This window comes from Lissotriton vulgaris, chromosome 5 (assembly GCF_964263255.1).
Source record: "Lissotriton vulgaris chromosome 5, aLisVul1.2, whole genome shotgun sequence".
NCBI lineage: Eukaryota > Metazoa > Chordata > Amphibia > Caudata > Salamandridae > Lissotriton > Lissotriton vulgaris.
In genome coordinates, this window is record NC_141693.1 from 1766002276 (window position 1) to 1766146454 (window position 144179).

A 144179-nucleotide genomic window follows, 5' to 3' on the forward strand; every position below is an offset into this window, starting at 1 on the left:
TGTCCCCCTGGCTCCATAGCAGAGATCCACAGTGACTGAGGCCTTGCTCGGGCCCGAAGTCCCTTTCTATTTGCATTTATATGGTGGTTGGACAAGACAGAGGGAAAGAGACAGCCTAATTCCTATGTAAGTGCCTCTGCAGGCATAGCACCCATTGTAAACATTACACTCCTACTCTCACACTCCTTGAGCCTGTCGGAGGCAGCGGCCTGTCCCTCAGCCGAAATCACTCTGACCTCCGGCTTTGTAATCAGGCAGTCGAACTAAATCTCTGGATGTCGGACGGCCGGCCATCAAAGGCCTGTCGGTGGTCGTCGACCCCAGATCCTAATCGGGCCTTTAATTGTTATCTTCTGATATCTCACAATAGAAGCTGTCATTTAATTAGCTGTAGTGGCAGTTGGTATCGTTCTGTGACTGTGTATAACTCCTCCTGTTGGCAGTTTTTTCTTCTGTACGATTAATTCAATGTGACTACTCGTGCTCTAACAGCACGCATACCTTTGTTTTTCATTTATTAATTTATGCTAGTGGGGGTGCGGCTTGCGCGCCACACAAGATGGCAGTGTAGAAGCAGAGCTCCGTCACCGACTCCTGGTTTCGGACTTCTCCGACCGGCAATACCTCAGAGTTTTGCCCCAATGACACAGATTTTGCTGTATGAAGATGAGGTGAGCTTTCTGGAGTACTTTTTGTCACCTTTTCTGCTCTGCTGAGCCTCAAATTCAACTCGACGCAGCTTGTTTCTGCACAGCCGCCATTTTGTTTTTCTCCTTGCATCCTCCATGCCTTCTTCGCAATGCTTATGCCTGCCACCTCGTATGAACACTGTTTCTCCTGATTGCTGCCTATTACATTGGAGGTTTTTAAAGGGATTTTCTGCATCTTCATTTATGTGACAATACTATTGCCCCCTTTTACCATATGATTTTTCACGCTGTTCCTGCAATTCAGCACTTCTCTCAGGAGCCGCCACTTTGTATCTTTTCTTAGTGAGGTGAAATTTCTCAATTGCAGTTTGATGTCCACATGAGACTTGCGGTTTAATAATTTTTATTCCCTTCTTGAATTCATATGAGGCTTGCATGACTCTTATTACTTATGGCTTCTTCATTTTGATACTTCTGCTCCTCAAGTGTCCTTTACGAATTTGATGCACTTTACACCATACCCTATTTTAATTCTATGGGGAAATTGCGGAACCTTAAACTCTCTATGCCTACTAAGTGTGCTATTGGTTCTGACTCCGAATCAAATCTTCACAACATGGAAGACCTTCCTTCACAGTACTTCCTTCACACTCTTCTTCTGGTACTATTCCTAAAACTCATACCATGAGCAAACTACAGACAACATCATCTAACAAGCGTCCAAAGAAAGACCCTCCCTCTCCATGGTCTACCTCAACTACTGCTTCTATGGACTTAATTCTAGAGGAGATCTGGGTTCTTAAACCCTTCATGGAAAAGACTACTAAGACCTACAATTCTTGCATGATAAATGGTCCTCTTTGGACTCTCGGGTACTTCTTTTGGAAGAAACAACGGAGTCCCTTCAGGCCTCATGTTCTCGGATTTCTACTTTCGAGTCAGCTGTATCACTTCTGAAGAGACAAACAGAGGATTTGGAAAATCGCAATCGCAGGAATAATCTTCGACTTTATGGACTTCCGGAACACAGAGAAGGATCAAATCCTATTGCCTTTTTTCAATCCTTTCTGCTGAAACCTTTGGACCTACCAGCTTCTTCTTCCATCAACATTCAAAGATCACACAGACTGTGCCCGAAAATGTCTAATAAACCTTGTGGCGTTATTGTGCTGTTTCTGCAATACACTGATCTTTTGCAAGTTTTATCAGCCGCCAAGTCTAAAAAATAACTCTTTTGGGAAGGTCACCATTTAATTCTCTAACAAGATGTGGCCAAAGTTACAGCTGATTGCCGGTAAATGTTTCTTAATCTTTGTCCACAGTTGCGTGCTCTCAATGCCAGATTTGGTCTTATGCATCTTTGCCTCTTCAAGGTTACCTACAAAGACACGACTAAGACATTTGAAGATCCAGTGGCCCTACAAGAGTTCCTTCGTCATCATGGAGCAGATGTCATGGACACTTCACGAATTCCTTGAATTGTTGCTCATGTCTTTTGATTCGTAGTTATTTTCTCACTGTATTTCTTCCATTCATTGTTATTATGTTTACCTCTTTGTATTGTTTTGTATAACATGTTTCTGCCATATGTCTTTTACCTCATGTTTACCCAGATTTTTCATTCCGCTTATATTATTTTTCTTCTCTTTTTCTACAGGTATTGCCTTCTCTCACCCATCGCTTTTTGTCCCTATTGTCATGTGAAGTCTTGATGTAATTCAGCAGATGTTCGGTGATGTTTCTCTTGCTGCTTTCGTCCTCACCTTCTGGGGTCGTCACCCTCGCTTTTCATTTGTATTTGTAGGTATGTCTTTCAGTCATCTGTATTCGACTTGTACTGTCTCCTTTTTCACTATCTCCTTTCTTCTCCCTTTGTTATCTCTCCTTTCTTCGCTTTTTTGTCTTTCGTTGCCTTTTCTCTACCTTCTTGTTTCTACTGCAGCTTTATTTTCTCCTTTTTCCCCTCCTCACCTTTGTACTATTTCTTCTGCTGGTTTATCATTTACCCTATCTTCTTCTTTAATTTCTCTAAACAAATTTTATTTTTGTTCTAATAATCATAACATTTGTTCACACTCCCTTTTAACTAATCACTTTTCAGGTTACTACCTGGAACGTTAGAGGTTAAAATATCCCAATTAAAAGGCAACGGGTGTTATCTCACCTAGCCAAGTTAAAAATTGATATCGCCTTTCTCCAGGATTCCCATATTTCTGAGGTGAAAGCTTTAAAACTAAAGCGATGTTGGGTGGGTTATGTCATCAACTCTCCAGCTGTGGGTAAGAAAAATGGGGTTCTGATTTTATGCCATAAAAAGTAAAGTGTTTCTACTGTTCATCAAGAATGTGATGTTGAGGGTCATTGGGTGATTGTTAAATTACTTGTTGATAAGATCCCTATTGTTATTTTTAATGTTTACACCCCCACAGGTATTGATAAAACATTTTAGCCTTCTATATCTGAGAAACTGTACTCGCTTGATGATGATTACATTATTTTTGGTGGTGACTGTAACCAAATTCTTGACCCTATATTAGACAGGCGTTCAAAAGTTAAATTCTCTCCATCTAAAATGCACTCTCATTTTACTGCCTCTGTTCATCACAAAGCTTTAGTGGATATTTGGAGATTATGCCACCCTGACCTTAAAGAATATAGTTTTTACTCTTCTACCCATCACTCACAATCCGGTATTGATTATCTTTTTCTCAGTAAATCCTAAGCCCAGCACGCCATTGACTCTGAAATTGGCTCTATTTTAATCTCAGATCATGCCCCTGTGTTTGTCGACATTGATTTCATTCCCTTTTCTCCTCACCCAGGAAGATGGCGATTTAATAATTCTTTACTTCTTGATCCCATTTTTTGTCAAAAATTCAACACTTTCGCTACTGAATTTTTTATGAATAATCACTCCCCTGATTCCCCTTCGTTATGGTGTGGGACTCTTTCAAACCGGCTGCTATAGGTTTTATTATCAATTTTGTTTCACAGAAGAAAAAACACATGGAAGCGGCCCAATTACTTATTAACATTAAACAACTTGAATATAACTACTATCACACAATACTGAATCCTCTCTGAAAGATCTTATCAATGCCAAACCCACTTTCAATAAGTTAACCACTGATGCTGCTTCTAATTTTTTATTAAAGAGTAGTTCTCGTTATTATGGAGGTCAAAATAAAATGGGGAAATTACTACCCAATTATTTAAAAGTAAGGAAGGAACGAATGAAAATAGAATCTATACAAGGTTCTACTGGCGTTTCTTTATTTCAAGGATAACAATATTCGGAATGAATTTGTTGCTTTCTATAAAAACCTTTATACTGCTGAAACCATTCCGGACTCTGCTGATCTTCTTTCCTATTTTCAATCTATACCCCCTTCTTCTTCCAATCACGTTGACTTCGGGCATTTGGAATCTGATATTTCGCTTGTTGAAATTTCTCATGCTGTTTCAATTTTACGACGCGGGAAGGCTCCCGGCCCAGATGGATTTACCATTGAATTTTACAATCATTGTGCATCACTTCTGCTACCAAATCTTTTACTTTTATTTCAATCTTCTCTCGAGTCAGGCTCCTCACGTGGTACGTTTCAAGAAGCTTTGATTTGCTTGATTCCTAAATAGGATAAAGACCACTCTCTCTGTAAAAATTACCAACCTATTTCTTTAGTTAATACTGGCTATAACATTTTTGCGAAAATGTTAGCTCTTCGGATGGCTCCACTCTAACCTGATCTTATTGGCCCAGAACAATCGGGTTTTGTTGAAGGACAGCTCTCTTCTGATAATTTGTGTGTCTTTTTTAACATTCTGAGTAAGGCCTCTTCATTAAATTATCCTCTGGCTGCTATCTCATTAGAAGCTGAGAAAGCATTTGATGGAATTAGTTGGGACTTTATGTTTAATGCTTTAAAATGGGCTGGTTTTCCGCCTAAATTTCTTACTTTCATTTCTTTACTTTATTCTGGCCCTCACGAGTCTATATTTGTTAATGGCCTGGCTTCAGATTATTTTTCATTGCGCAGAGGTGTTCGACATGGATGCCCATTATCCCCCTTATTATTTGTTTTAGCTTTGGAACCCTTTTTAACCAAAATTAGGTAGGATGATAATATCACTGGTTTTCATTTTGGTTCCTAACAGGTTAAACATTCCGTTTATGCTGACGATATTCTTTTATTTTGCTCTGATCCTCACTCCTCTCTTCCTTTCTTTCTTCAACAAGTTTCCTCCTTTTCTAAAGTTTCCGGTTACTGTGTCAATGTTGACAAGTGTGAAATTTTGCCTTTAAATATGTTATGCCAAAAACACCTTTTTGAACTCTCCGGTTTCTCATGGCAACCTTCTAAGATCAAGTATTTGGGAATTTGGTTTGCCCCTCTGTTATCTGATACCCTCAAAATAAACTTTGACTATATAACCAAAAAAATGAATGCTGCCATTACTCGATGGAACCCTCTCTTTTTATCTTGGCGGGGCCGTTTGGATTCAATAAAAATGATGTTATCTCCACCTATATTAAACACGATTTCCATGATCCCTATTCATATTCCGGATTATTATTTTAAACAAATCGACTCTATCCTTCTTAAATTCCTGTGGAAAGATAAACGTTCTCGTATAGCTCTTTCCTCATTGAAGAAGGACAAACCTAATGGTGAACTTCTATTCCCTGATTTTAAAACTCATCATTGCGCTTTTTCATTAAATCAAGCAGCCCATCGGTTCTCTACTGATCTTTCTTTTTATCCTCCTCTTTGGCTAAAAATAGAATCTACTCTCATTGCTCCTTTTGATTTCCGGGAATTCTTAGCTTTTATCTAATATAGCTTCTCTTCGCTCCCCTATCATTTCCCATTACTGCAATCTTCTGCTTCCTTTTCCGTCCTCCTCCTACCCCTCTATTGGCTCCATTCATAAACAACCTATTTGGCATAATAAACTTTTCCGGATTCCCAATCGTTCCATTTATTGGCAGTCTTGGTATCATAAGGGACTAAAAGGGATTTCTCAACTTATATCTAATAACCAACCTCTTACCTTCTCTGACCTTCAATCTCAAATTTCCTTACCTTCATCTTCTCGTTCACAATATAGTTTGCTGTATCCCACTCTCGTTCAACGCCTTCAATCCTTACCCACTACCAATGATTTACCTACCACATCTATGAATGTATCCTCTGCATTAAATCACTCTCCTTCCACCTCCTTTCTATATAAATCCTTTCAATTTTCTTTGGATAGGCTCAAAACTAAGGTTGAGACAGCCTGAGAGAAAGATTTTTCGCAGGTCTGGTCTGTTCCTCTGTGGGACAAAATATGGTCAAAAATTCATAAGACCTCTAGAGCTGCCAACACCACGCAAACCCTCTATTTCATTTATCATCGGACTCTATTCTCTCCGATGACACTATCAACTTTTTCACCAGACACACCCTCTACTTGTTGGTCCTGTCCTTGCCCTACTGCTGATTTTAAACATATGTTATTCGAATGCCCTCCCATTTTTCAATTCTGGAAACTATAAACAAAAAACTTAGGGGTCTAAATCAGAAATCCTTTGGTGATTCTTTGTTATTGTACCTATGCCACCTAGAGTGCGTAGGAACAGAAGACAAGCTAAACTAACAAACCATATCACCAGAATGCGAAACACCAGCGACTGTCAGTCAACCTTAGTTGAGGATTCCCATCAATGTCTTGTATCGATCAATATTCTCATCTGGTAATCCTTCCAGGGTATTGTGTCTCTTGATCATTGAGACACCCAGCATACCCTGATGACCGGTTCGGGGTAACGACCCACAATCACTCGGTTGTACCACATGGTGTTGATATGATGGGAAGGTGCAGTGCAAAAATAATATGTGTGGTGATTAAAAGAGGATAGGGAACTTAACGGGAACCTATTTAATAAACGTAAGCCCCTTCCAATTTAAAAGCAAGAACAGTACAACACAATAATCGCAGTACACACAAATAGCTGCGAAAGGACCAACATGTTTCAGCCTCAAAGGGAAATGTCCAAGGCTTTCTTCAGGGTCTCTGTTCTATTTTAGTGCTACTGCCTATCAGTGAAAAAATGTGTGAAAAACTATATGAAAAAACACACAAGTGAAACAACAACAGTAAAGGATATAATGTTCCTTCATCTGTCTAGAATCCTCTCTTCGGCACCTGGTGTCTTAGTAGTGTCTGTTGAAGACAAACGTACAAGTGAGTCGCATTCAGCTATCCTGGTCTGTTAGAAGCATTCATAGTTCGTGAATATATACAAATTGATAACTGACCCAGTGTGTCCGGGAAGTGGACCTCACCTCTTCCTGGACCTGGCTCAGGATATGTGAGACCCCGCTCTGCAAGAACAGAAACCGACTACGTGATTATCGTGGGCAGAGAGACCAGAGGCTGATCTGCTCTGACGATTCACAATCTACGAGGTCGCATGGTCTTCTGCACGCAGAGTTAACTAGCATATAGCAACTAGCTCCTAATAAAAACCTCACATCCACTCTATCATTAACTATAAACTTAAGATGTAGCCAAGTTTTGCCACATAGTCAGAAGTAAACAAAAACGATGGAAAAACTGGAAAAAACGTATATCCAGACTCACTATATCTATTAGTTATCCAAGCGATTATGGTAGAACCAAATTCCACACAGCAAACCTCTAGAGCTGTGTTCCTACCTGTCCGTCGTTGTCTCGAACAGTGACTGAGTCAGGGGGAGGCACTGGGCTCTCATCGTCACTCCCATTTCAATAATCCTGTCCTCACTTCCGCTACCAATCCGTGAATACGGAGGGAGGGGCTGGAAGAAAAGACCAGTGTGGGGAACCCTGCCTCCTAACAACTATTAATTATACATACTTAGAATATTTTAGAGGCTAAGAGTATCGGGTTTGTACCTCGATATACACTCGATGTAGGCTGGGGTCAGGATAATGCTCTAGCGCGTAGTCTCGCGAGGCCATCGTACCGAAAACTACAAAATGATGTAATATGTGAAACGTGTGTAGTTCACTGGCTCCGCCTTAGCTAAGAATAGCGCTGTTGTTCGCTCGCTCATGAAGAACTACAAAATGAAGTCACACACTCGATGCGTGTAGTTCAGTTTGAGCGCCTTTCAACTATGAGCCGTTCGTGGGTCGAAAGAGAAGTCTGTTAGACAAAATTCCAGTATTTATTATAACTGTCGTACAAATGGGGTGGATTAAGCCACTGTGTTGGGTTCTAATCATCAGATCAAGGCGACGAAAGTTCGTATACATCGCGTGATCTCGCGAGATAGTTCAAAGAACTACCAAATGGCGTGGTGTTTCCAATGTTGGTAGTTCAAACCTACATTCACCCATCCAGGAGTACAGTGGATGCAATCCTCAAGTCTAGAATGGAAAGTCTGCCAATTAATTAAAGATTCAGTCAGTCAGTATCCAAAACTTAGTGAGGGTCTCAGCAAGATCGTATATTAAATACATAAACTTTCTGTTGATGACAGATTGAGTTGATGACAAAAAGTTACATCAAATCAAAAAGGTGTTACAGTCAAGAGTGAATGTAGTAACATAGTCCTGTGAGGGCAGAGCATGCTAATCTCCATATATATGCTCAGGCTAGATTAAACCAGGGTATGTCATCATTCAGTCCGTGTCTATCTGTGCCCAATTTGAAGACCCACTTCTGCTCTTTCAGGAACAGAAATTTGGACACATCACTCACATGTGGTGGAATGAACGGTTTTTCAAGGACATGCCACTTAAAATCTGTTTCGCTGTGGTTATGTAGTATAAAGTGTTTGGTCAGTTTCGAGATGTCTTTTTTGCACCGGAACGTACTTTTATGTTCTTGCATCCTCACAAGTACCTTTCTTGTGGTCTCAAATTCAAACACTTTTTAATGTTCAGATACCTTTTTCCTTTATTCACATATTCCTGGATACTCTTTCCCCCCTCTGGCCTCAATCTGCACATCACTGTAAACCCCTAGAGCTTTTACTAGCCATTGCTTTTCATCTGTCAACACACTGTACTCCCTGACGCCCTTCCCTGTTTACATTGTTGTATTTGTCATCGTGCCCTTTGTAGTAAAGGGATGGCCAGGACAATATCCCTGGATAGAGGGGTGCCTAAATCCGCTCCCTCGAAGACTGAACTAGGCTTTCTTATCAATGCAAGATCATTGATTAAAAATAACATTGCCTTTAGGGACTTTGTGTCATTGAGAAAGCCCTCCTGGGTATTTATTACCGAAACCTGGATCTCGGACTCTTCCGGTCCCGACCTTGTAGAGGCTATTCCAACGGGGTATTGCTTGACCAGATTGGATAGAACTGGACGAAGAGGAGGCGGGTGGGTATACTCCACAAAGGTTCCTTCACCTGCAGAATTGAACACCTCTCTTTCCCGGCTGATTCTTTTGAGGCCATGTATTTTCCATCAACTCTACTCCTACTGCTTCATTCTTGGGCATTTTATTTTATAGACCCCATGGCCCTAGATCCTCCTTTAGTCAAGACCTGATGAGGCTCTTGGAACCCCTCATTGATAGACCTAATATCACTCTCTTGGGGGATTTCAATTTTCACTTAGAGGACTTGACCTCTAGTGACACTCGGTCTCTGATTGAAACTCTGAGTGCTTGTGGCTTGACCGGACTCGTGGATAGTCCAACACACTTAGCGGGTCATACACTGGATGGTGTTTTCTCTAGTGATCCCAGGGTAAAGAATGGTACCCCTATTCCTATGGCTTGGTCAGACGATCTGGCAGTGCCTTTTGAGCTTAAAATCCAGCTCAATGCTCCTTCTTGTTTGAAACCCAAGAAATGGGAACTCAGAAGGAACCCTAGGGACATTGACAATGAAGCACTTGCGACGTTTATGAATAGCATCAGCCCCTCTGCTAATAAGGATACCAACTTAGCTGCAGCAGATTTCTTTAACTCTATCACTGAGGCTGTAGACATCCGAGCCCCCCTAAGCAACACTATTCTGCTAGAAAGAGCCCTTCCGCACCCTGGTTCTCCGATAGACTCAGACGACTGAGAAAGGGTTGTAGAAAACAGGAGAGGGTTTGACGTGCCCACCTGGACTCCACTGAAAATAAACAACAACATAAATCTCTTCTAAAGGAATATAAATCAGCCAATATTGAGGAAAAAAGGCCTATTTTCTTAATATGACCAGCTCTTTGAACTCCTCTAGGGATCTCTTTAAGATCATTGATTCCCTCTCTGTTCCTCAGAGGGTGGATACCATTATTGAATCTCAGGAGTTATGTAATAAAATCTCTTCTTTTTTCCAAGCCAGAATTGCTGATATTTACAGTTCATTGGAACTCCTTAACTGGGAATTAGACTCTTCTCCTTCCCCTCCACCGGCCACTATAGCGTATGAGTTTGTTCAAACCCAGATCTAGCTTTCTCTTTTTTCCTCCTCTCTCCCTAGAGGAGACAAACCGTATCCTCAATAATATCAAATCTGGTTCCCCGTTGGACCCCTGTCCGTTGAAAATCTTGAAGTCCGGCAGGGAAGTGATTCTGCCTCCCCTTCTAGAGGTGCTTAACCTTGCCATCACTGAGGGTGTTTTTCCCCTCGCCTGAAAACTGGCAGTGGTTAAGCCACTCTTGAAGAAAGCTTCTTTGGACCCCAGAGTCTTTAAAAATTTCCGACCTATTTCTCTGCTACCGGCCCCTTCAAAAATATTGGAAGTCTATCTCACTCATCATCTTACCACTTTTCTTGATGACTCAAACTTGCTTGACAGTTCGCAGCATGGCTTCCGACGAGCCCACAGCACGGAATCTGCCCTTACTGTAGTGGCCAATAACATCAGCTCGAAGGTCGATAGGGGCCATATAACCCTTTTGGTCCTACTCGACCTGACGGCTGCCTTTGACACCCTGTCACCCCCTGTCCTGGTTTCCAGGCTTAGGGAGATAGGTGTCGGTGGCCTCGCCCTCAGTCTTCTAGCCTCCTTTCTCCATCAAAGGGAGCAGAGGGAGAAACTGGGAGATTATCTGTCCCCTTCCATCCCTGTGCAGTGTGAGGTCCCCCAGGGATCATCTTTAAGTCCCATTCTCTTCAATATCTATGTGGCCCCACTTGCCAGGGTAGTGAGATCTTATGGGTTTGAGGTGTTGTCGTATGCTGACGACACACAAATCATGGTCTCCCTAACACAGTCGGTGAATGACTCTGTCCTCAACTTTAGATCTTGCATGGAGGCTGTTTCACGCTGGATGGTCCAAAACTACCTAAAACTAAATGGAGAAAAGACTGAGGTCCTGATCTTCGGGGGTGGCCAGGATACCTGGTCTAAAGACTGGTGGCCGGACTGCCTTGGGGACTGTCCTCTTCCTTCCCACTTTGCCAGGAACCTGGGGGTCCTGATTGACACTGCACTTTCCTTTGACCGTCAGGTCAGTAGGACAGTGTCCACCTGCTGCGGTATCATCAGGTCCCTCAGAAAGATCGGATCTTATCTTTCTCTTGAGGCAAGGAAGCAAGCCACGGTTGCTCTGGTCTTCTCAAGACTCGATTATTGTAATGCACTATATGGAGGCATGAACAAGAGTCTTGTTTACCATTTGCAGATGGTCCAGAACGCCGCGGCCAGGCAGGTCCTTAATCTTCCTAGGCTCTCCTCAGTCTCCCTGGCCAGGAAAGACCTTCAGCGGCTGCCCGTTCAGTCCAGGATCTCTTTCAAGCTTCTTTGCCTTGCCCATGAGGCTATCTATGGCTCCGGCCCAGAGGGCATTAGGTCTCTCTTAGTTCCCTACCTCCTCAGCAGAACGCTTCGGTCTTCCACCAAAAATCTTCTTGTAGTCCCTAGATTTGCCAAGGCAAAATGGGGAGGCAGGGTCTTCTCCACACTGGTTCCTAGGCTCTGGAACTCCCTCCCCTCTCATTTGTTAGGACAACCATCTCTTGCACTCTTCAGAAGGGATCTGAAAACCTGGCTTTTCTGAGAGGCTTATTCTTAACCATGGACCCGGTGTTCTGAGACCTGACGCGTTCATCAGGGGCGTATCACAGGCCCCTGCAGCCCCCGCAGTGCGGGGGGGCCACAGTGCTCCAGGGGCCCCCTCCGCAGCCATAGAGCAGCCAGCAGCGACAGCGCAAAAGGGGGATAATGATCGAGCAAAAAACCTAGGGACGCAGACATATAGGGAGAGAAAAAGTGCCGGAATTGGAACTCTGAAATCGGAACTGGGGAGGCGAGGCACGGCACGGGGAGAAGCCGCATGTTACAATTTGGCCATGGCGCCATAACGGGGGAGTGGGGACGTAAGGGCACGTCACTCTGCCAGGGCGCGCAGCAGCGAGTTTCATTTTGTAGGGAACTTCAATTGGAGGTAGAGACTGGCTGCAGAGGTCACTGGTTTACGGGCAGCACCGGAATCATGGTACTCGGCTGGCTGGTAGCACTGCCGGGCTGCCTGTTGCTGTGGGGCTAAATCATCTATTGCCGCCCCTGGGCCTGACAGCAAATATATTATTCCGATCCGGAGCCCGTGCCGGCCAAGGGAGTGTGCTGAGCCTGTGATTTGAGCGGTTCCCGGGAGGTACAGGCAGAGTGAGGCTGCTTCTCTTTGCAGCTGTCCAGCTCTCTGCAGGACTAATGGGCCCATTTTCTGTACTCGAACACAGGCTTGAGCCTTAAAAAAACGGAGTAAAGTCAAGACAACACCCTCAGAGAGAAGAAAAGTGCAGGACAAGCTGGGTGAGTCCGCCCCCTCCCCATCTCCACTACCGGTGGCATGTGTGCTGACCTCATTATACCCCCTTCAGTTGGTAGATAGGATTCTTTTTTTTATCAGAATGCCTATTTGTTTACAATAACCCCTTCCCCTTGCAGGCTCGGGCCTCCTGCATTTTCAAGCACGGGCTACTGTGAGCTTCTCCTAATGGGATCAGATTTAAGGGTGTTGTTTCTTCCGCTATTCAAAAGGTGCTGCTGCTGTGGATGGTGTTTTTGGAGGGGGCACATGTGGGACTGCGAGTGTCACTATTTTATTACTGTGTCTAGGCCTGCAGAAACCGGATAATTAACACTATTTCACACTTCCCAGTGAGGAGAGATCACACTGGCAGTGATTCTCTGTCCATTTCGACCAGAGTCAGACTGGGACAGATATTAGATGTCTGTCCCAATCTGACTGGTCGAAATGGACAGAGAATCACTGGCAGTGTGATCTCTCCTCACTGGGAAGTGTGAAATAGTGTTAATTATCCAGTAATAACAGACAAATCAACAGTGAAAAGCGGCACAGCAGGCCACAACACAGGCCACAAACAGACAAAAAACAGCATACACACTGACCTGGCAGACCAGGCCTTCAGCACTGCCTAACTGCCCCTCTAGGCCAGTCCGACCTTGGATCAAACACATATTTTGATTCCTGCATCCTTCTGCAGCCCGTGACTCTCCTTCCCAGCCTGGACAAACAACACACAGGTCAAGCAAAATAAATAAGTAAAGCATTCTTTATATTAATCTCATTACATTTTCGATTTATTTATACAATCTCAAAATGTTGTCCTTTTTGGTGCAGTGGTGGATAGTATTCTACTGCTCCAATGTCCCATCTGCGACTCAGAACACTAGAGTATGCACATTATAAGTCTGACGCAGGTAAAATTTGGAGCCTTTCGAGGTCTTTGACAGAGGTGGGAATGGTTGAGAGGGGCAAGTGCAGAGGCCATTTTTGCCTCTTTATTGCTTCATTTTGCTCCCGAGAAAGTGTCACTCATAGTCATTGAATGTCACTCATAATTACACTGAAATTATAAAAATGTCACACATAAGCAATCTGAAACCTTGGCAGCTATGAGTTAGGGCAGAGGAGCAGTGCGTGCTGCAGGGGACCCCGCTCCTCAGACTGCACTCTCCTCTTCTGACAGACCGGGCCTCCTGAGCCCAAAGGGGCTCCGGCCACTTGCCCCCTATTGCACCACTTCGAGCACTCCCCTCAATGTGCCCCAAGTGCTGAGACCATGGCCCGCCCTGCAGGGATATGCACCATGCTGAAGCTGCCCTTCCAGGAGTCACCGAAGAGCTTGGACGCTGCTTTCATCGGGGTACCCCTGGACACCGGCACCTCTAACTGTCCGGGAGCCAGGTAACAGCAAGCAGAGGTGCGGGGGCCTTGCTCCACTTAACTGACGGGACATATCTCAATTATGGGATGTCATTTCACTTTATTGCACATCTAATTCTTTCACGCATGCAATTTGGCAAGGAGTGACTAAGGCCCACGACAAATTTGAATTGGAAGCCAATACTTGAAGTAAGATGCTAGTAGGAAACTTTATGGGTTTCCAATTCTGAAAGCAGAAAGACAGGCAGCCAAAGGGATTTTTACGAAAGCGAATGAAGGGCATGACCCACCAGAGCGACATCCAAGGTCAATAAACGTGGACCTGGCTAGATGAGAATACTTTTGAGTATACGCCTGAGACTCCAATAAAGAATGAAGCATGTGTATTGGCAAAACCATTACATCCCGCCTATATGAGAGCTATTGGCTTTGGCAATGTGTTTTAGCCACGTTGTACACCAGTTTGGCTGCTGTTCAGCCAGGGGCGTAACACATGTCCCCACATGACCCCCCCCCCCGCGTGGTCCCGGCGCAGCCACCAACCACTTAGCACTCCACACATCCGAACCTTCTCGGATGCTGGGAGTTACGTAACTTACGTTACACTCGCCGTAGTTGCAAGCGCGGCCCCTCATCATAAATTAAATGGTGGCCGGCCTTCACCCTTAGGATGGAGCATACTACGGTTGGGCTCAGCCGGATCAAAATCTGGTAACGTTCTGCCCCAGGCTGGTGACTGCCACTTTTCTCTCCCTGCACCTGGTGCCCCTGGCATACCTACGCTCTAGGAATCCCGCCTCAACTATTCTTCCCCAGGCCGGCCTGTCTCATCAGCATATCACGACTGGCGCTGCCCGCCCGCCCCTCACCCTCCCTCTGCTTAAAGCCTTGGTAATTGCTAACTTTGTAGCAGAAGGCACGCAACCAGGAAGCGGACCGCAGGAGGAAGATACCTCTTTCCACTGCCAGAGCTGCTTTCGCGGTCGGGCGTAAACATAGACGGTTGTTTGTGGAGCTCACTGGGTTGTGAATTCTGACACCATGGGTAAGGACTGTCCATTATCAATATTAATGGAAATATTGAACGATTATGCAGCGTATCACGCACACTGTGTCATGTTGTTTCAATATTGGGTGGCATTGATATCCATCACATCCACTCCGAAGGTTAAAGAGTCGAGTTGGTCCTGCAAGAGTTCGAACAAAACCTGCCTCTTAAACGTTACAACCCAGTGTTTGCTAAAGGCGCACGCATAACCACCAAGGCGCAGGTTCAGGCAGGGGGGTGTTACCCCCCCCAATAAATGTGTTCTATATTAATTATTTGGGTACAGGTACTTTCAGTTGGGTATGTTGAGGTGTCTGTGGAATTTCATCTGGGATTTTTTACTATGGCATACAAACAAAAACATACATGCACACTCTCTCTCTCTCTCTCTCTCCTCTCTGTTTTGAAGTTCTTAAAAATGTTTTTACTTTACAACATATTGTACTTTGAGTATCCCTAACAATCTGCACTGCTCTCCTTTTCCACTGCCCCGAGGGGCGTATACCATGCCCCTGCAGCACCCGCGCTCCAGGGGCCCCCTCCGCGGCGCAGCCAGCAAACACTTAGCACTCCACACATCCGAATCTTCTTGGATGCTGGTAGTTACGTAACTTACGTTACTCTCGCCGTAGGTGGGCCGGGCCACTGGTGGGCCCCCTCATTGTGCTTTGCAGGGGGGCCCCCTCAAGTTTCGTTACGCCACTGGCGTTCATATATGTTTTTCACGCGCCCTGATGACCTTGGGCTAAGTTGCGCGTTATAAATCCCCATTCATTCATTCATTCATTCATCTCATAACCTCCAATTGGAAACAGGCTGTCATTGTCACTTTTTTCGCTCTTGGTAGAACGCGGTTTGCTTTCATCATCGATTAGATACTAATTACGTTTCTCCCATTTCCCTAGCAATTAAAAGAGACCTTCTTTGGCTTCATTTGACCACTTACTTATCCATAGTCGCTTCCACGCACATTTCTTCTAAAACTAGATCAGATGATGTACAGAAACCACCTTAAATTCCCCATTGCCTTATATTTTCCTAGTTAATTACCTATTGTTTCATAATTGATGCATTTTGTAATTTTGCCTTTTTCATTGAGTACTGTTATGCTTACGTTGTTATTTCCATTTACATAAATTGCTTGCATTTTTCACCTGTTCCCATATGTTCTGTATCTCCCTTACCCTCTTACTTTTTAATGTATAAGATGTACTAGTGTACCATTTTTACAGTTTTTTTCTTTTCCTGCATTGTTCTTTAATAAACTCAAACTTAAAAAAGATTTATGCAAATGTGTTATATTATGGTATGCTGCCAAACACCTTGTGGCTAATTTCGAGAACTGTTCAGTTCAAAAGTAAGTGCAGGAACGAGTCATGGCAGTAGTACAGTCTGATTTTCCTTACTTGCACCTACAATTCTTAGATCTAGTCAAATATGGCCAGCTTTGAAGTATTTCCTGATGCGCAGATAGTTGGCTACTGCCCCAAAGGTGGGATTCAGATACTTTTGAATCCTGAACTCCTAATGCTAAGCCTACCTATATTCTTTACTCTCCTGAATCGTGTAATGTAGCTCAGATTTCTGATCACAGTGTTGAGGGGCTGGCCCAGCATTGCTTGGCTGACTTCCGCAGCCTCTGGTCTCTACCTTGGTAAGCAGGAGCATTGCCTGGCAGAGGCAAGGGAGGCCCTTCTCCACTTGCTCAGATCATGGAAAACTGCAGAAGCCTACCTCTCAACAAAATAAAGCACTCAGGGTCACAGTGTGAACGAAATTAGGTGCAGTTGTACATACCATTTGCGGTTGCAAACTCCTTGTAGCAATAAACCTTCCTTGTCGCACTCTAATCCTCTGATGCAACTACGAACTGCCCTTGCGATTCCTTTAGATTGTACTGCATAGCTCACTGGGACCTCACCCTCAATCCTTCAGAGACTGGTTGGATAAAGAGATCATAATGCTCATATGCTAGAACAGATTTAGGTGGACGTGACCTTGCTCTGAGGCACACAGGTACGCAATGCTTTAACATGTGGCCTGGCAATGCAGTTGAATCTCTGCAGTACAGCAGGATGTGACAGTTCTTTCAGCACAGTTGCTTATTGCCCCATATTCTACGAGACCTGTTATAATGCAAATGTACCTCTAGTACATCTCCTCAGCATTCAGTTAACCCCTTTCCTCAACATTATGACAGCCATTTAAGTGAGTTTGCAGAAATTCCAGGTTCCTTTTTCAGAACCTAATCAAAGTCAGTGGGAGTTAGCGACCCAGACTCTGGAGCAGAGAGGTATTTCTGGGTACCAGTGCCAAGTTATGGGACTCTTGGCACTGGTCAATGAGAAATCCAGGCAAAGGGTGGGACTTTAGGCTCAAACCAAAAACCCCACTCTACTGGCACTCAACCTGTTGGAGATTATGCATATGGGGAGGAATGGAGTAGGGGGGGAATAAGGGCTGTCCCAATACTACTAAGGGGTTTCTGGCTTTAATCCTCAACCATCCAGAGTCTGGTACACCTCAGGAATGCTTTGGAGAAGCCCTGCAATTAACATTGCTGTCTGGCAGGCACTCTTCAGCCTCAATCTTGTACACCACTTACACACAGAAGGACCAACATGGATTACTGGCCTGCAACAGTAAAGCCCAGCACAAATGTTTCACCCTCATACCACTACACATCGTAGGCTCAGAATATTTGCAACATCATTGTCTTAAATAGATGGAGCAAAGGGCCTAATCGCTGGGGACAGACCGACAAATGTGAACAGGAGACGCAATTAGGCGACCCACCATGTGAAGGCAATAGCTGCCACTATCTCTGGCCGCCTGCTGAGATTACACCAGCCCGACTAAGTGAAGGAGGGTACACATGATGCAACCAGACCACAAAGCCAAGCTCTGGATCAAACATTCTCACTGTGGGCCCTCATATTGACAATTGTGCTGAGGCCAAAACCTAATAATATCAAGACACATTATTTAGAATAGGGGTCCACTCTCTTCCAGGCCTTGGAGGGGACATTTTTGGTCCCAATAGTGAGTATTTTTCAGTAGCTACCCTTGGGATTTTCATTTGTTGAGGACCAAAATGAACAGTTCAGTGTCTGCTTCCGCGTAGGGACTTTTTTTCTGTTCAACTGCCTCTATTTAAATGTCTTGATAGAAAACGACCAGTAGAGGTAGGTAAAATACCAGAATTGCTTTCTGCTTGTTCAACTGCCTCTATTTACCTTTCTCAAAAGAAAACGACCAGCAGAGGTCAGTAAAATACCAGAATCACTTTAGCATTCTCTAGATTCCAGTCCATAGAAATCGTCTTCCACGAGCACACATAGACAACAATATTTTTTTTCAAATCTTGTATTTTCAGTGATATGACAACCGAAGGTCCTAATTTTATATTAAAAAAAGATGTTTGGACTGTACCATTTCCCACTGAAAGGCAATATTTATCTCCATGTGTTCCCATTCCTGGGGTGTCACATAGTTTGGTGCTTACTTTCCCTCCATGTTAAAGAACAGTAGATGTTTCAGCACCCAGACTAATGTTCTGCATAGCTAAATACATATAAGGTCTCAAAGGGGAAACCGGTTGAATTGCAAATGCTTGTTTTTTGTTTTATATAGAGCTTAATATGACCTAGCTGTTGCTATTGAGGCTCATAATATAAAAATAACTTAAATAAATAAATAAACCTAGATGTCAATGACGATGACAAAAGGACTCCAGCCTGCAATAACCTGTCCTCTGTAAGATCTGACATTCCCTGCAGTCCAGTAGCAGTATCTCGATTTGGTGGCGGGCGCGTGGGGCCAGAAAGGGAGTGGCGGACGAATGGCAAGATAAACAAGGAAAAACGAAAAAACACTTACCTGCCGTATCACCTCAGCACACTCCTCTCCGCAGCAGGCACAGGCTCCCAGACTCCGCTGCGTTCAATCCTGACACTGCTTTCATGCATGACACTGCTTTTATGCATGAAAGCAGTGTCAGGATTCACCTGAGCACCCTTGATTTGCACTCCCAGTTAGACTGGGAGACTGTGCCTGCTCTCTCCAGCGGTACAAAAGTGGGCACCGCAGCTCGGGTTGGCGAGAGCTTAAGTGCTCATAACGGTTTTGCCACCCTGAGACAGCCGGCCAAACTGTCATCCGCACTGACAGCAGTGCCCACGACTCCCCCTTGTACCTGTCACCCCTGGCCCTGCCCTAAGCCTTGGCTCCAAGAGCAAAAAAAAAGGATAATAAACCAGGGTTTATTATAATTTGTTTTCTTCATTTTTTGGGCTGCTGGCAGGGTGGGCGACTATCCTCTACAATAGCGGAGGTGCCGCCGCTATTGCAGTCATCTGCCTAAGGAGGACCTGCTAGTTTCAGTGATAATTGTAAGGCAAGTAATTGAGCTTTTCATGTATATTTAGATATACAAGTAATAGAGCCTCTCCCCTCCCTGAAAAGAGGGTGGAATTGGCATCAAAACTTTGGAAAAGGGAAATGATCCACAGTTTCATTTCTGATCACGCAGAGTGTATGGACATCAATTTAGTGCTGTAATTGCAAACCCGAATTTTCCTCTTTGATACCCCTGGCCCCCCACTTGTTCACTCTGGCCACCAGAGATCGTGAATGCAGTGGAAGGAACATCAAGTAACAAAGCATTGGCTGTGAAATCTATTGGCTTTGCCTAAGCTTGTTTTTTTCTCAGGTGGCTATCCTGCATGAGCTTACAACCCGGCAGCCATCTAGGAAATATTTTTAAGGCAGCAAAAGAAAAATCAATGCATGATGGCCTCTGTGCTTACATGTGTGTGGCAGCTATCCTGAAATTCTTCTTCTTAAAGCGAAAGAAAACATAACAGTGGAAGGATACATGTCATCCAAATAAAACATAGTGTACCTGTCATGCTTTTAGGGTGGGACATCTATGAGCATAAGGAAAACGCCATCAAATCAGAAGCACAGAAGAAAAACAAATACAACATTGAATCGTGAGCAAGGGATGTACACAAAGCCCACTCTAAGTCCATATTGAATATTGTAAGTCTGTTTGCCAAGAGACAGCTACAATTGTTGTAGATAAAACTTAAAAGGAGTACTATGCGCTGTTCTAGTGCTGTAGTTTGCACCCCTTCCACAACTCCTGGACCCTCAGCAACAAGATAATTAAGGGTAGCACAATTGACTAAAAATGTAATGGATGATGTCATTTCTGCCACCTATAGCCTTTTGGTCAATCAATGTCCTTGGGACAGTGGCAAGTAGTCATTGTACTCAGAAGGGGACCTCACTTGATAATTCTCTGTCAACCATCAGGGAACCCACTTACTCTGTGGGTGTCAGGTGTTATTATTTTAAGTTTCAGCAAGATAATTAACAGTATAATACTATATATAGCTCATGTAAAATTAAATGTATTTTTTTATCAGGAAATAAGTGCATAAATTAAATATTACAGATTTTAGGACTTGACGCAGGGAGGATCAGAAAATGCAGTAGAACACAAGTTTACAGACAGAGTAATATTGTAAGAAGTATAACACCTATGCTAGGTTCATGTAGGAAATCGAGTTTTTGATTGAGAAGGATGAAGACTCTTTTCAAGCAACAACCAAAATCCTTGTCAGGGTTAACCCAAAAGACACTAAACTAACCTGTGCTTAACCCTATGGTAGCTTAGCACAAAAATAGTCAGGCTTAACCTAGAGGCAATGTGTAAAGTATTTATGCAGGACACAAGCAATAATAAAGTGAAAACACAACACAATAACAACCCCACCTTAATTTAGCAAAATAGAGTGAATTTTAATACATATAATGATACCAGAATGACAACATTTCAGTTAGTAGAACTAGAGATATGCAATTCCAAAATTTTAGGTAATTTTAGGTTAGTCCCACTGAAAAAGTATCTTCTCAAAGTCCAGCGTGAAGAATTCAGTTAGCTGGGAAGGAAGCTGCAAGGAGCAGGGAGCATGTTGCAGATGATTTTAGCTGTTGAGACGAAAAGTAGACCAGGCATTGTGAATGGTTGTTGCTGTAGCTTTTAAAATCTAGCCGGGCATTGTGGGATATCACTGCTGTAGCTTAGCATTGACGGTCTCAGTAGGTTGTCGTAGCTGTAGCGTGAAGTGCATATCTTCGCTGGCGATTGCGGCAGCTAGAAGAATCGGGTTCACAAGCTTCACATTGGCATGGGCGGCAAAGTCTTAGCACAAATGAGCCCGTTGGTAGTCGCCAAGGGCCCACACGTTCCAGATTTCACCGTTTATTGCAGGTGAAGCTCAAACGATGCCAGCCAAGGGTCTAGAACACGGGGAGGTACCTCATGGGGGTCAGGGACTCACAGGGGCCAGCAGGGCTCAGGAAGGCCCAGGTTTGTGCAGTTGCAGCAGGTAAGCTGGCCAGTTGCAGGAAGGATTCAGGAGCTTGTCGTGTCTCTGCAGCTCAGAACAGGAAGCCAATCAGCCAGCACTTTGTGTCACTATGGCGGTCCCAGGCTCAAGGGGCAGGTCCAGGCTTCCTTCCTCAGACAGCACAGCAGTCTTACAGCAGCAGGGCAGTCCTTCTTCTAAGTCTTCCACAAGTTCAGAAGTGAACTGATGAGTGGTCCAAGAAGCTCAATATTTATACCTTGTGCCAGTCTTTGACGTTGGGTAACTCCTAGACCACTAAAGTGTCTTTCTTCCCCTGCCCAGGCACCAAGTAGTGTGGGGTGATAACAGACTAGTGTCAAGTCCCTTTGTGTGTCTGTGTAGGTATCCCCTTTAAAATGTATTTGGGACAGGGCACATCTCTGCATCTCCCATGCTGGTAGGATGGCCTATCTTGCCAACACCAAGCATATCTCTATTGATGGGAGGGACACTCTACTGGCCCTAGAAGGGAGTGACAGGGTGAGGTATTCCCACATGAAGGCGGCCCTAATCAGGAAGTTTGGTTTGACACCAGAAAAGTATAGACAAAAATTCAGGGACAGTAAGAAACTATTCCAACAGACCTGTATGGATTTTGTAGATTCCTTCTGCAAGGTACTGGATAGTTGGGTGAAGGTGAAGGGGAAATGATAACAGATTACCAGGGGCTGTATAATTTGTTTGAAACAGAGCATATGTTCAGTCTTTGATTTCTAGATCTTCACCAACACCTTATTGATAGTAAGCTCACTGGCCCTTGGGTGGTTTGGAGGGGGTGGATTGGACAGGAGTTGGGTGGACTGGAGTGGGGAAGATTTTAGGGGGTAGATTAAACAGGAGTGGATAGGGCAAGAGTGAGGTGGACTGGAGTGGGGTGGAATGGAGTGATGTGGAATGGAGTTGGGTCGGGTGTGATGTAATGAACTGAAGTGAGGTGTAAAGGAGTGGGGTGAATTGGTTTGGTGTGGGGTGGGGTGTATTGGAGTGGAGTAGATTGGATTGCAGTGGGGTGGATATGATTGGAGTGAGGCGGATTGAACTGAGTGGGGTGGATTGGGTTGAGGTAGATTGGATTGGGGTGGATTGGATTGGTATGTATTGGGGTGGATTGGAGTGGGTAGATTGGATTGGATTGGAAAGGGTGGATTGGATTACAGTGAGGTGAGGTGAGGTAGATAGGAATGAAGTAAGGTGGAATGGAGTGGGGCACTTTTGAGTGGGACAGATTGTTTGGAATTGGGTTGGAGAAGACTTGAGTGGGGCAGATTTTTTGGATGGGAGTAGGGCTGATTTGAGCTTGGCAGCTTGTAATGGAGTGGGGCAGATTGGAGTGGGGTTGGGTGGATTATATTGGTGTGAGGTGGATTGGGCTGGATTGGGTTTGACTCGATTGGTGTGGGTGGTTTGGATTGGAGTTAGGTGGGTGGTAGTGGATTCAAAAGGGATGAATTGGGATGGAGTGGGTTGATTGGGGTGAGGTTGATTGAACTGGAGTGGGGTGAATTTGAGGTGTACAGATTGTTTTTGATTGGAGTGGGGCAGATTGTTTTGAGTCAGATTTGGGCAGATTGTTTTGGATTGAAACGGGGCTGATTGTAGTGAGGCAGATTAATGGGGCATACTGTTTTTGATTGGAGTTGGGTGGATTGGAGTGGAGGAGACTGTAGTACCACAGAATGGAGTGGGGCAGCTTGGAGTGGGGCAGATTGTTTTGCATTGGAGTCGGGCAGATTGGAGTTGGATGGACTGGAGTGGGGTAGATTGTTTTGGTTGGAGTGGGGCCGATTGGAATGGGGCGGACTGAAGTGAGACAAATTGGAGTGGGTGGATTAGAGTGGGGCGAATTGGAGTGGGGAATATTGTTTTGGATTGGAGTTGAGCAGATTGAAGTGAGGCAGGTTGGAGTGGGGCAGATTATAGTGGGATAATTGTTTTGAATTGGAGTGTGACGGATTGTAGTGGAGCAGATTGTTTTAGAGTGATTGAGACAGATTGTTTTAGATTGGAGTGGGGCAGTATGGAATGGGTAGATTGTTTCGGATTGGAGTGGGGCAAATTGAAGTGGGCAGTTTGTTTTAGATTGAGTGGGGCAGATTGTTTTTGTTTGGAGTGGGGTCGATTGTTGGAGTGAGGCAGATTGGAGTTGTTGGATTGGAGTGGGCATAGTACTTTGGATGGAGTGTGGCAGATTGGAGTAAGGTGGATTAGAGAGGGGGAGGCAGGAGTGGGGTGGATTGGAGTGTGGCAATTTGGAGTTGGGTAGATTGGAGTGGGTCAGATTAGAGTGGGTCTGATTGTTTTGGATTGAGTGGGACAGATTGTTTTGGATTGGAGTGGGGCTAATTGGAGTCAGGCAGACTGTTTAAGGATGGCAGTGGGGCAGATTGTCTTAGATTGGAATGGGGCAGATTGTTCTGGGTTAGAATGTTGTAATTGTAATTGTTTAGCATTGGAGTTGGTCAGATTGTTTTGGATTGGATTGGAGTGTGTCAGATTATTTTGGAGTGGGGCATATTGTTTTGCATTGGAGGGGGCCAGATTAGAGTACAGAAGAGTGGAGTGGGGCCGATTGTCTTGGATTTGAGTGGAGCAGATTGTTTTGGATTGGAATGGAATGAATTGCAGTGAAGTAGATTGGAATGGGCAGATAGGAGTGGGGTGGGTTGGGAGGATTGTAATGTGGTAGGCTGGAGCAGATTAAATTAGGGTAAGTGGTTTGGATTGGAGTGGTGTGGGGTGGAGTGGATTGGGGTCAGTTGGAATGGGTGGTGTGGACTGGAGTGAGGCAGACTAGAGTGTGGTGGATTGGGCTTTACTGCACGGTTATGTGTTAAAGCATAATTTCCGAAATGACAGATAAAAAAGAAACAATGTCTCTTTGTAATAAAATAATCCTCATTTTATAGAACAGCAATGAGCAAAAACAAAAGAAAACATTAGTGCAAAGTGAGAAAAGAAGACTTGGCAAAATAAAAGAAAATTAATTATCGAAAATAAATCTTTGCAATTGTGCTAGGCCTGCTGGAGATGTTTTCACCAGTCACACGCCTTATGTTTACAGGGAACTAAAGGGTATACAGAACAAAATGGTACATGAATTACATTGGGTGTGGCAGAAGGGCAATGATTAAGTTGAATCAATTAGTGCTTGGTCCCTGCTCCACAGAGAGGAACGGACATAATGTTAGGTCTGCTTTGACAAATTACGAGGCTGTAAAGAAGAGTACCACACACGCCAACAAATAGTAAGCAACAGGCGGGCTCTAAGCCCTTTCGTTAACAGTAGCTAGTTAACAAATGCTCTCTCAGGCTCGACACTAAAAGAGGAGAAACTGAAAGATAGCATAAGACCTTTTGTAAGCGATTACTAGCAAAGATGAACTCAATTGTCTTCAATGGAGCTCTAAACATTCCAATGCTCTAATCTGTTTTAGAGAAGAACACCTAGAATTCCACTAAATACCACATCTAGGCCGAAGCAGAAATAGCGTTCAATATTTTGCAACAATGGTAAAAAAAAGAAACTCCCAGTAAATTACTTTGCAACGTGTCCTAAAGGCAGATAGAATATGTTGATTATTTGACAGCCAGGCAACCTGAATTTTATCACAGACTACTTTGTGTGATCCTGGGCAGCTCATTTTATCTTCATGTACCTCAGCTCCTTTCCTCAACCTGAGTGCTTAGAATCAGACCCATTCCCATTTGTAAGCACTTTGCACACGCTAGACATTTCCCTATGGGATACTTCTTCAGGCCTTGCCGATTGGTTAGTAATTTATCGATGGTCGCGGACGACAGAAATAATGGCGGTGGACATCATTTTTTAACCAAGGAGCCCATCATGATTCTATTACTGTGAGTCTTGTGAAGGCGGTGGAGATTGGGCCGCCTTGCCATGTTAGCCAGAATAACGTAATATTCATTTAAGAGGCAAGAGGGCTCGGTGGCACAAGACGTAAGCCCCTGAAGACATTTCACAACCTCCGACCATTAGTGAATGTGACCCAAGCATGAGACGAGCACTGGCAGCATCCTTGTGTGCATACTCCATCAGCCTGGCGTGTGGTTGGAATCTCTAATGACATCATTTGGCTTGACTGCCTCTTGCTTCCCTTCCTTCTGCAGCAGATGTTATTTTGGAGCACATGCTGCGAAAATCATGCCATCAATAACTCAGCCTAATGTTCCACAATACATCTCGAAATCAAAGCTATGGTCGACGAGCCACAGCAATTGATTGCCAGCATATTTCACTTTTTTTGAAAAATAGATGCCTGTGTGTTTTTTGCAATCACGAATGATGTTGTTTAAAAAAAGAAAAGCCACAAGCCACCATTTCTGAAAAGTCTTATTTGTGTAAAAGATCATAGGCTTTGATGGATTGTTGTGAAGGCGAATTAATATATTACCAGAGTTCATTAATCAGTTAATGCACTAAAGCGATTATTAGTTACTCTGTTTAATATTCAGTGAGCGCGAGTTCAGTCATGTCAAGCGACTGAATGTCCAATGGGTCTTGTCAGTGACTAATAACGTTGTAATGAAAGCAGAGAGCCACCTGGGAGGCCAGCTGAACCTGGGTGGTGGAGGGCGGGGCTGTTCGTAAAAGGATAAGCAGGGGGGCGAGAAAATCATTGTGGAATGTGCTGGAGAAAGGAATTTCTGGACTTAGTGAAAAAATATATTTCGGGCTTAAGAGAAGGGCTATAAAAGGGCTTAGGATAAGGTGCCACTAGGGAACTAAAAGAACAACCTGTGGGGACGCAGATAAGATCCTTAGAGGGCAAATGGAAAAGGGGATGACTGACAGAATATATGAAACAGAAATATCGTGTGGACATAATGTACAAATATCCAGAAAGTAAGTGCAAATGGGTAAGTATAGATTTAGTATTCTTAACTCCACATCTATGCTCTTTGACGATATATGTATCACCAAGGTACATACATGAGGAGTAACGCCTTAACCGCGGCGGTTTTTCCGCTGCGGTGCGGGCGTTCTAAAGGGTGGGCGGGGCTCAGTTGGCCGTTGGCCGACGGCAGCACTAGTGAGGTTGGCCGACGGGAGCATGCAAGGGGTTCATGTATAGTAAAACTTTGCTTGCCTTTAGAAACTTACCTTCATTATATTAGTGTCCTCAATATTCTTAACCCCTTCGATGCGGGGGATATTCCCCCACTGTGCTGGGGGGAGGGGGGCACGCACAGCACCCCCATGCTCATAACGAGCTGAGCTCGTCATGAGGCACGGCGCTCCTGTGCTCATGACGAGCTCAGCTCGTCACGGCCACACCCGTTCCCATGGAATGCTCAGCACAGCAGGGGAATTATTCCCGCATGCGAGCGTTCCACGGCTCATGACGAGCTCAGCTCGTCATGAGCACCGGAGTGCCGTGGCTCATGACAAGCTCAGCTCGTCATGAGCTTTCAAGGGGTTAATACAATATTTTGATCCACAATATTTTTGTTTTTGATCTTCTGTCTAAATACCAGAAACAAATCTCTGCCCAGGTATGGAAAGGACGTTTAAGAGGTATGGCGAATGACAACTCAAGGAGCTTTCAAAAAGGGTCCCATTACAAGTGGCTTAGGATCCTCTATGTATTTGACTAAAAGATCAATAATGCTCAGAAAATAGATTTTAGGGTGCACAGAGAAAGGTCTGGCAAAGGATCCACTGGGGAATCGGAAATGAACGTTAGAAAAGGAATCCTTAGAATGCTCAAATAAAGGATTCTGAGGAATCTCAGACATAGGATTCATAGAGGGAATCCCAAAAAAAACCTCTGGAACTTGTGTAGGCTCCCCTGGTTTGAATAAATTCCCCAACTGCGTAGAAGACTGGAAAGGATAACTTAGGGGGCAATCAAGGAGCCCCACACAGGAGACAACTGGGGAGGCAGAAGCTGTGGGGTAATCTGTTAGATAATAAACATCCACCTGAAGCCACTGAAAGAAGCCCGTTGACTCCCATGAATGAGCAGATAGATGCATTGTTTAGTACAGGGAGCTGCACATCAAATCAAAGCTTGCTTGGTTCATTGAGCATGAGAGACCGTCAAAGCAGACAGCCATGTTTCTACCTCTGGAAGAAACACTTCCTATATAGAGGGGGTGGGGCCAACAGTGTCATGTGGGGTCAAAGGCCACTCAGAGAATGTCAGGGAAATGCAAACATGTCCAGGTGTAATGAGAAAATGGGGAGGCATAAAAATTTAGACTATTCCTAAAGAAAACCTAATAAAAAAAGGGTGGGAAAGAATAGCCGTGGTGAAGCATTCTATGAGCTATGCGGTTAACCAATGCCCTCTTTTTCTCTCTCTCTCTCTCTCTCTCTCTCTCTATATATATATATATATATATATATATATATATATATATATATATATATATATATATATATATATATATATATATATATATATATATATATATATATATATATATATATATATATCTATATAGATATATATTCACTGAAAAAAACAAAGGTTAAAGTAACGTTATAGTTAGGTGGATATTTCAGTGACAGCATTAATTTTTGAAACTAAAACAAACCCACTGATATTCACCAGATATAGTAAGCAGTGCTAACTATAACTTGTGCCCCCGCCATGCACATCTTATGACCTCACATATGACACCACTTATCACATGTTCAATGACATTGTATATGACATCTCTAATGACTTATTTAAATAAAGGAGAGGTGGGCCATGTCAACCCCCTCCTCAATCCTTGTTAGGCCCTGGGGCCCTCATCCACTATGGCCACCATTTTAAATAAAGGGGAAGGGGATTGCATGGCCTCCCTTCCCAGGCCAATTTTGGCTGCAGGGACCACATCCCCCGTGAACCAAAGCCCCTTTTAGGGGGAGGGGGCACATGGACCCCTCCCTGGTCCGATTTCAACCTTGAGGACCCCATCACCCAGGGTCCAACATGCTTTTTTGAATAGGAGGGCATGCGCTTCCCCTCCCCGAACCGATTTTGAACCAAGGGACCCCATCTCCAAGACCCCAGTGCAATTTTAATGGAAAGGGGGGCATGAGGCCCCGCTTCCCAGACCTATTTTGGGCCCGGGACCACATTCCCAGGGGCCTGCTTCAAAACTTATGGTGATGGGGCACGTGGCCCTCTTCATAGGACCAATTTCTGCCCTGGGGACCGCATCCCATGGGGCCTGGTGATACTTGTTGGACATGTGGCCCCCCTCCTTGTGCCAATTTTGGCCTCGGCTCCCAGCCCCACTTTCCGTCCCAGCCCAACCAACTCATCCCTTAGAGCTAATCCTTAGCCCAAAGTTATGGATCTTACTTGCAGACTTCCCTTGCCTATATTGCTCCAACATGTCAGAGGCAGTTCACCTTGGAGACCTGCTGAGGATATGGGTATGGCCTGGTGCGAGATTTACACCGTCTCCCCCGGATTTTCAAGGACCAGTGAGAGCTGTGCCGGCCGCACAGCCGGGTCTGGTGGCTCAGTGGACTCATGCGTCCACATCAGGGGCCTGTGTTCGACCTCATGGTCACAGGTTCAAATACCAGTGGGTCCACTCAGCCTTTTATCCATCTGAGGTCGATAAAATGAGTACCATTGAGTTGGATGATAATAAACATCTGTTATTCAGCAAAAAGATACCTCCGGGTGAACGTGCGCTTTACAAATACACATGTTATGTAATTTACATGGTTGTAACTTAGTCAAAATGTCTAAATAATAGCTAGATACTAACTAATACTAATGTAGCTGCCCATTTGCAACAAATCACACAATACATGCATAATATGCTAATTCTTGACTCAAATTTAGGGGCAAATTACGAGTTTGGTGGTGTGGGAGCGGGCCGCCACACCACTGACCTGCTCCCACACTGCCAAACAGGGCCACTGACCTGCCAGATTACCAGTATGGCAGGCAGTCCTTTGGCGTTCCCATGGCAATACCTTTCAAAAAGACACCACAATGGGAACCTCAAAGCCTATTCCTGCACATCATGGACTGTGAACTCCATGCCGTGCTGGAAAGGAGTCGCATGCTGAAAGTGGGGGCACACCACGTGCCCCCTGCATACATCCCATGGGCCTGAGGAAAGAAGGGGCCCCATAGGACCCCCTTTGTTTCCTTACTGCCACCCTTTCAAATGCAGTCCACACTAATGGTTAGGGTCACAGTGAGGAAACTTGTAATATGCTTGGCGGTGCTGCACCAGCACCGTCAAGCCTATTGCGGCCTCAAGACTGGTGCTCAATGGATCGCGGATCCCTGGTGGCTGCAGCAGTCCATGGAGGTCCGACCACCGTACTCTTAATACAGTGGTCGGTGCCCTGGTTTGCCAGTCCCCGACCGCCACAGCACCTTCACCGCAGGTTTGGCGGTCTGATGGACTTATGATGTCCATCAGATGTCAAACTCGTAATTAGGCCCTTCGTTTGGGCCTCAATAATTGTAAAATTTCAGGAGACTTTGAAGATACTGTATATGTTTCAGGAATTTCACAAGGAAATAGACTGAGGTATCAATGTAAAGCTGTTTTCAGACTGGGTATAAAAAGATTGCTTCCCACAGGCATACTGGTGGCTCAGAAAGACCAACTTCCTAAAAATACTTTAAAGTCAATTTTATATTTTTATGGCAGGCAAGATCAGAGGCGAGGAAAAAGTTGACATTTCATGAACAGAAATGCTGAACCAGCAGATCATAGCCCGGTTTCTGATGTATCTGCAATAAAAACGTGAAACTGACTTTAAGCCTTTTTTTAAAGTTTATCTTTCTGGGCCATGAATGCGCCTGTGGGAGCCCTTTTGTGCATATACGATTCGTGTCACGAATGCTGACACTGAATCTGTGTGTACTTTGTACAGCAAGACATAACATTTTATTTAAATTGCATAAATAGCTTTTTTATTGTTTAGACTTTTTAACTTCTCTGTTTGTGAGCCAAGAGTGTGTGAAATATGGCACTATGCATTCGAGATCCTTGAAGGAGATTCTAAGGTGTTATCTCCTGCTAGCTATTGTACATTTTATTCTGATATTTGAAAAAATTACAACTGTGAAATCCCTCCACCCCCCTCCACTGTAAACTCAATTTCACTACATCCTAGCGATAGGGAAAGAAAAAACGAATGATAATTTTTACCTCACAGGTTACATCACTCAATTTTTGACAGGTATAAGGAGCACATGTATGATATTTATTCAACGGGAGGTTATCAGAGGCATAAGGCAAGCAACTGCAACCCCTGCGATGAAGGAGGGACCTGACTCTTCGTCTTCGTGGGAGGGGAAGTTCAGGCAAAAGTCAATGAATGTGCAAGAGATATGGGCGACTGAGCACCCCTCCTTACATTGTGGAGGGGGGGCATCATTTTGTGTTGGCCCTGGAGCCTATGAATGCTAATAAGCTGTAGGTATATGTTTATGACACCTAACGAATAAAACAAGCAGAACCTGAAGGCACATTTGTTATTTTAAGATCAGTCGCCAAATACTTTGGGGGTCATTAGGATGTCGGGCGGATTGCCTCCGCCAGGCTGGCGGTAGCCACCACCGGCCTGGCGGAGGCAATCCGCCCGACATCAACTGCCCAATTCCCACCGCCATATTAGGATGGTGGGGGGACCGCAGTGGTGTAAAACACCACCCGCCTGCGGCCGGGGCGGAAAATGTTTAATATGGTGGCGGTGTCGGTTAGACACGGACAGCCATATTACAATGGGCAAATTGGCATGCCTTTCCCTGCCGGCAATGCCGCCACGGAAAGGCAGGTGGTCTTCACTCTGGAGGCCCCCTGTGGGCCCCCAGAGTGAAGGAGAATGGGGGGGTGCACACGGGGGTACCTGTGGTGCCCCCCACATTTACATATTCAAAGCGGCAGGCACTGCGCAGTGCCTGCCGCTTTTTTTGGTTATGCAAATGCTGCATATCATTTTCAGTATTGTGGCGGGCGGTGCAGAGAGCACCGGCCGCCACAATACTGAAAATACAGATGTGCCCGCCACTGTGACGGGCACATCCTAATTCCCCCTATGGGACCCCCGCACTTCTGGCGGGCGGTCCCGTTCTCCGTTAGGGTGGCGGGCAGACAGAGTCCGCCCGCCATCCTAATGAGCCCCTTTGAATCAGGTGGGCTGCATAGAAGTCCACAGTGGTAGCAAAGCGCAACACGTGCAGTGAAACCCCTACCTGTGATGAGGCACCAATGACGCCCATTTCCTCTCTGCACCCCACCCTTTCCGACAGTGGCTTCTGACAAACAGAAGAGGATCCAAGACTAGATGAGAAGCCTGTCTGGCTTCTGTGGGTTGGGGGGGACAGAGACGAACAGTGGCTGCACTTTTGAGATACCCACTCACTATGGATTTCTATTTCTTTGGAACTCTAGACCAAAATCCCTTATCTTAGCCTTCTGGAGGCCATCTTTTCCTGCACATAGCTGGCCTTTGTTGCTTCAGTGCCGCCTGCTGCATTCAACACCTGAACCTCACACTAGGATCTTCATCTGATAGCATGAAGAGGTCCTCTGACAACCTTAAAAATCTCCAACGAGGCCCCCAAAAGTACATCATTTGCACCAACATCAACTTTGTCACCATGGTCTGCTAATACTCGCATCCTTTACTGTTCATACCCAATGACAGACAACTGGACACAAACAGATAAACAGATTAAAACATTTCATGAAAGAGAAATAAAATGGGTCATAGCATGACACTTTCACAATTGTTATCCTTACAAGTGGACCAGCTTGGCATAGGTTATTTATTGGCTTCTGAAATGGATCCTACAGTGTAGATAAATAACTCCTATTGCTTGTTTCCCCATTTCAAATGGAGAATGATGTACGAGAGTAAGAATAAGGTAAGACATGGATGTTGGTGCTCTGGCACCAGAATCAGCATGTCCCATACTTTTCCAGACATTTTTATCTCTTAAATCTTGGCATGTTTGACCTGCCGAAATTCAACTCCGAATGTTGGAAAACTCTGACTACCTTACAACTAAGGCTGCTGCGCAAATAGGTGTTTGTGCAGGGTTCCATGACAAAATACAAAGTACAAAAACATTGTCCCAAAATTATTGTCAAAAATAATGTTAACAAAAAAAATCTTCCTTTACTTATAATAGGAATGGAAAAAAAAAATTTGGCAGGCAATATTGACAAAAACAAGGTAAGAATATTATGTTTTCAATCCATGTAAACTATAAAATACTTTGATTTTTTCAAGATATATATATATATTCCCAAAAAGAAAAGTAAGGTTACAGGGACATTATAGTTAGGCTCAGATTTCACTCTTTAAAAAAACCATAGAAACTCGGCAGTTATAGTTACATGAGCTAACTATAACTTACACTCCCACAATGCCCTGCTTTTGACCTCACATATTTCATCACTTATGACACTGTCCTGTGAGGTATTTTTGGATCCTAAACCATGCAAAAAAGAAAACTCTTTTCTCTGCAGTCAACTCCTCAGTATCATCTTATAATTTAGTAAGGAATTGGATATTACTCTCCTTGAGGACACTGTAGACCGTTGTGCTCTAGTGGGGTGATATAACATTTGGAGCCAGGCTGGAACTACATTTACAAGAAATCTGATAGATGACTGCCTTGCCTGTGTTATTTAGATAAGATTTCCTAGCTGACATAAATTAGAAGTTTATCCAGAGAAATTGTTGAGAATGTATTCATTGACCATTCATCCAGCATCCTTTGGCATAGTGAAAAAGAACTTAAATTGTTCTATATTGAAACAACAAAACTTAGAGAGAAATAAAAGATGTGGATAAAACTACTGTATCTTGCTATTTTGAAGGAACCATATATCAAGGTCTATAAATACGTCTGATAAAGGTCACTGATGTACAGAAAAGATTTTAGCTCACTAGATTTAGGATTGGCATTTTGCACCACTTTGTTGCAATCTAAAAAGAGATGTGTGGTCTAACAATTTTCCAAAGTGCCAATTTAATGGGAAATCAAATCAATCAACAATGCATTTTTTTAATTTTTAATTTTTTTTATTCTTATATTAGAAAACGTTTTATCCAACCACTGTTCTTAGGTGAGACATGTTTATTTTATCTGGAGGGTTTTATTTTCTTGCGTAACCTCAAGACCACTGACATCTGCTGTGCTATATCAGCTTTTATTACCCATGCCATGATTAAAAGAAAATCACTTGAGATTTACAACAGCATGACATATGAACAAGACTAAGAAGGCCTGCATGCAAAGTCTATTATTGCTTTAGTAACTTGATAGAGTTTTGCAGTTTTTTGCACATGTATATTCTGTTAAATAATGTTTTTTAGCATTTTAAATTGCATTTATCTAAAGGTTTTCTATTCTACTGAGAATAGTAGTGTGCACCTTCACTGTTGAGGATTTTTCAACAATTGTGTTTTATGGATTGTAATAATCTGAGTAAAGATGTATTTCAATTATTTGACATCGTCAGTGACATCTCAGATTACATCGCTGATGACATCATCCATTGAAAGTGTTTCGAAAATGTTTCTGAGACTTAAGAAATATACTAAACTACACCATAAGATAAATTACTGTTCTTTCTGACATATGTCTTCTGATGGTGTGTGTGAGTGGCTGTATGGGTGACTGAGTGACTGTGCGACTAACTGTGTGGGTGACTGAGAGGATGTGTAAGCAGCTGTATGGGTGAGTCAGTAGCCATTTCAGTGGATGTTTGGTTAACTGAGTGGGTGTGTGAGCAGCTGTTTTGGAGAGGGACTGTTTGTGTGAATGGCTGTATGGATGCGTAAGTGAGTGGTCCTCTGAGTGCTTGTAGGGTGTGTGAGCAGTTGTATGGGTGTGTCAATAGGTCCGGTGAGACAGTGTATGGGTGAATAAGTGGCTATCTTAGTCATTGTATGATTGATTAAGTGGGTCTGTGAGTAGCTGTATGGGTTATTGTATAGCTGTGTAAGTTGCTGTATGGGTGAGTAAGTAATTGTATGAGTAGCTGTATGAGTGAGTCAGTGAGTGTGTGAGTGACTGTATGGGTGAGTGAGTGGATATATGAGGAGGTGTTTGGCTGAGTGGGTGTGTTAGTGGCTGTATTAGAGAGTCAGTGTTTGTTGGGGTGAGTGATTGGCTGTCTGAGTCCCTGTATGATTAATTAAGTGGTTGTATGAGTAGGTGTAAAAGTGAGTGAGTAGTTGTGTTAGCGGCTCTATGAGTGAGTGAGTAGGTTTGTGAGCGATTGCATCGATGAGTGAATGGGTGTGTGACAGGTTGCATGCATATGGGAATGGAACATGATTGGTTGTGTGGGAGTGGGTGTATGAGACATTCTATGGGGTGTGTGGGTGGTTCTGTGGATTATGTCATCAGTGAAGTCATATATGATGCCATGAGTGATGTCAAGAGTGATGTCACTGGCCATGTTATTAGTGATGTAATATGTGAGGTCATAAGTAGTGTGTAATTTATAGTTAGCTTAGGTAACTATAACTGCTGAATGTCAAAGGTTTTGTACGAGTGAAATCTGAGAATAACTATAACGTTCCTCTAACCTTTGGTTATTTCAATTTCAGTGAACATATATCAAGTTGGCTTGGTCTTCACTGGCGTAGTTGTGCTTTGTTCTAAACCAAAGAGAGGGGCTCGGTATTACCCAAGGGGAAATAGAGCACCAATATACTGTCAAGTAAAGCATATTTTTTTCCCAATGGGTGATCAAATGATCCAAGATTCAAAGAATGATTTCACTCAATTTGCATCACCCACTCAAATATCCATATATTGCTCGGGGACACTTAACAAAGAAAAAACATTATTTATGTAAAAATATACATTTTATTTCAATAAAAAACACATGAATCCATGTACAGTTACAATTAAAAACTCACACAATATACAATAAAACCACCTAGTGTGGAGATGGAGAAATATAGGAAAAGACAGTGATTTTTGTCTTAATCTTGTTAATTCGGACCCTTTGTTTGACAACACTGGGAAGGATTTCTCTTCCTTATACCCAATTGTTTGCTGACAACTCCGAATTTAACCCTTTGTTAATGCGTCGACGCGTTTCGGAAGCCTTGAATGATTATAGCCTCCTTCTTCAGGACAGTGTCTATGATTTTCTCCACTATCAATCTATCACCCATGCAAATGCATCTTGGTGAATTAAGTTTGCCATTAATTTATCATTCTCGGGGTCGTTGTAAAAATTTCTCGATCTCCCAAACTGCTATTAAAAAAACGATGAAAAGCCTCAAACGCAGTGTCTTTCAATTTATTTGCACCCGTTTTCCGATTTCCATATTGTACTCCTCAAGGTTCTTATTTTCCTATTTGACCTTGGCTGTCCCTTGTGTTCTTTACACAATTTACGTTTCTCCCTCTTGTTCTGTTTTAAAAAGGAGACCCTTGTCTTGTGGTAGTCTCGGTGCACCCGGTTAGTGCTTGTGGCTCGTTTAGTTTGCCGGCAGATTTTCCCGGGGTACTTCGTGTGCGTCTATGAGATCGCCGTTATATATATATATAATAGGAGAAAAAATGGGTAACCACCCCATTGTGACATACAGGAGAGCCAAGAATCTGCAGGACAAACTGATTCACAGTCACTTCCAAACCTCCAATAAGAAATCATGGCTGCAAACAAAAGGTTTTGTAAAATGTTACAATTGTAAGATCTGCGAAATAGCCAAGCCAACTACTGAAATACCAATGCCCAACAATAAAACCTGGAAAATCAGAGAGTGTATTACTTGCAACAGCAAAAACACAGTGTACATGATCGAATGTCCATGCAAGCTCAAATATATAGGCAGTACAATCTGCGAGCTAAAAAAACGTATATTAGAACACGTCAGAGCTACTGTACACAAGGACAGAAGCAACGCTGTTGCCAAACACATGGAGCTGAACCATGAAGGAGATTGGAAGAAACTGCGTTTCTGGGGAATCGAAACCTTGAGTCTCTCAATAAGGGGTGGACACAATGAGAAGGAACTCCGACGAAAAGAATCCAAACATATCCTGAGTTTCAGGACCATGACCCCGTTTGGGCTCAATCAGTCGGAAGAATTGTATATCCACCTGTAATCAAATAGACTCTCAATCAACTTCCCGCCAACCATGAACTATTTTAACCTATTATTTTGAAAAAAAATTTTTTATCACTTCACTCATTTTTCCACTTGAATTATGCTCACACATAAGACATTAAGCTGTTCCAATGGACAAATCAGCCCACCAGAGGGCAGTATTACACCAATGAAAACCCGAACACCAAGACTAAGGACTGTGCTCATACACCCCATTGCATAAATGAATAGAACCGTATAAAATGTTATTAAGAATACATGTCATAGTTGGGGTAGCTTGGTAAAAATGCTTAGCAAAGGTGGACATGAAATAATTACCCTGAGATAGAGGAACAGCCTTAGCCCACTGGGGGGCGGGACTCCCAATTCACGGAGGTTTTTCACAATACCCACAAGACTGAAATGCATTTCCAGTATAAAAACAAATGTGGACAAGACTAAATTGAACAGCTATGTAAAAGTAAAACAATAGGCATCCCTAAACACTCACGCAAAAGTAATATGAACTGAAACAGGACTACATATCCCACAATACCTAAAGGTGTGGGTGGTACTAGTGACCAAAGGGGTGTAACCAAATGCTTTGTTTGTTTTACAAAACTGTGAGCTTCACTTTCCAAACTGACCGTGATCAAGACAGCGGACGCTGTCGAAACGCGTTGGTTTCTTTTTGTTGTTAAATCCCCCACACGGATTGATGAAATAAATCACCTTTATTGACAAAAGCGTGTCAGTGCCGTCTTTCAGCGACTCCATTCCTCCCCGGGACCGGGGAGACCCTGTGAGAATATATATATATATATATATATATATATATATATATATATATATATATATATATATATATATATATATATATATTACCTACTGGCGATAGCCAGTAGGTATATATAGTTAGGATTTTTTTCCTATGGGATTTTTGAAAATTCTATGTCGAATAACTTTGGCGTTTGAGGACAGAATTGGCTGACATTTTCAGGAAAATGGAACATTTTGTTTCTGAGCAGCCCCTGAAAATTTGGGGGGGTTTCGTTGAGGGGGGGCCGAGAAAAAAGGGGGGTCCCAAAACGTGTTTTTCCCATGCAATTTTCCATAGGGCGGTTGGCCTCACTTTTAGCCTGAACGGCTGAATGGATTTACACCAAACTTGGCAAAATTGTAGGGACTGGTAGCCCGATGTGCCTTTGCTATGTCTCAAGATATAGGCTCCAGTGGTTTTTACGAAAATTAACTTTGAAAAATATATATTGGGCTACATTGGGCTATATATATGTTGGAGCCCAAATGTAGCCCAATGTAGCCCAATGTAGCCCAATGTAGCCCAAAGATGGCCACCAGAGACAAAAAAAACAAATGTAGCCCAAATATCAGCCAGATGTAGCCCAACTATAGCCCAATGACAGAATGTCCCAGAGGGTTCTAAAGAACAACTAGAGTGCTAACAGTCCTACTTATTACAAAGGTATGGCACACCTGAAGCCATCTTGATTGGAATAAAGTGGTAACTCTTAAAACATTTAATTTAAAAAGGAACAAAATGAGGGGGTTCATTTTGCCATAGAAAGTATGATTAGCGAATATATGACGAAATCCCGCATACCATCAGTCCGCAAATAAAATCCCGCATGTACTATTAGGCCGCAAATTAAAATAACGAAAACTTTTAGAACGAATATGCCTTTAGCATACACTAAACAACTAAACTACCCTAAACCCTAAAACACTACCCCCAGCATGACCCTACACTACACAAACAGTACAACACTACCCTAAACCCTAAAACACTACCCCCAGCATGACCCTACACTACGCAAACACTACAACACTACCCAAAACCCTAAAACACTACACCCCAGCATGACCCTACACTACGCAAACACTACAACACTACCCTAAACCCTAAAACACTACCCCCAGCATGACCCTACACTACGCAAACACTACAACACAACCCTAAACCCTAAAACACTACCCCCAGCATGACCCTACACTACGCAAACACTACAACACAACCCTAAACCCTAAAACACTACCCCCAGCATGACCCTACACTACGCAAACACTACAACACTACCCTAAACCCTAAAACACTACCCCCAGCATGATCCTACACTACGCAAACACTGCAACACTACCCAAAACCCTAAAACACTACACCCCAGCATGACCCTACACTACGCAAACACTGCAACACTACCCTAAACCCTAAAACACTACCCCCAGCATGACCCTACACTACGCAAACACTACAACACTACCCTAAACCCTAAAACACTACCCCCAGCATGACCCTACACTACGCAAACACTACAACACTACCCTAAACCCTAAAACACTACCCCCAGCATGACCCTACACTACGCAAACACTACAACACTACCCAAAACCCTAAAACACTACCCCCAGCATGACCCTACACTACGCAAACACTACAGCACTACCCAAAACCCTAAAACACTACCCCCCAGCATGACCCTACACTACGCAAACACTACAACACTACCCAAAACCCTAAAACACTACCCCCAGCATGACCCTACACTACGCAAACACTACAACACTACCCAAAACCCTAAAACACTACCCCCAGCATGACCCTTCACTACGCAAACACTACAACACTACCCAAAACCCTAAAACACTACACCCCAGCATGACCCTACACTACGCAAACACTACAACACTACCCAAAACCCTAAAACACTACCCCCAGCATGACCCTACACTACGCAAACACTACAACACTACCCAAAACCCTAAAACACTACCCCCAGTATGACCCTACACTACGCAAACACTACAACACTACCCAAAACCCTAAAACACTACCCCCAGCATGACCCTACACTACGCAAACACTACAACACTATCCTAAACCCTAAAACACTAGCCCCAGCATGACCCTACACTACGCAAACACTACAACACAACCCTAAACCCTAAAACACTACCCCCCAGCATGACCCTACACTAAACAACCACCACAACTCTACACTACACTAACACAACACTACACTACACAACACTACACTACACTACACAATCACTAACCCACGAAAAAATTAACACAAACCCACTTACCTCTCTCGTCATCGTGGTTTTCACAACGCAAATGCATTTACCATACATGCCTTTAAAACGTAATTCTTTGTAAAGGCATGCGCGATAAATGCACATGCGTTTTGAAAAAATGCGGGATAATGGTATGCAAGGTCAATGACCTTGCGGGATAATGGTATGCGGACTGAAAGTCTGCGGGATAAAAAATGCGGGAAAATGGCTGCAAACCATGATTAGCAGCAGACTTCCCTGGTGAGCACTAGCTTTACTACAGTGATCTAATGAGCAACTAGAGTGCTAACATTCAGAATTTATGGCAAATGTGTGAAACATCGGAATGCCTTCTTGATAGAACCAAAGTAAACAAGCATTGAAAATGCAATAGATCTCGCCCTCGTTTAAGTTAAAGCCATTCTGTTTGTAATGAGGTGGCTTTTTAGCTTTGCTTTTATTAGTGTTTTTAAAACTTTCATGTAAATAACATGCATATGTATGCATATATGTATATGTATGCATGCATTTATATTTATATAGATATGCAGATTATATATGTATATTACCTACTGGCGATAGCCAGTGGGTATATATAGTTAGGATTTTTTCTCTATGGGATTTCTGAAAATTCTATGTCTAATAACTTTGGCGTTTGTGGACGGAATTGGCTGACATTTTCAGGAAAATGGCACATTTTGTTTCTGAGCAGCCCCTGAAAATTTGGGGGGGTTTCGTCAAGGGGGGGCCGAGAAACAAGGGGGGTCCCAAAACATGTTTTTCCCATTCATTTTTCCATAGGGCGGTTGGACTCACTTTTAGCTCGAACGGCTGAATAGATTTACATGAAACTTGGCAAAATTGTAGATATGGTTTGCCCGACGTGCCTTTGCTATGTCTCAATATATGTGCTCCAGTGGATTTTGAGAAATTAACGTTTAAAAAAAAATATATATCTGTGACAGCGCTCCGGTTAGCGCCCCGGTTTGCGTACCTGACGCGTAACGGAACTTCGCGAAGCGAAGCTGATTGGCTCTCCGGTGTCTGTCAACATTCTAAACAGTCCGGAGCGGCCACCATCTTGTCTCTCGGTACGATCGAGAGACAAGATGTGGTGAAAAACGAAGGGGGAAATGAAGGAAAGGGGGCAAGGTAGACCACTCCTGACCCCCTAGGATTGATGAGGGGGATATTAAAGTGCCCCGCGGGGCAAAAAAAAATAAATAATTTTTTTGCGATTTTACGCCGTAGAGGCGCGTCCCGGTACGCGAACCGGGCAGCTCACCGGGCAGCTCACCGGGCAGCTAACCGGGCAGCTAACCGGCAGCGTAGCTGTCAACATTGTAAACAGTCTGGAGCGGCCGCCATCTTGTCTCTCGGTAGGTTCGAGAGACAAGATGTGGTGAAAAAAGAAGGGGGAAATGAAGGAAAGGGGGCAAGGTAAACCCCTCCTGACCCCCTAGGATTGATGAGGGGGATATTAAAGTCCCCCGGGATTTTTCGCGGTAGAGGCGCTTCCCGGTACGCGAACCGGGCAGCTAACCGGCAGCGTAACGGGAGTCCGCCATCTTGTGTTTTTGGAGCGTCCGGTTCGCGTACTGGGTAGCGTCCCGGTAAGCGTAACAAGGGGAAAACCAAGAGAAACAGTAAAAAAAAAATTAAGGGAATAGATTTCCAGCAAACTTGACAAAATTGTAGGGACTGTTTGTTTGATGTGCCTTTGCAAGGCCTCAAGATATGTGCACGTGTGGATTTTGTCTAATTAAGGTTAAAAAAAATATATATATCTGTAAGCGTGCTCCGGCACGCTTACGTTACGGGTTTTGTTTGCGCTGCAGAGCCGATACATCACGGTTATGCGACGCGTCATGAGGCGTCTCACGTGGCTACGTGATACGTCACGTAATAAAGAATATATTTTACAGCTATAGATATTAGCTTTTAAAAAACCAATGAAATTCACTGAAAAAACCATAGGTTATAGACCATATATAGTTAGGAATTTGCATTTACAAAACCTTGAAAATTCACTGAAAAAACCATAGGTTAGAGACCATATATAGTTAGCTGGACATTTTATTGACATAAAACCAATGAAATTCCATATAAAGTTAGTTGCACTAACTATATATCGCGCACCCGCAATCCACTGCTGATGATGTCACATATTACATCATTCATGACATGGTCAGTGACATCACTAATGACATCACTGATGACATCTCAAATGACATCACTGATGACATCACTGATGACATCTCAAATGACATCACTGATGACATCATGACACACCAATACCAGTTACTACATACGCACTCACTGATTCCTACGTCTACACACACATTCACTCATTCCCCCATACAATCACTCATACATACAGTCACTCATTATTACAACACTATCATATGCACTCATACACCTATGCAGACACTCACACACTGCCACTCATCCATGGAGTTACTCACACATCTAGTCAGTCCTGTAAAGAATCAATCACACTTCCATTTCCTCATCTATACAGTTAAACACAGAACACCATACTTCAGTGACATCACTGATGACATCACTGATGACATCTCAAATGACATCACTGATGACATCATGACACACCAATACCAGTTACTACATACGCACTCACTGATTCCTACGTCTACACACACATTCACTCATTCACCCATACAATCACTCATACATACAGTCACTCATTATTACAAGACTATCATATGCACTCATACACCTAGTCAGTCCTGTGAAGAATCAATCACACTTCGATTTCCTCATCTATACAGTTAAACACAGAACACCATACTTTTCACACATATACTAACACATACTTACTCTCTTATACAATCACTGATACAAGTACACATTGATATGCAAAGAGTCACACACCTCCCAGCCAGCCACACACACACTCAGTCTTCCATACATCCACTCATTCTTCAATATGTAAAACATATTTAAACTTTACAAAAACACACAGACACTAGATGATGTCATCAGTGATGTCATTTGAGATGTCATCAGTGATGTCATCAGTGATGTCATTTGAGATGTCATCAGTGATGTCATCAGTGATGTCACTGACCATGTCATGAATGATGTAATATGTGACATCATCAGCAGTGGATTGCGGGTGCGCGATATATAGTTAGTGCAACTAACTTTATATGGAATTTCATTGGTTTTATGTCAATAAAATGTCCAGCTAACTATATATGGTCTCTAACCTATGGTTTTTTCAGTGAATATATATATATATATATATATATATATATATATATATATATATATATATATATATATATATATATATATATATATATATATATATATATATATATATATATATCTCTAAAAAACAGGTGAGGCCCAGTGCAGCAACGGTTGGCTTTATTTCAAAATCACAAAAGCGCCTGCTCCATATGTCTAACATTTCGGTGTCATGCCTTGCTCACAGACTGGATCGTAAGCGCCCAGGTGCGCTAGAGTCTCATTTTAAATGGCGCACAACGTGAATGTGGTTGTAAACTACTGATCCCAGAATGCATGGTGCGAGTAAAAATAATATTAAGCAACAATTCCATATTTGCGCACCTGCATGATTTTGAAATGGGATATTATTTCAACAGTCATGAACGTGCAAATCACCGCTGCTCTTTTCGTAATGTCTTTGACTCTAAAAGAGACCCTTTGTAATTGCAAGATCAAGACAGGATGTCACCCTGTCTGAACCCCTTCCACGCACCAACCTTGTTCCTCAGTGGCAATTCACAGTGGGTTGAGAGGCACAAGTGGACCAGTCTCCTCATTCATTATACCAAAGAAGCATCAGATGCATTCCCCAGTTACCGGAGCTCATGGCACTTCAGGGTGGTCTCACAAACATGGGCACGGGCAGCCCATAAACACCTTCCAAGTACAACAGGTGAGACTCAGTGCAGCAACAGTTGGCTTTATTTCAAAATCACAAAAGCGCCTGGTCCATATGTCTAACGTTTCAGCGTCATGTCTTGCTCACAGACTGGATCGTAAGCGCCCAGGTGCGCTAGAGTCTGATTTTAAATGGCGCACCACGTGACTGTGGTTGTAACCTACTGATCCCAGAATGCATGGTGCTAGTAAAAATAATATTATGCAACAATTCCATCTTTGCGCACCTGCATGATTTTGAAATGGGATATTATTTCAACCGTCACAAACGTGCAAATCACTGCTGCTCTTTTCTTAATGTCTTTGACTCCAAAAGAGACCATTTGTAGCAGCAAGACCACGACAGGATGTCACCCTGTCTGAACCCCTTCCTTGCACCCACCTTGTTCCTCAGTGGAAATCCTCAGTGGGTTGGGAGGCACAAGTGGACCAGTCTCCTCAATTAATATTCCAAAGAATAATCAGATGCATTCCCCAGTTACCTGAGCTCATGGCCCTTCAGGGTGGTCTCACAAACATGGGCACGGGGCAGGCCATAAACACCTTCCAAGTATAACACACAGGTGAGACCCAGTGCAGCAACAGTTGGCTTTATTTAAAAATCACAAAAGCGCCTGCTCCATATCTAACGTTTCTGCGTCATGCCTTGCTCACAGACTGGATCGTAAGCACCCAGGTGCACTAGAGTCTCATTTTAAACAGCGCACGTTCGTGGCCGCCCCGACTGAGCCAGTCCCCACCTTCCCTGTGAACACCACCAGCACGCAGCCGCCTGACCTCCTGGTCCAACATCAACGACAACAAGACACGCAAGGACATGAACTCAATCCACTCAAGATCTCCGTCAGACCCATGCACACACCATGTATTGAACAAAGCAGACGCTGCCATCGCACCCCAACTACGGAAGGTCATCAACATCTCCTTCAAAACAGCGACATTCCCAGAAACCTTGAAACACGCCGAAATCGGCGCCATCCTTAAGAAGACCAAGGCGGAGACCACAAGGACCTCAAGAACGTCCGGCCCATCTCCCTGCTCCCGTTACTGGTGAAGGTCATCGAGAAAATCATCAACATGCAACTGGCCCGCCACTTGGAAGTCAACAACATCTTGGACCCATCCCAGTCCGGGTTCAGACGAAACCACAGCACCGACACAGCCCTCATCACCGCCACAGACATCAGGCACCAACTAGACAACGGCGAAACATCAGCCCTCATCCTCCATGACCTGTCAGCCGCCTTCAACATGGTCTGCCACCGCACTCTAAAGACACGCCTCCTAGAACCCGGAATCCAAGAGAAGGCCCTTGACCGGACCACGTCCTTCCTCCTTGGCAGAACCCAGAGAGTCCGCCTCTCGCCCTTTCAATCCGAGGCCACCGACATCATCTGCGCGTCCCCCAGGGCTCATCCCTCAGCCCAACGCTGTTCAAAGTCTACATGACCCCAATCGCACAAGTGGCCCGCCAACACGACCTCAATATCATCTCCTACGCTGACGACACCCAGCTCATCCTCTCCCTCACCAAGGACCCGCACACCACCAAAACCAACCTCCTCGAGGGAATGAAGGCCGTCGCCGACTGGGTGAGGAACAGCCCTCTGAAGCTGAAGTCGGACAAGATGGAGGTTCTCATGCTCGGACCCACACCCTCAGCCTGGGACAACTCCTGGTGGCCGACTACACTGGAAACAGCACCGACACCAACTGACCATGCACGCAACCTAGGATTCATCCGTGACTCCTCCCTCTCCATGTCTAAACAGGTCAACGCCGTCGCCTACAACACCCTCCGCATGCTCCGCAGGATCTACAAGTGGATCCCGGCCGAAACAAGAAGAACGGTGACACAGGCCCTTGTCAGCAGCAGACTGGACTACAGCAATGCACTCTATGCAGGAACCCCAACCAAACACCTACGATGACTACAACGCATCCAAAACGCATCGGCCCGACTGATCGTCAACGTCCCCCAACGCAGCCACATCAACCCCACCTGAGAGACCTACACTGGCTCCCCGTCGACAAAAGGATCACCTTCAAGCTCCTCACCCACGCACACAAAGCACTCCACAACGCCAGACCAGCCTACCTGAACAACAGACTCAGCTTCTACAACCCCACCCGCCAGCTCCGCTCCGCCAGCCTTGCCCTCACCGCTGTTCCCTGCATCCAACGAACAACCTCTGGTGGCAGATCCTTCTCCTACCTCGCTGCCAAGACCTGGAACTCCCTCCCTACCCACCTACGGCAGACCCAGGACCTACTCACCTTCAGAAGACTCCTCAAGACCTGGCTCCTCGAGCAGTAGCGGCACCCCCCCCCCCCCCCTCAGCGCCTTGAGACCCTCACGGGTAAGTAGCGCGCTTTATAAGTACTCTGAGTGATTAATTGATTGATTCTTGATTAGTAATGCTGTGAAGCTCTGTGTGAGGCAGTTAAATCCTAGTTGCTTCATATCGTCGAGAAAACGGGAAAGAGCAGCAATAAGTAATCATTGGATGTGGCAAGGTCCATGGCAGGATAGCTTGTCTCATCATCTGTTGATGCAGCAAGCAGCTTCAGATTTGCCTTAGGCCGAATCTACGACCATGGTCATGCATTTCCTGTGTGCTCTCTGGATTTCTATGTCGGGGTCAAATGTCAGGTTCATGAACTCCAGTAGTGAGGCAGTGCAGACTGAGGGCACACTGGGACTCGTTTATGAAAAGTGACGCATCGTTGCGAGAAAACAGTGATGCCTCACTTTTCATTGCGTTCTCCTTGCGACACCTATGATGCGTCATATTTACAGTATGATGCATCATGTCACAAGGAGTTACAGATACGTCAGTATTTCTGACGTATATGCAGGTGCAAAAATGACCCATTGCTGGAGTGTATCACAAAAGTGACGCAACTCCAGTAATGCGTCATTATACACGGTCAAGTCCCATGTTAAATGTGCCTGCATCAGTCTTACGGTTGCCATGAGGCAGGCATAAGATATTGACGCATTTGCATCCTAGAAGTGGTGCAGTGAAATCTCATAGATTTCACTGCGTCACTTCTACGACCCTTTCTTGCGTCGGGATGCACCCCCTGCATACATTATACCTGGCGCACGTATAATGTGGTGCAGGGGTTTACAAAGTGACGCATCTACTTAGATGCGTCACTTTGTAAATATGACGCAACATGGCGTATTTTTTACACCACTGGTGCATCACAAAAATTGACGCACCGGCGGCGTAAAAGTGACGCAAGGCCTTATAAATAAGGCCCACTGTTCTTTTCCATCTACTCAGCGACAGCTGAGACGTGGAGGTTGTTTCTCCGATATCTGACCTTGGGACCAGAAAGTTTCTAGCGGACGTGCCAATGCTCCTGTTCCCAGTCGGTCCACTACGGCAATGAACTTCTGTTCCGCTGCTGCTAATCAGTCCTGTGTTGTGATCAATATTGCACTGAAAACAGCTATTTCACTCTTGAGTGATTGTACTTCGCTTCCCATTTTCTTTGTATTTTCCGCCACAGTCCCATCCGACAGTTTTATACTTGTTAGTTTTGCCATGATTGTTTCTAGAATGATTTCCGACATTTTCGTTATCTGCTTGCCTTGAGCTGGTTTTGTATTTCTTACTTCAGTGCCTCTGCAAAGAGCAGTTGTACGAATGATTGCTGGTGAGACATCTGACCAATCAGGGTGCACCCGGGAGAGAGACGTACCAGTCAATTATTCAGGGTAAAGGCAAAGCAAACACTGGCAACCAGGTCAGTCTCAAGTAGTTCGCAAACACGAGAGCTGGGTTGCATTCAGAACGGTGAGATCCAGCAATGGCCATTCCAAGTGCCCTAGTATATCCAGTAGCGTAGCTTTGGGTGTGTCGGCCTCCCCCATTACATTTGCCTGCCGCATGTACGCCAAACGCAGGGGCCCCCACGGGCGGCATAAGGCCCAGCTATGCCACTGAGTTTATCAGTCTGGAAGATCAAGAAAATAGCACCGTGCTCCTGGGTCTAAGATCATAAAAGCGGGTCTGTACTCTGGTATGCTTTGCATGAAGGTAGTCACAGCTCCATCAATGTGTATCAGCACATGGCTGCAGGGATCATGAAGCATCTCCTGCACAGAGGTGTGGTGCAGGTGGCCTCGAGGTTAATGCCACTCAGCAGTAGTCTCGTAGTGTAACCAAAGACCCAATATGATGCCAATCTGCTCTGCTCTTTGTCAACAATCAACTTAACTTTAATTTTCAAACCCTCCCCATATATTATCTCTGTCCAACGCCCTGCTCTAGTCCCCACCATACGTTCAGGAAACTTCCCTGTTGCTCAGGGACGGTGGATGCTCCTGTAAGTGACTCTGCATCCTCACAGCCTCTGTCCCAATGGCTGTCATGTTTCTGCAGCGCAACTCAAGGCCTTATGGTGCATCCAGTATGGTGATCGCTTGCAGCGCCTCTCCGGTGCACGCCAGGTTTCTTCTCTGGCCATTGCCCGTCCCGGGAGAGCCATCAGCCCCTCCACTGCGGCAGTGTCTCTTTCATTGTTCTACATTGAGGGTCAGATTTACGAAAGGATTGCTTTGCCTGGGCAACAGGCAAGGTGACGCAAGTGCATCGGAAGCCCAAAGGTAGATTTACTATGCCACGCAGAGCCATCTTGCGTGGCTCTGCGTGGTATAGTGAATCTGGAGTACCGCAGTGCAAGTTGCTGTCCTGGGAAGGCGTTCCATGGGTGGAGCGTGGGTGTTCCCACGCATCCAATCATCGAATGTGGCACATTCCCAGATTTACTACCAGTTGTAAATCTGGGACTACGTCTAAAAGGTAAACCTTCCCAGGGTAGAGGCGTAACAAAGAGAAATAACTTTATTTCTCCTATTTTTTCCTCTTTTTGCATGGTCTGTATTCTGCATCACACACAGAAAGAGACAACCGCCTCTAAGGATTGTTTTTCTGCAGGAAAGTGTCCCTTCCTGTGCAAACAATCCTCCCTGTAACAAAGGCAAACTTGCACCACGATGCATTGGTGCTTGGCTGCATTGGTGCTTTGCTGCATTGGTGCTTGGCTGCATTGGTGCTTTGCTGCATTGGTGCTTGGCTGCATTGGTGCTTGGTTGCATTGGTGCTTGGCTGCATTGTTGCTTGGCTGCACTGTGTGCGCCAGGGCAGGGAGAGCGCAGGAATGTACCATATCTTAGTTGATATGGAGCATTCCTGCCCTCTCCATGAGACACCGCCCAGCAAGTTGTCTTGCTATTTTGCACTAGGTCATATCTTATCTTCATGAATCTGGTCCTAGGTGTCTTGTCTCTATCTCTGATCCTCACAGCAGGCAGCAGAGCATAGATTGGCCCAAGGCTCCAGTAAGATTTAGCAGTTCTTTCTCCGTGCACCAGAGTGAGGAAATGTGCACATCACCTCCTCACCACTGTTCTTGACACTTAAACTGGTGCTGGGCAGTTGGTTTTGTGCCCCCACTGGCCCAAAAGTATCACCTTGGGAGGATGGCCTTCAGCAGAGCCTCAGGTAAAATCCCCCATTCTTCTCAGCATCAGGCTCTGCCTCTGATGAGTTGGTTCTTTTAGAAAAGTCTCATTTTTTGTGCAGTACTACAGATTCAGCTATCATGCGCATCATTATTGAGAACTGACTAGACAGATCACTGTTAAAGAAGCGTTAGCCTTTGTGTGCATTGTCAGACACATGTGGACAAGTTATTCTCTCGAGCCTGCATTGGTGTATCAGAAGAGGTGCCCTATGAAGTTTAAGAGGCTACTGGCAGGACAGAACCCCAGACATCTGGAATGTGGGTACTCTGGATGTTTCATTGTTCATGCAGTGTTTAACTGGTGCTGATGTAGGGCATATACATACCACCAATATAATGGTCTTCCCGTACAATTTAGATGTGGGGAGATCACTGGTTTGGCTAGAGCAGTGACTACTCCATCATTGCCATAGTCAAACCTCTCCAACGGCCCAATGGAATAAGGGCTGTTGGAGGAATGGGTATTATATGTCTGCCCACCTAATTAGGATGGGTGGACATATAGCCATTTCATTACTGTCCTTCACCTCCAGCCAAACTCTGGTGGTGAGGGACAGTGAAATGGCAATATGCTCCCCTCGCCATGTGAAATGACTCCCATGGTAGGAGGAGCACTAGGATTTTTATTTTCAAAGACAAAATCCAGTTTCAATTTGGATTGGATTTGGATTGATCAAAGTTTTTTCTTGTTGGTGTGAATAGCTTTCCCATTGCTATTTTCCTTTGCAATCTGGTATTTGTAGTCCCAACTCTTCAATGGAAAATAAACTACGAGAACCAGGGTTCGATTAAACAAATATGAAAGGTTCTTGTCTATTTGGGTAAATGTTTGAGGGTTCGCATTTGTTTTAACTGAACCAATTGTAAACTACGGCCTTGCAAATGCTGGAACAGTAGGCTGCTACCACGTCACTGTTTGCCCTCGTTCCCTTCCCTCTTCGAAGTGTAGTGGGCCACTTTCCTTCAGTATAATTGCCATTCATAAAATAAAAAATGTGCATGAATCATTTGCAAGTAGCTATGCAGACATTCTAGTTTTCCAAATATTTAACTAATTTTCCGTTGCATATTCAGTGAATTTAGTCTTGGGAAGTATCATTAAGAGCTGCCCTGTTTCAATACAGAGCGATACAAAAGGGAATGATGGACGGAGCGTTTGAGCAAATCAAACACTCAGCCCCAGTCAACTGATCTGGGTTTAATCCATCACCATTCTTTAGCTCACTCAGCCACCCCAGTTCAGACATGGCTATATGCAAATCAGTCTGACCCTGTGCCTCATGGGAACAGTCCAGCCCGAACTGCCAAGCCATGTCTTCCCTGGACCGGAAACAAGCGTCCTGGGACCGGTTTCGGATTCATAATCGTCATCAGCCAGGCTATCTTGAATCCAGTGGCCAAGTGAGCAAGGGACTCACGTCTGAGCATACCCTGCCAACTTAGGGCGGAGAAAGTGATACAAAAGGGGATGATGGACGGAGCGTTTGAGCAAATCAAACACTCAGCCCCAGTCAACTGATCTGGGTTTAATCCATCACCATTCTTTAGCTCACTCAGCCATCCCAGTTCAGACATGGCCATATGCAAATCAGTCTGACCCTGTGCCTCATGGGAACAGTCCAGCCCGAACTGCCAAGCCATGTCTTCCCTGGACCGGAAACAAGCATCCTGGGACCAGTTTTGGATTCATAATCCTCACCAGCCAGGCTATCTTGAATCCAGTGGCCAAGTGAGCAAGGGACTCACGTCTGAGCATACCCTGCCAACTTAGGGCGAACAAAGCGATACAAAAGGGGATGATGGATGGAGCGTTTGAGCAAATCAAACACTCAGCCCCAGTCAACTGATCTGGGTTTAATCCATCACCATTCTTTAGCTCACTCAGCCACCCCAGTTCAGACATGGCCATATGCAAATCAGTCTGACCCTGTGCCTCATGGGAACAGTCCAGCCCGAACTGCCAAGCCATATCTTCCCTGACCGGAAACAAGCATCCTGGGACCGGTTTCGGATTCATAATCCTCATCATCCAGGCTATCTTGAATCCAGTGGCCAAGTGAGCAAGGGACTCACGTCTGAGCATACCCTGCCAACTTAGGGCGAACAAAGTGATACAAAAGGGGATGATGGACGGAGCGTTTGAGCAAATCAAAAACTCAGCCCCAGTCAACTGATCTGGGTTTAATCCATCACCATTCTTTAGCTCACTCAGCCACCCCAGTTCAGACATGGATTCATGACATTGTTCTGCATTCTGTCCATCAACTGTGGTTTTTGCATTTGTCACCCCGAGTGGGATGGGTATGCTCAGACGTGAGTCCATGCTCTCCACACCACTGGAGTCAAGCTATCCTGGCTGAAGACGGCTGATAGCCAGAAACCGGTCCTAGGATGCTTGATTCCGGTCCAAGAAAGACATGGATTGGCAGTTCGGGCTGGACTGTTCCCATGAGGCACAGGGTCAAGGCTGATTTGCATATGACCATGTCTGAACTGGGGTGGTGTGGAGTGCAAAAAAACGATGGATGTAGGCCCAGGTCTCTGTAGTGGGGTGAATGTATGACATTGCTCTGCATTCTGTCCATCAACTGTGGTTTTTGTATCTGTTTCAATACAGAGCCGCGTTCTTGTGTTTTTTGCATCTCAGGTTTCTAAAAACCATACATATATCTCAGATTTTCTCTTAGTTAATGAATGGAATGCAGACAGCCCAAGTCGGAGACAGCAGGTGTTGCCTCTCTCTGTTTAGAACTGTTTACAACTTGTTCTGGTGCAGAGGCAAACTGTTATGCTAATTTGAGTGGGGCAATGCCCCTATGCAAATGAGGGAAGAGAAGGGGTCGTGTAGTGGTTGCAACCCTCTTCTATAATAGCACAGTTCCCTTGCGTGCAGAAAGTAGGAGCACATGCTGGGAGCATTCCCTGGGTACTTGATCTAATACAGCCAATGATTTTCTTTTATTTGTCTACAGATGAATTAGGGTGCATGCTGGCAGGCAAGAGTACATTTACTCTCAGATCCAACAGATGTGTCCATTTACATGTGCATTGCGGGGCACGAGTTATAGTTAGCCCAGCTAACTATAACAGCTGAATTTCTCTAGTTTTGTATGAGGGAAATGTCAGCCTAACTATTATGTGCCTGAAACCTGTGTTTTTTTCAGTAAATATCTAAAGTTTTTTAAATGCTAATTTCTAAATATGATGTCCCTAAAGCCTGTGGTTTTTCACATGAATTTCTAAAGTTTTTTAAATGCTAATTCTGAACTATAACGTCCCAGAAACCTGTGGTTTTTTTTGTGAATTTCTAAGGTTTTTTTAAATGCTAATTCCTAACTATAACGTCCCTGTAAAGAGGCAAGAGAAGTGCAGAAAGATGAAGAAAGGTGCAGAAAGAAGCAAGAGAAGTAATGAAAGAGGCAAGTGAGGTATAAAAAGAGGCAAGAGAGCTGCAGAAAAAAGAAAAAGAAGTGCAGAAAGAGGCAAGGGAAGTGCAGAAAGAAGGAAGAGAACTGTGGAAAGAGTAATAAAGGTACAGAAAGAGGAAGAATGGTGTAAAAAAGAAAAAGAAGTGATGAAAGAGGCAAGGGAGATGTAGAAAGAAGCAAGTTAGTTGCATAAAGAAGCAAGTGATGTGCATAAAAAATAAGAGAAGTGATGAAAGAGGCAAGGGAGGTGCAGAAAGAAGCAAGAAAGGTGCAGAAAAAGCAAGAGAGGTGCAGAAAGAGGCAGGAAAAGTACAAAAAGAAGCAAGAGAAGGGCATAAAGAGGTAGGAGAAGTGCAGAAAGAAGCAAAAGAGTTGCAGAAAGAAGCAAGAGAAATGCAGAAAGAAGAGAATGAGGTGTAGAAAGAGGCAAGAGATGTGCCGATAGAGGCAAGAGAGGTGCAGAAAGAAGCAAGAGAAGTGCAAAAAGGAGCAAGAGAAGTGCAGAAAGGAGCAAGAGAGGTACAGAAAAAGGCAAGAGAGGTGTAGAAAGAACTGTGGGCTAGATGTAGGTAATTGTAAATTGCCGATTAAAAATACCGAATTTTACCGATTCGGTATTTTCGAATCAGTAATTGCAATGTAGATAATAATTCGGTAAAAAATACTGAATCGGTAAGATTCGGTATTCACCGAATCGGTATTTACCGATTCGGTATTTGCCATTCATTCCTATGGGCCTGGAGGAATGAATGTCAATTGCCGAATCGGTAATTACTGATTCAGTAAAATTGTGAAAAAGGCAAGGGAGGCAGGGTGTCAGTTTGGCCCCCTGTTGCACCCCTGATTAGTGCTTGTTTGCACATGTGGCACACATACATGCCCTAGGGCATGTATGTCTGTCACATGGCACAGGTGTAAATGCACATTTTTGCATTTACATAGGAATTCGTTATTTACCACCAACTAATAGTTGGTGGTAAATAACAAATCCTTCAAGCCCCGAAGCACTGTTTGAAGTGCTTCCTACATTTCATTTACCAATTTGGTAAATACTGATTCGGTAAATACTGATTCGTTATTTACCGACTCGGTAAATATGCCCCCTACATAGGAGAAGTCTATTACCGGTCGGTAACGGCTGATTTCGGCCGTTACTGACTGGTGATAGGCCACCTACATCTGGCCCTGTGAGAGGTACAGAAAGAAGCAAGAGAGGTGCAGAAAGAGGCAAGTGGTTCAGAAAGAAGCAAGAGAGGTACAGAAACATGGTGAGAATTACAACAGTGACATGGGAAGTGTTGCTGCTTTATATTTGGCTCAACATTCTGAGCAGTCGGTGAATAGTGAAGCTGCCAGTGAAAAGTGAGTGCAAAGATAGTGTTTGAATGATTGGATGAGTGAATGGGTTGTGTCTCAGTGAATGCAGGAGTGCAATGGTAGTGCCTGGGTCAATTTTATGTGCATTGGTAGTTCCAGAGACTCATACGAAGTAGCCTAATCCCTCTGCCAACATGTTTTAAACCTCACTTTTCTCTGGTAGCTTCACTATTCACCGACTGCTCAGAATGTTGGGCCTAGCCAAATATAAAACAGCAACCCTTCCCATGTCACTGTTGTAAGTCTCACCATGTTTCTGATGGTTTCAAAGCGTGTCTGTGCCTTTTCCTAGCAAAATTTTACATAATAAGTAAGATGGAAATAGTAGAATACCTCTGTTTCAGACTGCATGCTCTCTAAGTTTCTGTACAAGAAGGTGTATGTATTCCTTTCTGCTCATAATACAGGGTATGTGGTTATTCAACAGTCTATTTGAGGGGTTCTGTGACACCTACATCAGTAAGACATGTCTAACTCTGTGGCCGAATGATGGAGCGGAACTGAGACGATTTGTCCACCTGTATGAGAAGCTAGCCATTTTTTAAGCTATGAACTTCAGACTCACAGCACAGGTCAGAATACATGTACAAGTAGACACATACCTGAGTCAGGAGAGCATGCCGACCTTTAAACTTGACAGAGTGCACTTCCCATTGCAAGCAGACACCTACATTTATATGGCCTACTTGAAGTGTACCTTTCCAAAGGGATTAGGGATGAAGTAGCCTAATCCCTAATCCCTCGGCCAACATGTCTTAAACCTCACTTTCCTCTGGTAGCTTCACAATTAAGTGACCGCTCAGAATGTTGGGCCAAGCCAAATATAAAACAGCAACCCTTCCGATGTCACTGTTGTAAGTCTTACCATGTTTCTGAAGACGCACCCACTCACACCACCATAGAATCTTTTATACACCTACTGCTGCTCCCAGACAACCATTCACAAATCCTTACCAGTACTTATACATCCACTCTCTGACTCATTGATCTATACATACATCCACTTGCTCATCCATACTGCCACTCATAGACCCACACACTCACTTATGCAGCCATTGATATATCCACTTATACAGGCATACAGGCACTGACACACTGAGTGAGTCACCCATAAAACTACTCACACACCTAGACACTCACCCATACAGTCAAATATGCAGCCACTTACTCACCCAAAAAATTACACACCCACCAACTTACTCATAGAAATAGGAATACATACTCAATCAGCTATATAGTCACGGACAGAAGCATGCACTCATCTATATGGCTACTCTCACATTCACTCACTCATGCATACAGTCACTCATATACCTTGTCACTTATGTATACTGCCTTTCACATACTCAGTTACTCACCAATACTGACAGATGTACTCAATCACTGACACAGCCATACAGACACTCTCTCACTCATACAACGTTTCATACACACACAACAGTACCCCATACAGCCACTGACTCACCCACTCACTGATCCATACAGGCAGTCACACACCTCCGCACCCACACACACAGACACCCAGACAACCATATACATAGTCAGACAACAAATCAATCGCCCATGTGCCATTCATGTACCCACTAACTAAGCATGGGCGAATTTTGCGAATCTCGCGTTCGCGAATTTTGCGGATTTGCGAACTCGCAATCCGCAAAATCCGCGAATTCTCGCAAATTTGCGGATTTTTTTTTTTGGGTGTTTGCCACTCTCTGTCACCACTGCCACTCTCTGACTACTCATGCTACCCTCTGGCCCACCCATGCCACCCTCTGTTTCATCACAGCACCCTCTGGTTGTCCAGTTTTACATTATTGTGGCAAAGCAAAGCACACCTTCCCTGCCTCAAGTGACCTGAATTAATTTGGGGCTGATTAATGTGTCACAGAATATTTTTTTAGCTGGCACCTGCTTCCTTAGTGCTTCCTGATTAGTGATCTTTTGCACTTGCTAAGTGCTTTCATTGTTGCAAAATTAGTTACAACACCTGCCCTGCCCCAACTGACAATAATGAATTAGGGGCTGATTAATGGATTTGAACTTCCAGCCTGGCTCCTGCTTGTCTCCCTTAGCTGTAATTCAGGACCTTTGTGGCATATGTGTAACTATTCTGAGGTTCAGAGCAGGGTCACATAATAGTTGCAACTGGCAACTGAACTCTGGAGGGCCCCCTCAGGAAGCACTACAGGAAATGGCTACTAATGATGAGCCTGAACTTTTTGAACCTGGTAAGTAGTTTCAGTTTTGCTAAGATCGTATTTCTGCAATTTAGCGCTTATTCGCGGGGCGCGAAGTTGTACTGGGAAGCCGCGAACTCACGCGAACAGTGCGAGCAAGCCATAAAATCCGCTGCTCGCGGATTTGCGGATTTTGCGGAAGATTCGCAAATCTCGCGGATTGCGAATTTACCGAAAATCCGCAAACGGAATTTCCGCCCATGCTTACCACTAACACACTTATACACCTATTTAGACATTAACTGACAATCAGATACACACATTCATACAACCAGTCACTCATCCATACATGCAATGAGACTCCTAATCACTCACTTATACAGTCAGTCATGCACACACTGAGTAATCCAGACAGTCACTCATAAACTTACTGATTCACCAACACACTTTGGCATGTATATTTAACAATCATAGGGCCAGATGTTTGACCCACCAGTTTGCGAGTTGCAAATTGTGTCGCATTTGCGACTCACAAATTGGGATGCACAACCGTGTCTGAGACACTGTTTCTGATTCCCAATCGGGTCGCAAATTGCGTGCCTCATGCATATTATTGAGGCTGTCGCAATTTGTGACCCCATTGGGAATGGCTGGCACTCCTCTGGATGGTGGCCTGCTGAGGTCTGCAAACCACCAAGCCTGGGACTGCTTTTCAATACAGCTGTTTTTTTTTAAATGCAGCCCATTTTCCTTAAAGTAAAATGGGATTCATTTAAAAAATAAAAATTACACTTTTCAGTTTAATTTTTAAGGACTGGCATGGTCCCTGGGACCACTGCCTACCCTTAAAAAATATTTTGAGAGCCACTCACAAAGTGTTGCGAGTGGTTTACCACCCTTCTGTGTAGGGTGGTAAACTGCAGTTGCAAAAAAGTCATACATTGCTTCAGGGATCGCTATTAGGAAGGGACACCCTTGGAACGCCCCTTCCTAAGAGTAAGTTGCTAATCCTCGTTTGCGAGTCACAAATAGATTTGCAACTCGCAAAATAGGATTAGTACATGGGTCACACATTTTTTGCAGTGGTAAGCAAGTCTAAAACCCATTTACGCCCTCAAAAAACATTAGTACATCTGGCCCATAATTAAAAAAAAAAACACTCACAGTCACTGCAACCAGCGCTCCTGGAATTCTGCTGCATATGACTTACCAGGAGGGCTTCTTGGCCCCCCCAGGTCCCTCAGGAGTAAAGTGGACTTCATCCACCAAACAGTAGTGCACCGCAAGGCAAGTTTGCAGAGTAGTGTAGAAAGGGAGGGCAATCTCACACAGTGGGATTGCTAAGAGGTCCTTGGGGGCCAAGTACCCCTCCTATTACCTCCAGTAGGTCCCACACAGTAGGATTGCTGAGCTTTGATACGAGGCCATGCCTTCTTTGGCCAGAACTCTGCAAACGTACCTCCACTCCCCTTTGCTGCTGGGGGTCCTTAGGGGCAAACTAGCCCATCTGTTACCTCCAGTAAGCCCCACACAGTGGGATTGCTGAGAGGTGGTAGGAGGCCATGCCCCTTTTTACACAACTCTGCAAACACGCCTCTTGGCGCATTGCTGAAGGGACACTGAAGCCCCCCTCCCTTGACCAATTGGGGCCCTGGGGACCCCATCTCCTGGGTCCTGACCCATCTATATATATAAAAATGAAAGTATGTCTATTTGTCCTTTATGCATTACTTCACCATTCATCCGATCGCCATGAAACTTTGGGATGTTGTTGAGTACACTCCTGCGAAGGTTTCTGGCAAAAAAAAAATAATAATCATTTTTAAAAGTTGTTGAGTACACTCCCGCGAAGGTTCCTGACAAAAAAAAAAAAAAAAAAATGGAAAAATGTGTTAAATATCGGCCTCCCGGCCCCCCAGGGCCCTCATATTCTTTCCAATACTGAACGTTTACAGTTTACGGTGCGACTCGCTTTTGCAATGACCATCAACAAAGCACAAGGACAATCGCTGCAAATGTGTGGACATTGGGGCCGATTAGGATTGCGGTGATTCCGCATGCTCCGGGCAGGCGGAAGCCACCGCCGGCCTGGAGGATGCGGAATCACCGCAGCAGTGCCTCCAAAGACCCCCGCCAGATTAGGATGGCTGGGGGGTCATCGGCGGACGGGAAAACTGTCCGCCGCTTTTCCGCCGCGGTCGCCTTCCGACCGTGTCAGAAAAGCTGTAATATGGTGGCGGTGTCTACCAGACACCAAATAACAAAGGGAGAGACAGGGAAACTCAGGAACACTCTCTTGATCCCCGGTTTAATGCAAGTAAACAAGATAAGAGAGGTTGAAGTATCAAAAAAGCCACATAGATGGAGCGAAACAACTAGTGGAACTCACACCCTATTTGGGTGGAGAAGAAAGCCCTCACACACCGACCTAGTCAGTGTCATGCTTCATCATTGGGCCCTAGGACACAGTTAAAAGGTTTATGTGTCTGAATTTAGTGCCACAGGTAATGGATGGGTAATTCAGAACTTAATCAGTCAACATGTTTCAGCCTTAAGGGTGGTTTCAATTTACCTAGGCATTCGTCAGGACGGAAATAAACCCCGGCGGTATGGACTCTCTAATCGACCACCCTGACCCTGGGGACGTGAAAGTGAAACCTTTTAACTGTGTCCTAGGGATCATCCATTAAACTTTTTTGTAGATACCCTTTAGACACTTTTTACCTTTAATTTACCTCACAACACGCCCATCTCACACAACCAGCTCCGCATTCTTCGGGCGTCGCAGCACATCGAAGAGGCACTCGGCCTCTTCGATGGGGCCCAATGATGAAGCATGACACTGACTAGGTCGGTGTGTGAGGGCTATCTTCTCCACCCAAATAGGGTGTGAGTTCCACTAGTTGTTTCGCTCCATCTATGTGGCTTTTTTGATACTTCAACCTCTCTTATCTTGTTTACTTGTCTATCAGACACCGCCAGCCATATTAGGATGGGGAAGGAAACATGCTTTTCCACAGTGGCTTTTCCGACGTGGAAAAGCATGTGGTCTTTTCAGTTTGGGGGCCCGTTGCGGGTCCCCAGGGTGTATGGGGTAAGCATGGGCGGAAAATCCGTTACGCTCGCGGATTTTGCGGATTTTTGGGAAATTCGCAATCCGCGAGATTTGCGAATTTCCCGCAAAATCCGCAAATTCGCACGCAGCGGATTTTTTTTGCGGCTCGCGTAGTTGGTGATACAATTTTTGCGGCGCTCGGCGTTTATCATCGTTTGCTGAGTTGTTTTTCTCGATATTTTGCGAGTGCTGCGCCATTTTGGATCTTGCTCTGTGATCCCGCGGGAATTTGGCGAGCGCGATTACGTCATCGCGGCTTGCCAACTTGCACAGCGAGAGTTTGTCAACGTGAGTATGGCGAGATCACGTCTCGCGGTACTTCGCAATTGCGAGATTTGAGATGCGGCGAGCAGCAACAATCTCGAAGAAGCGAAAATATCAAATATGCAATTCTGCACAAGAAATCCACCAGCAAGCAGCATAAACCTTCTTGAAATGATGATTTTTATCTGAATAACTCCTTAGGTTGACATGTGCCTGCACTTTTTTAGCGAGGAGTCCATTTTGGGGAGGGGGGAGGGGGGTGGGAGGAAGGAAGTGCCCCACAGTCTTCAACTGTCCAGCAGGCTCCTCCCAGTGCTTTGTCCATCTCCTGGTCACTTTTCATTTGGATCTGGAGCTGGAAGGATTACTTTTTGTGGATGCTGCTGGATATTTGGATTTGAGGCCTTTTTGACTTTCCTTGGATCACTGTTGGATTAGAAATTTTACAAGTAAGTTTGTTTGGGGCATTACAGTTGCTGCAACTAAAATTTTGGAATTTTCGATTTTTGGGCTGTTTTGGGGCCTTTTGTCCAGGGGTACTCAGTGGTGGGGGGACTGAGTCTTTCTGTGGGTTGTCTTGAACTTAAACATCATGGAGGGCATGGATGGATTGGGATTGTGCTGCTTTTTCAGTGATTTTCGTTTTTTGGGGCTGTACTTGTGGCCTTTTCACCAGGGGTATTTGAGTCTAGCATGGGCCTAGTCTTTTTGTGGGTTGTCTTGAATTTAAACATCATGGAGGGCATGGATGGATTGGGATTGTGCTGATTTTTCAGTGATTTTCGTTTTTTGGGGCTGTACTTGTGGCCTTTTCACCAGGGGTATTTGAGTCTAGCATGGGCCTAGTCTTTCTGTGGGCTGTCTTGAACTTAAACATCATGGAGGGCATGGATGGAATGGGATTGTGCTGATTTTGCAGTGTTTTTCGATTTTTTTGTGGTGTATAACTGAACTGATGTTCCTCTGTCTTCCATTGTTTTTAGGTGCACAAGACTCAAGAGAACCACCAGTGCCAGGAAGAAGTCCTGCAGCGGTATGTGTGTGCAGCATAACGTCACGCGACGTCACGTCTGGCCTCAGACAACTCTACAATTCGTGCAACTGCGGCCTGCTGTCTGACCTGCTCTGAAGAAGATGGCCCCAAAAAAAGTTCTCCGTAGCTCCTCTAGCAAGAAAGTTGCTAGTAAGGAGCAGAAGAAGCAAGTTACCAAGGAGGCTGGTGTGCCAATCGCCACGTTTTTTGGGAGCAAAAAAAATAAGTACGCCTGCAGCAGCAGCAGGATCTGCTGGGGACAAAGCTTGGAGCACCACCCCTGCTCCATTGGGTTCAGTGCCTCCACCACCACGCCAACTTAAGTCAAAGCCCTTGAGTGCTTCAGAGGCAGTCAGTGTGCTTCTCCAATCACCATCGACCAGTGATGTTGGCTCATCGCAAGAAAGTAGCAGCAATGTCCCTGAATTAACACAGGTTGTTGTAACTCATCTGACAAGTGTTGAACAACCACAGCCGCAACAACAACACCATGTGCAAGTACACGCCCAAATACATGTGGAAGGAGAGGCAGCAAAAGGAGATGCGCAAGCAAAGGTGCATGGAGGGTCACAAGTGCCCACAATAGTTGTTCCTCCCGAAGTAGGGGCACATCAGGAAATCGACAATGAAGCCGAGGTATCATTGGAAGCCACTCCTCCTGATGATCATTCATTGTCTTCCTCATCCCCAGCAAGGAAAAGATCAAGGGGGGTGTCTACATCTTCTTCAAGCCCACCTCCTACTGATGATCTGGATGACGATTGGGTACCATCACCGCAGCCTGAGAGTGAGGCACACCATGATCTGACAAAGGTACCTAAGCGTAAAAGGAAGGTCGTCGAAAAACTCATAGCTATGGAGTGTGATAAGGCTCAACAAGAAGTGACAGATACTGCTGGTGATGAAGCCTCTCACGATGACGACGAGCCAGTCATCACAAAGGTCACTGCAGCCCCAGCGGGCATGCAGCAAAGAGACATTTTGACCCTATCCCGAGAAGCTGCTGAGCGTGATGATGATGTTGACGAGGAGGCAATGGAAATGGAAACACAACAATCATTAGATTTGGAGTTAACTAGTACACCAACACCTACCGCTTCCATATTTCTTCCTCACAAGAAGGGACCTACATCCACCTCGACCTCAATTCGTGGTGGTGAAAGTGCAAAACGTACTGAAGTTCGGCAATCCACATCCTCCACTTCATCTGGCATTAGCAGCAGGACCACCACCACCAGTATCGCCGCTTCCTCCGGCCCCCAAAGACATTTCAAGTCTGCAGTTTGGGACTTCTTTAGTGTTTGCCCAAAAAATGAAACCGTAGCCATTTGTAGCATGTGTAAGGTTCGAGTTAGTCGTGGTAAGTTGGGTTCCAACTATGGTACCGGAGGCCAGAGAGGTCATCTTGAAAGAAAGCACGCTGTCAAATGGTTTGCGCACCTACAGGCGATCAAGGAAGCCCGAATTGCACGTAATGCTGTTTCATCTGATGATGACGAGGAGGAAGAAGACGTGTCAAACCCTTCACTTACACCCAGTACCCCTGTCAGCAGCACACCCCATGTGAGCCACACTAAGAGTGTGGGAGAGAGTGATACACCATTGCGAAAAAGTTCATCAGCGAGCGTAACTGGGTCGAAGATATCCTCATCATCCCGTAAATCTTTGGTCCAGGGCAACATTAAAAAGATGTTGTTTACAGAAGCGCAATATGAACGCAACCACCTACTGACGCGTCTGTATAACACTAAGCTGGCTAAAATGCTAGCTCTGGACCTTCTCCCTTTTTCTTTTGTAGAAGGGGTTGGTTTTCTAGAATTAGTGGCAGCGCTCTGCCCTAAATGGAAGGTTCCTAGCCGGTTCTATTTTGCCCGAGTTGCGGTTCCAGCACTACATGAAGATGTTCTGAAGGTGATTGGGGCAGCTTTGCAGAAGAGTGCTGTTCACACTATACATCTGACAACAGACATGTGGACCAGTGGCGCAGGCGCTGATTACATGTGCATCACTGCACACTGGGTCTCTTTTTCAGGGGCTAAAGCAAAGCTAAACACAGGTGTTGACACGGACATTGTTTTTAAAGCTGCTCGGAAACATGCAACACTAGCCATGTTTGGTTTGGAGAAACGTCACACAGCAGAAAACATTTTGGATGTCTTTAACACAAAGGTCCTTAACTGGCTGTCCCCACTAAAACGCCAGGTTGGTTATGTTTCCACGGACAATGGCGCCAATATAGTTAAGGCCATGAGGGACGGTAAATATTTCAGAGTGCCGTGTTTGGCGCACTGTATAAACCTGGTTGTCCAAAAATTCTTGGGTAATAAAGGCAGTGCAGCGTACAGTGTATTGGACACCTGCCGAAAAATGTGCAAGCATTTCAGTCATTCTTTTAAGGCCCGGAAGCAGCTGAGGAGCCTGCTATATCAACGTAAAATGCCAGTGAAAGCACTCATCCAGGAGGTGGTAACACGTTGGTGGAACTCAACCTTCTACATGCTTGAGCGTCTGTATGAGCAGTATAAGGAACTCGATCAATATTTCCTTACAGAGGGTACAGAGGAGCTGAGGATGGGTGCGGCGCAATGGAACATAGTTCAAAGCCGGACACGCATGCTTCGTCCTTTTGAGTTCTTCACGCGTGCAGTCAGCAAGGAGGACTGTAATTTGGGAAAAGCTATCCCATTGTTGTACATGCTGGAGGACCAACTGAAGGAGGTGTGTTCTGTGTTTGAAAAAGATGTAAAAAGCCAAGACTCTTTTCTTCTGGCTGAGAAATTATTACAGCTTCTACAAGGTGATGAACGTCTTAAAAAGATCCACTCAGAAGAGCATTACATTTGTGCTACTATTCTGGATCCACGCTACAAAAAGGCGCTGGCAGGCCAAGCATTCTTTCCTTTTGATGATGAACATGTTCCAAAGTACAAACATTGGCTAGCCTTGTCAGCCAAGAGGTTTGAAAGAGAACGGCTGGAAATTGAAGGAAATGGCAGTACATCAGCAGGCCATCCCCAGTCAAAACAATCCACTTCTGCACCTGTGGCTGTGGCACAAGTGACCTCTCAGCCGTTAAAGACACCGGCAAGCGGATCATCTGCACGAGACACAACAGAAACATTGGAGGCTGAAGAGGATTGGCTAGCTCTGCGTGGGTTTGGTTCTCAAAAGGTCAGAGGCACAGCAAGAGCTAAGCAAAGTGGAGGAACCGTGGATGAGGACCTTGAGTCGATGGTGAAGGACTATCTGAATGACTCAACAGAGGTCTATGTTAATTCTGACCCATTGGCGTATTAGCATGGGAAAAAAGAATTGTGGCCACAGCTCACCAACCTGGCTTTAAACTAATTGTCTTGCCCACTCGCAAGCGTGTCTTCTGAACGGGTTTTCAGTGCTGCTGGTGGCATTGTAACTCCCAAACGGAGCCGCCTCTCGCCCAAAAATGTGGAGAGGTTAACAATGATCAAGATGAATCAGCACCTCATACCACCAGATTTCAGAGTACGAGAAAGCGTGCCGGATGAAGAGGAGGTGGCCAGCAACATAGATGAGGGAATTTCTACTCTGTCAGGTGACACTGAGCTCTCCTTGCCTGAATTCGCAGAGTATGATGACGAAGCCTTATTCTCATTCCTGGAACGTGATACCGAGCCCTGAAAATGAGACAACGAATCAATAACTTTCTTTTTCGTCCTTATTCACTTTTATTCCTGTGTGTCTGTCTTTCTTTGTTGTGCTCAGTTAATATATTTCAAACTTTAATCAGATAATCACAAAAACAAGCCCATCAGCAGAACTGTCTTCACTGGTTTGCTAATTGATTTGAAGTTGCCGCAGTCTGCATTCCTCAGGTTCACAAGTTCAGAAGAACATGCTCCTCTATCCTCCTCCTCCAGACTCCTATTTCCATCAAACCAGAGGGCTGGTTTACGCCCAATGAAGAAAGACTCAGCACTTGTGGGGGTGTTGTTGTACCTCTTTGCAGGTGAGTTGACGGCTCTGGGACCATTTTTGGGAAGCTCTAATACCGGATAAAAGTGGTTTGGACCAAATCCCAGGCGGAATTTTTTTTGTGTTTTTGATGACTTGCTTGCCTTTGAGGTGCTCTTAGGGGGGGTTCCGTCTGTTTGTGGGTGAGTTTCGTGGTCTGGGAGCACTGCTGGGACACTCTAATCTTGATTGCATTTGCTTTTCAGGAAATCCGTGGTGGCAACACCGACTCATGGCCTAGCCACGCAGCGCGTTTGGACCGAAGGCCGAGAAATATTGCAAGTATGAGATTTTGCTTTTGGCCTGTTTGGGGGTGTTATGCTTCTTGGCGGGTGGGTTGGCGGGTATTGGGGCATTCCTGGGAAGGTCTAATACCGGGTAGAAGTGGTTGGGACAAAATCCAGGCCGATTTCTTTTGGGCTATTTCTGACATTTTGCTCAATGTAGCGTTTTCGGGGGCCTGTTTGGGGGGCTTCCTGGTGTTTGTGGGTGGGTTTCGGGTTCTGGGCGCACTGCTGGCTATATATACTTTACTTTGCAAGAGGTTTGAAGCAAATCCATGGTGGCAGAGGGGAGTTACGGCCTAGCTGCAGAGCGCGCGCGGAGTGATTTGTGAAATTGGCAAGAAAATGACTAAGTCCCCATTTTTGTACTTTTGCTCTTTGGCTGTTTGGGGGTCTTCTACTCGTTTTCTCCTGGGTTGACGGCTCTGGGGCCATTGCTGGGAAGCTCTAATACCGGATAAAAGTGTTTTGGACCAAATCCCAGGCGGAAATTTTTTTGTGTTTTTGATGACTTGCTTGCCTTTCAGGTGCTTTTAGGGGGGTTCCGTCTGTTTGTGGGTGAGTTTCGTGGTCTGGGAGCAATGCTGGGACACTCTAATCTTGATTGCATTTGCTTTTCAGGCAATCCGTGGTGGCAACCCCGACTTATGGCCAAGCTACGCAGCGCGATTGGACCGAAGGCCGAGAAATATTGCAAGTATGAGATTTTGCTTTTGGCCTGTTTGGGGATGTTATGCTTCTTGGCGGGTGGGTTGGTGGGTCTTGTGGCATTCCTGGGAAGGTCTAATACCGGGTAGAAGTGGTTGGGACAAAATCCAGGCCGATTTTTTTTTTGGCTATTTCTGACATTTTGCTCAATGTAGCGTTTTCGGGGGCCTGTTTGGGGGGCTTCCTGGTGTTTGTGGGTGGGTTTCGGGGTCTGGGCGCACTGCTGGCTATATATACTTTACTTTGCAAGAGGTTTGAAGCAAATCCATGGTGGCAGAGGGGAGTTACGGCCTAGCTGCAGAGTGCGCGCGGAGTGATTTGTGAAATTGGCAAGAAAATGACTAAGTCCCCATTTTTGTACTTTTGCTCTTTGGCTGTTTGGGGGTCTTCTACTCGTTTTCTCCTGGGTTGACGGCTCTGGGGCCATTGCTGGGAAGCTCTAATACCGGATAAAAGTGTTTTGGACCAAATCCCAGGCGGAACATTTTTTGTGTTTTTGATGACTTGCTTGCCTTTGAGGTGCTTTTAGGGGGGGTTCCGTCTGTTTGTGGGTGAGTTTCGTGGTCTGGGAGCACTGCTGGGACACTCTAATCTTGATTGCATTTGCTTTTCAGGCAATCCGTGGTGGCAACCCCGACTTATGGCCAAGCTACGCAGCGCGTTTGGACCGAAGGCCGAGAAATATTGCAAGTATGAGATTTTGCTTTTGGCCTGTTTGGGGGTGTTATGCTTCTTGGCGGGTGGGTTGGCGGGTCTTGTGGCATTCCTGGGAAGGTCTAATACCGGGTAGAAGTGGTTGGGACAAAATCCAGGCCGATTTTTTTTTGGCTATTTCTGACATTTTGCTCAATGTAGCGTTTTCGGGGGCCTGTTTGGGGGCTTCCTGGTGTTTGTGGGTGGGTTTCGGGGTCTGGGCGCACTGCTGGCTATGTATACTTTACTTTGCAAGAGGTTTGAAGCAAATCCATGGTGGCAGAGGGGAGTTACGGCCTAGCTGCAGAGCGCGCGCGGAGTGATTTGTGAAATTGGCAAGAAAATGACTGTCCCCATTTTTGTACTTTTGCTCTTTGGCTGTTTGGGGGTCTTCTACTCGTTTTCTCCTGGGTTGATGGCTCTGGGGCCATTGCTGGGAAGCTCTAATACCGGATAAAAGTGTTTTGGACCAAATCCCAGGAGGAATTTTTTTTGTGTTTTTGATGACTTGCTTGCCTTTGAGGTGCTTTTAGGGGGGGTTCCGTCTGTTTGTGGGTGAGTTTCGTGGTCTGGGAGCACTGCTGGGACACTCTAATCTTGATTGCATTTGCTTTTCAGGCAATCCGTGGTGGCAACCCCGACTTATGGCCAAGCTACGCAGCGCGTTTGGACCAAAGGCTGAGAAATATTGCAAGTATGAGATTTTGCTTTTGGCCTGTTTGGGGGTGTTATGCTTCTTGGCAGGTGGGTTGGCGGGTCTTGTGGCATTCCTGGGAAGGTCTAATACCGGGTAGAAGTGGTTGGGACAAAATCCAGGCCGATTTTTATTTGGCTATTTCTGACATTTTGCTCAATGTAGCGTTTTCGGGGGCCTGTTTGGGGGGCTTCCTGGTGTTTGTGGGTGGGTTTCGGGGTCTGGGCGCACTGCTGGCTATATATACTTTACTTTGCAAGAGGTTTGAAGCAAATCCATGGTGGCAGAGGGGAGTTACGGCCTAGCTGCAGAGCGCGCGCGGAGTGATTTGGGAAATTGGCAAGAAAATGACTAAGTCCCCATTTTTGTACTTTTGCTCTTTGGCTGTTTGGGGGTCTTCTACTCGTTTTCTCCTGGGTTGACGGCTCTGGGGCCATTGCTGGGAAGCTCTAATACCGGATAAAAGTGGTTTGGACCAAATCCCAGGCGGAACATTTTTTGTGTTTTTGATGACTTGCTTGCCTTTGAGGTGCTTTTAGGGGGGGTTCCGTCTGTTTGTGGGTGAGTTTCGTGGTCTGGGAGCACTGCTGGGACACTCTAATCTTGATTGCATTTGCTTTTCAGGAAATCCGTGGTGGCAACCCCGACTTATGGCCAAGCTACGCAGTGCGTTTGGACCGAAGGCCGAGAAATATTGCAAGTATGAGATTTTGCTTTTGGCCTGTTTGGGGGTGTTATGCTTCTTGGCGGGTGGGTTGGCGGGTCTTGTGGCATTCCTGGGAAGGTCTAATACCGGGTAGAAGTGGTTGGGACAAAATCCTTGCGGAAAAGCCTTTTGGCACTTTTTGTAACTTAGGGTTCGTTAGGGTTAGCCCTAGCAGCAGGATTGCATGTGTTTCGGGGTGTTCTAGATTTTTGCAACTGAGTTCTGGGGTCTTAGAGCACTCATGAGAATATGTAATTTTGGTTGCAAGTCATTTGAAGAAAATCCATGGTGGGAAAGGGGGGATTTGGCATAGTTAAAGAAAGCCTTTGCCACTATTCTTAACTTAGGGTTCGTTAGGGTTAGCAGTATTTCTATTGCATGTGTTTGAGTGGGGGGGATTTCGAGTCTTGGAGCGATGCTGGCTATGGATACTTTTGCTTGGTTGCTTGCAAGTGGTTTGAATGCAATCCACGGTGGGTAAGGGGTAATTAGTAAGGGGGTACTTCGGCCTACTTTTACTTTCAAAGTAAGTTTTGTCACCAGTTTTCTGCTAGGCCTCGTTTTTTGAGATTTGATTGGGGGTCTTCTACATTTTTGCGACTGGCTTTAGTAAGGGTCTGGGTGGGAGCACTGCTAGGAAGATCTAATTTTGTTCAAAAACACAGTTTACAGTACACCTAGCTTGAGGGGAAAGATCCGCTACATTAATTTGCCCCTACTTATTTATCCTTCAAAAGGTGACTCAGACAGAGTACGCACTTTAAAAAATATTGTACTGTCTACTAGGAAAATCAAATTGTGACTTTTTGCACTCCACAGCCTACATACCTTATATTTATTTATCAGTGGTGTTGTAATATTATATCACTTCCTGTTTTTCGTTGAATAATTACAGGCCGGGTTTCAGTCTCTGCAATGGGGAAAAAAGGATGGAGTCAGGCTTCACATTAGCGAGCCACAATTCAGCATCAGGCAGGCAGTGGACAGGGTGTCTTCTGGTGACCAACATAGATGGACGAAGCGTCGGCTGCAATGGAGGAGTGCCGCTAATAAGAGGATTTTTTTTCTGCAGGCAACTTACTTACCACTTCCAACAGGACAACTACAACAACATAGATACAGTATCCCTTGCCTTTTTCACTGACTGTGACTGCATTTCTTGGATCTCTCTCTGCTTCTAAATTGATCCCTTAACACATCACTTAGTCCACTCCACTATCACATCTGCACCACACATAGTCATTTGTAAGTGCTCCTACGTAAATTCGCAAGTCGCAGCACGCCCCAGCCCGTAGAGGACTGGGATGGCCCCAATGATGAAGCATGTCACCAAGGGGCAACCCTGGTGAGTGAGGGGACACCTAGAAAAAAAGCAATTTCTCCTTTTCTATCTACTATACCTTCCAGACCAACCCCATTGAGTGTTGTTGTGAATGGATTTATAGTGACCAGCAAGGCTCTCAGGTATCTGGCTACAGAGACCTTATGTTGAATATAGTTATCAATAATTCCACACACGCCCTGTACTGTCGCATTCTTTCTTCCACAGTTGTCGAAAGTACTACTTACTTCTCACTGACATGCATGCAGTAGCCAGTAGTGCATGCACTTTCAAAGATTGATGGATAGGTTTGTACCCAAAGAATTGTTTATGTTCAATTGTTTGTCTATGCTGTGCTTTTTTTACAGGGTGTCTTCTGGTGACCAACATCGATGGACGAAGCGTCGGCTGCAATGGAGGAGTGCCGCTAATAAGAGGATTTTTTTTCTGCAGGCAACTTACTTACCACTTCCAACAGGACAACTACAACAACATAGATACAGTATCCCTTGCCTTTTTCTCTGACTGTGACTGCATTTCTTGGATCTCTCTCTGCTTCGAAATTGATCCCTTAACACATCACTTAGTCCACTCCACTATCACATCTGCACCACACATAGTCATTTGTAAGTGCTCCTACGTAATTCGCTAGTCGCAGCACGCCCCAGCCCGTAGAGGACTGGGATGGCCCCAATGATGAAGCATGTCACCACGGGGCAACCCTGGTGAGTGAGGGGACACCTAGAAAAAAAGCAATTTCTCCTTTTCTATCTACTATACCTTCCAGACCAACCCCATTGAGTGTTGTTGTGAATGGATTTATAGTGACAAGCAAGGCTCTCAGGTATCTGGCTACAGAGATCTTATGTTGAATATAGTTATCAATAATTCCACACACGCCCTGTACTGTCGCATTCTTTCTTCCACAGTTGTCGAAAGTACTACTTACTTCTCACTGACATGCATGCAGTAGCCAGTAGTGCATGCACTTTCAAAGATTGATGGATAGGTTTGTACCCAAAGAATTGTTTCTGTTCACAATTGTTTGTCCATGCTGTGCTATTTTTTCTTGTCTCCCAAAACCTTTCCCAAAAACCCCCGTACCCATCCATTTTTCAAACCCTAACCCTCTTCCCCCGGGCTGTGTGGTTTTGATTGATGTGTGACTAAATTACAGCAATAAATCCACACACTTGCTGGGGAGGATAAGGTGATAGCAACAGGCTGGTGAAGAAATCCGAGGATATATTCTTACCCTGCTTGACAAAGACCCATGGCTAATGTCAAAGAACTTCAACCGAATTAGTTATACTTTAACATTTGTTAGGCTACAATGTGGCACTGTTCTAGTGTACTTCTGTCACCTGCTATATTCTCTATTGTACCGTTGTATTGCTCAGGAGGACAAACCAGATTTCATTTTCTTTTTTTTCATAGGCAAGCAACTGCCACTGTGTCACACCACTAGTACCACCGCTATGAGGAAATTTTATCCGCCCAGGATTGCCAACCTTATTTGCTGTTTCCCGTGGAGCCAGCCCTGGGCCTAGCCCTACTTGCAAACAGAAATTACAGGTAAGATAGGCATTTGGTTGGAGGTAGTATAATGGAGTATTAGGAGAGACGAGAGATTTGATTGACGGTAGTACTACTAAAGTCCTAGGACTATTCAGGAAAACAAACTTACTGTTATGTTAAACCCCCACCCACCAGACTCAAAAGCAGTAAAAAACAGGTGTGGTCAGATAAAGTTTCAAAAAGTATATTTTTATAGCCCTAACAAAAGAATCTCCCGCAAGACCCTCCCTAACCCCAACGATTGTCCTTCAAAAGTCCCCAAAAATCCCAACTCCCAATTCCCACCCCCCAAAAGTCTCTAAAAAAGGGGCAAGGGACACTATGGCAGGGTGCTGTTGGAATTAGCAGCCAGGGCATCATGCTCCTTGCGGAGGGTGGCAAGTTCGAAGCGGAGGCCCTCCACCACGTTCTTATAGTTATGGACCTCCTGCTCCAGGTAGGACAGTCTGAGGGATAAGCGGCGCCGGTGTGCCTTGCAAATCCTGTGAGGGGCAGCTGCTTTCTTTGCTGCTGGGCGGTGGCGTTTGGCTTTGGTAGCCCGGCTCCGTACCGCTGGAGCACTGCGCTGGCTGGCACTGGCAGCCCGCAGGGAGGAGGATGCAGCTGTCCCAGTGGACGTTGTTGTTGTACTAGACTACGTCTCCTCCTCCTCCAGGGCCACCAGCCGCCGATATTCTGCGACAGTGGCATCCAGCCTCCGTTGCCGGGCCATTCGAGCCAGCTCCTTCCTCCTTGATGGTGTCTTGGATTTGGAAGGAGCAACTACATGAAAAAAGAAAGACATAGTCTGTAACCAATGCTCCTTAAGATTAACACAAAATGATTGAGCAGAAAGTTGTCACAGTACAAGTAGCAAATTGAAAGCACAGTACATAACTATTGAGGACAGTATCTATGTAACCTCCGACTTCTTCATCCTTGCTCTAACATTAGTGGGAGTTTAAGGAACAAATTCTACGAGCACTATGGACTTCTATTACAGTCGACTATGACAGTACACCAGTCTTATTCTTCTTCTTCTCTCTTGTTTAGGAAAATTGGTACGTTATCTTATGCAAGCCGGCATAATGCCAGCGCAGTGAACTTGCACCCGAGAAAAACAGACGCACACCATGGTGAGTGAGACAGACTTGCGTTACTGTACCGGTCCAGTACATGCAGGTGGTGAAGCTCTTACTTTTCTATTACGGGTGGCACTGAGAATACTCTGTTAAAAGGGCTACTGCTTAATTAATTTAGCTTTCACCCTACAGTGCAAATGAGTATTAGAAAAGGAAAATGAAGAAGCTAAATTATCTGATTATCTATCACTTCACATGGGATGTATTTGATGACATATGGGATGACTTTAGGTGCTTTGCTTATTATTGAGTGAACAGTGATACCCCCACACATGAATGACGTACTACTACTAAACTAAAGTTATTAAGGGAGGTAGGGAGTGTCCACCGTAATAACCGGATATATGCTGTGCTTGCAGTTGCAATACAAACTACTGCTACTATTCATGGTAGTCTTTGGACAACGTTACAACTTCTTTTCCTTGCCTTTCCTACACTGGAACGGACGTGCGGGTGCGGTGTTACATGCTCTTCAAAGTAACACTTAGTTCATCCAGTGACCGTCTACTCTCTCTAGATACACATATGCTATCTAAGAGTCAGATAGTACCATGAATGATCCAGGCATCCATCCATTCAAAGTATATTGCACACATACAGTTTCTGTCTCACCCACCCAGGCTGTTCTCCTTCCACCCATCCTTGCTTCATCATTCACCCAGCCATGCACCATACCATTTTCTTACCTTCCCAGCCACCTCGGGGACCAAGCAAACACATATCATTCTTCTTTGCCAGTCATCATTACATTTCTCGTGCTTCCACACTTACTTACACCCTCGCTTTTCGTTGATCCCATCCATCAAGTTCACCTCAGATCTGATTGGGATTCTTCTCGCCAAAAACTTCACAGCTAAGTCGAAGTACATTTAGAGGAGGCTACTACCTGCTTTTTTTATAATACACCTGTGCAGAAAGCACACTCTGCAGTCTTCAATCTCAATGACTAAGGAATGTATAGCTTACCTCTGCCCGCCACCACCGTGTGAACCCTCACAGGCATGTCCTTGTCCGGCACTTGCACCGCTTCCTCCCCAGAGTTGTCCTCCTCGTCCAATGCCACCACCACCTCCGCGCTGGCCCCGTCTCCAGATGTTCCACCTACAAAGTACATTTAATAATGTTAGAATACACCACTCACTACTATATAATATTTGGTCTAGGAGGAAGAAAGAAATGTGAAAAAAAGTGTACAATTTAATAATTTATGACTGTGTACTCTAGAGTAAAAATGTCCCTTTTTCCAGGGAAGGCTGTTGTCTTGCTGCACTTTTTGGCACAACTGATGAATGTTTGCTTTTTACTTTTTAACACGCACCACTTTTTCTCCTAACAGACAGAACCTTGACTTCTAAGAACATGAGCAGGATCAAGTTCAAACCAGGTGAGAGCTCGGCTCGACCACAAGAAATGTGTCCAATTAATCGTCAGCACTAAGCACTTTTCCATTTTCAGTTACACGTTCACTTTTATGACAAACTTGAATTTAATAAATGTGTTTACTTTTAAACTTAACTAGACTCTGTGGTTTTTGGTCCTCCAGACTAGAGTGGATGAGCTAAAGGTTTTCGAATTTTTGCAAGCATGAGTCCGTGCCTCTGCCATCGGTGACTTTGGGAGCTAAATGACTCTGCCACACTATCTAGTCAGTAAGGAGATTGGGGGTTCAACTACAAAGTCTGTTATCACTGAGGTATGTGGAAAGTCTAACAGTTACAGCACCTATTATAATTGATAAGCTAAGCGATGCATTATTTAGTGTCCATAGTTCTGTTTGTGCAGATTTGTCCCTGCAACAGTAGTAGAATGGGTTGTCCTCCTATCCAAACCAAAAGTAAAGTAGTATCTGATTCTTTCTTGGTGGTCATTCACCTTTTTATTGTTGGCAATGGTCAAAGCATAAACATTTAGAATACTTGAAAAGACATTATGGACAATCCCAGAGGACTGCACTCAGTGCATAGAGCTATTGCTGACTAGAATGGGAGTCCAATGGAAATGCCAAATGTGCAATCTTAGTTAGCTACACAGACAGACTAATGAGAATAATCTAGTAATACCACACGGAGTCATAGTCGAGGCAGGATAAGAATTTAGATCCTGTCTACAAGAGATCAAAGGCGATTTAGAAAAAATCGAATGAGGAACGCTAGGAAAAAATAAGTACTCTATATTAAAATTAAAACTTACTGGGGCCAGCAAAGGAGCCCTCGCCTGCCCGGTCCTGGCCTGCATCGTCAACAGCACCCTCCTCCTCCTCCTGTGTCCTCCTCTTGCCCCTGGGGGAAGCTGATGTACAACATGAAAGAAAGAAAAACAGAAAACATGGATGATATTTCTCAACCAAATCAAACATTTCAAAAGAACTAACAAAGTAACAAAATATTTTTGCGAAATAGCAAATAGGGAACGACTCCACGGGATATATTATTGACCAATCTCATGTGGTCGACTACGTCATTACTTTAGTATTGCTTGATTTGCGGACCGTCGAATTGGAAACTACCCTATGTAACTCACTAAACAAAGTACTAAAAAGGTTTGCCTAAGATTGGCAGGCAGCAGTCCGCAGCACGCAAAGTGACAGCCAAAGTCCATCGTGATTGAAGATCAGCGACAACACTAAAGTTTCCTACTACATTAACCAGTCATTAAAATACTCAAACTATTAATCTACCATCACTATTTCTTCTTATCGCCATGTGTACAAAGGAAGGACTGGACTTGAGTCTGTAGGGGCTGATTTAGAAGGCCCTTGCGGCTCTTTTGCTCCATTGTTGCATGATTTTTGTGACGCAGCGACAGCACAAAAGAGGCGCAATGGTGCGGCGTATATTAACAACGTGACGCATATGGGAGATACATCACGTTGTAAAGCCCTGCGCCAATAGGGGGGTTCCGGCGCAAGGGAGGGCGTTCCTGCGCAGGAACGCATCCTAAAAGTGGCTGAGGGAAATCTACAAGATTTCAATCAGTCACTTTGAGGACAATGATGCGTGACTCAAACCCTGCGCCTGCTTGAAGCAGACGTACGGCTTGACGCAGCATTGGGGAGATAGGGCACCCCAGAGCATTGATGGAGCTGCACCATCGTTGCGACGCAACTCCAGCAATGCGCCGCCTTTACGGCACAGATGCGTAACGCTTTGGTGACGTTTTGGGCCCATGGCGCGCCGCATTGTAAATACGGCGCACCATGGGTGATGGTGGCGTGACGCTCAATTACTGGCGCATCCCTGCAACTTTGCAGGGATGCGCCGGTAATTAAAAATCTGAACCTTAGTGTGTAGCATTACGCAGTTCTTTCAACTACACTCATACATAATTTCACAGGCCAATGAAATGAACACAAAATCTAAAACAAATAAGCATAGTAGCAACACTACTGAGAAGAAGGAGAGCAGTGTACCTGAAATGCACAGAAGGTTTTGAAATAAAATGTACCTACAATGTAATGAGCAGCATTATTGCTCTTGGTAAAAAACAAAAATTTGCAATATAATAACACAGCAATAGAAAACATAGTAGTAAAGACATAGCTACTACTACTCACCAAGCCCGGGGATCTCAAGGCCAAGGAGGTCGAGCAGATCTCGCTCACGGGTCAGGACATCCGTCCAGCGGTGGGTGGCCTGGTTGTAGGTGCGCCAGACCCGAGAGTGGTGGTAAATGGCCTGGCACACCTTCTCCCACCGCTTCTGGCGCTCCCGGGCCCCGTACCCGGCACTGATCTTGCCGCCTCCCATGATGGTCCTGGGGAGGCGGCGCTGAACATAAAAAACGAGTTGGGCCACCTCCTCCGGGGTAAAGATCTCCCGTGGCTTCACTAGCTCCCCCCTCAAACGCCCGCACGGGAGCCGGACACGGGGTGCGGGACCCTTCCCCTTCTCGGGATGCTTCCCGGCTCCCTTCACCATGGTCTGGGCGGAAAGGAATAAAGAAAATAGAATAGGGAAGAGAAGAAAAGAAAAGAGTTTACAAAAGTAGTTTAAAATTAACCAAAAGTAGCAGTAAACACAAAAATATAGGGCTAGAAAAATAGAGGGATAGATAATAAGTAAAATAGATCAAAAAAAACTTCAAACAAGCAAAGGATGGCAGAGATTGACAGAGGATACAAAGACCATGCCCAGAACCATAGCAATGAATGAGAAACAAGATGCCCGCGCCCGTTCACGACCACGCGGGTAAGTTCGCGCGAGATTTTCCTTGCGAACACGCGCGAAACTGTACTGGCAAGCCGCGGACTTTGCGAGATTACACTTCGCGCCCGGAAACGGAAATACGTCAGGCAAACAAGATGGCTGCGCCCTTGAACGACAGCGAGGGTAACTTCGCGCTTTGCGCTACGAGCGGCTCGCAAAACGCACAAAACCTTGCCAACTAACACGCCGCAAAAAAAACAAATTGCATATTCGCACGAATTTGCGGCTTCCGAATCCGATCTCGCGCGTGTTCGCGCCCCGCGAACCCCAGCGAAATTGCAGAAAAACGAGTTTTTCAAAACTGAAATCACTCGGCAGGGGCAAGAGTTCAAACTCATCATTAGTAACAATTCCCGGTAGTGCTTCCTGACTGGGGCCCCTCCAGAATTCAGTTGCTAGTTGCAACAATTGTATGACCCTGCTCTGACCCTCACAGCAGGCTCATAGAATAGCTACAAGTAGGCCACAAAGGTCCTGGGGAAAAAAAATGCACTGCAACAGAAAGCAAAATTACAGATAAGGAAGCAGGTGCCAGACTGGAATTTTAAAACAGTGACACATTAATAAACTAACCCCAAATTAATTCATCTCAGTTGAAGCAGGGCTGGTGTGCTTGCTTTTCCCCCCCATAATCTACAGTAATGATGAACCAGAGGGTGGCATTGATGTAACAGAGGGTTGCAGTGGTGAAACAGAGGGTGCTGGGAACCTGTGATGATGAACCAGACGTAGAAACAACATAATTCGCGACCGTTGCGAAATGTAAGTTCGCAATTGCGAACTGGTCCGAAACCCTCGCGAACTGGCAGAAATCCTTGCAAACACACAAAAAAAAAAAATCCGCAAATTCGCAAGAATTCGCGGATTTTGCGGATTGCGAGTTCGCAAATCCGCAAAATTCGCGAACGCGAGATTCGCAAAATTCGCCCATACTTAGTCAGGGGGTGGGAGGTGCACATGGGGGGGTACCTATGGTACCCCCCTGCATTTACTTGAACAAAGCGTCAGGCACCGTGCGGTGCCTGCCGCTTTGTGCATGTAAATGCAATACATGCATTTTTTTTCAAACAGCACCCGCAGCAAGGTTAAAGATACGGGATGTGACCGCCAGGGTGGCGGTCACATCCTAATTTGCATGGAGGGACCACCGCTGCCCATGCGGACGATCCCTCTACCTCGGAGGTGGCGGACGGGCACAGGTCCGTCCGCCATCCTAATGACCCCCTAGATTTGGAGAATCCGTGCTTCTCACATGGACAACTGTATGTGGCCAGCTCACGCGACGGAAAACCTTCTGATTTATTCGTGTACGCACCAGAGGGAAAAAAACTAAAAATACCGTGTACCCACAAGCACTCGAATAAATAAACAGAATTAAAACAACACTTTAAAATGTTTTCCATATTAAAATGAATAAGTTTCAATAAAAATGACACAATGTAAATTGAATGTTATCATAGCAAGTTTCCTTAAATTTCCTTTCTTCTGAGATCGCGGCAACGCGCAACGGGTAAAAATAGGAGCCCCAGGGCCCTCATAATCTTTCGAATACTGGAATAGACAGCGAATTTGCGAGCATCGTCAACAGTTATGACCCCCAAATGGTAATCGATTGGTCAATCTACATCAGAAGCACAAAAGATAAAGTCATTACGAGCTTCCGAAACAGACGAGCAATGTGAAGCAAGATTAGAAGCTGTTCGAATACAAACTGCTCAAGCCCGTAATTCTCAAGCGAACAAGCAATGAGAATCAAGATTGGAAGCCGATCAAGTACGCACTGCTCAAGCCCGTTCTTCTCAAACAAACAAGCAACGAGAATCAAGATTGAAAACAGATCGATTACCTACTGCTCAAGCCCGCTCAAATGAAACAGGAGAGCAACGAGAATCAAGATTGGAAAACGATCAATTACGCACTGCTCAAGCCCGCTCGAATGAATTAGGAGAGCAACCAGAATCAAGATTGGAAGCCAATCGAGGATGCACTGCTCAAGCCACACTTAGAAATGATTTCAAAAATAAAATGAATAAGTTTCAATAACAATGAGACAATGTAAATTGAATGTTATCATAACGAGTTTCCTTGAATTTCCTTTCTTCTGAGATTGCAGCAACGTGCAATGGGTAAGCTAGTTCCAAATAAAACAAAAAGGGAGGGAGGTGAGGCTGATTTTGACCGAGAGGGCCCCTTTCCCCATAGCTAGGCATTTTTTATTATTTTTTGCTGTTAAGGGGAGGGGGCCGCCAATTTCGGCCGCGGGGACCCAGGCCATTTTCTTTCTTTCTTTCATTTCTTTAAGGAAGGGGGTCGCGGGGCCTGCCCTGCCATTTTCTTTTTTAATTGGGAGACGGGCCATATGGCCCACCTCCCAGGCTATTTTTGGCTCCATGGACCGCATTCCCCAGGGTATGGCCTCTCTCTGGGGACCACGGGGGAGCCTCAATGCCTCGGCGGTCCCTACTGCCTCCCCGCCTCCTACGGGAGCCGGCATTGCTTAAGGGCAGACGGAGCTGCTAACATGCAGCTCTCTTTGTCCAAAAGCATTTTTTGCTCCGCTTCATTGAAGCAAGAGCATTTTTTAATGCTCACCTTTCCATGAAGAGAAGCAGTGTCTGCTATGGCGTGGGGGAGCCGTGCTCCCCCACGCCATAGCAAATTGTATTGTCCTAGGGCGGGTACCCCGGGACAATGCTGGAGCCAGCCCTGGGGGTGGTGGTCCCCAGGGTCATGGAGGGCTCCTGGAGGAGAGCCACATGGTACCCCTCCCATCTAGTGTGTAGCTCTGGTGAGGTGGTAGTCCCTGGTGGTCTGTAACAGACCCCCTCATTTACTTAAAGTGTGCTCAGGCAAGGCAGTGGTTCCGGGGCAGTGTGGGGGGGCTTGAGACCCCACACTACATTTTTAAACATAGCCCTGCGGAGGTGGTAGTACCCAGGCTCCAAGGGGGCCACATAGCCCTCATCATTTATTGACTATAGCCCTGGGAAGATCGCGGTCCCCTGGGCATGCTTTGGGGCGGCAGGAACCCCCAAAGCATTTAAAAAAAAAAAAGAAAACCCTGGGGAGGTGACGGCTTAAAAGAACTAAGCGCAGGAGCCCGAGATTCATTTAAAAAAGAAAAAATCTGTGGGATTTGCACGCCCAGCACGAATCCTACCGAAAATTAAAAAAAAGGCTTTTTTGGGCCTGACACCCTGAGCAGGCCTAGGGGGTCAGGATGTTTCTACCCTGCCCCCTTTTCTTTTTATTTTCTTTTTTTTACCTTTTCCCTTTGATTCGGTTCAACCGAGTCACAAGATGGCTGCCAACACTTCCTGGTTGGAACTGTTGGCTGCACATCAGATCTCTGGCACAAGAACAGGAGTGTTCGCGTATCCTTCGCAGGGATATATGGATATTTGTAAATGTTTACATTTCTCAGGACCTACTGAACCGATTTACACGATTTAACAAAAAATGTGCTTTCTGAACCAAAAGCTACCTTTTGCCAAATTTGGTGTAATTCCGTTCAGTAGTTCGGGCCGTAGCTATGTCTAAAGTTCCCTATGGAAATTAACATGGAGGAAACACGTTTTGGGACCCCCCTTTTTCTCTGCCCCCCACTTGAAGAACCACCCCGAAAATGTAAACACAGCAGCTGAATTGAGTGGGCTATTAGTTTTGAAAAATTCGTGAAAATTTGTCAAACGGCGCCAAAGATATTGGCAGAAGAACAAATGCTTTTTGAATAGAAACCAGGTCCTAACTATAACTACCTACTGGTGATTGCCAGTGGTTAATATACATACATACACATATCTATATATAAGATGCCAACCGAGTTTGCTGATGTGCAGTCCTTCTATTATGTCACTGCCCATGTCGGCCAAGATTTTAAAAATGTCAGTTTCCGGAGAGCCTGATTACACTGACGAAGGCGACAGCCGAAACACGTATGTTTTGCAGGAGTTCAGGGAATACATTTTATTGAACTCACCCCGCGAGTGCTTTCTTTTCGTGCGTGTTGGACATGGATTATTAGAGCTGTGATGTAATGCGGGTACACTCCTGCCTACAAGAAGCACCCGTCCGCGAATGCATGGAGAAAAGTGACTGTGGAGCTTCGATATATATAATAGCACTACAGTACATAGGAATATACTATTATATTTTCACACTACATTCTACAAGATTCCAATGAAACACAACCTACATCAAGATTTTTTCTCATTGAGACTAGAATGCAATATTATTTTCCCTGTCACCCCCAGGTTGCCTGTGTCCTTAAAACAGTTTTGCGTTCAAAGACATGACCTGGGATAGTGTGTGGTAAACTTCTCTTTCCCGCTCATCTTTTCAGCCCTTTTGTTTCTTTAGCCACTGCTCTTTGTTCTGAAACACTGGAAATGGGTTTGCTTTCACCTGTTCTGTGACACCACATACAGATTCAGATTCTGACCTTACCTCCAACTCAGATACTGAGTTGGGTCTCTCAGACTGCTTTGGTTTCAGGTGATGCTGCAGGTTGTACTGCATAGAAACTTTAGAGAAGGTTACCAGTGTTAAGATCTCTTGCTAGGGGGACTATATGAAAGAGTCCAAGGGCTTAACTCTCTTGTTTGGGGGCGTGGTGGCCAAGGCCCAGGAGAAATATGTTTGCTTCGGTGAATGATAGAGATGGCCTATGCCATCATTACACTTTTGTATCTATGAGCTGTGGCAGGCAGCTCTCTCCTAAAGCCTCTGCAAAAGCTGTTTTTTCCCTTTTCCCTCACTCTCTTTATCGGGAATGCTGCTTGTAGGTTGACCAGAACAGTCCTGGTGGCCAAATAAAGCACTGGTAATGCTCACTCTCAGGTTTGAGAGTTTATTGGTTGTGAGGTACTTAGGTTTGAAAGTTGTGGGTAGATGCCACCTTATGTGTGGGTGAAAGTGATATAATCAGTGAGCAGGGCTGTAAGTTTGGGAGAATGATTGTAGTATACCCATGTGTGTAATTCGTTGCCATTCATTAAAATATTAGTGTATTGCTGCCATTTAATTTTATTTGGCAATTGTTTTGCACTGCATCCAACATTTATATAGCATTTGCTACCCTATGTGGGGTGCTGAAGCGCTTGCCTACACAGGTGGCACATTACACTGTGGAGGGTTTTGTTAGATTTAATAGATCAATCCAGTAAGGTTGGGTGAAGGGCAGTGAGTGCTTTTGATGGGCTGTATGATATAACTTTGAGAGAGTACATGTTGATTAATTGTTTTACAGAGTTCCATCACCTGATTGATACCAAGCTCACTTCACCCAAAGAGCATGCAAATGAAGCAGACCTCTGAGCCAGCACCAGAGTGTCCGGGAATGTCCCTGGGTCGGATCACCAAAAAGGGTGGAAATGGTCCCCCTCAGACGAAATTGGAGGGAGACAAGGATAAACAGCTGAGTTCTGGAATGCCTCCAAATGAGGTACAGGGAAAGAGTACCCTCACCAAACCTCAAAAGAAGAAGGGATGGTTTCATGAGAAGAAACCTTCATGGCATTTTACTTCTAGGTGCTTTGAGTTGTACAGATACGGGCACTCAAAGGGCAACCTCAACTGACTGAAAAGGCAGCAGCCCCCACTAAATGGCAGATGCTGGGGATGGCAAAAGTAGTGCTCAGTGGGGAGGTTGCCCCAGTTAGTGTGGGTCGCAGTACAAAGGTTACCCTAGTGTCTACTGATGAGAGATGATGCCTAAGGCTCACATGCCTAACAAAACTGAAAAGTTTAGGCAGTGAGTCACCATCAGTGGGCAGAGGGTGGAGCCTCTGAGAGATACAGGAGCCAGCATGACTAATGTTATATGTCATCTGGTATTCTCAGAGCAGGTAATCCCAAACATGGTCCATCGGTTTGTGACAGCTGACAACCGCTACCCTGTGGATCTGGTTCCCTCTGAATGGAGCAGGGGGTCTCAGGTTCCTAAGAATAGCTGCGAGTCCAGTCATACCTGTGGATGTCTGCTTGCCAACGACATGGAGCACACCATCTGGAAAGAAGTGGTGCTCCGGTCCCACTTGGAGATGTTGGGGTTGCCTGAGTGGCTGTGCCCAATCATGCGGTCCATGGCAGTGCAAGATGGAAGTCAAGAGGACCTGGTGCTAGGAAAAATGACCCATTTACCTGCCAAAAAGAGGAAGTATACAGACATCAGAAACCAGCACTTAATATTCCTACATCCCAGAAGGGGCTGAGCCCCAGAACCTTCGGGGATGAACATTGCAACCTTTGGGGACCTACCAGAGTTGGCTGGATGACAAACTGAAAGGGGGCCATCTCGACAGACTTCGGCAAAGCATAGAGAGCATGTCCTACTCTTGAGGGCCTACAATGACAGGCCCAGTCAGCTGGAGACACCTATGGGGATCACCTGATCTAGTGGGAGAGTGATCTCCTGCATAGTGACCCCTAGGTTCCTGAGCCTGGAGCAACCCATGTGTTGGCAGTTCCCCACCGCAGCAGGGCTTTCCTAGGGATATGTCCTGCCATATCCCTGGCAGGACATCTGTGGCAAGTCAAAAAAGTTGCAAGTTTGGTAACCACTTTCATTGGACCTGGATGAGAATTACTTCAGATGCATTCTGTGTGTCCTGTCCCCCCTACCAGGCCAGTGGGAAGGTGGGGGCAAAGTTGAAGACCCCTGAGCGTCCCATCCCCCTAATTGAGACACCTTTTGAGAGGGTGGGCATTGATATTGTTTGGCCTCTGAACCCTAAGACTTCACTAGGCAACATGTTTATCCTAGTCTTGGTGGACTGTGCCACCCGGTACCCAGAAGCCATTCCTCTGAGAATGATGACTGCGCCTACAGTGGGTAATTATACTTACTTGGGTGGGCTTTACAAAGGAGGATGTGTCTGACCAGGGTAACAACTTCATGTCTGCTAACATGAAGTCCATGTGGTATGAATGTTAGGTGATATACAATTTCTCAAGAAAATACCACCCCAGACAAATAGGCTTGTTGAAATATTCAACAAGACCCTGAAGGGCACGATTATATGCCTACCTGGGCCCATAAGGTATAAGCGGGACGTCCTCTTGCCATTACTTTTTTGCATTTAGGGAGGTGCCATAGAAGGGGGTAAGGTTCCGCTCCTTTGAGCTTCTGAGTAGACTGGCTTCCCTCAGTTTTTACCTGGTCCTGTTCAAGTGATGATTCCCAGAACATCGCTTTGAGCTAAGCCTTTGAAATGAGGTCCAAGCTTTCTGGCGGTGACCAAAACACATCCATCCCAAGCCTCCCCAATAGATCATTCGAGTTCCTAACCCAACGGATCGAGGATACCTGAGGGAATTTCAGAAGGCCAGACAATGTCTCTCGATAGGATGTAAGCTCTGCCACAGTTCACAGCCTATACTAAAACATAACCATTTTGTAGTTCAGCTTGTGGGCCAAGTGTTTGTGTGCAAAGCCCAGGTAAAAGGGGGGGAAGGGGGTACTGGAGGGAAGGTCTACCAAATATCCGATAAAGCGATTTTCAATACACAGTTTGTATTACCTGTGCCCCACAGTTCTGCTCCATATAGTGTCCCTCTAGAACCTTGATATTATAGATTTCCAAAGCTGGCGCAACTTGCCTGGACAGTGTTTCTTTGTGAATTCTACTAATGTGGGCAGTCTGCTGTATCAATAACAGTTTCACTTTCTCAATGTGGGCGGCCCAATGAATTCAGGAGGTCAGGCGGATACCTAGGTATTTGAAGGCATCAACTCGGTCAAGTTTGAACTACCAATAAACAAGGGTCTTTTTGAAGATTTAACCGCTCCCCTAGAAAAAAGCATGTAGTTGGTTTTAGCCTCATTTAACTCCAGACCCCGCTTATCACAGAACCTCGTAAAATTGTTCAACAATTGTTATAGACCCGGTGGGGATTTAGAGAATAAAAGGGTATTATCGGCAAAAAGGAGAGCAGGTGCTCTTCTTATGCCTATTTTAGGAGCATCACATCCGTCTCTGTCTAAAAAATCAACCACCCCGTTTATAAAAAGAGTTTAAAGTGTAGGAGCTAACACACATCCCTGTATATCACCACATTGGACTGGGTAAGATTCCATAACTTGGTTGTTCACCCCCTCCTAGCCTGTGCTGTGTTGGATGAATGTAACCTGATTAAAACATCTTAAAGAGTTCCAGGCATACCCATCTCTTTTAGAACTCTCCAAAGACACGCTCGGTGGACTAGATCAAACGCAGACCATTAATCAACAAAGGCCACATAAAGCCTCCCTTCTTTTACAACAACTCCCTTCCATTAAATACATAGGAGGCAAAAAGTTTGGTCGAAAGTGCTAATTTGAGCACAAAAACCCACTTGAAAGTCACTCAAAATTTGGGACTTTAAGATCCACTCCTGGATTCTGCCTGAAATCTGTTTACAGAAGATTTTCTGGAGAGAATCAATAACACTAATGGGCCTGTAGCTAGCCGGCTTTGCTCGATCTCCTTTCATGTAGTTGGGGAGCATGTCTGCTTTTTTCCATGATGGAGGAATTGCAACACCAGACACAATGGAGTTAGTGAGCAAATCAATATAGGACCCCCAGAGAGTTCTCTGCAGGAACACACAAACAAATTGCGGCTTGCATTTCCGTGGAAGAAAAAAAACGTGCATCATCCACTCCACCGGTAACCTCTCCTCACCAGTCACTAGATACCTCTATTGCCGTGGGGCCTGATTCATAGAAGGAACCGTAATGCATTACCCACTCCTCGGGCTGAAGTGTAAATTCCAGAGCCAACTTATTACCCTTGAGCCAATATGCTGCTTTGCTCCAAAATGTCCTGGAGTCTTTGACTATCAATGCTTTCCTTAAGGAGGACTACAGGGAACCCTCCCACTCATTCTTAGCAGAGTCCATTGCTTTCCTATACTTGGCTCTACATGCCACGACCACTGGACGAGCTTTCAGTTTTACTGCGCGTACAAGCATCTCCTTCGCCTGTCTACAGTTCTGGTATACCAGGCGACCTGGGGATCATACCTTGGGTATGTGCCATTTCCCCCCTTATATTGGGATTTATGTGGGTGGTATAGCATATCCTTAATCTCATTATAAAGTAGCTTGTGGCGGGACCCAAGGATCATCACAACCTCATTAGGGGTATATTTAGCAAGCTTCTCTAGTTCCAGGCTGACTTAACCATTAACAGCATTGAGAGCCTCGGGATGCACCCCCACCCAGTCCCAACTGATTGATCTCTGGTTGTTCAGATCAGGACTGACTCTGGTATCAGGAGCGTGTATGCCTTGCTTGATAAGAATAAGAGCAAGGGTATTAAGGTCACTATCTGATCTTTTCACCACTGACATATCATCGACTAGGGTCCATAGTTTAAAAGCGACCAAGCAATAGTCTCTTCTACTAGCATAGCCGGGTCTGTTAAAAGTAGATTCCCCTTTCAGGTCAGAATTGGTCCTCCCATTTGTGGCTCTCATATCATGCTGCAGGGTAAGAGCCATCACATGGCTTCCTCACTTTGTCCACCTGACTGTGGGGAGGTCTAGCTGTGGAATATGCCAATCACGATCCCACTCCTCAGCCAGATCTGCGGGAGTAAGTCCAAGGGGTTCAAAGGTAACCCTGGGCGTAGTTCCTATAGTAGCGCTACGTGAAGTGTACTTCGCACTATGCGAGTTACGCGTAGCACAATGTGAATTGCGTAGTGCGGTTGGAAATGCTGCTCGCGATGATTGCACAGTGCCAAATGCATGTCCGCACTGTGCAATCATTGCAAACGGCATCTTGAACAGTGCAAGCGGTCATTTCTGCTGCTCGAGCCGTAGCTTTCTCAACACAGACTGGTAGTTTCTCAGCACGAGCGGTCGTGAGCATACGCGGCCACTCGCAATGAGAAACCTGACATCCCTGCATTGAGAATCTCGCCGGGAGTTTTATTTTCCACGTTCGCGATCGGCAACTTGATGTTGCTGATCGCGAACGAGGAAAAAGTCTCGCCGGGATGTAATTTTGCTCGCTCGCAGTCACCAACTTGATGTTGAGGATCGCGAACAAGCAAAAAATCACTTCTACGCTACACATGTTTGCACTGTGCTACGTGCAATTCGCGTAGTGCGAAGTAGCGCAAGCTTCAGAAATTACGCGAGAATAGTGTAGTACTTTGCCCAGGGTTATTCAAATGTACAGATAAAATCACCTGCCACTAGTGCAGGGATGTTATCTGACAATTGCGACAAAACATGGTCTAAAATGCGAATTGTCTCAGTTTCCTCAGAGCCCGCACCACTCTATTGTATACATTGAAAGCCCTAATCTTCAGGCCACTGTAGGGAGTCAGTTCAAGAGCTAACATATCTTGTCATTTAACGTGGAGAAGCCTGACTTTAGACCCCAGTGCAATTTTAACCCAGACTGCTAAACCTCCTGAGGGACCTGCCCATCTCTTTCCAAGTGGCATTGATGCTGTAGGCAGAAAAAACATTCCTATATGGAGTAGACAAGCTCCAGGTTTCCTGAAATAAAATCAAGTCATAAAAATCCACAAATGAACACCAGTCTGGGTGAGTTATTAACTTAGAAATCCCTGCCACATTCCAGACTAAGCACCTTAAAGAGTGGTCAACAGGTTCGCCCCCTTCCACAATGCTAATTGCGATGGAAACCCTGCCGCTACTTGTGTCCGATGCGGTTGGTTCACAATAAGCAACAGCTGTAAGTGCGAACCCTCGAGGCGATACAGCTTCTAGTTGGGGCAAGTTTGGTGGTGGCCATAGGTGCCCTAAGCTAAAGTCAGGGGGCACCCGATTCTCAGTCTGGAGTCATCTTTTCCCTCTCCGCTCAACCAAATTTAATGTAGAGATACCTGAAAAGGAGGGTCTGGGGATCACCAGGTCTCGTCTTGCTGGGGGTGTATATCTGATAGAAATAAGGGATTTCACTAGGGGAATCGTACGGGAATCAATCAACAGTAGCCCTGTAACCATGTCCTTGTCAAAGAAACTGACTTTGATCATATCCTGGGTAGAACCTGGGAGGGGCAGTCTATCTACAACCTTGATATCATCCCTAATACTAGAGTAACATTGTTGGGTGGTCTCCTAAACCAATGGATGAACTTGTTTTTAAGAGACTTCTGATCTTCGTATACAGCCATGGAGAGTTTGGGGACCTCAGTGAGGTAGACCACTGCATGGTTGTTCTGTTCTCTAGATCTGGTATAGACACCGTCCCTCACTGCCCCCTTCCCCAATACCAGCCTATGGTCTAAATTAGGAGTACACCCTTTATCTAATGTGACCTCGCCTCTATCTATGGTTCTACTCCAGCCTCTACCTTTTCCACCAACTAGAAAATTTTCTGACGTTAGATTAGGTGTATCGCTTGGACAGTGATCTCTACTGCGAAAGGAGGGTGGATATGCGGGCCCAGTTTTGACAGGGTTGTGTGAAGGCCTTGTGTTGCCTAGGCCAAAAGGGCCTGGACGCATATCTCCAGCACCCTTTATGGCCAAAAGCGGGAAGGCTAACAGGGACTCAGATGAAACCACAGATAGGGCGGCCTTCCCACAGTTTACCCTCTCTGTTAGACTTGCAACCCTCCCTTAAAGGCAACAACCTCATCCCTCAATGCCTCAATTAGTACTTTCAAAGCCTGTATCTCACTTACAGAAGTATTACAAGCTTCCACAGGATTAGGTGTCCCAGCCCCTGACATCCCCTCTTCCTCACTAGCAAGGACATCAAATCACTTGTGACACTCAACATGCGTAACAGGCGAAGTAACAGGCGTAACCCCTGACTCAATAGTGGGGGGGGTTACAGCTTGTACCCAGGACCTGTATAATAATGCTACTGGGGGCCTGCAGCACTCATTGTATTACTCACTGAGGTAGTATTTCGCAACATGTCTCAGGCCTGCCACTGCAGCCTGTACTGCAGTTTTAAACTAACTTTTCAACCTTGCAATGTAAACCTTTTGACAGTCTTATACCTCCCTTTTTAATACTTATATGGCACCTCTTGGTTAGCCTCTAAAGGCCAATAGGGCAGGGTGCCTTCTATTTAAGAAGTAGGATATGTGTAATTACATTTTACGTGTCCTGACAGTATAAAACTCTTAAAGTTGTTTTTCACTGTTTTAAAGGCCTATCTCTTCCATTGACTAATATTGGGTTATCTTATTACATTTAATAACTGCTAACTTCAGATAGAGAGCAGATAGAGATATGCGGTTTACACTTAAATAAATTGTAATTTAAAATCATCTTCAATGCTAAAGTCAGACTTTATGTCACTATTCAGAAAATGCCACTTTTAGAAAGTTAGGGTCCTAAGTGGGATGGGTATGCACAGGCTGGGTCCAGTGTACTCTGTCATTAGAACCAAGCTATACTGGGCGTTTAGCCCTAATCAAGGATAAACCAGTCCTAGGATGTTTGTTTTCTGATTCAGGGAGGACCTGGCTGGGCATTTCTGATTAAACTGTTCCTATGACAGCAGGGTCAAAACTGATGTGCACAAGGCTTGGTCCAAACTAAGGTGGCATGGTGTGCAAAATAACAATGGGCTAGAATGCGGCCCGAGAATTTACCAATGGCTGAGATTCATTCATTATTCCATCTATCACTTTTTGTATACTTTAGTGTGTTGCCTTCTGTGGTACGGGCCTGGCTAGACATGGGTTCCGTGCATACACTGTTACTGGAACCAAGCTATACAAGGATAATGAGCATTAACTAGGGAAAAAGCAGTCCTAGGTTGCTTGTTCTTTGGTTCAGGGAGGACCTGAACTGGCAGCTTGGGATGAACTGTTCCCATTTGAGGTAGGTCAAGACTGTTTTGCAAATGGTTGGCTCCAAACTGAGGTGGCAGGGTGCTCAAAATAACAATAGACTGGGTTGTGTCCGGAGTTAGTACCAGTGGCTGAAATTAATTGAAGCATTCCATTCACCACTTTTTGTGTGCTTTAGAAAAGTTGCCATTTTCTTGTTTCCCTGTGCAGAAAGAGTCCACTCACACAAAGGGTAGTACCAAGTATAAATATTAGACCTCCAGAGCCACCCTTCAGACTACTTCAGCGATATTTGATGTCACCTACCCTACCTCTGGTACTTTGGTGAATCGACACTCAGGACTGGAAATTAATTTGGGTGTTATTTCCCAGATGAAGTGATGAACAGTACGAAGTACCTTGAAAGAGGTACATGTTTGTTTAGATGAATCATAGTGATAGGTCAGAACCGCAGTACAGAGGCAACAATACAGACAGCCTGGTGTTGAAAGGACTCAATGTGCTGAATTAAAGAAGTCTTCCTGTCTGGGTAGGCACTGTTACAATTAATAACCGAGCTAATGTCAATACCCTGTATTTCTTATTTGAAACTAGGCGTGTGAGAAATCATGCGACAATGAAGAGAATAACCGGACCATCCAATTTGGTTGCAGGCAGTGGAGTGGATCAGCGGCGGGAGCCAGACTTGGTAGAGCTGGGAGTGGCTTGTAGGTGCTGAGTTGAAGTGAGGGTGGAGCCTCAATCAGCATGCCCATGAGAGCCCATCGCAGCTGGCACAAGTAGGCCCAGAACGATCTCGCTGGCCCCAACACCCAATGGCCCTCAATGGGACATCGAGAACGCAGGACCATTCATAGCGTTAGTGTTGTGGGTTGAAGGAGAGTGCAGACGGCCCCTCCTGTAGACAGGAGTTGGGGCAGTAGGAGTCCGTAGAGTTAGTCTATGAGGAGGATAGTATTGAGGAGGGTGAATTGAGGTAAAGCGAGGAGGGCGGTGCGGGGGGCCTAATAATGTTTGTTCTAGTACATTGCACATGTCACGACGCTGGGCGGTACCCATGGGTCGGACAGCTGGGTTGGAGGACGCGACGGCTCCTGTGGCAAGGCGGAATACAGCAAGACGGGCACCCTCCTTGGAGCCAGGTAAAATGCAAGAAGAAAGGGTGAAACCTCTGATGGTTTCGGTGGGGATTGGAGGGAGGAAAGGGGCGGGGAGGGGTGAAGTTAAGTAGAAGTAAATACGTGTCGGATGTGAGAGTGGGCACCGAAGACGCAGGCAGGACGCAGGCAGGACAGCGGTAAGTGTAGGGGGCGACGCAAAGTCAAAGGAGGCAGGTGACGCAGGGACAGCAGGTACGGCAGTCGGACAAAAGTTAGAGAGCAAGGAATTGAAAATGAAGAAGCTGCCCTATATGGGGGTAACAAAGCCATTGGTGGCGGGTCTGATATTGCCACTAAAGAGCGCATATGGAAAGAAAGGGGAGTATGTGGAAATGCTCAAGCTGTTGCACAGGGAGGTACGTGCTAAAGAAGCGTCAAAAGAGGAGGAATACAAATTGGCAAAGCAGCCAAGGGTGCACATCACTATTGAAAACTGGACTGCAGCTTTTCTAATATATGCCAGCGTATTCTGCGAAAAATACCCAGAGCAGTGTGTGGCCCTCTTTAAGTATATGGACGTCATTAGGAAGGCACAGATCACCGCGGAGGGATATGCTTGGGCCCAATATGAAGAAGAGTCTAGGGCTCATATGGCATGGGACACTGAAGCAAAATGGGAAGAATTGGATACGGACCTATGGCAGCACACGATGGGATCCTCCAGGACGTAAAAGACGGTATTCACAGCCAGCGGGCTACCGCTCATTTATCGGCCCTCTCGGGTGTAGCCCACCTGGGGAGGGGTGGGTAGTACAGGCAAGGGGCAGACGGGCTCTGGAGGGGCATGCTTGGATTTCTATGGGACCGTGCATCCGGGAATTTTGTAGATTCAGGCATGACTGCTCGAAAGGCAGAGGAAGACACATCTTGGTTAATTGTTTGGGGGGGGCGTGGCTGCAGTCAGGGGCCTAGCAGTGGCACCAAGGGGGGTCACAGCGGGGGGACAGCAGTAGCAGCCTTTCAGGGGGGGGGGTGGTCGATGGCTAGGGAGGCTGGGCCAAAGGGCTTATACGCCAGTGAGGGAGGATAAATTAGGGGCTGCCTTACAGGGTTAGAACAACCAGAAGGCTGCGAAAAAGGTACAGGGCGGGTTTACAGACGAGTTTGTTTAGGTAACAAGGGCCCCAGGGTGGGGCGATGGACGGACAATTTACAGTCAGCAAGGGAACACCCGGAGGGGGTGCAAGACAAATTGGACAAAGAAATGCGTGAGGCTCGCAGGGCAGGCCTATTTGCAAGGTGTCTGTGGGAGAATTTGATTGGCTTTCCAGTTGGTGTGGTTCCTAGAAAGGAACAGCTGTGTCTTATTATTCGGTTGATGTGGCCATGGCACTAGTAAGTGATCACAGGCCCAACAGAGGGGGTGGGCAAAATGAACAGGGGCAATGTAGGTTACTCCAGCATTTATTATGGCCAGTAGGCAATTCGGTTCATGATTTTATTGATAACACAGAGGACACTGTGTCTTATTATTCGGTTGACATGGCCATGTCACTGGTAAGTGACCACAGGCGAAAAAGTGGACAGGGCAAAATGCGATGTATGGTCAGCTTTCCAATTGCTTCCAGTCCACCCGGAGGATTAGGACCTCCCTGGCATCCATTTCAACTGTGAATGGTACATGGACAATGCATTACCGATGGGCTGCTCTATCTCTTGTGCATTACTCGAATGTTTCAGTACGTTCCTCCAGTGGTTGTTTCCCAGGCACACAGTTGGTAATGCACTATGTGGATGACTTTTTCTTTGTTGGCACCTCAGACTCCACGGAATGCCAGGCAGCACTGGACAGAGATCATAAGGGAACGTGGAGTGCCTTTACTGATGGATAAAAAGAAGCATATGCTGGGCTGCTGGAGACAATGATGGCCTGAGACAAGGTCATAGTTCATGAGATGCAGGTGTGGTGGGGACACCTAACTTTGCCTGCAGGGGAGAAGACTAGGGAGGAATTTTTGTAGAAGACTGGGTAGGGCGCTGACAGGACAGAGACTAACCCTGGAATTAGTGCTACGCAATGCTCGCAGAGCGTTTGTGGTTTGCGCTACTATGCACTACGCGAATTGCACGTAGGCGGCATTTTTTGCTTGCTTGCGGTCCTCAACGTCAAGTTGGCGACCGCAAGCGAGCAAAATCAACATCCCGGCAAGACTTTTTCCTCGTTCGCGATCAGCAACATCAAGTTGTCGATCTCGATCGTGGAAAATAAACCTCCCGGCGAGATTCTCAACGTGGGGAGGTCAGGTTTATCATTGCAAGTGGTCGTATAAGCTCGCGACTGCTCGCAATGAGAAACTACCAGTCCGCGTTGAGAAAGCTGACGTTCGAGTACAAATCTACTCGAGGGGCAGAAAACGACCGCTTGCACTGTGCAAGATGCCATTCACAATAATTGCATAGTGCGGACAAGCATCCGGCACTGTGCAATCAGTGCAAACAGCATTTCCCTACCACACTACGCAGTGCACGTAGCTATGGGTAGCGCGCGTAGTGTGAAGTGCACTTCACGTGGCTACGCATAGCGCTACTATGCAAACTATGCCCAGGGTTAACAGAGACCTCCACATCACCATGTTTGACTGCCGGTGGGGGGGCACTACTGGCCCACAAGAGAGTAACTTTCATGATGGACAATAGGGCAGTGGTGGAGATAGTCAATCAGCAGTCCGCTAGGGACAAGCAAGTAGTGAAGCTGCGTAGGGGTTTGTCTTTGGGACAGCAAGGGCTTTGGGACACAGTCTTTTATGATTGGGGTGGCGTATGATGCCAGGAACAGGGGACGGGGAAGGGGGACATTATGAGATTGGGAAGATGGTATTCGGACTGTTACCGGAGTTATGTTTGTGGCGTTGCAGAAGGGATACAGAGCAGTTATGTGTTTTTGTCTGTTCACACAGTTTTTCTATTTCAGGTTCGGTTGCAAGCCCCCTCACCAGGGAGATGACCATACAGATAGTGAGACATTCATTCGGGAAGGGGGGCCCAGGTGCGGTCAGTTATTCCAGAGAAAATTTGGGTTTTAATAAAGATTCATTCAAGGTTTTGTGAAAAGGGCAGGGGCATGCTGTGAAAGGAACTTCTTCGTTTATTGAATGGTATGTTGGTGGCTGGTAGGTGCCCCGACATTTTGTTGATTCACCTGGGGGAAAATGACATGGTCAGGGAGAAGGGTTTGGTCCTTATGAGAAGCATGAAGCGGGACCTGGCCCTGTGGTCCAGGTGCTCTGTCATTTGGACAGAGTTTATTCTGCGTAGGGTTTGGTGAGGTGCTGCCAACCCCGGGGCAGAGGACAGGGCCAGGGCCACGAGAAAACTGAATACAGAGATGGTGCGTTATTGCAGAGAGTTGGGCTTTTTCAGGATTGCGCATAGAGATATTAAGTTTGACATAGTGGAGTTTTTTTTGCGGCGATGGAGTCCATTTGTCCCGTTTGGGTATGGATTTGTATTTGCTGGAGATTAGGGAAGTGCTGGTTAGGATGGTGAATGTCCAGAGTCGTTAGGGGAGCATTCCTATTAGGGCAGGGGGGCTAAAAAAAAGGGGAGGCGGCGTCACTGCCTAGGTTCCCACTTTTTCCTGGGTGGCGGGGCTGTTAAAAAGTAGGCCAAATAGGCAGAAGTTTTTAGTTAAATGTTGGAAGTTTTGTGGGCCTGGCCAGGGAAAGGTTAGGCAGGTAGGATACATTTACAATAGAGGTTAGGTATTTACAGTTACAGAAGGATCGCTCCCCCTCCCTGGCGACCGCCTCGTTCCCCGATGACTGGAAACACGCAGAGGTCAACCCCTCTCTGAAGAAACCCTCAGCGGAACCCACCGACCTCAAAAACTACAGACTCATCTCCCTGCTCCCTTTCCCAGCGAAAGTCATTGAGAAAGCCATCCGCCCTCCTCGCTGCAACAGACGACATCCGCACCCTACTGGACAAAGGAGAAACAGTAGCCCTCATCCTCCTAGACCTATCAGCGGCGTTCGCCACAGTCTCCCACCGTACCCTAATACGCAGACTCTACGACGCAGGAATCCAGGACAAGGCCCTCGACTGGATCTGCTCCTTCCTCTCCGGCAGGACGCAACGGGTCAGACTCCCTCCTTTCCTCTCAGACTCCACACCTACCACCTGCAGAATTCCCCAGGGCTCCTCCCTCAGCCCAACGGTCTTCAACGTCTACATGGCTCCACTTGCCCCCATCGTCAGAACCTACGGACTCAACATCGTGTCATACGCAGACGACACCCAGGTCATCCTCTCCCTATCCAACGAGCCCAACACCGCCAGACGCAACTTTCGAGAAGGCATGGAAGCCGTCGCCAAATGGATGAAAAACAGCTGCCTACAGCTAAACACCAACAAAACAGAAGTACTCATCATGGGCCCAAACCCCGACGCCTGGAGCGACACCTGGTGGCCCACCGACCTCGGAAACCCGCCAACCCCCACAAACCACGCACGCAACCTGGGAATCATCCTGGACTCCGAGCTCAAAATGGACCGGCAGATCAACTCTGTCTCATCTTCCTGCTTCCACACCCTCCGCCTCCTTCGTAAGACCTTCAAATGGATCCCCCTCGAACACCAAAAGACAGTCACTCACGCCCTGGTCACCAGCAGACTCGACTACGGCAACGCACTCTACGTCGGAATAAACAAAAACCTCATCCGCAAGCTACAGAACATCCAGAACGCCACCGCAAGACTGGTCCTCAACCTGCCAAAACACTGCCACATCTCCCAGCACCTGCGCACACTCCACTGGCTCCCCGTCGAAGCGAGAATCACCTTTAAGATGCTCACCCACGCACACAAGGCCCTCCACGGCACCAGACCAGCATACCTGAACAGCCGGCTCAAATTCCACGCACCCCAAAGGACCCTACGATCAGCCCAGCTCTCCTACGCCGAGGTCCCCCGCACCAGAAAGACCAGATCGGGAGGCCACGCCTTCTCCTTCCTCGCGGCCAAAGCATGGAACGCCCTTCCGCTCCACCTCAGACAGACAACATCGCTCCCCATCTTCGCAAGAAACCTCAAAACCTGGCTCTTCAACAGACCCCCTCCTTGATGGAATGGAACCTGCACCCCCCCCCCCACCCCTAGCGCCTTGAGACCCTTACGGGTAAGTAGTTGCGCTTTAACAAACTCCTGATTGATTGATTGATTGAAGGACAGAGAGGGTTGTAGGTTTGATTAGATGGCAGGAGTTTGGAACAGGAATACTGTGGAATGGGATTGTTATGGAATGTTATCTAATGTTATGTTACCGGCCAGTAATTAGATGGCACAACCCCTCAAAATCAGTTACTTTGCTGCCCTTCATCCAAGCTTCCAGTGCGCAGGTGTACGTCAGGGAACCCTCCTTCTCTAACGGTGGTAAAACCTCCCTCCCAGATTCATCAAAGTGTTTCCGCAGACCCGCCCCCCAGCTCTTTCCAGGCACCTCATTCATTCTACAAGTGAGCTCATATCATTCAAACCATGCATAAATATCCTCTCCCTACTGGAAATTTGGCACTAAATCCTTGGGTATGTATACCTTACCCCCTTGCATTGGCTGTGCGCTGCCACCATTTGAACTGGACCTCAGCTGCTTGGCCTTAATATCTAGCTCCCTCATGCTTAATTCATGAGCCAAATACAAATTATTTTCTTCCAGGGCTAAAGCGTGCTTGCTCTCTTCAACCCTCTTTTCGCTCTCCAAAAGCAATCACTTTTCCTCCATGGCTGCTTTTTGGTTCTGTAGATTTAAAACTTCTAGCTCATGTTCCCTGATCCTCTGGTTCTCTTCCTGCTCTTCCCGGGAGAGACATCCTGAGGAATGGATTCTGGCAGCACTGCCGGTTGCTCTTGGCAAAGGCAAATCCTGTGGCCCAAATCCATTCCCCTGGTCATCTACATATTCATCGTTATCTGCATCACCTCCGCCTGCAGCTCCTTTGGCCTCCCACCAGGCTTTCAAGGCCTTTTGTAGCTCATCCTTCTTAGCGCTACTCCTTGTGGGACATCCCAAATCTTTGCAGAATTGTTTAAGCTGGTCTACCTTGTAGGTATACAAATCCTCAGTGTGGAACTCCAATTCTGCCTTTTCACTTGCTGCACCACCCTTTTGAGACATGATGCGTGGATGACTTTAGGATCAAAAATAGAACTAAAAAGAAAAAATGCAGTATGTGACTGCGTAGTAGTCTGCACTAATCTAGTGATGTACACCAATCACTGTGGGTCAAGTACAAATGCAAGTTCATATCCCACCGGTGCCACCAATGTTAGATCTGGGGGTCTCTAGTTGGCAGAGGTCGGTACCTTTGTACAGATAGGAACCCTTGCTTCTAGTCAGGGCAAGGGGGAAACACACTGTTGATAACCCCTGCTCACCCCTGTGGTAGCTTGGCACTAGAAGTCAGTCTTATCCCCAAGGCAATGTGTAAAGTATTTGTACCAATACTCATAGTAATATATTGAAACACCACAAAAGGACACAACACAAGTTATTTATAAAAATATAAATCACATTATATAGATTAGGCAGAGTCAAAACGATAAAACACACATACAAAAAATGGGTTCTCTTCCAATAATGGATTGCTAGCAAATGGTTCACTAATAATGTTCCTCTGTAGCAAAAGTTCACTTTGTCAAACCGTACTTGTCAGAATAAAGGGATTGATGAGCCCTTATGCTTGAGGACTCCTGCTCCTAGTGTGTGGAAGTCGCTCTAAGAAACTGTAACTAAGATGCTCCTCAACAGTGCCCTTCACCAGAAACTGCCCCCGCTGTACTTAAACGTTCAATTTCGCCCTTGGGAAATCACCCTTCACCCCAAGTGTGGGCGCACGCCAGTCACAAAAGGGGCACTGCCTTTAAGTAGGGCTTTTGCTACTTGCAATCCCTGAAAGGATGCTGCCCTTAAATTTTCGCCCCGTTGTAGCACGAGATGTGGTAGGCTTGAAAGCACTCCCTCCGTTTAATGCGTGGGCCTCCAGCAGCGAGTTGCAGCACAAACAATTTCCCTTATGCTGGCTCCGGTCCAAGATTAGAGCTCGTTACCTTTTCAGACTTTTCCGTTCGTGCAGGTCCCCGGTGAGGCAGCTTCCTTCTTGGCAGCGCTCCCCGGCTCTAGGCACAGCTTCTATCTTTGTTGCGGAGCGTGGGGAAGCCCTTGTTGCTAGGAGACGCCACGCGCTTCCTCGAGACCCAGAGCAGCTCCATCAGGACGAGCTTCCTTGCTGCTGGGCAACCCGTGACGCTGGGGCCAATCCCAGTGCTGCATCTCCATGACATAGGCAGGTGAATGGAAACAATGCTTACGAAGCTCTCAGGCCAGCGGCGGTGATTTGCCTTCACACAGCGCTTCTCTCCTTCCTCGTACCAGGCCGGCAGTGGTGATCTCGGCCCCTTGGTGACAGACTAGGGTAGTGCACAGGCTCTCACTCTCGAGCGCCGTGTCAGTTGTTCAGGAGGCACAGCAGATCTCATACAGAGCCCTGCTGTGTGCGATAGCACACCGAGTTAATTACACGGAGGCAGGCAGAGTTCAAGAGCCACAGGTAGTGCGCGGTAACATACACTCGGCACCAACACAATGGTTCCTTCTGTAAACTTTTTTGTCCCTGAGTGTGATAACAGGAGGCCAGCTCTTCCCAGGCTCTTGGAGATAGGTGGACGTCAGAGGTGGCAAAGCACACAGCACAGCTCCTCTTCAAGCAAGGAGGATACAGCACATAGCAGAGAATCCCTTAGTTGTTCTCCTCAGTAGTAACAGCGACTGCAGGTCAGCTTCCGGACACTCAGAAATGACAGCACTTTTCCTCAGTCTTCCTGGCTGTTCTTCTTTGCCAGGGATTCCTTCTTGATCACAATGTTTTTTTCCTAATCTAATTTTACAGGGGTCTCAAATCTACTTTTATACCCCAAAAGTCTTTGTTCTTCCTGTGTGAGGGATCCTGGACAGTCTAAACCAGTTCTGGGTGCACTCTGCCAATGCACATCTTCTTCCTTTGTGAATGTGTACCAGGGCCATCAGACGCACTACAGGAGGTGGAACCAGCATTTTGGAAGGCAGGCACAGCACTATTCAGACCCAGGTGCCACTCTTCCCACCACTCTACATAAAGATAGGTCTATTCAGACTATTGCTGACTTACCTAGTCTCCTGGAGCCACCCCAGCCCCTGTCACACACAAACCAGACAGTCAATCCACAAACAGGCAGAGGCCCACAGAAAGTCTGAACAAGAAAATAGCCACTTTCTGAAAATGCTATTTCCAAACTTAAAATTTTAAAACCATCTTCCCTAAAAGATGTGTTATTAAATTCTGAGTTCAGGGTTATCTTGTCGCTAAGGGAAGATATGCAGGTAAACATGTTACACAGCATTCCCGATGTTATCCTAGTGGCAAGATAGTTTTTCAATAGTGAAAAACAAAATTGCCAGTATTTCACTATCAGGACATGTTATCCACACTAGAACATGTCCTACCTTTCACATACACTGCACCCTGCCCAGGGAGGTACCTTGGGCCTACCATAGGGGTATCCAATGTGTAAGAAAAGGGATGGGTCAGGCCTGACAAGTGTGTACACTGTGCAGGACAACATGGCAGTTAACAAACTGCGTTCAGGCACTGCAGTGGCAGGCCTAAGACACCATTTTAGGGCTACTCATGTAGGTGGCACAGTCAGTGCAACAGGCCCACTAGTAACATTTGAATCACCAGCCCTGGCAACTCAGTGCACTTTACTAGGGACCTACTGGTAAAACAAATATGCCAATCATGGATAACCAATCACAATAATAATTTAACCAGGGAGCACTTGCACTTTGGCACTGATCAGCAGTGGCAAAGTGCCCAAAACATTTAAACCAGCAAAAACGAATTCCAGCACAGTGTCATAAATATAGGAGGGAGAGGCAAAAAGTCAGGGAAAACCACGCCAAGGATGCCAGGTCTAACAGGTAGGGTGGAGGATTTTATGTGGGCATTGTTGGGGTGGAGGTGTGGGAAATGGAGGATTAGTTATTTCATGTATGGTGAGGTTTTAGTTTGTAAGGCAATGGCCTAGGTTGGACATGGTGATATTCACCTGTTCAATAAAGCGGCCTTCTTCACACACAAAAATGGGTCTTGGTGTTGGCTTGCCTATTCCCTCCCACAGGGGGTTCGGGGAGCAGCAGAGCCCCCTGAGTTCTGCCACCCAGGCAGTTTGGTAGGGGGAGGTGCGGCCCCCAGTGGCCATTTTTGTAAAATGTTTAGGCTATGTTGGGAATAGCCCAAACGTAGCCCAACTCAATTTGATAGCCCAAAGGCTATAAGGGGTTAGCCCTCTCTCTTCCAGCCATCATTTACATTTTTGGTGACCTGGTGGCTGGGAGCGTAGCAGGAATTTGCTTTTTGTCCCTCCCGTCTACCCTTTACTTAGGGGTTTTTGGTAGGCATTGTTCGGAGAGGTATGTTTTAGGGTTTGGCCATTTTGTTGGGGGCAGGTGCATAGAATTCTGGTGAATTTTGTATATGCTGTCGCTTGAAACCGGTGCTGCGGGGTTGTTAAAAAGTTGGCCAGATAGGCAGTAGTTTTTAGTTGAATGTTGGAAGTTTTGTGGGCAGGGCACGGGAAAGTTTAGGTAGGTAGGATACGTTTAGAATAGAGGTTAGGTAGTTACAGTTGCAGAAGGACAGATAGGGTTGTAGGTTTTATTAAATAACAGGAGTCTGGAACTGCAATATTGTGGAATGGGATTGTTATGGAATGTTATGGAATGTTATGTTATTGGCAGGGTGGGATTTTTTATGTGGGGGTCGTAGGGGTAGAGGTGGGGGAAATGGAGGATCAGTGTTTTTATGTATAGTGAGGTGTTAGTTTGTAAGGCCATGGCCTAGGTTGGACATTATGATATGCACAGGTTTCAATAAAGTGGCCTTTTTCACACACAAAAACAGGTCTCAGTGTTGGCTTGCCCCCCTCCCTCCCAAGCCAGGCATGGGTGGCAGGGACCAGTTGATAACCCTTGGGAGAGTCGGAGAAGAAGCTGGTCACTGGTCCACCAATGATCTGTCAAAACCTGAAAAACATGGATACACCGAGCCAAAGCAAAGAACGTCTAGATTAAAAAAACTCTACGATGACACTCTAATGTAGAAGGCGCTATAGAAAAGCTGATAACATGACTGGACGTAACATAGCCAGAGGAATCATAATGATTGCAGAATCCACCTTAAAGGGAACTTTCTAATCAGTTTGTTCCTCTGTCTGCAAATGCCCTTTAATGCTGAGCTATGCAAATAACGCAACTCAATCCAGCCTGCAGAGTACATCAGATTTAATGAACTCTCCTCTGCCCTTTAGGATTAGAAGTCATTTTGGCAGATCTTTCTGTACTTCAACAAAGCGTGACGAGAAGACTCATTGGAAAAGGAGAGGTTGTGATAATGCCAGCTTTTTATTTTACAATGGCATTCTTTTTCCACCTTCAGAAGGCAATCCCTCATCAATATCACTTGCAATGCTTGTAAACCTCTGATTTCGGCCTCGACTAGAATCAATAACAATATCCTGGGGACTGGTATATATTGAATATGATAAATATCGCCAGTTAAAAGTTTCCCTGTTAAAATGTGACATAACCAGCAGATTTTCGTGCTTTCTGTTCCAAAATCCTCTGTCCTGGTATTTACTAAACTTTTGCCACATGATCAATTTTAGTAGTTGTGATCCGACAAACTTTACAAGGGACAGCAGATTTTGTTGCTCCCAGGAAGTACAAAATGCAAACTAGGATTCATATGTGTTGCAGTTTAACTAGGGACTCTTCATCGACGGCCATAGAATACAGTGTTTTACATCATGCCACCATCCCACCTTTCAGTCACTTTAGAGTGCCAGGCAGTACCATAAGTATATTAGTGCTGTATGTATTGTTGAGATGTACTCCATAAGATGTCCAGTCATGTCCTCTGCTCTGTGTGCTCTATCTGCATATCTGTGCATTCAGTGTTTTTGATTTTTGCTCATGCTATACACTAATCTGATGTGTATGCACTGACTTAGGCCCAGTCTTTTAACAATGATAAATATTAGATCTGCTGCTGAACCAGGAGTTGCGCACCAAGCCCCACTACCGTCCCTGTCATGGTTTTCAAGAGTGGAGTGCAGATTTGTCTGCGTACCATGGTTGGTAACTTTTAGTGGCCAGCTTTTACCTATGAGACATGAATTTGCATTTATAGCCCATTCATATAATGTTCCCCTGATTAGGATGCACCCAGTATCCTAAATGCCACATCCTGTGCATTGTACGTGAGTGCTAAACGCAATAGTGTACCATGCTTGAGTAATAGAGGCCTGCGGGTTCCATTTTGGGAGCCCAGAGCTTGGACCAAAGTACAAGTTGGAGGAGTCATCGCTTTTTCCAGAGTGCCGTCTTTATTGCTGCTATCTCCTAGGTGGGAGGTGGAGGCACTGAGCGCCATGGTGAGGAAAGAGGAGACAGGCTTTCCTTAAAAGTATCAATAGAAAAGGATCTCTTGGAGGAATCAACAATCAAACAGATCACAATCCACTGTCTTTACAATCAAAATCTACTCACCACCAGTCTTTAAACGACCTAAAAGGCAATTAGATAAAATCTGTTTAATGAAACACAATTTAACAATTAATTAAAATTCATATGATTGAAAACAATCTGTGTTACATCATACGAAAATATATTGCACATACATTATTAAAATATTACATACAAGAGAGACACAACATTCAAGACATATATATTTGTCATTTAAAAAACATGTTAATTTGAAGGAATCAACAAGTGAAAGTGCCTAGATTTAACTGATAGTTCATTATTCCTCTAATTAAACTGAACCAAGGCGTGTTGATACATTTCTGTGGAAAAACAGTGTAGTACCACCTTCTTCAGGACAATAACATAAAATATCTCTAACTAAGGGGATCATTAGGATGGCGGACTGACTGTTGTCCGTCAGTCACCCTGGTGTAAACAGAGACCGTCCACCATGCGCGTGACGGTCCTGCACACCGGATCACGATGCGACTGTCACCGTGGCGGTCGGATCCTGCATCTTAACATCGCGGCAGTTGCTGCTGACAGCAGTACTCGCTGCGATGCGAAAATGCCATGTTGTGCATTTCACAGCACTATGGGGTTGATTCCGATTCGGGAAAAACCGCTCTGAATAGCCGTTCGGAGCGTTTTTCCCATATGAATCGTACCCTTCAATGTCCCCCGTACGTACGATTCGTACCAGGAGCTTGACTCCATACGAATCGTACAGAGAGTGTCCGAATCAAATCCCCGTACGAATCTCCCTCGGAACCCGCTGTACGCGACATCTGTACGGTTCGCTGCAGCTTTTTCTGAGCCGGCAAGAACGATTTGTGTCGGGTACGCACCGTATGACCCTTTTTCTACAGGAGCTGAAAACAGCCGTAAAAGCAGAGTTGGCCCCGAAACAGGTTCGGAGCTTTTTTCCCGTACAAATCGTACCCTTTAACGTCCCCCGTACGTACGGCGAAGTACGATTCGTACCAGGAGCTTGACTCCGTACGAATCGTACAGAGAGCATCCGAATCAAATTCCCGTACGAATCTCCCTCGGAACCCGCTGTACGCGACATCTGTATGGTTCGCCGCTGCTTTTTCCGACCCTGCAAGTACGATTTGTGTCGGGTGCAAGGCTGTTTTCAACCCCCTTTTTCTAAGGGGGTTGAAAACAGCCGTAAAAGCAGAGTTTGCCCCGAAACAGGTATGGAACGCCCCCCCCCCGGGTATGGTGCGTACACCCCATGATCGTAGGGGCATGGTGCGTACCCCTGCAATCTTGGGGTGTACGCACCGTACCCCATGATCTTGGGGTGTACGCACTGTACCCCGCGATCTTGGGGTGTACGCACCGTACCCCATGTTCGCTGGGTATACAGTGCGTACACCCCAAGATCACAGGGGTACGCACTGTACCCCTGCTATCATGGGGTGTACCCACTGTAAGGTGTGTAAGTGATTGTGTGCTTTTCGTTACTAATCGCCCTTACCTGACGTGGACCAAACGAATCGCAACCTCATACCCCGGTCCGGATCGTACTCGTCGGGTCGTACGGCAAGTGTACGAGTCGTACGGTTCACTGTTTCAGCCTTGCAATACGTACGGATCGCGACGATTCGGACTGATTGATGAAAATCATGCAGACGTTTTTTTTTCCCGAATCGGAATGGTGCCTGCCATGTAGTGCTGTGAAATGTAGGGGGTACCATGGGTACCCCAAGTGCACCCTGGAATCTGCCAACACAAGAGGGGTCCAAAACAGGCCCCCAAACCCAACTGCTGCCAGCCTTCATCATAATTGGGCAGATGGTGCCTGCTAGGCACCGCCACGATTTTACTGGTAAACACCGCTCTAACAGGCGGCGGTTCCATGGCAGATGGTCTTTGCGACCGCCACAGTCATGGTGAGATTTCCCCCACCATCCTAATTTGAGGAGAAAACTTGCGGTCGGCGTATGGAAGGACCGCCACCACATGGCTGGGGTGGTGGTCCTTCTGCCATCGTAATTGACTCCTTAATATGCAGTATTCACCAATATTTATGGTTATTATTGTAGGGGGAGTGACACTGTTGACTGACACAGATCTGGTCGTAGAAATATGAGACTCTTATCTATTTTGGTGCTCCTGTTGTGCTAGAGGCCTAACCTTCTATACATCAATATTGGTGAAATGCACGTGATTGATTCCGGATTGTATTTTACATTCAACCCCACGTTCCTGTCCTCAAAATCATATTCCTGTAGGTACATTGATCTCCTATCAGGTAGGAGTAGAAATACTATAGAGGACCTTTATTAAAATTTAAGGTTCTGAATCCAGAATGTGGTAATGGGGACTAACCAGCCCCCCAAGAATATCTGGAAATTAACTACCACACCAATCGTATTTCCATCAGTTGTGGTAAATCTCCAATGGACGCAGTTTCGGCCTGCCATGTCCTCCTTTCTATGAAGACGATTTAATTTTGTCTACTAATTATTATGCTTTAGCAGTGTATACAAGTGTCTACAAGCATTTGTACTGAATGGGTGAGGTTCCGTGACGATTGTAAGTGGTGTTTTTAACTCGCACGAATATGGTCGAGTCTAGTATCTATGAACCGCAAATGACGAGTTTTGTAAGTGTGCGCAGTTTCGCTGTGCTAACTTAAACCGTTCGTTTGTTATGTGGGTTTGTCATCTGTACCCACGGGTTCCATCTTAGATACGGCATCCATTTTGTCTCTTGCCCTCAAGTAGCCAGCGAACGGACGCTGTCCGCTTCGCGACCCTGGGACTCCCAAGATATGGCGGAAGACGCATGTTCTTTGTAAGTGTCTTTATGACGAGGGGGATGCTACTGTAAGGCAGATGGCGCCGCTCGAGGCTCATCTTGCCGCACGGGCTTATTGTCTCAGTCGTGCATCTCATTAGGCACGTCCCTTTGATGCCTGTATCTCGTGCTTCTTGACACTCCCCTTTTACACCCTTTTCGATCTCCCTACTGTCTCCGTCTTCCTCTGCACCTGTCTTCGTTCCTATTTCGATCTACTTTACTGCTGATTGGAATTTGCTAATGGTGGGAAGATGGGTTTTTACAGTTGGGAATCGCCAAATGTTTCCGCACTTATGTTCCGGATCTTGTGTGTTTCAAAGTGATCTAAGCGACCCCTCTGAGAGCGACTTGTGGGAACCAGGTTGTAAACTATTGTGTATCATGTTATCCTATGGGTAAAAACTGTATAAAAGGAGCGATCCACAAATACAATTTGAAGCAGTCTCCCCGAACTACACTCGATGTACTTCCTGTGACTTCTGTGTTCCCTGCAGTAAATAAACCTTGACTCTTTGACGCCGAAGGAAGTGTCCCGTGTCTCTGTGACTTGTACGCCGGAGCAGGTTACCCACGAAGGTTTCAGGTGTTGTGCCCTGGCACCGCTGGGTCCAAAGAACCCAGTCCTTCAGTTGGCGCCCAACGTGGGGCTGCATCAGTGGTACCGGTCCAAGCCCGACGATCGTGAGGAACTTCGTGTGAAATCTCCGAGGGAAGGTGCACCCCGCTTCATCGATCCTGTTGTCGAAATAAGTGGCCCGAAGACTTTTCCCGCGAAGATTCCCGCCTCCTAACGGCTGCGACGGACTGCTGCCCTGACTGTAGACCTGTTTTGGCGCCTGGCGTAGACCTTGGTATAGCGAGACGATTGACGGGCCTTCCTGAGGACGCCATTGATCTTTGAGTTAAGTATTTGTGGGTCGCTCCCAGAGTTCTTGGTTGTAGACACTTTAGCGAGTGTCTTTGTTGTAAACACTTTAGCGAGTGTTTTTGTTGTAGACACTTTAGCGGGTGTCTTTGTTGTACACGCTGTGTGAGTGTTTTTGTCGGTGACACTTTGCTAGCGTACTTTGTTGTTGTTGTATTTGTTTGACGACTGCAGCCGCCAAAGACCGAGGGTTTAGTTCTTTGCTGGGACTTGGTAAATCCCGAAATCCCGTAACCCTTGAAGTTTGTGAAACTCGGCTAGTGTGCAAGATGCCTGGTCGCAGTACTTTGTTCAGTTGCTTTAGACCTTGTGGTGCGGATTCCCTGCTGGAGGACTCGTGTCCGATACCTCCGGTTGGAACTCCTACATATGACTTATATAGCAAACATGGGCTAGGCCCGATTGCTTTTAACGATTATTGGATCAAATATACAAAGAAAGACGGCGATCTTCGTTGGCCACCTCACGGTAGCTTCGAAGCGTCGATCTTAGATAATTTGGAAATAAAGTTGTTCGAACGTAAATCAAGGCCGGCCATGTTTGATGCCTTTCGGTTCTGGCGCAAAGAAGCCCGACAGAAAGAGATCAGACAAAATAAACGTAGTCAGCGAGATACTGTTGCTACTATAGTGAAGAAAGCTGAGCAGTTTCAGCGTGATAAGGAGGATAAGGATAAGGAAGTGTTTGAGAGATTACAGCGTATGTCCATAGACAAATGCTATCCTGTTTTGCCTACGGAGTCGGATAAGAAGGAAGAGGCAGTTGAGGATTCTTTAATGTCCTATCTTATGAAGTCGCCACCTCCGTACGTACAGGGTACCGCAGCTCCTGTGGTCCCTGCCGTACCTGTTCTTCCACCTGTAATTCCTCCACCAGTTCCTCAACCTGCACCTGCTCTTCCGACTGTTCCTGCTCTTTTGCCTATTTCTATTCCTACTGCTCCTCCGCTCCCACATACTCCTGTTCCCGCTACTGCTCACGCTACTGCTCCTGTGTTGTTAACCCCTGTTGCTGCTAACGTCTCTACTCCTTCTCTTGTTAGTCCTGTGTCTTACTCTTCTCCCTCTACTCGTAATCGTGATTCTCCCCTTGCGACAAACTTCTTTCAGTCGCTCGGACCTGTTTTTGGGTCTGCAGGTTCTGATGGTCCACAGAGACGTAGCCAGCTTCCTGGTAATAGAGAACGTGTTGCGCTATACAATATGGCGATGGGTTGGATGATAAACCCTGTTAGAAATCCACCTCGTGTTGTCCTCGAAACGTTTGATCAATTCAACATACCTACTCAGAGATATGTGTTTGATGAAATGTGCAAGTTCTTACATGATCAGATAGCGGCCAATGCGCCTGACGAGGTGCTGACCGCCCTGTCTGAACTCCGGCTTCAGTTCGCAACTGGACTGATAGTCGACACTAATGTCCGACGTGCTATTGAGCGGTTGCTATCTCTTCGTCCCGCTCCTATTCCTCATGCATTGTTCGTTGAGGACATTGAACAACGAGATGGGTCTGGCCAATATCCTATGCGTGAAGTTCCGCCAGTTTGGGTACCCGCTGATAATACTAATGCTAATGCTCCAATACCAGCACATTTCCAGAGAGTGTGGATACACCTCCCTTGGAAACGATCGGAAGTGCTTCAGGTGAAACAAACTTTGCCCGATCCTCGCAAGAATCCTGCTGGGTATTATAAGGAATTATCGCAGCTCGTAGACGCTACGATAATGAATCTGGCCGATATCGACATGTTGTTTGGCAATGTCGTACCGCAACCGGTATGGGCCAAGATTCGTCACCAAGATCACGCAAATGAATTAGGTGGTGATTGGGCTGCCATTACAGCGGCAGACGCTGGACAAGTGGCTGCTACTAAACCCGATCAGTTGATTGAACTTCTTCCCCAGCGAATCATTACATTAATGAAAACGCTTATGCCAGCTATGAGGGTAAATTGGGACAAGTTGTCAGCCTGTAAGCAGAAGAAAGATGAGAGTGTTTCAGACTTCTTTACGAGGTTCGAGGAAACATTCGTCGATCATAGTGGGCAGGATATGGGTACTGAGGGTGGACAGAGGTTGTTTGTGGATAAATTCGTATCGAACTTATTGCCCGACTTGAGCCATAAATTGAAAAATTCAGAAAGTTCATGGGCCGTTTCTACCTCAGCTCAGATATTGGCTACGGCACAATATTACGAAAATAGAGAAAAAGAGGAAAATGACCGTGCCGATAAAAAGACGAAAGAGCTGAAAACTAAAGTGTTGTTACAACAAGCATATCCGCCGCGTTCTAATCAGAATGCGCCTCAGCAGAATAGATCGCAGTCGCAATCGAATCAATCGCAGCCGCGTAATGATTCATCTTTTCAGAGATCTTCATTAGGGTACAATCAATGTGCTTATTGTAGACAGGAGGGACACATTAAATTCAATTGTCCTGCTTTAAATGACCGTAGTGGTGGTAATTCGTCTAGAGGAGGTCGTGGTGGTGCACAGCACGCATCACGTGGTAGAGGTCGTGGTGCTCAGAATGATCGCTCTGACCATTCATCAAATTCTAATAACTGTTTCGATCAACGTGGATCATCGCAAGGACGATCTGCGCAGTACAATGTAGACGATTATTACGTCGATCAGGGACCTGACGATAGTAATTACTAGGACAGCCAAAGACAAGGAGAGGGAGTGGTATCAGTTCCGGTTGATCAGAGAGGGCCTTACGTCGCAGTTGCTACATCGGGCGTCGTTGAGCCTTTTCTGTTGGACACTGGTGCAGCGAAAAGTTCTATCATGCATTCGAAACTCCCTGGCGCACCTTTGTCTGGCTTAACAAATGTTTCCGTTGGATTCTCTGGCGCCCCCGTTAGCAATCCAGTTTCGCGCCCTTTGCCCCTTAAAATTGGGCCACGTGAGCTCGAAGCTCCATTGATTTTGTCTACTGGTTGTGGCGAAAATCTTTTGGGTCTGGATTTGCTTAAACGCTTGTATGCGACTTTGTATTGTTCTCCTGCGGGTGTAAAGCTTACGTTAGGAGAGAGGGTAGTCTCTCCCATGTACTTGTCCCTCGATAAGCTTCCACCGGAATTGAGTTCTCTTCCTGCATCTTTGTGGGCGACGGGTCCAAATGACGTGGGCCTACTTGATATCTCCCCTTATGTTGTTCAGTTGAAATCGAATGTGCGATTGCCACGTATTCCCCAATATCGTATCTCCCTTGATGGTGAACGAGCTTTGTTAGCGATCATCTATGATTTGATCGAGAAAGATGTCATTGAAGAAACTCGGGGAAACGTGTGCAATAGTCCTGTACTGCCCATTCTTAAACGTACTGATCCTACCAAACCGCCTGTTTATCGTTTTGTTATCGATTTACGGGAGGTGAATAAAATTGTGGTTCCTCAATTCCCTGTTGTGCCTGACATTACGGCGCTACTGACTCTGATTCCAGCTACAGCTTCATGGTTTTCGGTGATTGATTTGAAAAATGCGTTTTTCAGCATCCCGATTGCCGAAGAGAGCAGGGACCTTTTCGGTTTCTCTCTTGGTGGACGTAGCTTCCGGTTCAAACGCGCTCCTCAGGGCTACTGTGAAAGTCCATCGATTTACAGTCAAGCTTTGAAGGGTCAACTAGATGCGTTTAGGTTGCCGGTTGGTGCGGCTTTAATCCAATACGTCGACGACTTATTGGTGGCTGCTGATACTCAGGACATTTGCAAAATTGCTACAGTGTCGTTGCTGCAACATCTCTGTGAGTTAAACCACAAGGTGTCACCTTCTAAACTCCAATATTGTTGTCAAGAAGTAACCTACCTAGGTCACTTATTGTCAAAGGAGGGAAGGAGATTGACCCCAGAGAGAATTGCAGCGATTGCGCGCATGGCTGTGCCACAAACCCAAAGAGATGTGCGTGCCTTTCTAGGTATCACATCGTACTGCAGGCAGTGGATTCCTAATTTTTCATTGCTGGCGAAACCATTGGTGGCTCTTACGTGCAAGGATGTTTCGACTCCTTTACCATGGACGGAAGAATGTCAGAAAAGTTTTTCTGAATTACGTGATTCATTGTGTTCGGCTCCTGTGTTAGGTACCCCTGATTACAGTAAACCGTTCACGTTATATGTTCACGAGAGGGAAGGTTGTGCTTTAAGCGTCTTAACGCAACCTTTTGGTGGTAAGCAACGTCCATGTGCATATTTTTCCTCGACCTTAGACCCAGTAGCTAGAGCATTGCCGAGTTGTTTGAGAGCAACTGCGGCAGCTGCGGTCTCCATCCGACAATCAGCAGGATTGGTCATGGATAATATGCTTACGGTGATGGTTCCGCATGCAGTCGATACTCTTTTGAACCGTACGAAAACTCAGCACTTGACGAGTGCGAGGTTATCTGGGTACGAATTGACGCTCTTGGCAAGCCACATTCAGATAAAACGTTGTAATGTCCTAAATCCGGCAACTTTGTTACCAATTAGTGCAGAGTCAGATGCAGTAACAGAACATGACTGTTACTTGCGGACAGAGGAGGAAACAAAAGGTCGTGTGGACCTTAAAAACACCCCATTGGAAGACCCGGATGGCATCCTGTATGTGGATGGGTCATGTTTTAAATTGCCGAATGGTGATGTGACTACTGCTTATGCTGTGGTGACATTGAATACTGTTGTTGAGACTGCGAGATTGAGTCAGAATTCTGCCCAAGCTGCAGAGCTGATCGCTCTTACTAGAGCATGTGTATTAGCAAAAGGTAAACGTGTGAATGTGTACACCGATAGTCAGTATGCTTTCGGTGTAGCGCATAGTTTCGGACGATTGTGGCGAGAACGTGGTTTCTTGACGTCACATGGCACGAAAATACAGCATGGCCAGCTTGTGAACGATCTTTTGGATGCATTGACTTTGCCTGCTCAAGTTGCAATTGTTAAATGTAGTGCGCATCGTAAAGTGACGGATGATGTTGGTCGTGGTAATGCGTTTGCAGATGAGATTGCTAAGGAGACTGCCCGGAACCTTAGCACTCGAATGTATGTGACGAATTCGGTTAGGTGGCCTACAGAATCAAGTATGTGTGAGAATACTATAGAGAGTGTGAAAGCAATTCAGAATGAGGCCACCGACACTGAAAAGATGAAGTGGAAAGAAAGTACGGGAAGGTTGGATGTGAATGGTTGCTGGATTGATTTGTCAGATCAGAAAAGATGGATGTTGCCTGATGCGTATGTACTGGCCGTTGTGCAAATGGCACATGGGTTAGCACATATTAGCGCGAAAGGTATTTGCAAGTTGTTGGCTGATGTGTGGAAGAATGATGGAATTACTAAGTGTGCTGAACGTTTGGTGAAGAATTGTATGGTGTGTATAATGTACAATCCTGGCAAAGGAACCCCAACTCCCCCTGGCAGTTTTGCTCCTCCTTTGTATCCCTTTGAGGTGATCCAATTGGACTTCATCCATATGGAGCGATGCAATAACCTGAAATACGTTTTGGTTGTGGTTTGCGCATTCTCCCGATGGATCGAGGCCTATCCCCTCAAAAACAATACTGCTTTGTCTACTGCGAAAATCCTACTGAAGGAATACTTTCCTCGGTATGGAATGCCTAGAGTCGTGTGGTCAGATAACGGAAGTGAGTTTGTTGGAAGTGTGATGAAGAGTGTGTGTAAGGGCCTTGGAATAAATCAGAAATTCCATAGCGCCAATCATCCCCAGTCAGCTGGATTGGTTGAAGGGTACAATGGCACCCTTAAACTAAAATTAGCGAAGATTCAAGCTACGACTGGACTTTCGTGGCCTGATGCTTTGCCTCTAGCATTACTGTCAACTAGGGCGACTGTACACTCCCGAATAGGGCTCAGTCCCTATGAAATAGTGTTCGGCCGTCCTGCGAATGTGTGGGGGGTTCCTAGGCCAGGAATATTCTCTGATCTTGAGTTTCCGATGTTGATTGATTACTTACATGACTTGACTGCTAAACTGAGGTTAATTCATCAACAGGTTTACGACGCCTTGCCGACGCAGACGGAGGGTCCAGGCCACCAGCTCCAGCCCGGAGATTGGGTGGTTACCCGAAATTTTTCACGAAAAAACAATCTGGACCCTCGCTTCACCGGACCTTACCAGGTACTCCTGGCCACGAGAACTGCCGTTCGTCTTGAGGGGCGGAAGAATTGGGTACATGCTACCCATTGTAAGCGAGTCCCTATTCCTTTGTCGGCAGACCCGTGGGTAAGGAAAGGCATTGCGTCAACAGAAACAGAAACATTGCCGGCGTTTGTACCTTTTAGCGACGCACAGCTTGTTGAAGAACCCTCAGCGCAGCAGAAAGCCACTGTTGAACATTTGTCAGCAAGAGACTCAAGACCAGACCAACGAACTGATCAGCAGGACGCTGTCTCTTCGACAGATCCTTTGTTCGACGTGCAGACACGTCCCGGGAAACATCGATATTCTTTGCGTTCTCATACTAAGGACAAATAAAATTGTTTTCTTGCTTTGCTAAAAACTGATAACTGCAATATCCTCGTTTCCCCTGATCAACTTTGAACATTTCGTATGATTGAAAATTGTTTGTACGTGTATTAAGATTTTTGTATCTTTTTCCTTCCACAGCTGATTTTTGTGCTAAATAAAATACATATTGTGTATTGAGGGCCGTAGGGCCGCACGCGTACTTCCTTCTGGACAGTAGGTCTTGACACTAGGTTAAAGACCGTCGGTTCCTAGGAACTCCTGGGGATTGACTATTGCTGCACAGAACGAAGTGCGTCAAGAAACGTTGCGGACGGTCGTAGGGAAATGGCATTTTCGAAGCTGAACGATTTGGAAGGAGCTCAGGCATATAGAGTCAAGCTGCAGAAACTTAGTCGTACGAAATGTTTTGTATCCCAGTTGTTTGTTTTGTTTTTAACTGCTTCTGCATTTTTGGCGGGTGGGGTGTATTACACTATGTCTTACTTCTTACTTCCTACCCCTACTCCTACTCCTTGCTCTAACATTACTTCTACTGCTTCTCCCCATTCCTTTCATATTCTACCGGAACACGAACAGGCAAGACGTGTAGAATTCCGCAACAATTCCTTTATCCAGCTCCTCCATCAGCATCAGTTAGTGGTTAACACTACTAATTGTTGGGTGTGTGGGTTGATGCCACATACTACGGGTAAGGGAATTCCATATCTGGTGTTACCGTATAGTTCCCAAGGGTCAGCTCGAGCATTCCAAACAATGCTTCGAAGCGCACTAGGTTTCCACCCCTCTCCAGAACGTTCCCCCAAACCGGGTCCTACCTCGTGGCAGTGGGTGGTATCGATGATAATACAGGATTTGGAAGATGAGATCTATGATGCTTTTCTCATCCCTAAGGCAGAGGTACAAGCCTATAGGGCACCGGATAGAGGGGAATATAGTACGTTCACTAATGAAAAGCAGCTTAAAAGCTCGCCTCCAATATGGGTCGTACCCCACACTGGTAATCTTTGTCTTGTGGGTCGTGGTTCGCAAGCCTCACTTGGAGTAAGTGCTTGCACTGAAAGTTACGTTCTGTCAATGTCCCCGATCCCTGTGCTTCTGGCTGCCAAGGGTACGTACTTCATCTGTCATGATCGTGCATATACATGGTTGCCCGCAGACTTCATGGGCTCATGTTTTGTTGCAAATCTGTTGCCTCCGACGTTTACTGTAGATGCCGATTATCATAAGACTAGAGTTGTACGAGGCGTAATTAGCGAAGAGGATACTGCCGGTCAAGAGGCAGGAGACTTTTTCAAGGGTTTCCTCCCGTTTTGGGGACCTATGGTTAATAGTAGGAACCTGAGACATTTGACTCGAGTGGTAGAATCGACAGCTAACATTACTGCCAGTGCCCTTGGTAATATCACCACAGAACTTCAGGCGGAGAGACTTATGACATTACAAAACCGTATGGTTTTAGATGTTGTCTTAGCAGATCGCGGTGGGGTATGTAAAGTGATCCATTCGAGCTGCTGCATTTTCATTCCAGATAATGCTCCTACTGTCTATCAAGCCATCTCGAAGTTGCACAAGATCTCCGAATCCATACACGTGGATGTAGGGGATTGGACGCTACTCGGTTGGTTTTGGGGCCTGATGTCGACTTGGGGTTGGAAGATTCTGACGATCATCGGGGTTGTGGTAGTGTTCCTGTTCACGTGTTGCCTTTGTGTGCAGTGTGGTCCTGCCTTATGTGGCCTCTGTGCTACAACGTGTATGAGACAACCATCTGTTACCAAGGGGACTCGGTTGGACAGAGCTATGCTACAACGACATCTTGATGGTCTGATGAATATCAAATATGATTCCGACTAGTGCTTGCCTACATGAGGGCAAAAGGAGCGTCTGAGGTTCCGTGACGATTGTAAGTGGTGTTTTTAACTCGCACGAATATGGTCGAGTCTAGTATCTATGAACCGCAAATGACGAGTTTTGTAAGTGTGCGCAGTTTCGCTGTGCTAACTTAAACCGTTCGTTTGTTATGTGGGTTTGTCATCTGTACCCACGGGTTCCATCTTAGATACGGCATCCATTTTGTCTCTTGCCCTCAAGTAGCCAGCGAACGGACGCTGTCCGCTTCGCGACCCTGGGACTCCCAAGATATGGCGGAAGACGCATGTTCTTTGTAAGTGTCTTTATGACGAGGGGGATGCTACTGTAAGGCAGATGGCGCCGCTCGAGGCTCATCTTGCCGCACGGGCTTATTGTCTCAGTCGTGCATCTCATTAGGCACGTCCCTTTGATGCCTGTATCTCGTGCTTCTTGACACTCCCCTTTTACACCCTTTTCGATCTCCCTACTGTCTCCGTCTTCCTCTGCACCTGTCTTCGTTCCTATTTCGATCTACTTTACTGCTGATTGGAATTTGCTAATGGTGGGAAGATGGGTTTTTACAGTTGGGAATCGCCAAATGTTTCCGCACTTATGTTCCGGATCTTGTGTGTTTCAAAGTGATCTAAGCGACCCCTCTGAGAGCGACTTGTGGGAACCAGGTTGTAAACTATTGTGTATCATGTTATCCTATGGGTAAAAACTGTATAAAAGGAGCGATCCACAAATACAATTTGAAGCAGTCTCCCCGAACTACACTCGATGTACTTCCTGTGACTTCTGTGTTCCCTGCAGTAAATAAACCTTGACTCTTTGACGCCGAAGGAAGTGTCCCGTGTCTCTGTGACTTGTACGCCGGAGCAGGTTACCCACGAAGGTTTCAGGTGTTGTGCCCTGGCACCGCTGGGTCCAAAGAACCCAGTCCTTCATGGGCATGCCTAAGAGTGCTACTATAGGGAAAGGGGAGCAAAGATGTTGTTTGATCCATCGTCAACGGGGCAAGACGACGGGTCATCAGTTAGCCAGTGAGCACCTTGAGTAGCTTGATATGTTTTCTGGTAACTAAACCAGTTTGGTAGATTGCACACACTCTCACCCAAATTGAGACAGAGCATTTTGAATGAGATTCTGACTTTCTTGTTTTTCCAAAGAAAGTCTACAGTAATTTTGACAGCCAATGATGACAAGCATTTGCAATGCAATAGGTCTTGCATTTCTGCCAGTTTGAGCTATTGACATTGCAAATGACAATGACTTTTATTTTTGTTTTTGTTTTTAAAACATAAATAAAAGGCATTGTCATTTGCAATGTCAATAGCTCAAACTCGCATGAATGCGAGACCTATTGCATTGCAAATGCTTGTTTCTGTTGGCTCTGGGGAAAGAAGGGGTAGGCAGATCAGAGGGGAACTCCGACTGACCATATTTGTTTCCACCGGTGCAAATTAATATAACAGATTTCTTAACTCATGTTATGAATATATGTGCCGCCTCTGGGAGCTTCCCATTTCACTTCATTCAACGTTTCCTTAAGAATGGGATTTCTACAGAAAGAAACACGGCATGTTGGTATTTTGCTTACGTGTGGTCATGCCAAGTCCCGCCTCTTTTCTCTCGCCAAACACCTCACGTGCCAGACTTATAGGGTGACTAGGCCCCTTACAGGTTCTGGCATGTTCAAACTGCCTCTACTTTCACTTTGGGGAGAAGGCCTGGAGTAGTCCACAGACGGACGTCTTGGTTCTGGGGGGCAGTAGATGGACTGTGTGCTGCCCTGCTGCAACGCTATGATGAGTCCTGCTCCCGGTGGGGTTTCCTCTCCAACACCTCTTTTGGTGAAAGTTCCTGCACCCTGGAGCGCTCTTACACACAGGGCTGTAAAGACAGGTTATATTCTCTGAACAAGGGAGATGCTAACATCAAACAAGCTCCTTTAGCCTGCCCCTCCGCCCCACATCACAGCCCTTCAGAGCCGGCAGTAGGAGAGGCTCCCTCAGTGGAAATCCCAAAGCAGCAAATACACCCTGAAAACAGTAAGTGACTACGTGCCAGATAGAGCATGGGGTACGGGTTCACCCCAAAGAAGACGCAGCATACGGTGAGGAAAAATTAACGTATGGAAGAGACATAATAATGCAGAGGGTGCAGTGCCAGAGAACAAGGCATAGCAAAGTGCATCGTACCATAAATAAAATGTTAAAAGCACACCGATTACTCACAGCTGTTGCTTAGCCTGACTGCAGAATTAAACAAGCCGTGAGCGTGCACATCCCGAAACTGGAAGTTCGGGAGCATCAAGCCTGTCGTAGGGCGGGTCTTCTGCAGGAAGCACGCGCCCACGGAGTGGCTGACCCAGAGGAGCAGTGTTGACGAGGGGCTCCCATGCCTGAGGGAGAGCCCCGCGGAGGCTGCAGAAGTCCGGAGTGGCGCCGATGTGGTGAGTGGGGCTTAGTTGTACTGGGGGTGGCGGCGGCGGGGTGTGTGTGTGTGTGTGCGTGCACGTGTGTCTCTGTATGTGTGCGTTCGAGTGTCTGTGTGTGTGCATGCACTGGTGTGTGTGTGCGTATGTGTGTCTACGCTTGTGTGTGTGTTTCTGTGTGTGTGTGTGTATGTGCTCATGTGTGTGTGTGCTTGCATGTGTGTAACCCGAAGTGAGAGCAGGGGGGTGTGGCTGTGTGTGTGTGTTGGCCATTACTGCATGCGAGAAGTGCATGAGGCTTGCAAGGGAGACAGGAGATGGGTAAATACAAAAAAGGCTGGGCTGTTCCTTAGGTTAAAGGAATGTACGTATCACAATTGTGTGCAGGATGTTGTAGGGCCTCGTTGAGTCCTACGATTGGGCATCCATTTTGTTGGATGTAATGCCCTCACACACCCTTTCAGGTGTCATGCTTCCTCATCTGGGCTGCTCCTCGTTGGGTCGGCGGTGCAATACCCAACAGGCGACACCTTAAAGAGGGGCTCTTTGGCGGAGATCTTTTATCCAACTGCCATTTAGATGAAGTCCGGGTGTGGGGGCAGAGGGGCGTAGATATGTTAGTGTGGGTTAAAATTAAGCTAGGAGTACCAGGAATGACTTTATTCTAGATGTCCCCTGCTCTAATTAAAAACAGAACTAACCGGTACTCGCTGGAATATTATGCTTCCAATTACAAATCACAATTTAGTGTGTGTTATAGTCGGTCGACATGTTTCTCGCTCTTATGCAGTAGCTAGCGATTCTTCAGGACCTACAAATAAAGAATATATCTAAGGTTTCAACTGTCTACATCAGTATGATTACTCTAGTATCTAATGTTAAAAATACATTCAAGTTGATAAGCTGACAGAAAATGTGTTTCCTGTGTGATACCTGTGTTGAGCTGCATCTACCTGGATTGGGAGAAAAGGAGCAAATCACAACAGGTTCAAAATAAAACATCAGGTGATGAAGTACATTCCTTGTGTCATGCTAGATCAGGTGCCACTAGCATGTGAATTCAAAACTAATCAACAGGTTTTCGTGCAAATCCCTAGTGAGCAACATTGTGGGCATGCTCTTGTGGACAACTGTAATTAAAAGCTACTGGTTAAAATCAGAACTGCAGCATCAAATACTTAGGCGGTATGGCTTCTAACTCACCTAATTGGTTAAGTATACAGTATCCGGACAGGAGATGGGCACAGCTCGTAACTGTACGTGGTGAACGCAAGCGTGCCCCAGTCTGGCCTGCAGCGTGCGCGTGCCCATCTTCTGTCTCCCTTTCAAGGCCCTTGAAAGCAGAGTCGTCAGCAATAGGTCTCGCTGGCGACAGCGCTTTCACGCTGTGTCGCCAGGTGCGAGACCTAAAAATCAGTTGAACAGATGTACCAGTAATATACTGGACAGGAAGTTTATTAACCGAGTAATCATCATCTTCACTGTTTCCAATCTACCCCATCATGATAAGTGTTTAGACAGCAGCGGCTCATACAGGTAAGAGCGGTGGGGCGGGGTGGGGGAGGATTTCAATGGACGATGACGAGAGAAAATTCATTATTTATTTAATTCTTCCTTGTGGTCATCTACCGAATCCCTCCCCCCCAACCCGGCCCCACTGCTCTTACCTGCATGGGCCGCTCTTGTGTTTAGGGTACCAAGAAGACAATACATCTCTAGTTTTCTCCTTTGTTTTTTTGTTTATTGTATTTTAATGATTCTGGCAGGTCATTACTGAAAGAAATATCCAAGTATTCAATATATTTTCATTGCCAGTGCAGCCCAGTGTTACCAATACAGTCGGGGAGACACAGAGGGTTAAGAAGGAGTACCTCAGTTTCTTTATTTAAGGAGTATCCTGAGAATGCTGAGAAATTGTGAACAATGATCAAGATAGCTAAGTCTGCTTCTTCAGTGAAAATCAAAATATCATCAGTCTAAATAGCAGTTTTAAAGCCTGAATTGTTATCGCAAAAATACTTTAATGTCTGCAGAGTTATTTAGTTATACTAGGAAAGGGTCTATTGCCAGCAACAAGAATAGAGGAGGCAGGAGCAAACCTTGACGAGTGCCTTGGAAAAGAAATTAACCTGAAGTGATACCATTAATCCTAATTCTGGCCAAGAGGTTTGCATATAAGGCTATAATCATTCTTATTAAGTTATTAAGTAGTTGCCAAGATCATATTAATGAAATATTGCTGCCAGGTATTGCCAAGTGAACTTATTAAAGGCCTTGTCATCATCTAAGTCTTTTACAATCACTACTTAGGCCGAGAGCAAAGTCTTTTCAGTCATGCTCTTGACGAAATCCAACGGAGATGCATAAATTAGCTGTATGATGATCGGTTCTAAAAGTTTAGGAAGAATCTTGACATAAATGTTTACTTCCATGTTTACTAGGAAGATTGCCCTAATGTTTTTCAGCAATAAATTATCCCTCCTTTGGTATAATGGAAGCTTCTGCAGCAGTCACCTTGCAAGGATGAGGGACTACATCGAGAGGGAAAAAATCATAGAAGAAAAGGTTTTATATAAGAAGATGGGCAGGTCATCAGGCCTGGGGCAATACCATCTGCCATTAATATTATAGCATCCAATAACTCCTTTCTTTCTATTGGTCAATTTAAAGTTAGTTTGTCAGATTCTGAGATGATTTTCAACTCGATTGTTTTCAAAAATTGTAGACAACATTCTAGAGTGGTAGTTATGGAAGGAGTGTAGAAATCAGCAAAATATTTAGAATGTCTTTGATAGTTGTTCTAATTGGCACACCAACATCTTTTATGCCAGATTTGAGATAGTTATTCATCCTAAATTTCATGTATGGATTAGATAAAAGTGTTTTAGCCTTTTGAGCATATCCACAGAGATATGCATGCCTACTAATGATTGCATTGTATTCATATTTGAGATGTTTGTTGAGACCTAAGAGTCTACAATCTTTGGAATGTCTGTATAGTAGTTATTTGCTTTAAATTTAATTAGACAGGAAATCTGGGGAGCTTTTTAAGGTTTTATTTTTTTTACCAAAACAACAAAAAGGGGGCCCGAGGGTAAGTTTAACGACCCAATAGATATATACCCCCATACATTGAACTCATAACACAAAGGATATCTAGGGGTCAGGCAAATGTGACGTTTAACTGAACAAAACTAAGACCACGGTATGACAAGCATATATTAAGGTAATAGCTCATTGTTAAATGTGGCGAGAAAACCCAAAGCATGCACCTGTTTCTGACAAGTACTAAGTGAACTCAGGCTCAAAAGGATGGGTGAAATTTTCCCATCAGTAGCCGTTCTGTAACACCCTTGACATCAAATGGGTTCTCCTTGCCCAGGAGACAGAGGGGCATATTACCAACAACTAGCGATAATTTTTGTCTCTAACTTGTTTAGAGACAAAAATTATCGCCGCACATCGGCGATTTTTATCGCAGATAAACCCTGCTATTAGCAAGGTTTATCGCAAATGCGATTAAAAACGGCCGCAATGCGTGAATATCGCTGAAAAGTCAGCGATATTCATGCATTATCGAGCAAATGCTCTTAGCCATGTTATCCACCTCCCATTGGATAACATGGCTAAGAACTGCTCAGGGCAAGTGTTAGCTTTTGGAGATATTCGCGCTTAGCGCGAATATCTCCAAAAGTTGGTAATAGGAGATAGCGATGTTAGGGACTGTTTCCAGTCTCTAACATCTTGGCACGCCCAGTTTGCATGTCATTAGTGATAAATATCACTGACATGCAAAGCGGGGCCCAAGATGGTCACTATCTCCTTTTAGCTGTCACTAACTGGTGTTAGCGACAGCTTGGTAATAGGGAGATAATTTTATCTCCGCTTTCTTGGCTTTTAAAGCCAAAAAAGCGGAGATAAACCCCCTTGATAATATGCCCCAGAGTTCACAGCCTATGCATGTTTTCTAGGTTGTGATATCGCCATAGTGCAGTTGTTAAGTGAATGGTGCAGAATCTTAATGGTAGTGGCTACTGAATACACAGTGTAGAAAGTGTAAGTGAATGTAAAATTGGGTAGAACTGTATGAACTACGACTTTAATATTTTTATCAGCTCTCCCAAATCTAAAAATTACTATGTGCAGATACAGATTTGACAAAATAGCTGTAGGCAATAATGGTTGACATGTTTCAGCATAGAGGGCTAGTGTGGCAATGCATTCCTCGGGACCAGATCGTTGGTAATGCTGTGTAAAGTGAAAGAATAAATAAAAATAATATCACCTGTTGATTAAGGCAATATACCCCACCACAAGACCATTCGTTGTGGGGATGGCGCTTCACCCCACCTGGCTGCAGCTCAGGTATAGTGGAGCACCGCTCTTACCATCGGTGTCTCCAGACGTTCCTCTGCACTGTCTATCCAAGTGACTCATTATCTGACTCCTGCTTGAGCATTTGAAAGCATGCCAAGGCAATGCTGGAGAAAAACGGAACTTATAGTTTCTTGAATGAAAAGTTGTAATTTCCATTTGAATTCACGCACATTAGAATCATTATCAAAAATGTTGTTGGTCATGCGCCATGAGTGGGTTTTAGGATGAGAGGGTAAAATCTGTAATGTGATAGAGAAAGCTGTATGATCATGATGGGTCCGATTGATGAGGAAATTACCTCTTGAAACAGAGAGACAAGTAAATATTTAATCTTTGAAAAACTTTGTTGTGCGGTTAAGAAAAAAGTGAAATTACTACATGTAAAGCTATGCAAATGTGAAACATCTGCTAGGGCGTAGGAAGAGCAGAGATTACACATGGTTTTTAAGCTGTTTTAAAGCACATTGTTTGTCTAGAATTATGTCCATACAAAGAACAATATGGGATGCAGAAGGGAGTAGAGCAAGTTTAGCATTGACCGCAGTTCAAAATTGAGGGTAATCTCTATAAGGGGCATATACACTTATAGCGTATGCTTCTGATGCTCTGTATTTAAGTCTAGTAATTACCCATCTCCCCTCATTATCCTGTTCTGAGGCATTTATATATAGTTCAGAGTTTTTCAAGATGAGGGTGATAATTGAGGTTTTCTTCATTATCGCTGAAGAACACATCAAGTCTTGGACCTAGCCCCAGTGAACTAATATGGCTTCTTTATAACCTATTTTAGTTTCCTGGACAAATACTATTGGATAAATACTATTTTGGATTGCAGGTTAGTACAATGAACATATATTTTCTTTTGTTTCACTGGATGATTACGCTCTTTGGTCTTTTTTAGCTGGATGTCTATGGGTGTTTGGACAAAATATCGAGTTGTAAATATCAAGAGACAGAAATGTTGGGAATAAAAATATTCTGATAAAAAAATTGTGATGCAAAACTCTATTTATCAAGATTATTGTTTTTTTAGTTAATTAATATTATTTTTAAGAATATCATTGTACTTAATATCGTTTCCAGTAATTTAGTTGCAAAAATATAATTTGTAATTATGTTGTGTCTCATTTCATATAATATTTTTATGCTTTACTACTGCTTGTATATTTGTTATTATTTCTTTACCTAGTGTGTAATTTTAAGTGATTTAGTAGTTTTTATTTAATTGTTAATAGTAATTTATAGGGTTGCAGTGGATTGTTGAGTTCTTAAGATGATAGGGAGGGAAGTTAATCAAGTAATACTTAATTAGTAATTCATTTGTAATTGTTCAATAAGTTAAATGGTTTATATTAATTAAGTAAATTATATAATAAGGATTCATTTGAGTCATATTGTAGGTGTATGTTGCTAGGTTTGTTGGGGTATAAGTGGGAAGTTGATTAAGTAATGCATAATAAACAATGTATTATTAATTAAAAATGTAATTGATTAAATACTATGTAAATTGTGCTTTAATTGTTTATTTTAGCTTAATTTTAGGTGTGGGCTGCTGGGTTTGCAGGAGTATAGAGTGAGAAGTTGATTAATATATTCATTACTATTTGATAATTAATTATTTAACTGAGTAATATTTATGTAAATTGTGCTATAGTTATTTATTTAAGTTTTATTCTAGGTGTGGGCTGTGTCGTTGTAATTCATTTAAATAATAATGAAAATACACTATAATAATTGTTGTAACTAGTAATGTATTATCAAAATTAATTTTAAAATGATAAATAATTATTATTTAAATAGTAAATATTGATTTCTAATTGATACTTATTTAATTGATTATTAAATATGTAGATAGTTTCATTGCTTTTTAAAATGAAGCTATATTTTTATTATTAATTAATAATGTATATATTAAGAATTTACTATATCTCTAAATTAATAGGGTTATGAAAATATTTTGGAGTCGATTCCGATTCGGGAAACAAATCCGTACAACGATTCGAATTCGTAGCCGTTTCAGTACGAATGGTACAAATCCATCCGAATCGCGTAGTACGATCCGTAGTAAAAAAATACATCCGAATCGTTGCGAACCGTACAAAAAGCAAGGAAAAATCCGTATGATACAGACCCTGAAAGTGAACAGTACGAACTGTAAACATGCTGTACGACCCGACAAGTACGATCCGGACCGGGGAATGAGTACGCGTTTCGTACGGTAAACGTCGCGTATGAGCAATTCGTACGGAGAGCCACACAATCAGATAGGGTACGGTTCGTACACCCCATGATTGTAGTGGTACGGTTGTTCGTACACCTACGATCATGAGGTACAGTTCGTACACCCAATGATCGTAGGGGTACGGTTCGTACACCTACGATCATGGGGTGTACAAACCGTACCCCTACGATCATGGGGTGTATGAACCGTACCCCTTAGATCATGGGGTGTACGAACCGTACCCCATGATCGTAGGTGTACGAACCATACCCCTAAGATCATAGGGTGTACGAACCGTACCGGGGGTCCGTTTTGCACGCACTTCGAGTCAAATTCTGCATTTCCGGACATTTTGAGCTCTCGTAAAAAAAGAGTCGTACGGAGTGTTTACTGGACGAATCGTACTTGAAGGGTCAGAAAATGATGCTTCGATCCGTACGGACATCGCATACTGCGCGTTCCGAATGGGATTCATACTTATTATTGAGTCGTCGGGCTTTGGTACGATTGGGAAGGAGAACTGCTTTTGGTACGCATCATACTACATCGTACGTAAGGGGACGTTCGAGAATACGATTCGGATGTGAAAAATGCTCCGTACGGCTATTCGTATGGACTTTACGGAATCTGAATCGGCCCCCTAGTGTGTTTGAAGTGAAGTACCTTCCCTAGTGTTATGTTATGTTATGTTATGTTAATGGCATTTATAATGTGCGCAGCTGCTCCAGCGAAGGAGCGTCCCGGCGCCTGACAAGGAGGCCACACAACATAACTGAGGAAATAAAAGATTGAGAAAGAACATGCTACGGGAACAGAAAAGTCTTGACCGCTCTACGGAAAGAAAGCAGGTCTGCAAGGGTCCAAATTTCAAATGGAAGGGCATTCCATAACACAGCCGCCCGCGCCCGAAAAGAACGTCCTCCGGCTCGGCTGCGTTTGAAACGAGGAACTGCAGCTAATTCGCAATCCGAAGAGCAAAGAGAGCGCCCAGGAATGTAAAGACACAGAAGATTGTGAAGTATCTGGGCGGAGGGACCCTTTAAGATCTTAAAAGACATACACAACACTTTAAAATGAATCAGCTGCCTGATAGGCAGCCAATGGAGGGCACGCAAGGTGTGAGAGACAGAACAAGCCCTAGGAAATACACTATTTTACTCGTGCTGCTGACTGCTGGCAGCCTCGCTTCACTGCTCTTGTTACCACCGGCCCGTTGATTACAAGCGGGGACCGGCTACCTGAGTATTTTAAAATTCTTACCTTGTCTACCCCGCCCTCCTGACCCCTCCCCCTATCTGTTCTCGTCCATTTAGCCTGCGTTCTCCCCCTCGCGCGCTGTCTAAAGCCCGGTGGCAGAGGGCTGAGGGCTTCGCGCTGAGCGTGGGGATTTCATTTCTGTGTTTTAAATACACTATTTTACTCGTGCTGCTGACTGCTGGCAGCCTCGCTTCACTGCTCTTGTTACCACCGGCCCGTTGATTACAAGCGGGGACCGGCTACCTGAGTATTTTAAAATTCTTACCTTGTCTACCCCGCCCTCCTGACCCCTCCCCCTACGTGCCACCACCTACATAACCGCCCACTATGTGTCAGCGCAGCGGACGAGCGCAGCGGGCGCGACGTAGACGCGCCGGAGTTGCGCCAGAGTTAAGCCCGTCTGCGCCCGTCCGCGGCTGTTCGGGGCTAGGGGCCATTACCTCTGGCTCCCGCCTCCAGTATTCTGCCGCGACATTGCTCCGACTGCGGGGTCACTGGTCCCTTGATCCCTGCACTATTCAGCAGATTGCTCTGCGGGGCTGTAACTCTCGCTGTCACGCCTGTCCATCTGACTGCCTGCCCCCTCATTTGTCATCCCCCTCTCCCGCCCCACTCATTACCGCTGATTCTCATCCTCCCTCATTATCCATCATACTACTTAACACTAGATCTGCGGTCAAACATCATCTTGAGCTTTTCACTCTTTTAGACACTGTTAAACCTGACCTTCTACTGCTTACAGAAACATGGTTTACTGAAGCCTCCCTCCCTTCCCTTCTGGCTACCCTTCCTTCGACTTATTATGCCATCCGCGCCGATCGCCCTGGCGGGAAAACGGGTGGAGGCGTTGCTCTGATTGCCCGCTCAGATCTCCTGTTTCATGGCCTTCCTTCCCCCCCCCTGGCCGGAATCGATTATTTGGTGGTCCGCTCTTCCTCCCTTTCCCCCCACCTAGCTATAGTGCCTGTTTATCGCCCTCCTCAACTGACTCCCTCTTTTCTCCCGGCCTTTCAAGACTTACTTGGCACCCTGTCGGTCAACTATGCCTCGGTATTAGTCCTTGGGGATTTTAATTATTGGCCTTCGGACCCTAAGGAGTGCGTGTCATCCAAGGAATTTTCAGAAACCCTTCTTTCTCTTAATTTTGTTTCTTTTGTCCACTCTCCTACTCACATTCATGGGCACATCCTCGACCAGGTCTGGTCTCTTAACTGCACCCTCTCCTCGCTGGTGGTTGCCCCCTGTACCTGGTCCGATCACTTCATTATTTCATTTTCCTTTAATCTTTCAGTAACTAAGTCCCCTGTGCACATTAAAAACTCTTGGGCCCGCAACTGGGGCAAGGTCGACCTGCCCGAGCTTTCGGCCACACTCCTGGCCTCTCTTCCCCCCATATCGGGACTCGATTCCGCAGCCCAAGCCTCAGCCATTGACTTGTGGCTCACGGAGGGAAGCGATCGTCTAGCTCCCCTCCGGCGTACCTCGATTAGGCGTCCTAAAGACGCCAATCGGTGGTTTAACACCGAGCTGAAGGAATTGAAGCTCACCGTCCGAAGGGCTGAACGCAAGTGGAGACTGGATTATTCCTCGAATGCCAGGACCCACTACGTTCACCTCCTGGGGACCTATAAACAAAAAATCATTGAGGCCAAGAAAGCGTACTTCTCGGCGAAAATCTTAGCGGCCGAGAACCAACCAAAGGAGATCTTTACCATCACTCATGATTTGGCGTTCTCGGACCGGACCACACTTAAGCCCCCCCCCTCCCAGAAACTCTGCGATTCATTGAATCGGTATTTTGTCGATAAAATCGCGACAATTAAATCTAATATCTCTCCCCCTTCTCCCTCTTATGTTGATCCCACGCTTCACCCGTCCCCAGTCACTTTCAATTCCTTTCCTCCACTCTCTGAGGAACTTTTCCTGTCCCTCCTCCCGAAAATCAAGTCCGGCTCCCCATCTGACATATGTCCGGCTCATATTCTACGGCAGATTTACACGGTCTGCCCGTCGCCTCCCCTGGGCTTCCTTAACGATTCGCTAGCCCGTGGGGTTGTTACTCCATCGCTAAAAGCCGCTTCTATTGTTCCCATCCTGAAGAAGCCGGGAGCTGACCCCTCTGTGATGGCTAACTATCGCCCCATCTCCCTTCTCCCTTTCTTGGCGAAGGTGCAGGAGCGGCATGTGACATCTGCACTCAGCGCCTTCGCCGAGGAGAATGGGAGGCTGGCTCCTTGCCAGGCGGGTTTTCGGCCAAGGCACTCGACTGAGTCAGTGGTGGTGTCAGTATCAGACACCCTCAGAGAGGGCATGGACTCCGGTATACCTCAGGCGCTGGTCCTTCTTGACTTGTCCGCCGCCTTTGACACGGTGGACCATTCCATCCTGCTCTCCCGTGTCAGGGCGGCGGGCATAGGAGGATCAGCCCTCATCTGGCTCTCGTCCTTTCTGAGGGACCGGACCCAGGCAGTCCATCTTGGGGAGTTTTCAGCTACCCCCTGCCAGGTCCAGTGCGGTGTTCCCCAGGGTTCCTCTCTTTCTCCTTTACTTTTTAATCTTTACATTGCTCCGCTTATCTTTGCTTTACAGCACCTGGAGGTCTCGGTATTTAATTATGCCGATGACCTCCAACTTATCTTTAATCTCTCTTCCACACCTGACTCTATCTCCAATTTCCAATCTACTCTATCTTTTATCAGGGACTGGATGAACTTCAACCACCTGAAACTCAATCCCGATAAAACGGAACTTGTGGTGACGGGTGGTTGTTCCAGTCCCTGGAATTCACTTTTCTGGCCCCCCTCGTTTGGTTCTCCTCCTACCCCGGTTTCCTCTGTTAAGACCCTTGGTATTAAGCTTAATAATCAACTCACTATGCACTCCCAGATTGGTTCCGTGGTTTCTTCCTGCTTCCTCACTCTTCGCACTATTCGTTCTATCTCTCGTTTCTTCTCCTTCCCGGCACTCAAGTTAATTATGTCCGCACTGGTCCTGTCCCGCCTGGACTACGGGAACATTCTGTACAATGGCATCCCTCAGTACAGCCTCCGTAAATTGCAATTAGTGCAAAACCAGGCTGCTCGTCTTGCCTTTGGTCTCCCTAAATTCCATCACTCCTCCCCCCTCCTAAGAACTCTTCACTGGCTTCCGGTGCGGGAACGTGCCTTGTTTAAACTAGGCTGCATGGTGTTCCAGGCCAGGACTGGCCTGGCCCCCCTGTTCATATCATCGGCCATCAAGGCTTATGTCCCTGGCAGAGACCTCCGTTCCTCCACCCAACTTCTCCTAGCGGTGCCCCGCTATCGGAGAAAGAAACAGGGTGGCTCTAAATTTTCCACTCTGGCCCCCCTGTTTTGGAACTCGCTCCCTTTTTACCTTAGGTCCCTCACTGATTATTCCGCTTTCCGTAAAGCTTTGAAGACCTTCTTATTTCCTCAGGCTCTTCCCTAGGTTATTGTTTAGCTTCCAGCCACTGCTTCAGTGACTGTCTCCGCTCAGTGGGTTGCTTCCCTATGCTAGCGCCAAGAAACCGTCTAGGTGTATGTTGCGCTCAATAAATATTTTAAACTTAAACTTAAACTTAAACTTAGGAAGACCTACCACTGCTCTGGCGGCTGAATTTTGCACTCGCTGGTGTTGCACAGAGTGAAGTTGAAATAGTAAATATTACCCCTCTGAAATCCAACACTTTCCCTACTATTGCACTGGTTAGAGTGTGACTAGTAAATTTAACCCCTCAAAGGTCCAACACTTTCATTGCTGTTGTATAGACTGGAGAGGGAATAGTCAATCTAATCCATTCAAAATCCAACACTTTCCCTACTGTAGCACAGTTTGGAGTGGGAATAATACATTTCACCCCTCCGGAATCCAACACTTTGCCTACTGTTGCAGAGACTGAAGTGAGAATAGTAAATTTAATTGCTCTGAAATCCAACGCTTCCCCTGTTGTTGCACAGACTGGAGTGGAAATAGTTAATTTTACCCCTCCTAAATCCAACACTGTCCCTACTGTTGCACTGACCTCCCAACCCAATGACTCCACAGACCTCAAACAGGCCGCCCTGAACTTTGCAGCCTGGGTCACTGACAGCGCTGACAGAGTTGCCCCACTGAAACCCACAAATTCTAAATTCAACAAGACCTCCAAACATGCCAGCTGGCACACCCCAAAACTCAGAATGGTGATACAGAGGGTAGAAGAGGGACCAAACAGGTCTAATGTCGACCATGGGGTACCGCTACCTACCCCCGTAGATATCATGGCAATGATCCCCTGGCTAAATGAATACCCTGATCATGTCTCCGCTGGGGTGTTGCGGGATGGCTTCTCGTATGGTTTCCACATCCCGGCGGGGGATTTTCGGGGGGAATCACTATGTAAAAACCAACTGTCGGTGCAGCAGAATACGGCAGTGGTGGAAAGTAAGATAGCAAAAGAGGTTGCCTGGGGCCGGGTTGCTGGCCCATATAGGCACCCGCCAGTCCCTAATTTCGTTTGTTCACCGTTGGGAGTAGTCCCCAAGAAGGACCCAGGTGAGTTTAGGTTAATTCATAATCTGTCGGCCCCAAGGGGTCTTTCGGTGAACGATGCGATTGATCCAGGAATTTGTTCGGTGCGGTACGCATCCTTCAATGAGGCCGTCGCCATGTTGAATCGCCTGGGGCCCGGAGCGCTGAGAGCTAAATCGGATATTGAGTCAGTGTTCCGGTTGCTCCCGGTACACCCACAGGATCAGCGTCTGTTAGGCTTTGTGTTTCAGGGACGCTACTACATGGATAAATGTATGCCAATGGGTTGTTCTATCTCTTGTGCCTATTTTGAAAAATTCAGTTGTTTTCTGCAATGGGCGTTCACCAAAGCCACTGGCCATACTCAGGTTATGCATTATCTAGACGATTTTTTGTTCCTGGGGGCTGCTGGCGACACACAATGTGCGCTGGCATTACAGGACTTTTGCACTCTCATGAAGAGGTTCGGGGTGCCATTGGCACCCGGTAAAATGGTCGGACCATCCACTTCACTCGAGTTTCTTGGTATTGAGCTTGATTCGGTGGAAGGATGTTTCCGTTTGCCGGCGGGGAAGGTTGCGAAGTTCAGGGCTTCCCTGGAACTATGCATTAGCAAAGAGAAGGTTACTCTCCATCAGTTGCAACAAGCAGTGGGCCAGCTTAACTTTGCCCTACGAGTGATACCAATGGCCTGCCCCGTTTCCCGCTCTATTGCACAAGCCATGGTTGGTCTCAAGGAAGGACACCATCGCACCAGACTGTCTGCAGAGGTTCGCCAGGACATGCGCATATGGTTGGCATTTCTGGCGGATTTCAACGGTCGAGTGGTGTGGGGCAAGTCACCAGCGTCCTCGGACGAGCTGGGTTTGTGGACCGACTCGGCAGGGAGCGTGGGATTTGGCGCCATCTTCGGTAATCGATGGTCGGCACAAACATGGCCGACGTGGTGGCACACCAGTGGGCTCACAGGTAACATTGGGTTTCTTGAGCTGTTCCCTATTTTTGTGGCTCTGAAGGCATGGCCGGATGAGTTTCGTGATCGCACAGTGGTGTTTTGGTCCGACAACATGACCGTAGTTGAATGTATAAATAATCAGGCAGCACGCTGCAAGTGGATATTGAGATTACTGAAGGAAATTGTACTACTTTGCATGAGACTGAACGTACAGTTTAGGGCGAGGCACGTGCCGGGTGTGTTGAACCAAGCGGCTGATGCACTCTCTCGTTCCCACATGCAGGCCTTCAGGGGTTATCTACCTTCCGCGGACCTAGCGGCAGCACCATTTCCCGAAGCTCTCTGGTTACTCGGTGCCCCGGATTACAGGACCTCGTGGGAGCAAGCCGAGCCCCCAGGACAAGGAAGGCATACGAAGGAGCGTTTCGTTCCTATTGTGCATTTTTGGGTCCAGCAGGAGGGGATAATTGGGGCCAGGAGGAGTCTGTTCTAAAGTTTTTAGTAGCACTCCACAAGGCAGGCCGATCAGCGGCAACGGCCAATAGGCACCGGGCCGCCATTGCATTCATGGCACAGGCGCATGGCATCAAGGACCCTACATCGTCCTTCCTGGTAAAGAAGGCACTACGTGGGTGGCAACGCCTCGAGGGTCATAGAGCTGACGAGAGGCGCCCGATTGGGTTGGACAGATTGTCCCTGTTGATGTCAGTACTCCCCGCGACATGTTCCTCCCAGTCCGAGGCAGTGCTGTTCCGGGCCGCTTTCGCATTAGCATTCCATGGGGCTATGCGGGTGAGCGAGCTGGTGGCAAAAAATAAGCAGGATGTGGGGGGAGGACTGTGTCGGGAACACATTATGATCAAGGGTGATTCAATGGTAATCACAATAGCCATGTCCAAGACCGATCAAGGTGCTATGGGGGACAGTATTGTTGTCCAGCGCATGTGAGGGTCCCCCATGTGCCCGGTGAAATGCGTTGAGGAATATTTAGCGCAAAGGGCTGTAACATGGGGGGGAAGCTTGCTGAGACACACCGACGCCACCCCACTGACTAGGTTTCAGTTTCAGCGGGTGCTTACAATGGCAATCGCGGCAGCGGGCTTGGACCCGGGCGATTTTGGGACCCATTCCTTTAGGATCGGGGCTGCTACAGAGGCTACAGCCAGGGGTCAGGGTGTGGAACAGGTGAAACAATTGGGGCGTTGGTCCTCGAACTGTTATAAAAGGTATGTGCGGTTGCACATGTCGTGAAGCCAATGTCATGCACTCACGCTTCTTGTCTTCTGTTTGGTTTACAGTTTCCCAAGCATACGATGCGGGGCGGACTGTGCAGTCGACCCGACACCTGGGGACCAGCGGTCAAAGATCACCGACTGAGGAGAGAGTGGTGTGGGTTGTGGGCCACTCATACGTGAGGCGTGCCGCAGACGTATTCAAAGCAGGTGACATGATTCACGCAGCTGGGGAATACGGGTACAGGGTGACCTTCCACGGAAGGGGCGGGCTCTGTATTGACCAATTTCAACGTTTTGTTGAGAGACTCTTAGAGCGGACAAGGTCACCGCCGTCTGTAATCATAGTACACCTGGGAGGCAATGATCTGGTGACACTCGGTAGGCGAGTACTACTCGAGAGAATTCTATCCACTGTTAGCTGGTTGGCAAGAAGGGTCCCGGGGTGCACGATAGCATGGTCACACATGATTCCCAGGAAGGTGTGGCGGGGGGCCCTCTCTGTATCAGCTTTGAATCATTCTGTAGAGAAAGTCAATAACAAGCTTGGTAGGTTGTTTCGCTCGGCGCAGTTGCACTGTATTCCGCATGGATGTATTCGGGGGGATCACATGTATCTCGAAGATGGGGTCCATTTGTCCCGGGAGGGGAATGTCTTACTCATAGGTGACTTCATAGCATGGTTAAGGGGTTTGTAAAAGCATGACCTTTAGTAGGAGTGTGGGGGGCCGTATAGCCGGTCAACTATCCGGCCTGTGGCGGTAAGGTCATGATCGGTGAGCAGTAATTTCAAGCTCCCTAGAGGGGGGCGCCACCCATTATGGATGGGAGCGCCCGGTGGGAGGCGGCCATTGGCCCCTCACACGGGGAGGCGGCACCCACTAAGTATGGGGTCGCCGAAGGGAAGGCGGTCATAGGCCCCTCCCAGGGGAGGAGGCGGCTAGATGCCCCTCCTACGAATTTCCCGGGGCCAGGATATCTGCGACGCCGGATGTGAGAAGCAGTGTGGGGTGGGAGGGGGGTCCACGCTACCTTCTAGACACCTCACACGAGTCCTCGGACGACCATTAAGATGGCGTCGAGTTAAATAAGGGTCCCCCGCTAAGACAAGGGAAATTGGAAGTTGGCACAGAGGTACAGTCCTCTGTGCGCCCGCCCCTCACACCGTGAGGGGGGAATTTTGGTAGTGGGGACCTGACACCGGTTACGACCTTGCCGTTGGCCCGTAATGTTAGGATGTACAATTTTATTTAGAAAGTATGCATTTGCAGGATGCTTAGACTCGGCTAGGAGAACCTTTGTATTAGAGATTTGTTAAGGTTAGCCAATGAACATGTCTGCATCGTAATGTCATAAATATAAAATTGTACATGATATGAAACTGTTATTTTAATGTTTTAATTTTGTTTCATATTTTAATAAATACGGCCGGGAGGGTAACTCCCTCCCGCCTTCCAAAAGTTCAGAACTGCGTCCGTCTTCCCATCCTTGGGGATTGTGTTGGGAGGGGGTGACAGGCATCCCGGCCATATTCGGTCTGTCATTGCTGGAACTTGTTTGTTTTCACCCCATTGTAGAAGGTCATTCCTTTTATTAAAGATCAGAATGCGTTCCGTTTTATAATCATTGTAATCACAAAACACATTTCTTCTTTTTTGATTTTGTCTCCTCTTGTTTATCCAATTTGAATTGTAATTTGCTCATGAATTCTTTAAAAACTTCCCCTGTACTCAGTCTTTTGACTCAGCACTTAATTTATCAGTTTCTCCTAAAGCCTTATTTCTGTCCCACTCCCATATTTTGCAAGAATGTGCAGCATCCCTGCTAAACAAGTACCATAATGTGTTGCCTATATTTGAAACATCCCAGAATCAGGATTCTCAAATGATGGTGCTATAAAAATACTCAGAACATGTGAAACTCGACTACAGTTCAGATACCATTACAAAGATACCACTTACCACCATTTGGCTAATTCCGTTTTATGGAATTTTTCTTATTTTTCAAATTTTTGATGCCTTGTGAGTAATATCGGATTACTACTTTCAGTGGTCAGCCTCAAAGTTTCCTACTCCTTTAACAATAAATCTGCTACCTCCTGTCTTTGAGTCTTTGAGCAACTTTGCTAGCATATACATGGCTGCAAGCAAAGTTCCTAGAAGACAGGCGGCAGCAGTTTTTTTGGCCCGTCAGCGAACCATCGCCGTGAGGGCTGTAACAGACTACTGGGGTCCAGTCAGCAATTTACAAGCATATTTAGGGCCTTAGTATGAGTTTGACAGTCCTCCAGCGGTGGCGGCACCGCAACGTTCACTGGAGGACCGCCAAAGACATGGTGCGCCCGCCAGATTACAAGCGTAATCCTGGTCAGGCGGGCGGCATAGGGGCGGTCTGACAGCTGCGGTCTGTTTGGCTCATAGAAGACTCTAACATGAAGACTGCTGAGGAAATAGACATTTTTAGGTAATAAATGTGTCCCCCACTCACACCCTATCCATGCATCCATGTTCCATGTATGTCGTGTAATTCCTTTCCCATGTCTGCCATGAAAACGCATATGCATTTGCGTCCAACGTTAACATGTCAATTAATCAGTTCTCCAAGACAACCACGTTAATTTGGCTCTTAGGCCTATGGTGCCAACGTCTTTACATGGTGCACTTTTAAATATCGCAAAGCACACGTTCTTCACGTTTTTCTGGCTCAGCCGAGCCAGGCCCTTAATTGAGACTCCGAGTCTCTTCTGTCTCTGAAAGCTGCAGTTTAGGTATGCATCCCTGACCTCTGCCTTACTTCCTGCTCAGCGAAGCGGTGCCCGGCTCGGCCTGGCCTGCCTGCCAAAGACCGTATTTTGCCTACAGTTATCTGCTCAGCCTCCTCGAAAACACATTCCAGTCTAGTGAAATAGGTAAACATGTTTCCGGCTGCAGAGCAAAGGGCCCGGCCTCCTGTCTCCATGCAAGTAATTTACTGAACCCGTTACCATGGTAGGCCCATGGCCCCCACGCATTGCACCAAGACACGTATGCATGCACTAGCATTCAGTATTGAAATGCCTCTGCCCGAGAGACCTTTTACTTCAGACAATACATCCTCCAAACATAAGATACCAGATATGCTATAGGTGCAGGTCGTTCTGACATCCCAGACACCAGTCTCCTCTACTAGTGCTAAAAGTCAAGCCCCCAGTTCTCCCCAGTCACACGTCATGCTCAGTTGCGCGCGCACACAGGGTAAAAGTTTCTGCTGACCCTGCAGAATTTCACTATGCATCCACCCACCTATGACACTTCTGTGACGTTTCCAATACACACCTCCGTGTACGCCCCTGTACACGCCTTCTTTTACGCCCATGTGTTCTTATCTTTCTCTTTTTCACTTGTTACGCCTACTGTATTCATTTCAATTATACTGTTTTACTATATATAATGTGTGATGTTAATAAAATGTTGAATATCCCTTCCTGAACCTTAGTGGTGATGGAACTCGATGTCCCGGTTCTCGAGAATCTTAATTAAAGCCCGTATGACTCAGATACCACGGACTCTGCCTCTCATTTTATTGAGCTATCCTTATTGTCATTTAATGTATAGAAAAATAGTCCTGGTAATTTTATTTACCACATAAATCTGGCGCCCGAATAGGGACGCCTCCCCTTAATCACGCGCCGGCGATGTACGCAGGCCCCTGACCCCTTCTACAGCCGTGACGGAATCCTGTGCACACCTGCGGGTTTTCCTGCTATCTCCCTCAGGCCCACGGAGGAGACGGAGACTGCGGTCCGGCATCCAGACGAGGCGGTGAGGAATGCGGAGAGTCCCAACCAGAGCCCAAGCCGAGAGAGCAAGGTCTGAGGTATCCGGAGGCCCACCTGTTCCGAAGCGCATGCGTAGCAGCGTAGATGTCGTAGCAGTCCAGTCCAGTCCAGTCCAGTTTCCGAGGCCTTCAGTTTTGCTTCCCGGTGAGTACCGTTGTTGGGAACGCATCTAGACGGGTTCATTAATTTGTGCCCGGTCAAGACGGGTCTGGGTACACAGACCTGGTCCAGACGTGTTCACTTAGGTGAATACGGTATGACGTGTCTCTTTATGGGACCGGTATGTCTGTACTGTTCTAGCAGTGCATCTAGTGATTCAGTATTCTAGTATTGTATCTCGAGATTTCAGTATTCATTTTTTTCTATGTATCAGGTAGTATCAGTCTGAAATGTTTTAATGTGTTTAATGTCGTGGTATGAATGATTGTTTGCTATTCATTACTGTGTTTTTTGTGTTCACGTTCAAGTAAGTTCAAATATGCCACTGTTCTCGAAATTACGTCAGATAGGAACTAGGAAAGGGATACTCGAAGAAGCAGTTCCCGTCCCGCCTAGGGACACTCCAGGACATTTTATGTACCATAAGCATGGCTTAGATGCCATACTGTACTTAGACTTGTGGGTGGATTACACAAAAGATCTGGAAGAGAAGTATAGATGGCCTGTCTCAGGGACATGGGATGCTGATTGCATCATGAGAGTAGAAGAAGCACTTTGGAAAAAGAAAGCCAGACAATCCCAGAAAGATGCCATAGAATTGTGGCGTAAAGAAGCGCATAGAAGAGCAGAGAAAGAAATTAGGAAAGCAGAGAAAAGTAGAGAAGAATCTGAAAAAGCTAAAGAAAGAGAGCTACTAGAAGAAGGTGAACGAGTTAGAGCAGAACAATTAGACAGACAAAGACATGCCCGAATTACAGGCATGTATCCTGTTCTCGCCGAGGGCCTGCCCAGGGCGACCCCGGAAGTTCCCAGTAATCTACCGCCACCACTGGTCCCGACTAAATTCCGTCATAAACAGACCGCAGCAGATTTTTTCCTTTCTTCTTATTTAGACGACACTGTCCCAGAATATGCAAACCGAAATCGTCCCGCAAATGTCCATGTTCAACCTCCCAACCCTGTTCACATTCCCGTTGATGACACGATTCCCCTCACGGTCTCACCTGCCACTGTCCCGGCCGCTGCTCCTGCCACTGGCCCTAGTAATCCTTTTAATCCACCTGCAACACAGGTCCATTCTACATTACCGACACCTGTTTTACCGCCTACACCGCCACCAGTAACAGCGCAGCCAGTAATGGTTGACGATCCAACCACTTCAGGAGGAGCAGTAGGAGGTCTCCCTATCACCCCGCCTCAAATAAAGCGAACCACACTCAGAGAAGCAGCATTACAACGAACACCAAAAGTAATTACATACGCAGCCCTTAAACAGTACCTTACTGATTGCAGATATGATCCAGTACCTGGCGAAGACCAGATGATACTATATTCAATACGTTTACGACGGGTTACGAACTAGTTGACTATTTTCCCAGATATGCAAGAACATTTAGATAACATATATCATTTTATCAGAACGGGGGAGAGACCAGAAAGTATTCACGAGGCCATGGCACACAACAAGGTGGAGACACAAAATATGATCTTACAGTTTTTGATAAATTGTCTGATTAGGGAACAAGACCAGCCAGGTAAAGACAAAGAAGAGATGAAACTTCTGATTAAATGGAGTGACAACATAGCTGATGGTAAACATAGTAAACAAGCTTGTATAGAATCCATGTACAGAAAGATTCGTAAAGAAATTCTAGACATACATGCAAGGAAAAAAGCAGCGAGAGAAGCCGAGAAAGCGGATGAAGAAGTCTCAGAGGACGAGGATATAGAAGATACCGAGGACCCAGATAGAATAGCGTGCGTAGGTAGAGCAAGACCGTTTGACAGACCCATACGCCCAGAATGCAAGAAACGTTTTCTTTCTCCCATACCAGAACAATGTTCTCTTGAACATTTATTCCAAGCCACTGATAAAGTACTGAAAGAACGAATAGGGTACAGAGAACTGAGCACCATGCATGAACAAGAACTAGCCTGGTCAGCAGTCCAATGGGCTGGCAATACTAGCGTCTATAAAGATGACTCAGTAGCGCAAACATTTTTTAATCTTTCCCCAGACGAACAGCGACTAGCTGGTATGTACATGATTCAACATCTCATTACACTGTACGAAAGTCAGCACTCTGATCCAGGTCCCCTATATAATATATTGGAAGAATTACTCCTAAAAAGATGGAGAGGCCTAGGTACCGATTTAAGTAATATCATTCGCCATAAATACAGAACTTTCCTGACTCCACATTTCGTTCCTGTACCACCCCCAGTAAGGAAAACATTTTACATAGACAGACAGAATCCTTTACGAGAAGTTCATCCCGTCCGGACAGAAGGAGGTGAGCTAGAACGAGTATTCGTATACACCCCCTTGACCAAAATGGAATTATTGGAAATGAAAAAATTAGTGCCCTGTCATGATAAAGATCCAGCAGGATTCCACCGTGAATTAAAAGACATGCTCCTCATGGGGGAGCATACGTATCCCGATATCCTTAAAATGTTAAAGGTATTGTGCCAGCAGGCATCTACGAAAAACTGAAAGAAAAAGAATGGGAGGTGGGAGATAAAAAGATTATTTGGGCAGAATTAGAAACAGAAGAAGACGGGCGAGTCCCAGGTACAGGTCTTGGGGAAAAAGCTAAAGCATTACCAGGATTATTAGTACAGGTCTTGCCGAGGTTATTGACAATCAAAAAGGAAGATTGGGATGCTATCTCAGCCTGCAAACAGAAACAAGACGAAGACACTAGCGATTTTTATTCCAGATTCGAGAAATGTTTCATTATTAATAGCGGCCTGAAAACAAGTAGCGAATCATATCCACATCTTTTTGTGTCCAAACTAGTCGAGGATTCACTGCCACAGGTTAAAAATAGAGTACTGAAAGTCGAGAGTACATGGCAAGCTAATACCCCTTCCCAAATGCTCCAAATGTTACAGTATCTCCAAAACCGAATTAGAGAAGAACACGAACAGGAACAGAGACGTATGAAAGACACGAAAATGAAAGTACTAGTTGCTCAGTCTGTCCCAGCTGACGAAGGGTATGGCACTGCCAGGTCATTCTGCAGCTCCTGTTAAAGGGAATTGCAATTATTGTAAGCAGCCAGGTCACTATATCAATGAATGTACCGTCCTGAAATATAATATTGCTACAGGCAGAACGAAAGAAAGACCGCGTCCACCTAGACAAGAACATGTTCCACAGAATATTCCGCAGAACACGCCACCTCCTCAGAATACACAACAGACAGTAGCTGTACCCCAGCCCCAACCCATCGCTGCCACACAACATGTTACACAGCAAATGTACCAGTATGCACAGTCAGATTACCCCGATTATCAGCAGTACTCATGAAACAGCCTAGAGAGGGAGGTTGGCTTGCCCCTTATCGAGGTTCCTGTAGATCAAGAGGGTCCCTATGTACATAGTCAGTATTAGGGAAAGACAGAAAATTTTTGATTGACAGAGGGGCGAGCAGAACTACCATCAGTCATGACGAGGTTCCAGGGGCACCCCTCTCATGCTCACAGAATGTTTCTCTTGGATTTTCAGGAAAGCCTATTGTTAATGAAGTGTCAAAGCCAGTTTCCCTAGAAGTTGGTCCATTGTCTCGTACTACTGACTTGTTACTTACGAAATCATGTCCAGAAAACTTGCTTGGTATTAAAACATTGAAAGCACTAGGAGCAGTGATTTGTTGTTCTCCGGAAGGAGTGAGATTGTTTTTACGTGATTTTAAAGGACATTATGTGTTGAGAGATTTTGATCCAAGATTGCAGAATGTACCACAGCATTTATAGGCACAAGGTCCAACTGATGTAGGTTGTATGCACATTACACCGTATCGTGTTACTCTCAAACAAGGTGTTGTACTACCCCGAATCCGCCAATACAAGTTGCCACCTGAGGCTGTAGTAGCCTTACTGAAAATTATTGACGAGCTCATTGCTCAAGGAGTGGTTGTAGAGACTGACTCCAATGTATGTAATTCTCCAATCATTCCGATTCTTAAACGAACTGACCCGAATGCACCACCGGTCTACAGACTGGTGATCGACCTTCGAGAATTAAATAAATGCATAATACCCCAGTACCCAGTGGTCCCAGACATTTCTTCTCTATTGACTGCCATTGATTCCGAAGCAGCGTTCTTTACTGTAATCGATCTCAAGAACGCTTTCTTTAGTGTCCCCATTCATCCCGAAAGCCAGTATCTCTTCGGATTCTGTTTAAATGGCAGAAGCTTCAAATTTGCACGTGCTCCTCAAGGGTTCACAGAAAGTCCTAGTATTTACAGCCAAGCACTGAAACGACAACTAGACTGTATTCACATGCCTACTGACACTGCCCTACTCCAATATGTTGACGATCTGTTAATTACAGCACGGACCGAACGTGACTGCGAACGCGCATCACTGACAGTCTTGTATTTTCTGGCCGAAAAGGGGCATAAAGTGTCCCCTTCGAAGCTACAATTCTGTGCCCAGCAAGTGGTATACCTTGGACACTTGCTGTCCAAGAGGGGTAGGCAGTTGACACCAGACCACATTCAGTTAATTGCACATCTGCCACAACCCAAGACACAAAAGGAAGTACGGGCCTTCATTGGCCTCACTTCTTACTGCAGACAATGGATTCCACAGTATGCATATCTAGCCAAGCCACTCATACAGTTGACAACACAGGAGGCAGCGACTTCGACTGTCCTCCCTTGGACTCAAGAACATACACAAGCTTTTGATGAACTGAAGAAAGCTCTATGTCAAGCACCAGTTTTAGCGACACCATGTTAAAGCAAACCTTTTACACTTTTTGTCACTGAACGCGATGGCACAGCATTATCTGTTCTCACACAAGATCAAGCAGGAAAACACAAGCCTTGTGCTTATTTTTCTAGTACATTGGATCCAGTAGCCCAGGCTCTGCCTGCGTGCTTAAAATCAGTTGCAGCAACAGCTCTAGCTATCAGACAAAGCGACTCCATAGTATTAGGACATCCTCTGACAGTACAGGTTCCACACTCCGTTCTCCTAAACCGAACCCAGACTCAACACTTGACCATAGCACGATTGACAGGATATGAACTGACACTGTTCGAACCACACATAGAAATCAGACGTTGCAACATACTAAACCCTGCCACATTGTTACCCTCAAGTACAACCGATCCTACACCACATGACTGTGTGGAAGTCATTAATACCGTGACCAAACCCAGACAAGACTTGACTGACATTGCATTGCCTGACCCAGACCTGACACTTTACGTGGATGGTTCATGTATGAGAACAAGTACAGGAGAGTTAGTAGCCGCATATGCAGTGACCACTGAAACTGAAGTCAAAGAAACACATCGTATTGACACACTGTCTGCTCAAGCAGCAGAACTCATCGCTCTGACCCAAGCCTGCATACGAGCCAAGAACCTGAAAGTAAACATATACACAGATTCACAGTACGCATTCGGAGTCATTCACGACTTCGGCGTTCTCTGGCAAGAAAGAGGTTTTCTGACCTCTCACGGAGCCAAGATACAACATGGTCCCCTCATTCAAGCTCTGTTAGAAGCAATACACTTACCTGCATCCATCGCCATCATGAAGTGCAAAGCACATACTAAAATCACTGACACCATTTCCCAGGGTAACGACCTGGCAGATCGAACAGCCAAACTCACAGCTCAGATTCAAACAGACATTCCGACTGACACGACAAAGACTGAAGTGACTACACTGACACATTGCATGACAGTTAAGGATCCCACTCTAGATGTACTCGACATACAGACACATGCAACTCCAGAGGAAATCAAGAAATGGACTGAACAAGGAGGGGTCCAGACAGATCAGGGATGGTTGACGAAGGGAAAAGCCACATGGTTTCTCCCCGACTCTATGGTTCAAGTTATCATTAACACAGCACATAGTCCAGCACACTTAGGAAAAAAAGCCATGTTAGACAGCATCCAGAATCTTTGGTTCAACAAGCATTTACGTGCAGCAGCAAAACAGAAAGTGCGTACCTGCATGATCTGTTGTCAGTTCAATCCAGGCAAAGGTATCCCCGTGGAACAAGGTGGATTTCATCCTCCTGACCATCCTTTTGAAGTCCTCCAGATGGATTATATCCAGATGGACAGATGCTGAGGATTCAAGTATGTCCTCGTAGTTGTATGTGCCCTTTCCCGATGGACAGAAGCGTACCCAGTCCCAGATTACACTGCCGTAACCACTGCCAAACAGTTGGTCCGTGAATTCTTCCCACGATACGGCTTTCCCCGTGTCGTGTACTCTGATAATGGACAGCCATTCTCGTCCGAGCTCATGAAACAGGTATCACTCCTGTTAGGATACCAGTGGAAATTCCACTGCGTACGACACCCCGAAGCCGCCGGTCTCGTTGAGAGACATAATCAAACTCTGAAAACACGGTTAGCGAAGGTCTGTGCAGAGAAGGGAGTAGATTGGATGGTAGCCCTGCCGGTTGCCCTCTTTTATATGCGTATGGTAGCTCATTCCAGAACCGGACTGGTCCCGTATGAAGTAGTCTTCAGCCGTCCCCCAAACATGTGGGGTACGCCTATGCCTCGTAAGATCACAGATGTTGAAAGTACTATGCTGACAGATTACCTGGCTTCCTTGATGTCTGCACTACTATCTTGTCGTTCACAGGTCGCGGCTGCCTTCCCGGACAACACCCAGGTGAAACCGCATGAAATTGTTCCCGGAGACCTGGTGTTGGTCCGCAACTTTGACCGCTCAAGCCATCTGGAGCCCAGGTGGAAGGAACCAAAACTGGTGTTGATGACCACGAGGACCGCTGTGAAGATTGAAGGCAGAAAAGGGTGGCTCCACTCCAGCCACATCAAAAGATTTCATGGACTGTGTCCAAAGACTGTTCCCAAGGACTGCCCCGCTACAGACTCTAAACTCCCCCTGTTAGAGAAAACTCCACAACAGGAGTACAAATTAAAGTTGAGGTCTAGTGAGTCAGACAGCGTTTAATTGTTTAAGTCCCCCTCGGGTGAAGCGGTTAGACAGGTTTCTGACATGTATAAGATAGACCCAAATAGTCAGAGAGATAGGCGAATTGAAAAGAGAGAAAAATATTGCAAAAACTTGCACAGCAGATGCGTCATTACTTTACTTTTTATGTTTTTCCTGAGTCTTACGATCATATGCATAAGTTTAATGTTACATGTTTTCTTTCCTCCTCTTGGTTCACATCTACATACTTCCTCTAATGACACTGTAGAGCACACTTTTAGTGACCTGCCCCCTCACGAGCTGTCCTATCGACTTGCAATGCGCAACAACACTTTCATTCGTATGTTGCACCATACTCACCAGACCAGCAATGCCACAAATTGCTGGGTATGTGGCCGACTCCCTCCCTATCAGAAATATAAGGGAGCTCTGCCCCTCTTTCCCTACCCGTTTACACATAATGGTTCGTGCGGAGCATGGTTTACTTTAATGTCCTCCCTAGACAGTAAGTCCACAGTTTCTCAAAGCAATTGGATATGGGGGAACCTGAATACAGTTATGAATAAAATATGTTTTCCAGACAAGGAAGGTCTTCCCCAAAGGACAGGGACTGATCTAGAAAATGAAGTATATGGATTAGGTAAATATACACTTAACCTCATGAGTCTGAACGTCCAGTCCGAGATTAATTCGGACTTGCCGTTTATTACAGTTTTACCCGTGAAAGGCGAATTATGCGTCAGAAAGAATGGTTCAGTACATCTAGGACACAGTGATTGTAATACTGTAGTCGAATTCAGTGATAAAGGAAAGTCTACTTTCAAAGCTTCCTGCCATTCTTATTTTATATGTGGTCAGACAGCCTATGTACGTCTGCCCTTGGATTGGGATGGAACGTGTTATATTGCGTTCCTATTGCCACCTGTTCTTCTAGCCCCACCTGATTATCATCGGAATTCACACCTTGTACATGTAAGACATAAAAGAGAACTTCCTCCTGTTATCGATTATTCTGAGTCAGCATGGGACCAGTATAAGGATTATATTAAAGGATACTTCTGGTTCATAGGTCCCGTCCAAAATAGTAAGATAATACGAAGATTGACCAGAACTCTTGAAGCAGTAGTGAATGAGACTACTTTTGCTTTAGGTAACCTGACCGAGGAGCAGTCTGCTATGAGACTTGTTGTTCTTCAAAACCGCCTTGTCCTTGACGTCATCCTGGCCGATAGGGGCGGGGCTTGTAGAGTGATCGGATCCAGTTGTTGTATTTTCATTCCTAATAACGCGCCATCAGTATATAAAGCAATAACAAGGCTCCATAATATAGCTCACCAGATGCACCAGAATCCAGACACCTGGACATGGTCCGGTTGGCTCTGGAGTGTGATATCAGCCTGGGGATGGAAAATACTGTCATTCCTAGGAATAATACTGCTTATAGTATTCAGTTGTTGTCTCTGTCTGCAATGTGGGCCAGCGATTTGCGGCTTGTGCGCCACAGCTTGTATTCCCCGTCCAAGTTCGCGTTCCCGTTCCAGAATGAAAAAAGATGAACAAATGATGCTATACGAACAGATAGATGGTCTCATGAAAATAGACATATCCTAAAGGGTGAGGTAGGGGCCAAGGAGGGAATGAGGAAATAGAAATTTTTAGGTAATAAATGTGTCCCCCACTCACACCCTATCCATGCACCCATGTTCCATGTATGTCGTGTAATTCCTTTCCCATGCCTGCCATGAAAACGCATATGCATTTGCGTCCAACGTTAACATGTCAATTAATCAGTTCTCCAAGAAAACCACGTTAATTTGGCTCTTAGGCCTATGGTGCCAACGTCTTTACATGGTGCACTTTTAAATATCGCAAAGCACACGTTCTTCACGTTTTTCTGGCTCAGCCGAGCCAGGCCCTTAATTGAGACTCCGAGTCTCTTCTGTCTCTGAAAGTTGCAGTTTAGGTATGCATCCCTGACCTCTGCCTTACTTCCTGCTCAGCGAAGCGGTGCCCGGCTCGGCCTGGCCTGCCTGCCAAAGACCGTATTTTGCCTACAGTTATCTGCTCAGCCTCCTCGAAAACACATTCCAGTCTAGTGAAATAGGTAAACATGTTTCCGGCTGCAGAGCAAAGGGCCCGGCCTCCTGTCGCCATGCAAGTAATTTACTGAACCCGTTACCATGGTAGGCTGTTGTATTCTCTGCACTTATGTTTTACTGTACCCCTTTAAGTCTTACATTCTATTTTCCCTGATGTCATCTTCCACTGTGTTCTCCCTAGTCAGTTAGCTCCCTGCTTTCTGATGGGAACACCAGTTATTCTCTGTAGTGCTTAATAAATACCCATTAAGCCTTATACTTGTCTCTCAACCTTATTTACAACACATGGCGACGATGAGCAAAGGGAGCTGGACAACTACAGAGGGAGGAGAACTCCACTGGTGAAAAAGGAACCACGCAAGTTTGATGAAAAAGAAGAACCACGCACTTCAATTAAAGTGGAACTGTGAACAAGAAACAGAAATTCCATCTGTGAATGTGTCTATAACTTTAAGAACAGAAACCAAAAAAAAAAAGGAAAGAAAACTCTACACTTAAAGGCAACAATTGAAGTCTGCTTCTTTCTCAAACAACTGGTGAGTTTGAGGGAATATTCGCCTGCTTGTACTTTGGATTTAAATGGAACTGTAACCTTGTTTGTTTTGGAATTGTGAAAAGCGTAGTTTCTGCTGAAGAAACAGAATTTGTTGCTATACAAAGGGAACTAAAACAGTGACTGAGTACATCTTTCGTAATTCATGGATTTAAATGGAACTGTAACCGTGTTGTGTTAAAAATTGTGAAAAGCGCAACCCATACTTGTGCGTTTTACTCATGCCATGCACAGTGACTGTAAGCATCTTTCAAAGTTAACCGGCGGCACCAGCAGAAATACCGAGGCATTTTTTAACATTGCGCAGCATTTTTCAAAATCCTGCTCGAGCAGAGAAACACGAGCTTACTCACCGTTAGAATCCGGTGATATTTTCCGAGCGGAGCCATTGATGCTTCTAGTAGTCAACGTCAAGCAGGAAGTAGAATCAAGCATCGGGCAGAAAAAAGGAAACAAGCGTCATCACCCCAAGCGGAAGTGACGTAGTGACGCAAAGTGGTGGCCATTTTGAAGCTTTACGAGGTAACTAGGCAA